Here is a 121,493-nt window from a genome sequence, read left to right on the forward strand (position 1 = left end):
GCTCAGTTACATATGGTTCTATAAGTGAAAGAACCTATTAAAGGTAGCTTTCTAAGTTCAGTTTAACACGTGTGAAAATTTAATCATCTGTATTTGGTTACACAGCATAATGATTTTCAACCCATTTCCTTCAGAAAGGCATTTCCCAAATCCCTTCTACCTGTGCTTAAAAACTTAATTCTGAGTAACACACAAAGGCAGGAAATTATTAACGTGTTTGCGACTAACACATTTTATCAAATTCTTCATCAAGAATAAAGAAATCTGAATGTTCTAGTCCATTAGAATACTTGTGCAACTTGGGAACTCATTTAATGTCTTTGCCTTCCTTTCCATAGCTGATACAGAGATATTGATAATGTGAATCATGTAGATATTTTAAGACTTACTGTATTAAATGTTCTTGTTAGTATGGTAGAATTAACAAGGTTTTAAATCTAGCAGCAAATTCCACTGAAAATTTATAAAGGCAAAATATAGCCAAATCGCTACGTTTACTTATATGTTGAATATACGGAAAGTTTAATTGGTATTTTAATTACTATTTTAAATTTACTCTGTAGAAACTTTACACTTTTACAACACATTCACGAGAGCTGATAAAAATTCTTCTCTGCATACTGCAGTAAATCGAAATAAGCAACTCTACTGTGTAAACATCTGCATATACTTAATACTCAATATAACAATTTATATAGTAATTTAATAATTGGACTACAGTGATTATCATTAAAAATTTTAAACCCTTCTGTTTCACAGTAGGTGTCAGTGTATGCTTTTTTGACATATCATACATGCAAGCGCTTGAGAAGGTCCTTTTAATTCTGACCTTAGAAGTAACTTAGTAGACTGGCAATAAGCAAATTGACTTCTATGTGTCCGAGGGATGCCATGCTTTAATATAAACATAATCTTCTGGGTTTGGATTTTTTTTTTTTAATCAGAAACATGACTACAAAGAACATGCACAGAAATAGAGCTACTGTAAAACTCTGAAGAGCCATATTAGCAGGAGACAGATCCAAAACTATTTTATGCATTTGTACTGCCTATATGCGCAGGTACTATTATACTTGCCCATTTATGAATAACAGGAATAAATAACACAAGTGATCCAATTATTGAAACCAGAAGAAAAGTCCATAAGAACATTCGATCAAGCACCTGAGCAATAAATTTCCAGTCTTCAACAACCTAAAAAACAAAGAGCAGAAGAGTTGTTCAGAATGTGCAAAACAGGTAGAAACACAGTACCAAGCCCTGCAATTCTTAATCACTTTACAGTATACTTTTTTCCAACCAGGTCCATTCGGTAGCCCCTTTTAATACCTTTTTGTAAGTACACTATGAGCTAGAACAGGAACAAACTTCCCCCTATGAAGACTGGTAAATTATATAGACCAACACTAGATTTTAATGCAGAAACTGACCCTCACAAGCACTGAACATCCTCAACTACAGAGACATGAAACTGGTATGCAATTTTCTAACATACTGCAGGATTCAGGATTCATGCCACAGCCTCATCATAAAGTCGAATTCCCGAGCAGCAGCTGGAAGCAGAATTTGTTAGAAACAAAACCAAAAAAAACCCCCAAAAACCCAAAAAATCCCACCACCCAAAACCATACCAAACAACAAACCAAAATTAAAAACAAAATTAACAGTAGACAGCAGCTGTTGTGTTACACACAAGATCTGAAGCTGTGAAGTTACCGCTGCACAGAATTATACACTAAGGAGAATACTCACAGTGCTTTCAAGATTATTTTCCTTTTTGATAGGATAACTCATATCTATACACAGTTTTGCAAGTACAGCAGATATAACTGTGCAAGCAAATTAAAACTCTGCCAAAGCAATTGTTTTTGATTTAAACTGGAGCTATCCCCATTTCCCAAGCCTACTGCTTCCTAAGAGGTAAGGCTACAACGGCACTAGCTACTTGTTTTTTAACAACTTTTTGCAATTAAAGCTTGCGTTCTCTGGAGCCCAAATAAGAAAATACAAGTGAATGCCCAGTCAGCTCTATTTTAAATTTCTGAGGTTTAGAGTCACAACAACATTACACCTGAAAAACAAAATATTTATCACCTCTCTTGTCACTCAGAAATAGAGTAAGTTCAGTAAGAGAAAGAAAACCATCCTTAATTTACAGGGAATTATGTATTTAATAGTACACTCTTCTATTTGTGTTGTTTATACAATGCAGGGGTATTGGATGCTGTTTTAACAGTACAGTAGATATATTTATTCAAAATCTAGGCTGGATCCCTTATGATAATGTCTGAGTTGAGGCCTGAGAAGGTGCATTAGAGGAGTTCGCTTACTCCTAGGCTAGCATGTGAGAACATGCTCTCAGCAACCAGTAACTTTTGAAGACAGTCATTTCTGTATAAATTGAAACAATCTCAGGCCTTGCCATCAGAAACAGATAGCAGTATCATGAGATCACACAAAAAACTTCTATATTTCTACACTAGCCTGAAAATAGCATTTAAGTCTCTGATGTTCCAATGGTGCTAGTCCAAAAAGCATGGAAAGAAAATAGATTCATAGTGCTCTTACCCAAATGTTGTAAATATCCATTAAGGATAGTTCAGAGTGCAAATGTACAGACTGAAGAAAAAGCCTTTGACATCTTTTGATATAATTTAGAGACAAATAATAAGGCTAGAAGAGAACACTCAAGAAGTCATCTAGTCCATGTTTGCTCTCAGCACAAAATGAACAACATATGGCTATAGCTTGTATTTAAACTAATATAAGTTAGGGCATTAAAAATTGTTTTTATTTGGAATTGAAAGCTGCAAACTAAGGCTTAGCAGTATTTATTCTGAAAATGTAAGGCAAATGCATTTTTCAGATAGCCTTCAGGGTCAACATTAAAACGAAAAATACCTACTTCTCTCATCATGAAAATAACATCCAGCAGCACTGCAGGGAACAGTTACAGTACATGCTCTTGTAACAGACAAGTATCTCTGAAAATGTGTAATTAACATGAACTTCTAGAAGAAAGCAAAAGACTTTAAAGAACCCAAGGACTGTATTGTATCAGCCCAATATCTGTAAGAATTCTCAGCATTGTACCACATTTGTACTTCTTTCCAGCGAAAACAATTGCATGGCTTCCAGTGAAGGACAAGAACTGGAAATGCCATAGCACACATTTAATATGCAACTGCAGAGTAAACCATTATTTGGTTTTCTAATTTCCAGTTTTACAAAATCAGCGTCACATGACTAACACACTCACCTCACGAACTTCGTTCTCCTTCATAACGTGCCTTGTAATATATCGGATAGAATCTAGAGCTGCTTCCAAGGTGTTCCTAGATGATTCTGATCCATTCACATTTCCTGTTTCCTCCTTCTGAGGAAAGTATCTGTCTACGTGACTTCTCATGCAAAGCAGCTTGGGAAGTTTGTGAAGAAATATCTTGCGAACCCAAGGTGCCATAGCATTATGTGTAGACGAAGAGCGATGATGAATATTGATAGCAAAGACAGTTATCACAATGGACAATGTCACAAATATCATAGTAAACACCAAGTACTCTCCTATAAGTGGGATAACTTTAGAAGATGATGGAATAATCTCTTCAATAACAAGAAGAAAAACAGTCAGAGATACCAGTACTGAAGTGCAAAGCGAAATTTTTTCACCTTCGTTTGAAGGAAGATAGAAGACAAGGACAGTTAGAAACGAAAGCCCAATACAAGGAATAATGAGAAACAACGTGTAAAAAAGTGGCAAACGTCTAATTATAAATGAATATGTCACAAAAGGATACCAGCAGCATCCATCTGTCCTATTTCCTTTGCTCCCTGTTGCAGTCACAATTTCCCATTCTCCGTTATCAAAAAAGTCTCTTTTGTCTACGTCATAATCTTCAAGAATTATATCAACCTGTGAGCCATCGTAAGTCCAGGAACCAAATTTCATGGAGCAATTTTGGAGGTCAAAGGGGAAGAAGGTTACATCAATAGTACAAGAACTTTTGTAGTTTGCTGGCGGAGTCCAAGCAATGGTGCCATCATATTTTACCACAGTTTTTGTCGATGTTCCCTCAAAACGTCCATCTGCACTGAAAGAAGAGAGATACATGCATGCAATTACAACGGGAGCTGTGTGGGGTATGGGTATGTGTTTTTAAATAAGCAAACATGTTTTGTTATTGTCATTTCAGCTGTTTATCCCTTTTTCCCCTTCATAGTAAAAATTTTGTATGGTGTTCATAGTCAACATTTTTTTTTGAAATCTGAATCTCACACAGGTAAACAACTCTGGGAGAGTGAAAAATATTTTCAAGTCAAGAAGAGATCTGTGCAACTTTCTGTGGTCCCAATGACATATGCAAGGGATTGTAAAAATCCTGACCTTTAAACAGTATGACCAAACTCTGGTGTTTCTATTGGTAATACAGCGTAAACACTTTTCAATTTGGCCAAATCATAATTACTAAAGAAAAAAGTCATGAAACAGGTACAATAATACTTTTGTGCCACCTCCAAACTTGAATTTACAATCACTGCAACAGCCTTTTTTCCTGACTCAACAAGTCAGGAAATGTAAAAGCATTGTATATGCACCTGAGTTGAGCAGAACAGTTAATTCAAAAGCTATTGCTTCTGAGGTCTGTTAATTCTCAAAAAACAAACAAACAACAAAAAAAAACCTTACAGTTGAGTGTTGTTCATTTTAAATCCATGCTGAATATGACTCACAACAGCAGAATTAGTTGCTTCCTTTCCATCACTCTACACTATTAGTTTGCACTCAACACTATGCAAGACATGGTTTTATAATTAAAAAAAGAGTTTACATGAAGAAGTGGAAATAAACTTTTCAAAGAAACTAGAAATCCCACATAGAAGCAAAGTAAAACATTAAAGCATTTAACATGGCAACAAAATCCATTTGCATTCAAAGGCAAATTCTTCCACACATTCTTAGCTCTACTACACGTACATGCATGATCTATCCAATGAGCCTCCTAGAAGCAGCTTGGATGGTAAAGTTAGAAAGTAAATGTATTTTATATGAAAAGATTAAAATCTTACTTGTCATACAACACGATATCTGGAATCCAAATAGAATCTGACGGGACACGAATAGATGTTATTCCAGCATAGTCTTCAGGATTCCACCTTAATTTTACATCTATCCATTCCTGTGGATATGCAAGATGTAAAAATTGTTATTATTGTGAAGTGGATTTAAGCAGGGCAAGACTGGATGAAAACAGATAAAAAGGCAATTAACAAAAATTAAACCGGCTTCTAAAATTTGCATAAACTGTGAATTTGCTGAACAGACATCCACTTACCTCATCCAATATTTGATTTCTGTTATAAGAGCCACTTGACAGTATTTCTGTGCAGAATTTAAGATATTAAAATCCTTTTCAGAGCATGTATACATAAGCAAGAGCTATTGTAATGTACAGACAATTAAATTTGAATAAAGCTTGTTCAGAATGAATATTAATGACTTTGGAAGCTGATCAGAAGCAATTTAAACATTTTCATCACCAAAAAAAAAAAAAAAAAAAAAAAAAAAAATCACACTGCACCTCTCACAAGACAGTCACAGAATCACAGAATGTTCGGGATTGGAAGGGACCTCGAAAGATCATCTAGTCCAATCCCCCTGCTGGAGCAGGATTGCCTAGACCATATCACACAGGAACGCGTCCAGGCGGGTTTTGAATGTCTCCAGAGAAGGAGACTCCACAACCTCTCTGGGCAGCCTGTTCCAGTGTTCAGTCGCCCTCACCGTAAAGAAGTTTTTCCTCATATTTATGTGGAATCTCCTGTGTTCCAGCTTGCACCCGTTGCCCCTTGTCCTGTCAAGGGATGTCACTGAGAAGAGCCTGGCTCCATCCTCATGACACTTGCCCTTTCCATATTTATAAACATTAATGAGGTCACCCCTCAGTCTCCTCTTCTCCAAGCTAAAGAGACCCAGCTCCCTCAGCCCCTCCTCATAAGGGAGATGTTCCACCCCCTTAATCATCTTCATGGCTCTGCGCTGGACTGTCTCTAGCAGTTCCCTGTCCTTCTTGAACTGAGGGGCCCAGAACTGGACACAATACTCCAGATGCGGCCTCACCAGGGCAGAGTAGAGGGGGAGGAGAACCTCTCTTGACCTGCTAACCACACCCCTTCCAATACACCCCAGGATGCCATTGGCCTTCTTGGCCACAAGAGCACACTGCCGGCTCATCGTCATCCTGCTGTCCACTAGGACCCCCAGGTCCCTTTCCCCTGTGCTGCAGTCATTCCTATTTCTATCAGCAACACTAAAAAAAGCACCATTAAAAGCACAGTAGTGCTTTGGTAATTTTATACTTGAACTAAAAGGTCAAGAGGAAAAAATGCAAGTTTCTAAGAATTCACCATCACATGGAATTTTAAATGCATATTCAGGGCAGTTCTTATTTTATTTGAACTGGTTCAACTGCAACAAGTTCTGTAGAAACTATTAAGAGGGCACAAAGTGTTATCATCGGCGTATTGCCATCTCATACTTGCTGAGTAGCCTCAAAGTTTTCCTGAAAAGAAAAATTTTGCCTGAATTTACAGTTACTGGAGAAGAAGGGAATGGGAAGCAACAGGAAAAAAAAACAAAGGAAGTGGCCCAAACAAAAATAGTTTAGTAAGCTAGTAAGTATGATCAGGGTCTGCAAACATTCTTCAAAGTTAAATCAAGAATGATTTGTGAGCAGCATTTCCCAAGTCATAGTGGCCACTAAGTTTAGCATTGGACTCTGATTATTATAAAGCTGGAGGCTTTTTCCTGCCCATAAACAAATATTCTTAAAAAGAAAATGTAGCTTTTTATACCAAGCATATACAACTTCGAAAACCTTCACTAATGTTTACCTGATAATCTCACAAGAGAAAGATCTTAAAACTATTACACAAAAGACTACACAAACCCATATTTTTCTAGTTTTTGAAAGAAAAGAAAACTTATGTACTAAAGCAGTAACTTTCATGGTTGGATCCATGCACCTTGGTATATTAAATGGCCATGCAATGCTGTATCAGATTTCTTTTAATTAAGTAAATTTTTTTAAATTACTTGGTGGGTTTTTTGGTGGGGGTTTTTTGGAGTGGGGGTGTTTGGGTTTTTTTCCCCAGAGTTTCATAACAATTAATCCTTTCCAGGGACAATTTTAAAGATACTATATAAAATAAAAATTCATGCAACAACTAAGTTTTTTTGAATATACAATTAATTAGAAAAGTTTCTTCCAACTTTTGATTTGCAGTTATGAAGCTTCAGAATTTTTCACTGATATTTTACACATACCTGTTTCAACCAGACATTTGTTGTCATCAGTTGATTTTTCTCATCCTGTAAAAATAAAGTATATTTTATGAAAAAAAACCTGCACAGTACATTCATAGTAACTAACTGCTTTCGTTCAGAGGTCTGTAATTTAAAATACAAAACGCACTTCTAAAAGCATTCCAGTCACTGATAGTTATGTTTATATGAGAACTTTTTAAACATACAATTATGACCTTTGATTATTTAACTGTTAAAAGGGATATTTTCTCCCTCTGTGTCTCTTTCCGCCCTTCCATTTTTTTTATTTAACTATGTTTTATGCAGTCTTACTGTTTTTCTATGGAAACATAAAGGAACAGCCAACTCCTCTTATAGCTATAGACAGTAAATGCAATTTGAAAAGAATATTCTGAGGAGAATAAATATCGGGGGGGGAAAAAAAATCTAGTTGATCTCTTTTACATCACAGGTAATGCCAAGAGAGAATCTCATTACTATGGAAGTGACATATTTGACGGCTTAGAGATTTTTTTGCTGCTTAAGGGGAAAACCAGCAGTATTTGCAAGTGTTCCTGAATTTTACAGAAATGAGATTGATAAAGTTTAAAAATATGTGGTTTTCCCATTGAATAAGTAAATTAAAACACAATTCACTAGGCTTAGGAATCTCACTCACTTGGGTTTTTTCTGAAAACTCCACTAAACATAAGAGCCATCACTTCTTCATGCCCCCATCCACAGTGCATTTTTTATTACACTGCTAATTTTCGAGGTTTAATCTATGGTGTTTAAGCTAAAATATGCACAATTATTTCATATGACATGTTCCAGAATTTTAAGAATTAGGGAAAAAAATAAACAAATCTATTTACTATACTTACCACATCTACTAGCTGAGAAATTGCAAGACCAAACTTTATTTTTATTGTGTCATTCAAGCGTTCCACTGGACGAACCCATCTTTGATAATCTTCAAATAAATGTTTAAACAAACGGTCTTCACTTTTAGCAATATAAGAAGGTTCAGATACACCTGTATAAAAAAAAAAAGTAATTTATTAACATCGATTTAAATGAACAGTGTACATCTGCATTCCTGTGTTCAAAGACCTACAGCTACATTTACGCAGAGTTAAATTTCTCATCTTATCCCCTTTTCTCTGGAAGCATGGCCAAGGTCTTGGAAGAAGAATTTTATGAAATTACCTGGTTTTATTAGCATCTCCATACCACTATCACACTTTTAAAATCTATAACTCAAGAACATTAAGATAATTTTAGTAATAATGAAGGCAAAATGCACTTATATCATCTACCTCGTGCCATGCAGTTATGGAAATCCTCTAAAACTGAAACCTTATCTATGAGGGACTGAAGTTCTATCGTTGTAGAACAAGGTGGTACTTTTTAAAAACCTACATCCACACTACACAGACCTTCAGTATATCGCATAACTTGTGCTCCAGTTTGAAACATCAGACCCTTCATGTTTTACACATTATTTCTTCTAATGTTTGGTCACATCTATGATGTATAAACTTTGCAGCATGTGTAGAGCACTTTTTCCCCACATTGTTTTGTATCTTAAACACGTGCCAATCTATTTACCAGCCTATCCTCTACCTATTCTAATGTTATATTGACTGGAAGGCACCTTTCTAGTTCATAGTACACATTCCGTTACTTTTTCATAGTTCTCAAGGAGTCATTTCAATGCCTGGAGAGTGACTGATGACCTGGAGCAGACAAAAATCTTTGTATAGCTTACAAAGAAGTGGAAACTAAATGTCATATTTCGTCTCCTGAGAGAATGGCATACATGGCAGAGCTTTGGGAAAAAAAAAAAAAAAGTATTGTAGATGCAGAAACTGCAGGCCGAGAGCAGCGTGGCATTAAAAAGAGATTTGTAAGTTGTCCTGAAGTACCTCATCAAGCAACCGCTGTCCTTTATCTTCCGGAATCCACAAAAAATGAGGCTTTTTACCAATGTGCTCTCACTGAAGTGTATCAGTAGAACCCCTGCTACCCCAAAAAAGGCAAATTTTAAGGTTTCTACATTATGAGAACCCATGCAAAAAATTACATCCCCTAAGTAACAATAGAAAGACAAACTTGGGGAAGATACAGAGAGAGGGGAGGAAAAAAGGCAGATCAGTGTCTAGCTAAGTAACCTCAGTAAGAACAGCTTTCAAAGGCAGTATGAAAGACCTGGAGAAGGCCACCACCTCAAGAAGCAGCACAAGGTACACACATCACCTTGAAGGGAATGGCTCAAAAAGGGTCTTTGACTCCCAGACAGAAGTCAGAGCAACCGCCAGAAGACATAAGTATACGCTCTAGACAAAAAATTTTTTTTACTACTCACCAATGAGATTTAAACTGACTGAAACTACTGCCAAAAAAAGACCTAACAATTGTTATAGTCAGTTTAAGCAACAGAGTAAACCAAAGAAATATGTTCACAACCATCTCTTTTTAATTCTGATTTAAAATATTATACCATTACATAAATGTATGTATGTCATGACCTCTCTAGAAATGATGTGCTCACTAACAGCATCCATCTAAAAAAAGATATATCAGAAACAGAAAAGCACCAGAGAATGGCATAAACAGATTAAAACCAGAGACAGTTATCCATACAAGGAGAGATTTAAAAGATTAACATTATTTTGTTTGGAGAGGAGGCGAATTTAGTGAACATAACAGAAGTAGATAACGTAGTGAACGATACATGCAGAATAAACACTGACAGTATTTAACCTTTCTCATAAAAGAAAGTAAAGGAAACAAAAGCATCATCTTTCATCTCCTGAGAGAACTGCACAGATGGCAGAGCTTTGGAAAAAAAAAAAGAAGTATTGCAGATGCAGAAACTGCAGGCAGAGAGCAGCCTGGACTTTAAAAGAGACTTGTAAGTTGTCCTAAAGTACCTCATCAAGCAACCGCTGTCCTTTATCTTCGGGAATCCACAGAAAAATTAGGTTTTTTACCAATGTGGTAAAAGCAGTATAAACAATTCCTATTTGAAGTTCATTACCATAAACACTCAGTGAATGACAGATTGTTAGACATTGAAGAAGACTAAAATTTTAGAATTGCCTGGGATTACTAAATTGTCAGTTATGTCAGGCAGCATCACACTTGCGTAGGGTACCAGATCTCCTCCCAGCACAACTTGCAAAATCTACCCTAGAATTTGGTCAACAGTTTGAAGGCTTGCACTTGTTGCAGTGACTTGGCTAACACCATTTAAGCCATTAATTTAGACGGACTAAACTAGTTCTATGTGACTGTAACCAGCGCAGCCTAGACAACTAAGGCAACACAAGTTTTTAAGTTCCCTCTCATTCATTAAAGTGCTCTTGTGACAGCACCAGCTTCCTGCTGCGCTGCAAAAGGCTGCGCTTACAGATTCTTCACAAAACAGCCGAAGCACTGCAGCGCCCATCACAAGAGAACCCCCTGCCTTCTGCACTGCAGGTTTGGGGCAGGCCAGTAGAACTGTTATTATGACTACTAACTGGATTTTCTCTGATATTTTACAGGAGCAAAAGCAGAATGTAGCTTAAGAAACAGAATCAGCAAAGTGGGAGCAGCAGGACTCCTTTTCCCTCCAAATCTTACCACACACTAATGTGCTGCTGAATGGTTCTTGTCACAGGCCAGATCAGCATTTGGGTTTGAAGACAGTTCACCCTTCTGTCTCAAAATACAAATCTGTTTACAGTTGTATTTCATTCATTCACAAACACTGAGTAACCTACTGTTCTTGTATTACTTGTATATGCTCTACGATTTAATATCTTTCCATTTCAAGATTGTTGACGTGCAGGTTGTGTAATAGCAAAGAACTGGTGGGCAACTCGTGTTGTACCACTAAGCGTACCTCAGGTGGATACACGAAAACACACAGAACATAAGAATTGCTGCCCAAAAGGATCCAGCAACAGAATGTTACACACCAAAGTTACCTTCACAGCTATTAAGTTAAAATATATTTCTTTTCATTGATACCTTAGTTTCAGTGTACCCTCATTAGCCAAGGAATTTTTCTTATTTGTAACTATACATAGGGTTGCCAAGTCCTGCTTCTTACAGACATCCAAAAGAATGCTTCCTGAAGGCACAACTTAATTTCTCTATTTCTATATCCCTATTTCCTGAATTATGAATGGGTTTGTGTATATTTCAGCCTAATGTTTCATAAATACTTGATTTTCGTATTAGCATTAATTACATTTCCCTTTTACAGTTACAACTCTCAAATGAATTTTTTGTACAATTTAAGAACGACTACGCAGCTGGGTATTCTCTCGCCATTAATTGACCTTGAAGCAATGCAGAAGCAAAGTTGCACTTTCACCATTTCTGAGTTCCTGTAAGATGACCTCCTATACAGCAATACAGAATCTTCAGGGTACGTGCTGTTTCCAGATTAAGCTTCTCTTAAAACACAGTCTCTTCTCTGCTATGCTGAATGGGGACATGTTCCTTTACCACTTTCATCTACTTACAGAATTTTTTTGAAACATTTTACGCTCAGACCTACAGTATACTCGCTGATTTATTAAGATGACCATATTTACTAACAATATAGTTCAACCAATTTTTTCTTCTTTTTTTTAATCACAGAAATACCCACACTTTTTCACATTTCTAGTTTATTCTCTTGGTCAATAAACTGTGGCATGCTGTCTATAAAAGGCAGCTTATACAAAGGAGAACTCCATTAGGAGGCTGGAGATGGTAACAATATATTAAGAGTCGGCAAAAATAAAATAAATAGCCACCCCTACCTTTCCGTGTTTTATTTAATAGGATCACACAGCTCACTTGCTACACAGACTGCATGTGTTTTATTTCTCTTTCCGTATATCTGTATGCTTTTAAGATTATAATAAAGGGTCTATTCTTAGTTACTTATTGGTGTTAACACCAATAAAAGAAAAATGTGAAGAACTGGTGGCAAGCAGAAAAAAAGGTAGAGAAGAGAGAAGAGGTAAGATACAGTTAGTGGCTTAAGGCAGCAGACTGGCTACGCTGGTTGCAGAAAAGCAGAGAGTTAAAACCTACGACCAGCAAGATTAGCAAACAACCAACCCGGAGTACAAGTCTCATACTAAATCGGATGGTAAGAGATTATGGAAGCACTCGCCCCTGCTATAAGCTCACTGTACTAAAAAACTTAGAAGATTTGTAGCCTTTGAAGGGCAACTTTAATCATGCCTGTATTTGTGTGGCTTTATTTTTGTTGAGGTCAGGTAACTTCTGCAGTCTAAATCAAAGGTAGGCTCTCTATATAGTTCAGGGATAAATCCCAATGACAATGTTTACTTTATAATTTACACCTGAAACTCTTCTCTGCTCACTCCCTCTCAGTATGGTTCCATGTTCAGAAGAAAACCCACCTAAATCATATGAGAAAATGCCGAATGGCCAAAATTTGAATTCTGAAAAAAGGAGACAAACATTCATGCGCAAAGCAGACTAATGATTTTTTTAAACTTTGAAGTAGTTCGAGCACACTTTTGACAAAATGGTAAGCAGAAATTCTAATTAAACACCTGACCTCGGATACAACTGTATTTCAAAATTCAGTCCTAAGCACTTAACAAACTTCTTTAATAAAAGTACTTTGGAAGAACTATTTAGAAAAGAAGAGGAAGCATTATATGGGTCTCAGATTCATGGATAGCATGACAAAACACATACATGTCTATTCATTTTGTTACCACCCTCAAGTCAAAATTTCAGTAGTGCTGCTAATGGCAGACTTTTTAAATGCTTCAGATTAAAAAAAAAAAGTTATTCTTTTGTAAAATCTGCCTTTTTACGTTGTCTCTTACTGTACCACTACGGGATGAAATTTCTTAGCATCTTAATATGATTTAGCAGCAGTATTCTTTTTATAAGAATTACCTGTGAAATATTTAGTGTTACAGCTATACCTCATATCTTTTCATAAATTTTTGTTTCCTGGTTTTGAAATGAGAGAACATCACAGGCCACATTTATCCGAAGAATAAACTTCCGCTGAACTCTATATTCCTCTGCACTTCCTTAGATAAAATGCCTAAGAACCACACTGGGATTGCAGTTATAACACTGGTCCTTATACTTTAAACAATGTAGTTAAAAGCATTTTCTAATTGATATAGTTGAGTGTTAATGTTTTCAAGTTTTCTTTGGATTGCTACTTGGTGTGTTTTCAAAAGAGGTCCGTGGGAGAAGGGAAAGGGTCACTTTTTAGAAGCCTAATGTTAAGATGTAGATTCAGAAGTAATATATATTACAAATACATATTTATAATCATATACCACTATAATGAAAAAGAACACTAATAAGGAGAATAAACATGGCAAAATATCCGTACTTTGTAGTTAACATTAGATACTTTAATGGTGCAACCAGGAAGGTGAATGCATATATATAGTACACCTGCCTTCAGTACACTGGTATATTTATGATTTGTTTAAGTAACACATTTTACATAATTTATAACAAAGGAAGCACTTTGAAGTCTAGAAGCGCAATGGTAACTGTTTAAATCTTACTCTAAAAATTGTTCAGTGGCCATTTTGAGGGAGAAAAAAAAAAAAAAGTTTTCCGTCTTTCCTACAAAGTAACTTACTCTACAGTGAGCATTAGTGTTTTTCCGCCTTTAAGTTTACAATTTTCCCCCAAACAAATCTAGTCACATCACCATATCTAGTAGCTGGTGACAATTCCAACTGCAAGTCATATTTACATTGCAGCAGACAGGAAAAAGTAGAACAAGATCATGTTCAATATTACCTATACGGATCTCTGTCTAAGCCTCCCATAACATTTTAAAGAACCTCCCATCGCTAGTTCATTAAGCAGAAAATATATGTAATATATTAAATGAAGTATAAAATGGAAGTTTTATTTCTGTACTGATTCCCCCCTCCCTTTAAAAGGGTCGTCAGTCATACTTTCTGTATGGTCTTCAGGTTTTCTGCCTGCTTTTCCTTCTGTGCTTTAGCAATTGCCAAGAAGCCAATCACTCAGCAATTGCCACAGCCAAGTGTTTAGTTAACAACAGCATTTTGAAAGATCAAAATCACCTTTACTAAAATGTCTGTAAGTCAAAGCAGGACTACTAACTCTACCCAATTTACTGAACAAAAGTCAGAAAAGCCAACTATTACATTCTGTACTTCCTACAAGTATTTTTTTTCTCCCCTGTTTAAAAAATAAAGCCAAAGCCCATCACTACATCTACAAGCACAGAAAAGGTGGTCATTCTTGACCATTTCTTGTTGGTGGCTTTTTGGCAAATTTGTTTTGCTTTCTTCTGTTCGGAGGTTGTCTTGTGATTTCAAAGGTTGGGAGTACAAAAGAGAGCCTTATATTTCTGTCACCGTGTATTCATACGTGCCTGGCAGCTGCTAGCTGCTGCAGGAACTTCTACAATTTTTCGTTTACTCCGGGGCTTTCAAGTTACTGGGAGGATTTCTGCCTTCTCTCTTACCTAGTACATCAATCTCCTGCCAACCAGCAGCAAAATCAAATGACATATTGTGGACATGAAATTACCAAGGATTTTGAAATTCAATATTGGTTAGCACTTACCAATATGAACAGGAGTACAAGAGCCGCACATAGCAGGGAAGATGTTTCTTGCATTCAACTCAAATTTGAAAGATTAAAGTTTCCGGCTTGATAATTGGAAAGTAGAATTAAACTATCCCCTAATAGCTTAGCATCAAGGGATAATTATGGCCCATATTAATGAATGCATTTACAAGTTTGATTAATAACAGCATAACATACTGCCATGTAGTTTGTAGCTAATCAAGAAATAGCTGTGATCAACTATGGACTGACGGTCAGTCTTTAGATTAAGAGCTAACTGGAGCACAAACCATTCCTTTCCGAATACCTGTGCTATGGATTCTATTGTAAATACACACAATACGCCAGAGAGCTTCCCGAACTCTGTAGTGAAGCTACTGCCAGCAGTAATGTCCTGATTAACAGCCACCTACAGCGCTAACATTACAGGTCTATGGCATAGCACAGCACTTCCTCGTGAGTTCACTGACACCAATATTCTCCACTCAGCTTCCAGCAGACAGAATAACTGTGATCCTTCTCCCTGCCCAACAGCTAGGGCACATGAAAAGGCTGCCTCACATCAGGCTGCCTCAGGGTAAAAATTCTGGTCACTCTGAAGCCAGGCGGACTTTTTCTGTAACAGATCCCGGATTTTGTCATCTCTCTTTATACCACTTTTAACCATTGCATCATTTTCACTGACCGTTGGCCTGTCAGTAAGGACTGAAGATGGACTGTGAAGACAGCACTGAGGAATGCCAAATGCAAGCAGCAAAAAGCATGTATACAAGTGCAGATAGTGCAGGGAGCAAAAGGAAGAACAAGCATGGAAAATCTTGAAAGTAGAATCATTTATCCATATATATTTAGAGGGTGTGCATCATGGAACTAAACACAAATGCACAATTTATGTAAATAAGACTTTTATGCAAATAAGACAGAGGCCTTGGGCTTCTCAGAAGTTGCCAGTGCAGCCCAGGGTGCTGCAGAAGTTGCACACTGGCATTACCTTCTGCCACAGCAGCATTTTGCTCATGCAGCTCAATTCCAGTCTTGGATACACTGCAACACACAATCCTAAGGCTCATAGAAATCAGATACTCTGTTTAGAAATCAGATATTCTGCTCCAAAACAGGCACACAGTAGGAGATTTCAGAAGGTATACTGTGATACAAAAATCAGGTTTTACCATTCTGAGAAGCGGGAAACTATGCAAGCACTTCCTTCTGCAATTCCTTCTACGAATGAACACAGACACTTCTCCACAAATCAATGCTCATGTTTTTCTTCGTAAGAATCTTTAAAGAAAGCACAAAATATTTTAAGAGAAAAATCACAAGAGACCCATACAACCAGGAAGGTTTGCAGCTTCCTATTGGGCAGGGAGAAGGATCCAATCTGTTAAACCGAGTGGAAAACATTGGGGTGTATGAACTTCCAAGGAAACGCTATCACAGGTCTGCAGCATGGCACAGCAGTGCTAGAGGTGGCTGTTAATCTCGATTCAATTTGTGCATTTAAGTCTCACCCGTTAGTTTAAGATTCAAAGCAAGGAACAAAACTTCTAATCTGACTGTATTTTAAATCAGCACGTATTTTGTCTTGTCAAATCAGAGTGATCCAGGATAAACAGTTCACCTCTGGACTACTAACTAAAGAACACACCAAATTCATTTTCAAGCACTCTTAAAAGTATCATAAAAACAAAGTCACATCTATAATTCACTTCTACTCATTAAAATGATTACCACATGCAAAGTAATACCTCCAAAATAATTTTAACTCTATGTACATTATACCCTGATTTAGGTTACTCTTCCCATTTCCCCTGTATTTTAATAATAGGTAGCTATAATGTTTCTCCTCTTCTTAAAAGCAAATTTCATTTTATTTTAGAGCAAACAAATTGTGAAAAGAAAATTCTATACTCACTATACATGATCAGTTCTCAATTAAGTCAAAACTATTGGCTTATGCCAAAAGGCAAAATTTGGCTTAACCTGACTGCAAGTAATTCCATACAGTCATATATACCATATAATATAACATAATAATATCTTCTGCCACGATGAAAAACACTTTTCCAAATACTGAGACCAAGAATAATCTTTTAAATCACATTTAAAAACAACACAGAGTTTTTTGTATGTTGAATTAAAACCGAGATGTCAATACAATTTACTTTCCTTAAACCATAATTACAACCATGTCTTCAATTTTGAGCTAATATTAAAAAAGTCAATTTTATTTGTCATTAATTTCCTTTCTGCTTGTAAATATTGCAGTTATTATTTCAAGACGTTTTGCGAAACTCTTAGTAATGTACCCATAAATTACATAAAAGGAATGTTTTTGAAATAACTATTTCTAAGTAATTCCTTGAAAGAGCACTGATTTTGCTCCTTTGATCTCTCTGTAATTTTATAAACACTTTAGCTTCACATGCTATTTTACATCCTTCAACTCTGAAAGTTACATCCTGATTGAATTATGAGATTGACTCTTTTTGAAGCCAAAGAAATAATGCATGACGAAACTAAAAAGAATTTTGTTATACATTCCTAAGAGAGACACTTTTGTGCGTAGCCAGGTCCGTGTGCAATATTGCAATTATTAAAACACATTCTGTAAATCTACCTCCACACCAACTGCAAACGCAAAGAGCACGCACCACAAATCTACAACTGCACCTGGCCTGAGCAAGTGAACGGAGCAGAAACTGAAAGCTATGACACTTCACATCTTCAAAGCGTAATAAATTCATTTTAAAAGCCTAACAACCGCGTAATGAAACGTGTGGTGGTCAAGGCTGACATGCGCCCGACAAGCCGTGGCCTGGCAGAGGCGGTTTTCCCCTGTGCTGTGAAAGGGGCAGCTCCGGGGAGCCCCTTTGCCCGCGGCCTCTGTAGGTCACGCTCATTTTTTTAAAAACTCGCACAAGTCCTGCGATCCCCACCTCAGCACTCCTCAGAACCCCGCTTCACCTTGACACCAGCCTTATTTTAGCCTCACCTTGGCAAAAGTTGACGGCGCGGAACACGAAGCGGGCTGCGCGGCCGCCCCGGCCCCGCCGGCATCTCCCCTCAGGCGCAAAATCCCGCCTCATTCTCCCCACACGAACCGCGCTCCCCCCGCCCGCCCGCCGGGGCCGGGCTGCTGACGGAGGACCGCAACAGCCCGGGGAGGCAGCGGCGGCCCGGCAGACCCCTGGGCTCCGGTGCAACCTCCCCCTGTCCCCGCGGCGAGCTAGCCCCCCACAACGGCAGGCTTACGGGAAAGCCGGGGTTCAAGAGGGCTCGTCAGTGCCAGCTGACCCTGCCCTCCCCTCAGACACCCTCCCAGCTTCTCGCTGAAGCGCCTGCCTGCCCTCCCACCCCTCCCTCCGCAGCGGCCCCGGCAGGGCGCCCCGCTGGCCCTCACCCACACGGGGCCGCCCCGAGGCGCCTTACCCGCGTAAGGGGCGCGGGCGGCGGGGCCGGCTCCGGGCTGACCGAGAAAAGGCGCGAAGAGGCAGGTGAGGAGGAGCAGGGGCCGCCCGCAGACCGGGCGGCCGCAGCGCAGCCAGGCTCGGAGCTCGGCCATGGCTGGGGCACGGCCCCGCTGCCTCAGAGCCCCGCGGCGCGGACGGGGCGCCGCTCCTCACGGGCCGCCGCTCCTCACGGGCGGCGCTGGCCCCGCCCCGCCGGGCAGCCGCGAGGGGCGGGAGGGCAGCGCGCGCGGCGGGAACCCTTAGAACGGCCGGCGCGTGGCGGGGGGGCGGCGCGAACCTCAGCGACGGCCTCGGCGTCGTCCCGGGTCGCTTTTCCCGGCGGCCGGTCCCGGAGATGGCCCAGAGGTACCGAGTCGTGGCCCCGCCCTCCGTGTGGGGGGCTGTGTGGGGCTGGCCGGACCACGCCGCCGCCGAGGGCCGGCTGCGTGCCTCTGCGGCCCCGCGTCAGGCGGGCAGTGGCCGTCGCCCCTCCTCGGGCTGTCAGAAGTTCCCCGTGAGGGAGGCAGGTGCTGCGGGAAGGAGCCGCCTCGCAGGTGCCTCATCCCGCTGCTCGCCGCGCCCACAGACACCCCTCCCGCAGCGTCCCGCCGCTCCCGGGCAGAGGCAAAGGCTCCTTGAGGGGCGCAGGTGCTGCCTCGGCGGGTCCTGCCGTGAAACGCGGCGGCGGCAGCTGCGGTGTGGACGTTAAAACAGCGGTAAATCCACCCGGGTCAACGCTTGTGTCTTTTAAACCGTGTTTTTGGGAGGGTATAAGTTGAATTGATTTTTAGTGAAAAGGAACATATTAAACAAACTAGGTTTTAACTTCCATTCCATATGAAACAGTAGGGTTTTTTATAAGTTCCTAAATGAGAATGTTTTGGAACTTCTAATCAAAAATAGATAAACTAATGCAAGCTAAAAAGTCCTAGGATATTTCCATCTTTATGTATATTATAGATATATAACATATATAATGAATACTCTGTACAAAAAGCCCCCTTTTTTTTCTATATCAGATAAAAAGCTGTTACAAAAGACAACTTTAAATGCACCAACTGTGAAATATAATTAGTGAATTTTCCTAAGTCATTCTAATGGAAACGTACAGTGTACACATTGCCACAGAAAATAGGAGCAGCTGACATTAATGCATTTTTTACATTTAAGATACTGTTTAAGATTTTTACAGAGAGAAAAGATTTGGAAAGAAGGGCTAAATGGCTTTACACAGTGTTAATCAGCTGCTACACAAAGTGCTAGATTCCTCAGAAAAACTGACCTTATTCAACTCAAATAATTTTAGCAACTTTGTACCTTGCTAAAATGAGCATTACCCAGAGTAGTAATTTCACTAAGCACGTTGTCAATTATCAAAATTCTTTTATATCGTGTTCATTTTATAGAAAAATAGGGCATCTCTCTGTGTAAATCACGAATCCTTTTGATGACCAAAACAGAGTACTTAAGCATTTCAATCCCTTTCTTAATTTTTAAACTCATGCTTTTCTGTATTCTCTTACCCTGCAGCCATATTTAGGTTGTGCCTGTCTGTGCAAGACAGAATGCAGTCAGTACAAGCCATCTGAAAAAAGGCTGCTTACACAGTAGTTTCTTCCAGCCCACTTCTAGTGACATGTCGTATTGATTGGAATGCTCTGCAGTAAATATGGTCACTTTATATACTGAGAATCCATTTGTGTTCTGCATGTCCTCCACAAGCGAAATATGTGTTACAGGATGCAGCGCGTGACTTTTATTTTGAAATGCTCCATGTGTAGGCAGTGGTCAACCCAAGATTTTCAATAAAAATAATTTTAGCTCAAAGCACAGCACAAAAAACCCTGTTTTGTTCTGTTGTGATACACTGGGGTTCTGAAGTTTTCCGAGTGCTCAAAAAATTACTGGGCAATGTTTCTACTGAAATTGCAAATCTGTAGTTTTTGATGACAACTGATCCACCATTGCGCTGCACCTGGTGTTCCTAATGTGAGGTTATCATGTAAAAATCTATATTTCTGTTAGTAGCGTATGTGCATTGCAGTAAATGCATTTTAGAGGCATAACGTCTAGTTAAGCGTTAAACATAGCTGCCACTTGAATGTGCAGGACACAGCAAACCGGTTTTATTACATAACTACGAATTTGTTTGCAGCTGGGTCCTAGCTAGGCAAAACAGATGCTGTAAGATATAAAAGGATTAAACTGCCTAGGTTACGTGCCCAACATTTTGCTAAATATTTTATGTAGCATCATCTGGCACACATTAATTATGTTGTATTATTACTGTTTTAGAAAATGGTAGTAATAACTAAGCAGCCATTTTTTCCTGCTGCATTGAACTTGGAGCAAAATGTTAATACTAACAGCAGCATGTTAACTTTAATATTTATCATTAAGTGAAAGCCTAAACGATTATGTGAGTAATGTCTGCTGTCTTTCAAAGGGTCCTTCGCAGCAGGAGTTGACATCGGAAGGTCCCCACAAAAGTATGTTCTGAGAATCTCCAGTAAATTGGCTGATGGCAGCTTTTACTGTGCACAGAAGTGCTTTAACTGGAAAGCCAAATGCCAAATTAATCACAGATAAAAATAGCAAGCTGCTCAGTTCTCTTTGTAAAATCAGAAATATTCTAAAATTTTTTTTGTGAAGCTGAATTTTCTCCAGATTAAAGCCAAGAGCTATGTAACCAGTGAAGGGTACTCTCAGATCAAGTTATTTTAGCACTTTTTCATGTTGTAATAGAAATAACTGCAATTAAAACTTGAAAACAATTTTTACCGCAGAAAAACTGTAATGGAAAATATTCTTTAAAGAAAATGAAAGACATTTAAGTAAGTCATAATTTCTCTCAGGTATGAAGTACCTGAGTGCACTAACTTCTTGGACTTGGATGTCTTGTATACACGTAGCTATGTTATCTATGTATCCCATACAATTCTGTGGCCTCTAAAATCATTAATTTGACCACCTTGTAATCATTACTATACTCATTCTCACAAAGCAGTGCAGAAGTATTGTCCCTAATTTTAAGATTATGAACAGAAAGAATAAATAATTACCTTGGGAATCCATAACAAAACAGAAGCAGCAAATCCAACACAAACTCCTTTGTTTATCATCTTAATTTGGGTTCTTTTATAACTCTGACAAGTAAAAATATTTGGATGAATAGGGAAGCATCCCTAAAGGAATCTTCTGTCTTCCAGGGCACAATACAGTAAGTCACATAAGAAGCAGTCTTAGAAGTTAATGTGACTTTATTTGAACAGATTACAGTCATCTAGAAAACAAGCTAACTTTTTTTAAACACTGACAGATGCAAGAGACAGCACAGGTATTACTGGAGAAGCAGTAGCTTCATTATCTCTTAAACTACTTAGAATAACAAAACACATTACAATTTATTAGGACAATCTATTTGTGAATACTTGCCCTAACAAGCTCTCTCATGCACTCAAGTGAGATATAAACTATCCAGTCTTTAAGTTTACTAACATCATATTATGCAAACAGTTTCAAATAAATACTTTTACCTAATTTGAATGATCTGTCACCTTCCACAGCACCACATGAAGTTCTGGTGTTAAAATAACATTTAATCCACAGCAATAGCTAAATATTTTAAATACTTATGTAATACACTGTAAACTCTATGTAAACACTACGTACACAAAAAAAAAAAAACATACAAAGAACAGGAAGATCATTTTGATTAGCAAAGACAACTCAAGTGTATCGCCAAAATCATTTTTCTGTTCTTACGACTTATCCCCAAACCACTCCCAGAAAAGGCACAGATAGTGGTTTTTTTTTTTTTTTTTTTTTTTTTTTTTTTTTAAAACACACAAAGCCAGAACCGACACAACAGGCCTATGCAGTTAAATGCTGCTCTACTCCTAGGAAAAACAGGTAAGGAACTTGAATTAGTGTAAGGATGTCCGAGGAAGATTCTAGTCAATAAAAGAGCTCCAGCATCTGCTTACTGTCCTAGGTTCAAATGCAGAAAAGAATCAGAAATTAAATTTAGTTTAGCAGAACTTTACTGTACATCTTGGATATGAGTGCCAGCTGGAGTTACGTGCCTATTCCGAGGCATTACTGAGGCTCATCTCACAATCAGCTATTAATGGCACCCAGTAGAGATGGCATTTTTAAAATTAAATTGGTAATTATTGTTCAAAGATTATACTCATATTTGACAGTACCTTTACTTTGGGTAAACAAACCTTTAAATAAATAGATCTTTTAAAATGTAGTAACTACACAACTTATCACAATGTTTCAATGCGTAATGGAGTACAGATCAGAAAATTACTTAAATCATTCTGACTTTTGATTATTACAGTACCTAAAAAGTTCTCCTATACCAGCAAATGATGCAGTGTTTGGCAAAGCAATGCTGTTGGTAATTCTCTAAACAAAGATGCAAATATATTTGTTATCCCCTCTTTGTTAGAAACAGAAGCATTTAAGAAAAAATGTTTTCATAAATCTATATCCTAAGCTGTCTAGTAATACTTCTACTAGTACACTAAACAGATTGCCTTGCGTGATTTATATCCATTGATGAACCCAGCCTCAGATGCTCTAATGGTTTCCTAGAAGATAGAAAGCATTGCTGGAGTCTATCACATTTTGTTTCAAGTGATCCTGGAGAAGTTAGAAAACTCCATTTTGACATTGCTGCTTTTAGGGCGTATTCCAAGTACCTATATAACCTTCATCAGTGATCTAGAAATCTGCAAAAGATGCTGATATATTGCATTCACGGTGTTAAAAAATAAGATTGAGCACTGAATTTTCTACATAAAAATGGAGCTTGAGGTATTTATACAAACCCTTTATAATGGAGATCAAATCTTAGCCATTGCATGTTGTCTGCTACTATTCAGGACTTGTTACGTGAAATACCATTCCTATATTATTATTTGGAAGATATACTGTTGCACAAGGCGCAAATAAAACTCAGTCTAACCTATATTAGCTATAAAATTTGAATATTAACAAAGTACTAAGTTCAGTACAACAGACTAAAGCAACTGGCCTGCACCCAGACTTAGAAAATTAACAAGCCGGTCCTGCAGCCCGCACAGGACCCACGCCATCCCCCACGCCGCCTGTACAGAGGTTGCCAAAGGGAGTGCAGTACATCTACCCCAGCTGCAGCACAGACACCGCAAGTCGGATTCTCTCCTCTGTCCTCAACTGTGAATCTTACAGCAATGAGCTCAAAAATGGGTTTTGTTGAGACTAAGGGCAATTTCTGGCCATGTTGACAAAGCACATTTTACCAGTCAAAAATGTCTGGAATAGATTAAAAATAATAAAACAATGTGTGGATTCACTGCGTTCCTTTAAATGGTCATATTAAATCCTGTAAACATCAGATATCCTTTGGGGTGAAAAAAAAAAAAAAATAGACGCAATCCAGGGTCAGCACAATGGGGCTGGATCACCAGTGTCGCAGTCTGAAATTCAGCAGGCAAGGCCTGTCGTTTAAGCACATCACCCAAGTGAGCTTTTCAATTTGCTTTTGGTAACTGGAAGGGTGCAAAATAATTTTCAGTAACTTGCTTCTATCTCCTCTATTAACTCCAGATCATTTTTTTTTTAGTACTAGAAGAGATTTTTCATTAATCTGAAAAACTTATTTTGCATTCAGTATAGGGACAATCTGAACAAAAATTATTGGAATTTCAAATTCATGCACAAATATTATGACTTCTCAAGTGGTTAACTGGTTAGTTTTCTAGATTGCTGTCTGTCAGAGAAGGGAACTGAATTCTCTGGGAAAGTATCAGGAACACTAAACTAAAGAATATAAAACATCTAATTTCCTTTCAGAATAAAATGTGAAATAGTCCCCATGGCCTAAAATCATGCACTATGTATTTCCCTATTTGTATTTTGACAAGATAGCTTAACATTTTCACGTGGCCTTTGTAAAAAGTCTTTTTAGTTAGTGTAAATATAGTTAGTGTTATATGATTGATTTCTTAGACAACACATGCACTCGTGAAAGGCTATGATAAACTGAACACGTTTGCTACAGGGCATGCTTAAACCACTACTGCTTGCAAGACCATCAGTTTGACATAGCCTGTTATAGAACAAAGTAGGCCAAAATTAAAACTTGGCATACCAGCACACTTTAATTCTGTATTTGTGAAATGATTTTTTCAAACTTAGGAGCCCTTTGTGCTACTTTTAAAAGGAAAATCCACAATTAACACACAAAAATTTAACAATTCTAACACCATATTTGTTCTTTACCAACTAGCATATACCTTAATGGTTTAAAGCTATTAAATCCCTCAAGATTGTGCATATCCAGGCGTTACTGAGGAAATAAAGACACCCATCACTATTCTTCTTAAATTTTATTCCATAATAAAAAATAGAAGATGAAAGAAATAGAGTGCTCAAGACTTAAAGCAATTATTGGTCAATGCAAGGAGCAGTAAACTAATTATCTGAGTGATGATTAAGGACCTGGTTCACCAAAAGTAATTCGGGGTTCTCCATGGCGTATTTGTAGGCTCCTACAAAACAGAAATCCAGATATCTTTTAACTGAAGCAGGTCCTATATTATCTACAGAACACTTCATTTCATACTCTATTTATCCTTCTCTTTTTGTTCTTTTTCCTTCTTTTCACGTTCAGCTTTTGCTTCCTCCTCCTCATGTTGTTTTATCAACTGTTCCACCTCCTTTTGCTTCAGAACCCTTATTACTGTCTTTCCGTTCTCTCTTGTCAGTGTTGCAATTTCAACTGAAACATATGGAACAGACAGCGGCGTTACATTTTGTCCTTTAGACAGAGCAATCATCACAAGGGTGAGATTTGTGGTTACAACAGACAAGGAAGTAGAAGGCTCTTGTCCTGTCTCTACAAAAAAAGCTTGACTGGCAAGCCAGACAGCAGCAGCCCTCTCCTGCAGCTGTGTACACAGCGCACTAATACCTCTCCAGTGATCCTTCTACCAGACACGCAGCCATTTCTGCTACCACACCAATGTGGCCTACGATCCCTAACCTGTGGTCCAGCCCCTGGAGCTGACCAAGGTGGATCATCCTCAACTAAGCTCTATACCTCTTAGAAAGGCTGAGGCTGAGAGCTGCTGCATCTTCTAAAACCATTTTTCACATGACAGCTAAAAATCCAATAGAGCACATCTAGTGTATATACATTCACTAAATTTTCTTTTTTTAAACAAAGGGTGTTATCCCATATTAGCAAACTGCTTACCTTTCTCTGCAGAGAGTTTGCTGACATCCATGGTTTTGTTTAGAACCTTAATGGCTAATGCAAGTGCAGTCTTCATGGTCATTTCTCCTTCTTTGTAGTCTTGCTTTAGCATTGACACAGCTGCCTATAAATTTCACATAAATTAAAATGATATCTTTGGGCAATCAACCAAACAGTTGCTTTTTGCCAGATAATATCAATACATGAGTAACATCAGTGTTTCTACAGTTCTCTGTTTCTGCTCTGCACTAGTAATCAACAACTCAGTTTAATTAGTACAGAGCAATTTACACTTTTTTTTTGCTTGACTTTGAGAGGAAAAAAACCCCAGAACTTACAGCACTATTATTTCCAATGCATGTAGCTTTCCACCCTCCGTAATTTCCACTCGGATCACTTTGATAGAGCTGAAATCCATAATGCTTATCCCAGCCAATATACAGCAACGAAACACCAAAAGGACGTTTTCCTGTTGAAAAGAAGGCCAATCTAAATTTAGTAACAAGCTTGGTCATGAGTGACAATTATTTTATTTCTTTTTTCAAATCTGTTCCTGTGAACTAGGATTTAACAGACTGTTCTGCACTTCTGTTCCTTGAGATAAGCACACCAGCATTTCTAAGTCATGGGAGGGGCAGGGGGGGCAGCAGAGGTTTATTTCATTTAACAATAAGAGCAGCTCATTTCTGTCTCCACAAATTGTAATTTATCATCTCAGGACTTTAAATCAAAATTTAATATTTAAAGTAAGTAGCTTAGCTGTTTAAGCATATAACTTAACAGTGTCAGAAGCCAGGTACATAGAAAGGTCATACTTTCACACTACATATATGTAAAATCCCAGATTCATCAGTTCACGTACTAAGGAACACTACTTACAACGTTTTCTACCATGTTCCTTGATCCACAGAAATACTAGTTTTTAAAGTGTTACAATATTGATACCCCTACATACAGTCTTATTTGTGATTCGTTGTGCTGTTATGCTGTATGGGCCCAAAATGTAGCGACAGGACAAGGGATAATGGTTTTAAACTAAAAGAGGGTAGACTCAGACTAGATATAAGGAAGAAATTTTTTTACAATGAAGGTGGTGAAACACTGGCACAGGTTGGAACAGGTTGCCCAGAGAGGTGATAGATGCCCCATCCCTGGAAACATTCACAGTCAGGCTGGACGGGGCTCTGAGCAACCTGATCTAGTTGAAGGTGCCCTGCTCATTGCAGGAGGGTTGGACTAACAACCTTTAAAGGTCCCTTCCAACCCAAACCATTCTATGATTCTATGAAAATTTTGGAAGGTTATAGAGCAAACAATTCTCTGCTGGTCTTTTGAAGGCATTCACTAAATCCAAGAGCACTCAAAGCATTCTGCACAATGGGCCAGAATCTCAGCCATCAATTTCTCAATCACTAAAAAGTAGCACCTTCAGTAGCAAAACAGTAACCATGACTACCCATTCCCCTCTTTGATGTTGCTATTGTTTTTCCCAGTAGAACTGTCCAGAGACCCAGATGCTTCAAGTTATGTAACAGAATCAGTCTTTAGACATTTAAAAGCACATTGGTTCATCACGCTTCATTACCTCCAAACTGTGTATAAGCCTGCTTGATATCACATAGCGCTGTCACCAGTTGTTCACAAGGAATGGGCTCTTGATATTGTAACAAATACCTAATACGAAACAGAAAAAAAAAAAGTTTTCAAAACTTGTTTTGCTGACAGTATCCTGTACCACATTTAACAAGAAAAAAGTTGCTAAGTTAGAGCCTCTTTGATCTAGCTGTGTTATTTCAAACAATCTACTTCTGCTCTACTAAAGGCATGTTCATTTGGACTTAACACAGAACTGAATCTGACAGCACAGGCAAGTAAAACCACATTAACTGTCAGCAGACCTACCTCTGCGCAATCAGTCTCAGTTCATTTGTTAGAACATTGGCATCTGAAGTTATTCCTGCAACACTGCAAGCCATATCCCTGCAATACAAGCATACAAATCAACTGAATTCCAATCAATCTCCAACAAACAGTCATGTCTTCATACAGCGGTTCAAGCAGAACACCTGCTGTTGGGCTTTTCTGATCAAAACCACATAGCTGCCAAATCACAGAGGTTCATCAGCTCCTGCCTTTAGGGCACATGAAAAATATTCTGTACCCATTTCGTATGAGAAAAAGTAAGCAGGTCAGTATGTTAGTTATACGTGTAGTTCAGAGAAGATCGTGCCAAAGACAGTTAAGTCCCAAGTGGCTTCACAAGAGCCATTAGCTACATACAGGTGCCTATCTGGAGAGCAACCGACACAGCACACCAGAATGCTGCAGTTGCTGGCTGACACGTTGCATTTGTGTAACTGAAACTTGGTGATCTTGACTTGATCATAAGAAAAATAAGTGCTTCGTGTCATTGATTGTTTCATTAGCTCTTAATTTCTCTTTTGCCCAATCCAATATTGCTACAAAGCTTCTGCTTCACAGAAAGGATTCAAGAAAAATAATCCAGGTTATTTTTTCCATCAATTTAAGAATTTTTCAGAAGATAGAAGCGCTGGCCTAGGCAACTGCTCCAGTGTGCTGTTACACAGCCTCCTTGAAAATCCAGTAGTTCCTACAGCTCTAGCTGCTTTCAAGATCAACACAGAATGGGAGGCTGACAGGATAGAAAGCTATTTGTGTTTCATGTGCACCTTCTGGCAAGGATGAAGCTCTACTCCCTTATAGGCAAGACAGCATAATCCGTAACACTCTTCGCTGTGACATCCAAATTTAACTTCCAGAGAGCGAAAAAAGGAAGTCTCAATAGGGAGATACATCATCTCTGCTACAATTGTGGCAAAGAAACCTAAGGCATGTTTTAGCTAATTATCTTATTCTTTTTGAATCACGAAAGAAAAACAACGACTTTGAAGAGGACGCTGAGCTGAAACAGCATGGTGATTTTTGTGTGCATTCTTTATTTTGCCCCCCCAAATGCTATTCTGTAAAACCGACAATTCCCAATTTTCCCAAGTGCTGCAATAACTTTACCTTGTATGGGGAAGTAACAACAAGCAGGCTATTCCACCTAGAAAATTCTCTTGGAGATTAAAAACAAAAAGTGACACTTCTACTTCAGGAGGAAAACTACTGAAGCGAATAATGACAAAATGCCCGTCTAAAACACTGAACAAAAAGAATACTCACACTTCAAGTAAAATAAAACCAGGCTCAGTGCTAAAATGCCTGATTAACAGCCATGTTTTGTTACTCATAACGTCATTGGACATCTGATCATCACTTCAACTTACTCATTAAGTTTGTATATTTTCTCCGAGAAAAATACTTCATCAAGAAGCTTGTGAATGTTGCGTCTCTCTGCTGCCAGCAAAACACCATCATTTGCTAGAATTCCCAAGCAAGTACCCGCATGTCCAATTGCTTCCATTGCATACTCAACCTGGTACAAGCGACCTAGGAAAGGATTTAAATTAGTAACATCAAAACAGTAACACTGAACAAGACCAAGTACGCAAAGTGACTTAAATTTGCAAGAATCTGACACATGCTCCTCGTACAACCTAGTCTTAGTTCTTCAGTCTGTTACCAGTTGATAGGAAATTAATTGGTTGAAAAGGAGGAAGCAGGCAAAGAAGGAAAATCCACAAATCTGATAAAAGTAATACAAGGCATTGCCAATGTGGAAAAAAAACCCTTTTAGAAAAAAAAAAAAAACAAACCAAAAACAAACAAAAAACCTACAGAACTCTCTACTGCAGTAGAATGAGCCAAAATGGATTTTCAATAATCAAAGAAAATATTCAATACTAGACTTGGAGTCTATCCCATCTAAGAAATAGGAAAACATGGCTTGCACGTACTTGTTTCAGCATGTGTAAGAATAACAAGAAGTGTGATTGCGCCTGGGGGATATTATGCATTCTCGGGGTGAGGAAAAGTAACAAAATCCATCCATAAACAAAAGATGAACGCTGAAGATTTGCTCAAGTTACTTCAAAAACATGGCAGGTCGTACTACTCACTAATGCAGCACGGTCTCATTATTGATTGAATTAGAACTAATTTGGAAGTCTCCACTTTGGACCCTTGGTGCCCTTACAGAACTGGGTGCTACTTCTAGCGGATAAATATGATTTCTGTAAATCATATGTGGATGAAAATACACCACAAACAACGAGCCTTTGTACAAGTAGTTTGTTATTTAGTTTTGAGAAAATGGATAGGACATAGTTTACATTAAAGTTTGGGGTTAAAAAAATACCTTCTGGAGAAAATATGGTAGTTCTGGAGTCATATCTTCGAGACTGTAAAAAGCAAGAGCTCATTAAAGATCATCGTTGTCTTTGTCAGAAAGCAACACTATGAAACTAGCGATGCTCTGAGCCGCACACCAGAACCCAGTCGCTTAGTGCCCTCGGGTCGGTACCCGCGGCAACAAGTAACGCCCCTGCCATCACACCGCTGGCCTGGCCACGGACACGGCCGCGCCCGCGGCCCCGCTGCAGCGTGACCGCCCGCCGCCTCGCCGCACGCTGCGGACCGCGCCGTGACTCGACAGCACCCGCGGCCCCGCAGAGCCCCGGGGAAGGCGGGCCTGGGCCCCCGCAGCCACTCACCATCGTGCCGGGGACGCGCCGCGGGCAGAAGGAACCGGGCCTGCAAAACAGCGCACGTTAACCGGTACCGAGCGCCCCGCCCCGCGCCGCGCAGACCGACCCCGACCCCGGCCCCGGCCCGAGCCCAGAGGGCGCTGCAGCCGCGCCCGGCCCAGCGGCCCCCCGCCGCGGCCGCAGTGCAGAGTCATCCTCACCGCGGCGGAAGGCGGGGGCCTCGCCGCCTCCCGCAGCGCTCAGAGGCGCGCCCCGCTCCCCCCAGCCCCCCGGCCCGCCCGCACTCACTCACGGCAGGCCGGAGGGGGACCAGTCGGCCGGGCAGGGCGAGCGAGTCCCGTGCGACGGGGAAGAACCGGGCGCTACAGCCGCGCCCAAACCTTCACCGCGGCGTCGGAAATGGCCGCCGCGCCTGCGCGGTGCCGTGTGCCGGACTGGGGCGGGGCCTGCGGGGCCCTCCCCCTGCCGCCGCCGGGCGGGGCTGGCGCGCGTGCCCGTGCGCCTGCGCATGGCCGCGCTCCCGCCCGGACGGTCAGCGCGCGCGGGAGCTCGCGCCCGCCGCCCCCTGGGCACTGTGGGGAGCGGCGGCCGGTGCCGCCCCGGTGGCGCCCGCCCGCGGCGGAGGGCGGGAGAGGCGGGCCCGCTGAGGCGAGGGCAGCGCCCACCGACTCAGGGAGGAGCGGGAGACCCGCGGCCCGCACCGCGGCCCGCACCGCGCCCCGCATCGCGGCCCGCCCCGCCCGCGCACACACGGCGGGGGACGCGCTCCAGCGCAGGCAGCGCCGCCTTTATTGCAGCCGCCAGGCGTCACCGCGCGAGGCCCTCAGCAGCCGCGGGGCTGCTCGGCAGGTGCGTGGCTCGTGTATGCTTTGGCAGTCTCAAACCACGTCTTCTCCACAGCTTCTTGGCCCAGCTCAAACATCTTCATTAAGTGTTTCCATCCGGTTTTGGCCGTGATCATGAGGTATTCCGTGTTCTCCGGGTGCCGCAGAGCTGTGTGCGCTGCTAAGACGAGGGACTGAGAGAACCTCCCACTCACCAGGAGGAAGAGGGCACCTCTCTCCTCCTCCGTGAGGGGCAGGACGCTTTCAAACCCGGCCAGAACGTGCCCTCCCACGCTCAGAGGGTCGGGGCTCTCAATCATCATGTACATGATAGCTATTGCGACTTCAAATACGTAATACCCGTAACTCATGTCGCTAAAATCCAGGATGCCGGACACTCTGTACTGAGGGTTATCCGGGGAAGCACAACTGGAGTCTACTAGAATGTTGTGGTCATTAAGATCTCCATGATTGATACCTAAACACAGAAAAAATAGAAACAGTATTTAATAATTATTAAACAGCAGAATCTAACTTCCCCCCCCCCCCTTTTCTCACTGAAACAGCTTTGAAAAATGCATAAAGGCTCAAACTAACACTCCATAACAAAATAACATAACCGTACTAGTGTCCCTCCGCATCACGGCCTTACTGCCTCCTAGGAGCCTCCATTCCCCTCACGAAGGACCACACAGCAATCAATACAGGGAGTGTTACAGGATCTTATTCTGGTCTGGTGCTACCTGTGAGATGCCACATGTTTTCCAAACACAGAACAGCAGTTTTCAAATTATCAAACTGTCTAATTATCATCAACATGAATGTGAGCTGAAATCCAAAAACAGGATTAAATACTGCCTTTACAAAAGGCAGTAGTGTACTCCATATATTTTTATTAAGCTGATATAACGGCATGAAAATCATCACCTTAAGTGGAAGCAAACTCATCAGAAAGGTCAAGAACTGAACCTGACTCTGCACAGCACATTCCTCCTGGCTTATTCTGTGCTGTGTTCATTCAGCACAATATTTGCGCATGTCTAGCTAGGGATAAAGGAGACTTTGGGGTATTTTAGCTTTTATTTTTCCTCTCCACAGACCCAAACTCCTGTAAGAAATTTCAGTGTCTCAGTTCAACATAATTACAATGAGAATAAAATACTCACAGGCTCGAAAACTGCTTAGCTTGGGTATTACTTTCCCTTTAAACTGCTCAATAACTTGTTCCACAACTTCACGGTATTTGTTCTGGCCCAAGGCATAAATGTACTGATCTAGAAGAGGAACGTTTGCCAGGTTCCAAATGAACTGACCTCGATGCAGACTTTTTATCGATGGATGATGGAATTTCTTTGGAAAAAGCACAAGGTGAAATAGGCCATAAGTAAAAATCCTGGTTTTATGATTAAAGGGCTTGATTCAAAGCCCCTATTAGCTTTAGCAGGTTCCTAATGAGACTCACTGAAAAGCACCGTGACTTTGACTATTGCTTTATATCAACAAGTAAAAGAATAACCTGAAGCATGATTAAGGCAAGCATCTTCATATCGACATACAACCCGAACGGGTTTTTCCCCATTCTTTAGGTACAAAGATTATCTTAAGTCATTCAGCACTTAAATCATTTTAAATTGATACTGACTGTCTGTAACGTGCCATGATGTAGCAACTCTGAGGCCTTACCAAGGCCTGAGTCCCACACTGGCAGAGTCTGGATTGCACAGCTGGCGCTACGGAAAGCTGTCTGTATTATTTTTAGTGCCAATGATCTTTTGAAGTTTTGACAGTAATGATTGTAATTTTCTTTCTTTTAAATGACAAACCTTGGTAGATGATAATCCATACGCTAAGGGGATAAAGAGCCTTTTCCATCAAAATTTGCTCTCTCATCAACTATTTCCTCCTTGGCAGGATAAGTCACAGGCATATTTCGAGACTAGCTGATCTATATAAATTGGTTTAATTGCATTATAAGAGCGTGACCAGAGTGTTAGAAGGCAACAGTGAATTATCTTTCCTAACTGCAAAATGCTCTTGTAATTTAAGAATGTGGTTAGTAAAGCTGGCAATTCACATTTCATAATTGTGTGAAGCTGGTAGCCAGAACATGAGAAGGAAAGGTTAATGAAAGGCCATAAATAATGCCAGAGTTCTTTTATGTACCAAACTTAATTACCAGCTGATTTATCAGCTTTATTATCCTGTATAATTACAGAGTAAAGAAAGAACTTACTTTGCATTAAGATTATTTGACTGGAAGCGGTGCAAATGAGAGAAGTGGCACAAGTCTGTGTTCATTGGCACAGCTGGCATTGTAGAGAAGGAACCGACTGCTACCAATGTTACATGGTCACAATTCTAATGACCAGGAGAAAGAGAGCAAGTCAAAAGGAATTCAAAGTAATAGATCAGCCAGCTGTGCCTGATGTGCACTATGCAAAAATGCTGTGAAACAAGCTTTAGGTGCTTCTAATTTGAGCACACTAGGGTTCACTCTCCTAGTTTGCCAGGTTTGAAACACCAAACAGGTGAGTTTTGCACAAGTAGAAAGAAATCCGTATCTCCCTGTTCATGGTACAAAAATGCATGGCCAAAGGATCACCAGTGCCATGTCATGAGCACCAACTGGTCGTGTGACTTGGGGAAATGCTTTAGTGACAGCCAGCGTGGAGGCTGGCACCTGAGACATGAGGTAAACTGACATCTGCATTCACCAACTTGCATTTTGCAGATCAGGAAAGCAGACAGCAAGCACAAGAAGAAATACAGAGCAGAAATTAACCGAGAAAGAAGTTCGTGAGGCCGGAGCAACGAAAACTCACCTCCGAGAGAGCTTTATCCAAACTGGCAGCTAGCTTACCGATCTCGTAGAGAATCTGAGCATTTGCAGCGATTTTTGCTACAGGCGTACCGGGCAGGTAAGTCAGCAGCCTCACCATGTGCTTTTTGTTCCCAGGCCCAGTATCTAACAAGCAGAGAGCTGCAGTCAGTCGCTTCAGTATGTGCTATTAAGTATTAGTGCCAGAAGCAAAAAAAGGGTTGTCCCAGTGCAGAAGTCATCAGATGTAGCTGATATAAAACAGATTTCATCTAAAGATTTCATTTAGCAGAATGTTGTACCATGACGTGCAAACCTTAACACACTCGCAGTCTGTGCTGAGCTGCTAGACCTTATGCTTGGACTTGGCTCTGCGTACAGCAGGCTTCCTCCCGAGCCCACAGCCACCCGCTTACCCAGTTCCGCAGCAGAACAGGTCGTCTCAGGAATCCCACCTTTTGCATGGAAGTTAGTGAAAATAAAGGCAAAATGCCAACACAATCTTTCTTCCAAGCGCTATTAGAGCAATTTGTTCTGGCATCATAGATGGGCTAGAACTGTATTTTACACCATTTTGTAGGCAAATAATTTTTAACATCATTTAGCCACTGAGGCTTTTTTTTCCTTTTCTTGTGCATGGACAGTTCAGATCAATGTTTTCTCCACTTCATTATACTGAAGTTATTTCCTAAGTGTTTTCATAGTTAATTATTACTCTCTTTGACTTGCTTTGCTTCTGGTATTTTAAGTTTGGACTGTTATGGCTGGACATACAGGTCACCTGATAAGTATCCCTTAATATTTAAAAATAAGCCTAGAGTTTTACTTTATGTATATGTATGACATGCCATATAGCAAGCTACTGCCAAGCTAAGGGGGATAGTAGGGCAGTAAAGGTGCTCGTAACTGCTCACCTCCTGACTCCAGAGACATTATGTTACCATCCTTTGTAAGATAAGGAGTAGCTGAAGGAAAACCTTCAGCACTGAGAAACATCATGGCCTGGGTCTGCGCTTCAATGAGGTCAGGCTCCTGGCTGTCTTCCGAATTGGTGATTTTGAGGACATACTCATCAGCACCCTCAGCCGCATCTTTCCTTGAGACGCACACGTGGAAATTCTGATCGTCGTAGCTGGGGAGCAGCCTGATCCAAGACACTTTTAATCCAAACACCCTGTTAACCAGTTCAGTTGCTTCTTTCTCACCAAGTGCTGGTTTGGTGAATGCCTGGGGTTGACAGTCATTTCCAGAAGACATCGCGTCTCTAGAAGAAAAAGAGAAGACGGATGATCTTAGCTGTAATTCTGACATCAGAAGCAGGAATTACTGCAACAAAATGCCTTCAGACACCGGAGAGGAGTTCTCTACGTTTATTGAACAACCAAAGAAAGAAAACCCACTAAGCCAGTCCAGGTTTCTTACATCATGGTTTCTTGTCAACTGCTTAGTCTGTGGGCCCTCCCCCCAAGAAACACTTCTAGGGAGATGCACTGATCTGTTCAGAACGACTAGGCATGAGCAGCTTATAAACTAGGAGTATTTTTATTAGCTAATTTCCCGTAGTAGCCTGACCTGGTACGTTGCTAACCAGGAATGACTTCCGAAGGAATGGAGTTGCTGAATCCCTGTCCAGGAAGTTCTAAATTCACATCTGCAACAGACAATAAATATTTTAGTAGATCCTCACGTTAAAGCAGCCGTAACCGTCCTGCAGAATTCCTGCGTTGAGAAACGCCGAGCAAACCCACAGCCGCTCGCTCCGTCCCTCGCCCGCGCCGGGCCTCGGCCCCTGCCCGGCCTCCCCTGCGCACACACAAGCGACCCTTGGACTCCGCGGCGGCTGCCCCCGCCGCCCTGTCCGGCGGCTCCGGGGCCCACCCGTGCCCGGCCTTTGTCCCCGGCTGCCGGCGCCGAGCGGCGGCCTGCCACCCGCCGAGCCGCGGGGAGGCCAGGCCGGGCCAGGCCGGGCCGGGCCGGGCCGGGCCGGGCCCCGAGACACCGCGGTCCCGCCGCCCCCGGCACCTGCGCAGCAGCCTGCCCGGCCCCCCCTTCCGCGGGCAGCGGGGCGGGCGCGGCGCGGCGGGCGGTGGGCGGCGGCCGGCCCCGCGGCCCGGTCGGAGCCCCGGCACAGGCAGAGGCTGCTGGCTCTGGGCTCGCGTACTGAGCGGTGCCCCCTTGGGCTGATTTGTGTTTTCAGTGTGAGGGGGAAGGAAACGTACAGCTTCCTGTCCGAAAGGGGAAACGCTCCTAAAAACGCGCGTCCGCTGCTATCGCTAGAGATAGAGATTTACATTTGATTATTTTATTTACATCCTTTTATCAGCACACAAGATCAAAAGCCCTACCAAGTGTTTTGACGGAAGCTCATTTACCTGTAACAAACCCGAGGCATCTTTCTCAGGGATGTCCTTTACCAGAGTTCAGACTGGGAACGCTTGTCCAGTCCTAGGGAATTTTAGACTTAATTAATCACAAACCTCAGTCCCCCACACATACTAACTTTCAAGATCAATATATAAATCTCTTCTGAAAGTCCTAATAAAAAAGAAAAGTAATCTCCTGCAATATTTGAGGTCCCACTGTGACAGAATTAGGAATCTGAGGAAAACAGGATTTAGGAAATGCTTACTGACATTAAAAAAAAAAGCAGAATCTTGGTTTTAAGTAAAACAGTTACTAAGAAGCCTCTGTCCCCATATTTCAGTGTTATTTGTAATATTAAGGACATTAAATTGAAAACATTCTTTTAATCCAATAGGGAATTTAGAAAAGGGGAACTATTTCCCCAAGAAACACCTATAAGTTCCTTGGATTTTTTTTTTTACCCCTATTTCAGAACAGATGTTACTAAACAAAGTGATCCACCAGCTAATAAATATTTTTACCTACTTCACTCTCTCCCTTCCCTTCTCCCCCCGAAATCGCACAAGCAAGTTTTTTTCAGGAATAAAGAGCTCCGGAAAATATTTAGGGTTCCCTCTCCTGATTTCTGAGGCTGACTGAAGGTTTGTCTCACTGGAACAAAACTGATACAGCAGGGAAACATTCTTGCTATGCTTGTGACTTTAAGATACATTGCAGGTTACAGAAAAATCACAATATACTTTCTCTCTGTAAACAAAATTACCATGTGTTTTGCACATCTGAACGTCCTTAGCCTTGCCTTAGCTTCTAGATTCTAAATTAGACATTTTCCTGAAGAAAAAAAACAGGTTATTCCAAAAGCATTTGATATAGTTATAATATCCAGACTAGTACCTGGAGCTCAGCTAACACAGAAAACCTCTTTCTACACCAACTAGACACGCTTTGGAAGCCCACACATGAGACACTCCTAACGAGAAAATGGAACATGCATAATCATACACTTTCCTTATACACCCCACCCTTTCGTACATACTTACAGCACCATTTTGAGTGTGTTCCATCCTAGCTATTCAAAATAGATGCTAACATACAGGAACTGTGATACAATTTTCTTTATTAAAAATAATTTACAGCATCGGTAACATTTTATGCACAATTGTCATCAACTGAACTTAAGATATATCTATACAATACTTATGGAACTTAAAACTTACACTGTTCTGTTGGCTTTAAACAGCAGACATCGATTTGCAGTTGCTTAAATATGATTAATATACATAGCTTCATGGCCTTATACTTAGGTGTAAAGTGTATAAACATCAACACTCTCCCAAAGCTTTGTCTTTGGGGAGGGAGGAAGAGGGGGGCAAGGAGAGAAAACATTTAGAAAAATTGGAACAGATTCTTCTCCCAAGTCAAAACAGAGAATTCTAGGGTAAATACATCTAACACACTGAGTCACTTCTGCAAAAAGGTACGTTTCCTCCTACGCTTTAAGATACCACAAGTAAAGAGGTCTAATTGAACAGTGGGTTTTGTGTGTGATGACAGCCATCCTCTGGCTGTACCCCATCCTGCCACTGCCAGGAAGCAGGGGCCGCTCTGGCCCCTCTAAAGCTCCTAGGATCCTAGCAGTGTGTTCAACGTTAAAACATCTTCCCTTTGCTGCAGGGGTGTTGAACGGGACTTGACAACGTTCGCCACTGCACAAGGGAGAGGGGACAGGCACATTACCATGGATAACGGGGCAAGCATTCTAGTCACCGGCAGTCCACTGCCACGTGAGCAGCAGTAGCTGGGTACATCAGCAGGGCTGTGCCTTGGGCGTAGGGCTCCTCAGGGCAGGGGGCAGGCTGCACAGCTCACCAAGGTGCTATTGCCTTCAGCGTATTTAGGGCTGGACCCACCGCGGCAACAGCAGGAGCCAAAAGCTGAACAGCAGCTGTGCCAAGTGCAGCGCAGCAGCTGTCTGTCATTCATTTTAAGACATAGGAGTGCAGCGGAATTGAAGTAGCTCTTAGAAGAGACAACTGGCTTTTATTGGTGACAGCTCCCAGGTCAGTCACAGCCCTTGAAACTGCACTTAGCTGCACGGTTCTGGTTTACCTTGTCATGGCTTGGATCCCTGTCTCCTTGTGGAGCAACGAGTGTGTTACTGCACTAGCGAGGGTGGGAGGCCGTGTTCCCTTCAAGTATGAGCAGTCACACAAGTTGTAAATAGGCTTGTAGTTGTGTTTTTGTCATCTGCACAAGGCATCATTATGTGCCAGCACTAAATCCCTATTTGCTCCCCAATAATGAACATGCATTTTCTTGAACTAAATGAGGAATATACCCTTGAACTGGGGAAAAAACCAGTATTAGACACTGTTGTACAAGAAGTCAGGTCTGCTCGATAACTCTGGATAAAATTAGCAAAAGTGTACCACAGAACAGAAACTCACTCAGCATTCAGTTGAATAAAGCATTCAAAGATGCATTGATTTATCACTTGTAGCAGGAGCAGGAGTCACCAGAATGGTTTTTATCTTGACCAAAAGAAAACCACAGCAGAACTAGTGAAAGATTAAAATAGTTCATACAGAATTCAAACTGTAGGGAACTTTGTCCAATAATATAAAAAAGGTGTATCAAAGTTATGCCAGTGAAGTCAAATTAATTTGGCATTTCAACTGTCAAAAAATTAATGTATTGTAATGATATAACTATGCCAGGGTGGGGTTTTTTTGTTTGGGGTTTTTTGGAGGGTTTTTTTTTGTCGTCTTTTTTTTTTTTAAAGGCATGTCAGAAACATTCTATTTAAAGATTTGAACACTGCATCTGTTAGTTTGCAAGTCAACTAGCTTAGTATCTGGTTATAAACTGAAAGCACGTGTGGTAAAGCTAATATAGTCCTCTTGGAAGTTTTGACATTTAAGACAATGTTTATCAAGAGCCAAAAAATCTCAGAGCAAAATCTTAACAAGTTATAGGCAAGTTAATGCAGTTTTGTTCTCCAAATAAAATTAATCTCTACACCAACCGTAAGCAGTGTTATGGAGCTTTTCAAGATCCAGGAGCACAGACATAGCATGGTGAAGCTGCAGACTCCCTCGCCCAGACTAGAAGCCATCAGTACTCAGTTAAGTGGTAAAACCAGCACTTCTGCAGAAACTGGGCATCTGCCGCTAATAGGGAATATGGAACAGGGCTTTTGCCATCAATGTGCTGATAATTAAAGTTAGAGAAGTTGCAATGGTGTAAGAGCCAGGTTTGTTCAGTATTCGGGGACTTTCAGCAGGGGAAGGTGATGCTTGTTTGGGAGAGCTGTAAACTAACAGCACAGTGGAAAGCGTTAGAAGGCAGTACGGCTACCTCAGCTAGCGAACATTTGACAAGTCAGTGTAACTTATAGACATGGGTCATATTTAAAGCAGAGGAATTTAAACAGTCCTAATAAATGTTTTTAAACATTTTTAAAGGTTAAAAAGACTAAGGGGAGGTACTTTGTCTAATGATATCACATGACAAACTGCATCCCTTGAAGTAGACAGGACAAACTTCAACTGAAGGACACCGCAGTTCGCCAAAACGCTGGGGTGCTACCCTTGACCTGCACGAACTAGACAACTGCGAGCATTTTTTTCAAAAACGCAGAGATGCTTCCCATACTCCTAAGCACACAATATTTCATAGCGTGAGCAGCTTTAAATCTGGGTCCAGATGAAATATAATCCCATAATAAAGGTATGAAAGTCACGGTCTGTGATACAGGATACCACGGGCCTCACGTGGATGGCTTTTTGTTCAGCCCATCACCTCAAGAGCAAGAAATTCAAAACTGAGTAGCTGTTTTAAGCTCTGGATACAAAAAAAAAAAAAAAAAAAAATATTCTGTTTGGCCTTGGGACATTCCATACCATCCGCTACCCTTAAACCAACAAACAGCAGTACAGATTTACAGGTGCAAAAACTGAGTGGAAACAACTGCAGAAAACCTTCTTACATAATAATCTTCAGCACAATCAGTTTCAGATTTCGCATAGTTTATTTACAAAATGGTCTGATAAAACATCCCCCTCCATACTTACAGCTCTCTGCCACAATACACATGTTGATTTTAGCAATGTTTAATAGCACCATTAGAATATTATTTAAAATCAGGAAGGATCTTGTTGCAGTTACAATGAGTCACAATCTTTTACATCCATGGACGAAGTAACTTTGAGCACACTAGGACTGTTTGCAGTTCCACAGTACAGATTCCCAGGTTCACACAAGGCATTTTCAGAATTACCAGTTATGCAAGGTACCCATATGGTCAGTAGCTACTATAAGAATCTTCGAGCCACAAAGTTTAGACTTCCACCATATTTGTATAACGTTATCTCCATATCGTTTTCAAACAAGGCAATCACGCTGAATAGTTTCCCAGTGCTCGTCTTCAAAACAAAAGCAAAAGAGAAAGACCAATTAAAAGTTCTGCTTTCCCTTCCCCTTGCTTATTCTCAGTTAACATCCTAACCCCAGGTCTGCTGAACGCAAGAAAATTCAACCCGCTTATCTGCCACTGCACATCTGAGACACCGCTGGGAACAGAATGAAGGCTTGTTTCACTGCCCAGCTTAGATCCAGCTGGGAGCGTGCTACATACCTCTCGATAACAAAGAAAAAGCCACTTCCCTAAGATGGCACAAAGCACGTTACTACGGGCATGTGGCTTCTTTACACAGAAAGGAGAGCTGAGCCTCTCACAAATGGTGGCACCTCTGTCTTTAAAAGAGCCTGAATGAGAGATGCGACTCAATTCTACCCTAACACAGTGCCCATGGAGGGGGGATACAATGCCCAAAAGAACAATCCAGAATTTCAGGTTGTATAAAAAGTTGTGTAGAAAGAACATGTGTGTATGTACTTCGGGAAACTTCAATAGCCATGGCAAACTTCAGGCAAGACTACAAGCTTCCTTTCAAAGAGAAGTAAGTTTTGTTTTTTGCTGCTTTCATTCAGGATTAACTTTTCTTTCTGTGCTTTCAATTGTCAGTACATTCATCAGAGAAATTAAATGAAAATATTGCAAAGATACCTTAATATCCAAAGTCATTCCGGGCGACAGCTCTGGAGGGAGCAATATAGAAAATTGCTCTCTGCCAGTGAGCCCCAAAGTACTTGGATTTTCCCCAGGAAGAAACTGGAGCGGAGCTATGCCAATTCCAATCAACTGACTTCTATGAACCTTCTCATAGCTTTCAGCTAGGACAGCTTTAACACCCTGCAAAAACACAAGTGATTTTGCATTTCAGTAGTCAGAGTGAAACGCAAAAGTAAGCTTCAAATACTGTATCATGTCCAAAATCTTGCAATTCAAACTGAAGAGTAAAGAGAGTGCTTTGTACGAGTCCTGTAAGTAAGTAGGGAACATCTTCAGCTTTACAGCTGGATGAAAGCAAATCAGCCAGAGCAGGCCCAGACAGTATGAAATGAAGTTTTATAACAGACAGGGACCACGCTGAGTTAGCGGGCAGGAAATCCCACACTGAATGTAGGTGCTCCCATTACTCCACATGAATAAATGTCTGACTCCAAATATAGTCTGAATATTAGTGGAAATTAGTCTGTAATAGCTAGACACTTAATAGCCCAGCGACCAAACAGAGGTCAGCACTAGATAAATGTCTAGTTCATCTCCAAGTCTGGAGTCTAGGATGGTAAGTTACAGACTTAGGAAATTCAAATTTATCCTGACTAGTGATTCTCTTCTATGACAATTATAGCAAAGGAATTATTGAGAAGTCTTTAAAAACAAAATGTGGTATTATATTCAAGATTGAGGACAGCTTCTAAACACATTCATGCCCAAAACTAAACAATGTGTTTTTAGGTATTTCCAGAAAAACCAAAAGCGCACCCCAAAATCAAACAAACCAGCAGTACCAGCAAAAAAGGCCCTTTTGCAGCCCAGTCTCTGGAGCTACCCAGTCCATACTTCTTTCCTGCTAGAATAATTACAGGGATGCCTTCTTTCTGGTACAACTCCGCTGCTTCAAACACATCTAGCTGTGGAGTAACAAAGTGCAACAGTTTGAGTGAGTTCTACATCCGCGTCACCGTGTCAGAGTAGCTGTGCAAACAAATGTCTTTTTACCGTTTGTCCAGATGGGAAGTGAATTGTTTTAGGAGCTGGTTTTCCAATGAACTTATTCAGAAGCTTGATATTCGCAAAGGTACCTCTTGTCATCACAGCATCATTACCTCTTCGAGCTCCGTAAGAGTTGAATTCACGAGGTGTGAGTCTAGAATAAAAAAGAATATTTAAAAAGGAATCAGTTACTTTAAAGATTATCTGGTTTAAAACAAGATTATGATTTTTAGAATAATTTTTGCAGCATCTCTAAGTTTTCAGTGTAAGATGTAAAGAACTATTCATCCAACAAATGTTACTATAAATCATGAACAAAATGTGTAGATCGTTACTAAATGTGCTAGATGATTCATCAGGAAAACTGCAGTTTTAAATTTGTTTTCTGTGACTTCATTGTAAAGTGTTATGAGCAGTATGGTACTTACAGAAGAACTATGGGGAGGCTGTTCTAGGAAAGATGCCTGTTTACTAATCCTCTCACCTCTACCAGCATATTTATTAACAAGCGTTGCACCAAACTGAGAGCTTGACCATCCTGGGATTAAACGCCCATTAATTCTTTCTTTCTTGTAATACTCCGGACTGAATGCAGCAGTTCGAAAGAAGAGTCCACACCACAGGCTATTATTTTGTCATGCTTCACTGATACTGTAATAATAACCATACCCCTTTGCCACAGAACACAACAATATAATTTCTAAACTACTCAGCAGAGGTGTGCCACTGAACAGCTCAGCACCGCACTGTGTTCTGTGTCTTTTCAGGATTTCAGCAGAAGCGAAAGGCGCCCGCCACTGCTGCAGGATGCTCGCTGCTGCAGAGGTAAGTTAGAGCACCAGTCACATTCATTTCTAAAACTGGCCTTCATTTTTTTAAACTGTGTGTTTCTTCTGATCTGTTCTCTGCATCTATGTGACTGCTGTTGACGCCAACGACCGTAACAGTGACTAACTGCACATTAACAGATCAGTCACCTGATCAGTAAATTACTTTTGCTTTGGCATGCAATTGGCACCAGACGTTACTGTAACGACAGCTACGAGAACAAGTTCTTGACGAGTGTGTCTCTGCTGCTTGTTGTAACCTTAGACAGAGACCGCAAGGAAGGAGATTCCTGGGACTGCAAGACAGATGATCACTGTAACGCCAGTAACACTATTTTGCTTATCCATGTATAACCTCCACTGCATGCAGACAGGCATTTCTAAAGGAAAGCAACAGTGCCCATCAATTATCTGGCATGTGAAGCTGCCCTCTGATATAATTGGAGCTGTTTAATATGCAAAGTCCTTACCCTTTGTTGGTCAGATACTTAGCAGCAGCACTACTCCTTGCAATGCTTCCTGCAGGGGATATGTGATCTGTAGTTACAGAATCTCCCAAATAGAGCAAGACGTGGGCGTTTTCAATCGGCTGGGGTGCAACCGGTTCTTTGGCCTACGAGGGAAGGGGCGGGGGAACAGCAACAACAACAGAAATCAGAAACACATTTTTCTCCCAAGATCGTTAGAGACATAAAACCTATCAGCAATATATGAAGGCCCATTGATGTACAAGCTCCACTCATTCCAGAGATACAAATAGTATTTAAAAGACTGAGAAATATTAGTGATAATGAAATTTGTTACTTAAACATCGAAGCTTTAGTGGAATCGCTATTCCTTTCCTTAAATGTGATGCATATAATCTGGTAGATAGATCCACTGTACTTACAAGTTTATCAAAAAAGGAAGGACATCTGATATAAGTAGATTTTAAATCCCAGGGAAATAAAGTTGACTCGGGTGCTTCTAGTAAATTCCATCGTTTGTTTCCTTTCTGCAAAAAAGAAAGTTAACCAAAAAGAACAGAAAGATTGGTTTACAGTCTGTTTACATTCTGAAACCAAAGACTTACTGGGGATTTCCTTTTTAATTTCTGTTATACACCACAAGTTACCTTATTGGATATTACTGAAGAATCACTATGTAATACAAGTATCCAGCTCAGTTAAGTCCTTTTACAGTAATGGAAATAACTGACAAACCAATCCCATTCAACTGGCAGCTATGACAAAGCTATAATGAAATGCAATCTTTACGTTCTGTAGAACAAAAGACCACTCTTACCTCCATTTTTTCTTTCAATTCCTTAAACATGGATGATATCACACACTCTTCCTCCACTGTGTGAAGTTCTCTTCGGGTGGGCCAAATATCTCGTAAGTAAATACTTTCGCCATTAGAGCCAGTGCCTGAATAAGATTTTAAACAGAACGGTAATTTTGAAGAATAAAATATTAGACTTTATATTTGTATTAGAATGTAAATATGTATATATTCAGGTCTTCAAAGATGGTACCAGATGTGCAAAGAATTTCATCAGGTAAGTGGATGCTTTGCTTTAGCTACAAGCAACACCGAATATGACTCTGCTTTCTCTTCAAATATACTGGTTTTGTACACTGAAATGCATGTGAAGAAACCTCATCCACACATGCATTAGATGCAGAAATATAAGACGTAAGGAAATACTTACCCAAAGGTTCAGTTTCAAAGTCTATTCTAACAGTGCCTGCAATAGCATAAGCAACTACTAGCGGTGGAGAAGCAAGGTAGTTGGCACGGACACAGTCACAGAGACGTCCTTCAAAGTTCTTTGTTCCAGACAACACTCCACAGGCAATGATATCACCCTGAAAGGCAGACCCATATATATTTTTCTAGGACTTTGTGGTACTTCAACAGCTTGTGCTGTTTCTTGTTGACTAAGTCAGATGTGCTTTTAGCATTCTGCTTCAAGTATTTATCCTAATACTGCAATTTAAGGGCATTTTGTTCTCTCTTGCTGCCCTTCCTCCTTCTCCTCCTTTTCACTCTCAACCCTCTGATGTGTTCTCCAGTCACATCAGTGAACTCTTCTCCTGCCTTTTATTTCTTATATTTTTCCTCTGCTTCACGGGAGAAAAATGCTGCAGCTGTTTAGACAGTGCTGGTTAAAAATCACTCAAGCACACTGCTCTTTAAAACCCTCCTCTTCATTTATGATATAAAATCTACACATAGGATCTAAGCTTATGAAGGATGCAATGTATTCATCTTGTAATTTATATCTGTATGCTGCAAATACTATTTATGATGTTTATTTTACATAGCAATGAATTACCATGGTCTCCCTCCGACACGCAGGCGTGCAAAAACGGCACGCAAAGTCCAAATCAACAATAAAGTGTATTTTGCACGGATGACTGTATTTCTTGATGGCTTAACTGGGTGAGAACTGTATTTCTGTAGTCACCAAACCTTAGAGCTTTACCTGTTTTATTGCATTCCTGATAGCTTCTGGCAAGGGGGCAGTGTTTCCAACGCAGGTTGAACACCCATAACCGACAACCTCAAACCTACAGGGGAAAAAAACAATCAAGTAGCACATTAAATGATCACAAGCGATTTGTTCGCAAAACAGCTTTTTCTTCTATGAACAATCACAAAGATTTTCTTTTCCTTTGACAATTACGCTTTTTAGGAAGTGAACAGCACACACTACATCTCACTGATGCAAGCAGGAAGATAAAACGTAACATTTTCGTAATTCATCAAGATAAGTCAAACAAAGTATCTCAAGAAGTTGTCAGTTCCATAAGTAATGGCAAAGCCAAGGCAGTAACATTCCTCACAGAGCACTGCTGGGCACTGTTACAGAATTATGAATGTAATCTAATTGTTATTGCTACAGAGCAATGCAAAGCATGCTAAACAACTCAGGACAGCAGCAACATTAAGAAATGACTAATACAGACTGTCCTGACCAATTCACATCCAGCTTCCACTTTTAAGATATATAAACAAGTGCATCCTGTCTTGTAAGTCACTTACAATTAAGTAGGCTGCTACCGAAAAAACAGAGCTCAGATGAGGCAGAGATCTACCACAGTAAATTGTCAGGCGAGAATAAAATGGAGTAACGCACAACTTTAAGTCAGGAAGTCAGTCAGTTAAAATGACAATCTAGCAAGCGAAGAACTAGCCAACCCACAATGAACTGCAACCGTATTTATCAACCTGTGTAAAACCCACGTGTACCATTTTCCTAAAATGACAAATGAAGGAGTCACCACTTACCCAAGCTTACTGAGGTACGGTAACACTCCACTGGAACTGAGGTAATGTGTCACCATTCCACTGCCTGGTGATAAACTTGTTCTGATGTAGGGCTTAACCACTAGGCCAGCTTCAACAGCTTTTTTGGCCAGAAGTCCTACCCCCCCCCCAAAAAAAAAAAAAAGAGAGACAGCTTATGTTTTATTTATCCCTTAAAAGAACTTCTGTATGATGTTACCTTGGTTAAATTAAGCATAAAACACCCCAGAGGACAAGTAGATCTTCAGTTTACTAAATTATTAAAGCAACTACTTGCCTGAATAAAGTTTCTTAACTCCTAACAATACCACTCAGGTTTTTGTTCCCATTCCTATAATTTACATGCCCATTTTCTTTTCTGTAAGAAAAATCTCTTTCCCCTGTTCTAGCTGACAGTGCAAATCTGTTTATTCTTCTGATACGGGCCACGTGGCTTCAAAGAGAAGCTTGCCTCAGCCACAGAGGACCTCAAAAGAAGAAACAGCCCTGAAACTGGTTACTTGTTGAAATACTACCAAATAGAAGTATTTTGTAATTACCATCATTAATACTGCTCTATGACACAAATCGAGATTGTATTACTGAAAAGTACCTTTCATTGTATAACCTCTAGAACATACAACCAGTTTAAGGCTAAAAGTTTAGTTTCAAACCTTTAGATCAAGTCATTACAGAGAACCTCCAGAAGTGAAGGCAAAGGCTGTGTAATGGGAGCACCATTAAGATCGAGTTAGTTGTCACTAGTCACAACATACCTGCAGCAAGCATGACAGATGGGTTACAGTTATTTGTACAGCTGATTACTGCAGCAATGACAATGCAGCCATGAGATAGCTTGTATTCGTTTCCTTCATACTGAACAGGTACAATGTCATTCTGTTTCTCAACTGCAATCTGAAACCCTTTAACACCAGACTGGATGACAAAAACACAAGTTAGCAGTTCTTACAGTACAGAAAGCATGACTTACAGCAAGACTAAGTGAACCCTCATTTTAAAATAACACTCAGCTATCCCATTAGGAATCCTTAAACAGACTTTAAAAGCAGCCCTCAGTTCATGCCTCTCTCTGTATCTACCTGTACCTCTGTCCCATCCTTCCTTCTTCATAATTGCTTTGAATTTGCAACAATTGTGAACAAGTGCCAGTCAAAGCACGGTTGATCCCAGGCTCATTTCCTGCTATACATGAAAGAACAATCTCTTATGAGTACCTGTCTAATTCTATACAATACTTGTTTCTGAATTAGAAGCATACCCAAGATTTTAATTGGAAGATGATTATTAACTAAAAGCAGAACTAGGTCAATTAACATTTCACACCCTCCAGCTCTTCAGCACTCAGTCATCGTCCAGAGGCCCTTCCAACCTCAACCACACTGTGATCCATCATCAGTTATGCTTTCTTGCTCCAGCACAACTGACCATTCTGTATTATACACCTCACTACAAGCCAGAAATGTTAAAACAGGAAGAATTTTTACAGACTGTCTAATACTGCTGCCAGTCTTCAAGTTTAATGATAACACTAAAAATGAACATGCATTCCTGTATTAGCTGCATTCTTCGATACCTATGCATATTCCTAACCAAAAATATCCCCTTCAGAGTAAAAACATTTCCTCTGTGAAGTCAAGTTAAGCTTGCTAAGTTAAGAACACAGAACACCGATGAGCTACAAATCTTGGAAGTCTGTCTGCATCTCCTTTAAGATACGATGAGTTTTCTTTTCTTATGGTAATTCTGTTTTGGAAATTAAGTAAAATACAGCTGTTTAAGACTCTGAAAATGAGAAAGTGTTTCCCAAGCTTATGCTACTTAAGTTTTACCTCCCTAGCGATCTAAGCTGTGCAATTAAGGATTTTTGGAAGTTCGCATTCCTGACAAACACACCTATGATTTACCAGCTACTATCCTCAGGACACTTGTCAAGCAACAAAAGAGTATCATTGGATAAGCTGTTTATATAGTAATAAGGAGGGCTCGGCAGGTATGTAAGGAATAAGTAACATAGCTATTCACATAGATTATAGGAAGTGCCTTTTGAAGGGTACATCTGTTGTACAAACCTTTTCATTTAAGCAGGCTTGGAAGTCACTTTTCATGTTATTAACAGCCACTCTGTCTTGAGACCTCTTGGGGCCACTGACATAGGGAATTATAGAACTTAGACTAATTTGCACTACCTAAAAAAAAAGAAACAGAGAAAAAACATGCGTTATCAATCCCAGCCCAACACTACACTGAATATACTCTTGAGACATCCAGGACCTCTTTTGTTTAAAATCTGAATGTTCTGAGACATTAAAACTCTGGGCTTCCATTTTCAAGACTACCCACTGTAAAAGGCTATTCGTCTTATTCAAAGTGTTTTAACATTATCCCGAACTTTTCTACCATCCATAGGACTCACCTGATCACTCAGGAGTGAGAGGAATTCAGTATCTGTTAGTCAACAGGAACGTTATTGCACTGCCCTGCTTTCCCACACCCCCTCTATACTTTGCAAACATACTCTGCTTCTCAAAATTGAGAGTTAATAAATGCAACTTTTATTAAAGCAATGGAAATTGCAGTGGGAGACCAAATTCTTAAATCAGCAGTAGAGAATCAAACATACAGAAACAAGTCATTTCAAGCATACCTGGGAATACTCAGGTTCTCTGGAAGAACTCTCATCATTTCTAAATAACTTCACAGCTTTAAGATATGCTTCCATGACCTCAAGCTTGGCCTTGTCAAAACCTTAGGAAGGTTAGTTCAAATATGAGAAAAGTCACATTAAAAAAAAAAAAACAAACCACACAATTCTCAGAAATTAAGACTGTACCAAGCATATCAAATTTATCCTTGAACATCCGAAGTACTTTTTTTGAAGGCACACCACTTCCATACCCCAACCTCCAGGAGCTATTCAGGAATGATACACAAATTAAAATACTTTTCAAATTTTTTTTTTTAAATTAGCTTAACTTTCCTTCTTATATCAAGGAACAAAATAAGCTGTTCCAACTCTAGCAGCTGTAACTTCAAATTTACAGCTTTGTCCCTGAAGTTAATGAAGTTTTTCTCTATTAAGATTTACTTATTTAATACGGGTCATGTCATTAGTTGGTAATGGTCAGTATTACTGGCTACTGTTAGAAAATGTTTCATTTGCTCTGCACTGACCAAACAAAACATGTTTGTTATTAAATTAAAAATGTTTCATTCGTATTTAACAGTGTCAGAAAGGCTTACTAATGTGCACGAGCTTTTTTTGGTATCTGTTACCCGGTAGCTTTCTCTATTTGCAGTAGCTTGATAAGGACCGAACATCCTTCTAGCTTAGCTGGAAATGTCAGCGAAATACTGCTCTTCAAAGGACAAAAAAAAAAAAAAAAAATCAATGTGAAAAAAAACCCTCAAGAGACATGTTGTGATTTGTTTTGCGGTTTCACTTATTTCTAGTAATCATTTTAGATTTTGTTTTTGTAAGGAATCTGCAGGTGGTTAAGGGGTTCATTTCATATCGAGAAGACTTATATTCCACACACTTCTCAAAATGTAAGTGAGAATTTTCTTAATACTTTTCTTTTAAAGGTTTACAAATGCTTTCAAAAACAAGGACTCTGGATGTTGAAAAATACCATGATGTTAGTAAATGAGGTATTAGACAAATGAACCAGACTGGACACAAACCTCAAGGGCAAGTCACCCAGCCACATGCCAGCACTGTGCGTACAAAACCTACAGCCTCACTTAAATACACTGGATACATGGAGACAAAACAGGCCACAACAAAACGTCCGTGCCAATAAAGCAGGTAAAGAACTCAGACCCAAATGCCACATACGACGTGTCCCACAAAAATAGCCAGCAGTAAATACGCGTGGTACAGCTTTTGTGGTAGCTATTACTCAGATGCATGAGATCCTCCAGGATAAGAGTTGTAGCCAAGCACCTCCCACAACACAGCCTGTTACTGTACAACAGACCTTTATGTATTAAATCCATGTCAGAACTCTGCAGAAAATCACTGTTTAAGAACTATGGAGTTTTAAGCAAAAAACATATTGCCACGTATCTAAAACACTAATACAATGAATCACTATTGTAATTTCATCTTTACCTGTATGTTTTAAGTGCTTCAATGTCACATTATCAACAGGGAAAAAGCTCAGAATAGCACCGTATTCAGGACACATATTTGCTATCGTGGTTCGGTCTGCTACAGACAGCTGGGAAACTCCGCTCCCAAAAAACTCAACAAATTTTCCAGCGACATCAGCTTGCCTAAGATGCTGTTTAAAAGAACACACAACAACAACCTTTGTTATGTGAAGAGGTATAATGCAAGCAACGTTTGTTGCAGTAATTTGCAATTAGCAAGTCATGAACATTTAAAACAAGAAGCTGAAACCTTAAGGCCCATGTTTGCAAAAAAACCCCAAGCCCATTAACGTACTGGGTTCTAAAAATCCACACTGAAGTAGACATAACAAAACACACCTCCATCTGCAACTGAGTTCTTCAGATCTCCTAGAGTTATACCAGCTTACAACCACAGATAGGCCTGGTGTCTTCCACGAATGCTACAGAACAAAAAAAGGTCCCCAGAAAAAGTTTCTGAGCTAGAGAAGCTGCCTGCATGCTGTCAGCAGGAGGAAACAGGGCTTCTCTCCCTGCCCCCAACCCTGCACACACACTTTTTTGTTTTTAAATTCTTTTTTTTTTGTGAAAGAGGGCCTGCAAATAAGCCACTATAGAGGGAAAAGAAAAAAATCACAACTTTGGAGGGTTATTAAATAAAAATGGTTAGAGATTATTTGTATCTTTCTGCACTACCATGATCAAAGGTATACTAAAAATACACCCAGCATTTAATTCAGTTCTCAACCACCACTGGTAGAACTCCCAACAAACCTTGCTTTGTTTGAAAACTCACCTTTGTAATGCTGAGAACAATATCTATGGATGTAGATATCGGGCTGGCTGTGCCTGTCAGTTCACACCCAACCACCTCAGGCAAAGTGAGAGTAACCGGCATCCCCAGCATCACTGCTTCTGTTTCAATCCCCCCAACACCTGGAAGGAGAACATTAGGTTGTTTTTCCTCACTTTAAGTAACCGACACTAAATACTTTGAGGTTCTAAAAATTAATAAAATCTTTCCTATTAAGCCCAAAGGCTACAGCAAGAAATGCACAAGTTCTCTGTTAAATATTTGTACATGAAAAATAAAATCAAGCAAGACTGCTGCTGAAGTGGGACTTCACAGTCAACCAGAAAATATTTTATATTTAACACTAACTTTCCAAGAGAAAAGAAACATTCATACGAACGTTATACTGCACGTACAAACAGCACTTATTTGAATATCGATTGGTTTCTGGCTATTTTCTCTTTAAATTACAAAAAGCAGTTTCTCAATGGAAAGAAATGTTAGTTGAGATTAGTTTTACGCAAAAAACATTTTGAAGAACAATTCAAGACAGAGTTTGTTACGCTTCAGATAGAAAGAGCTAGTGGGAAGAAAGTATTTCCCAGTGATGCTTTAGTATGCCCTTCAAAGTGCTATCCAGTTATCTTCGCATACTTACCCCAGCCCAAGATACCCAAGCCATTCACCATGGTCATATGAGAATCTGTGCCAACCACGCTATCTGGGTATAGGAAATCTTTAACTTCAAAAACAACTCTTGACAAATATTCCAAGTTAACTTGGTGTGCCATTCCAGTCTCGGGTGGAATTACGGAAACGTTCTTGAAAACCTTTGAACTCCACTGTGATTTTTCCAAAATGAGAAAAAGAGTTGTATTTTTTCAAAGGTATATTAAATTCTTAGAACATAGCTAAAAAGACAAAACTAATATGCAATAAAACAGTGCTTGCTATTTACACAAGTGCTCATTAGTCAAACAGAGCTACATGATCCCCTTGGATTCTATACATTCTTAATCTTCAACAAAACCATCCATTCAATTCCTGCTGAAGGCTGAATCAATAATTCATACCTACCCATTTATGCAGGGCTGCATAAACCTCTTACTTTCCAGTTCACGTAACTGATTTCAAGCACAGCTAAGACTAGTATTTAGACAGCAGAACCTAAGCACTTGTATTTCTAGCAGAATTTAGTTTAGCTTTTACACCCCTGGATGAGACTGAAGATGCAATTTAGAGAAGTGTCCTGCTACAAGCAAACTCAGGGAGCTAGATTTAAACAAGCTGACATGAAACCTTGTAACAAGATTCTGCTCGGCAGTTTCCCTCTTTAATAATGTAAAAGCTAATTTGCAACTTTCAGAAAGAAACCTCCTGGTCTACTGAAAGGGTTGGGGCCCCAAGAACAAGGAGGGCGTTGTAAATACCTTAATTACTCAACTATCCTGGGTGCTCAACTAAACAAAGGAAAGCCTTTGCAATTTGGAGAGCGGCAATGGCTGTAAGATAAGGATGGGATGTAAGATAAGCTCTGGGATGTTCTCACTTCAGATGACTGAAGTGAGAACGCCCCCCCCACCCCCCAGGGAAGATGACTGCGCATGCGGATATTTGCATATCTCATGGTTATGTAAATAAGCTCTCTGAAATCCTATGACCATGTATACCTTTATGTAGTCTCTGAAAATCTGCCAAACCGGCAGAGCACTCATGGTGGGTAATCCCCAGTGCTGCCCAGCGCTGCAATAAAGAATGCCTGCTTAATAACACTCTGGGGTTATGGAGTTTTCTTTACCCAGCCGCAGCCAGCTTCCCACTTCGGTGAGGAAAGTTAGAAAGCAAGGGGGTTTGGAGATTTCCGATTTTTGTATCACTACCTATATGAAAAGACTGTTAGATCATTGCACTGGATTCCTAAACCATGTTAAATTAGTGGATGAGGATCAAACACCCACGTTGCAGATCCCTCACTAGCAACAAAGAGGCCCATGTTCACCACACCAGACTTCCATTAAAGCCAAGTTCACCAGCACCACTGCCTAGTTTGAGAGCAGCAATGTCTCAACACCGGCCTCTGTTCAACGCTTCCAACTTCAGTAAGGTTTGTACCAGAAGTATGAATAAATGAACCTTTTATCCAGAAACTCGGCGTGACCTAAGGCACTGAGCTCATTAAGAAGCATTAAAAAGACTAATGCTTCATAAATATCCACTTTGTTCACTGCCTTCACACTGACAAGAACCAAATCAAACAGTATAAACTTTTTCAAGTTAGAATTACAAAAAATTATCTCCTCTTTAAGCAACACCCAGATTTACCACCTCTGCTGCCTAAGAGTTTTTAGATTTAAAGTCATAAACCACGTTATTAGCCAACTGTCTGTTCCTATATTAAATTGAGATTTGAGACTGACATTTCCAAAAGACTACATCTAAACCCGAACACTGGTAGACAAATGGAGCAAGCTCTTAAAACAACCAAAACACAACACAATACAAAGCCCACAGGCACACAGACATACCTTAAAAAATTGAAGCCTCTCTCTGTTTCTGCCAAATTCCATCTCTTGATTTTTCAATACTGTCTCAGGCCTAGGAAGACAGCAAGTTTACAAGCACTGTCGTAATTAATTTCAAATTACAGAAGAACAAGTTGTTATTTTCACTTGTTTGATGAAAGACTCATTTAAGCCTGCAGCAACATTTGAAGTGGTTTATGAGAACAAAGATAATTCCTTCCTTGCAGCAAGCTTTCTGTAAACAGTGAAAAATAACTGATTTCATCTGTGCTGTGCTTGAGAACATGTTTATTCTAGGTACAGTTTGCCTAAAGCATTTGATCTCAAAACCACTCATTTTAAGATATCTATTCCCAGCATGTACTACAAGACACACAAGCTTTTTTTTTTTTTCCCCCTAATCAGTAGTCTTACAGGTTGCACACCTCAAAATTCGATTACGGTAAAGAACCAAGATGTTCACTAGCTCACGTAAAAACCCCCTCCGTGTTCAGTACCAGCCCTTTAGCAGCCGAGTAGAACATCAGGGCAATCGTAACTAACCTCCGTTTCCCTATTTTCTGCCTCCAAGGCACAATTTTTTCTTCACAAGTACTCATCAGTACAGTTTCATAAGATGAACCATCTTTTCTTAGTAAGTCTTATTTATTAAGATATTGATGCTCATTATAGAGGAGTAATCCACAGTTTAAGAGGAATAACCTCTGCTTTGAGAAGGCAGACAAGGAAGGGAACACACTTGCTTTGTACCAGGAAGGAAGGAAGTCCTCAGTTTTCTAGAGGTGTATTTTACACCACGACCCTTCCCTTTCTCCTCTGCCCTGTCAGGAGGTTAGTGGCTATACTGCTTTGCAAAGCCCTGAGGGACAGTCAACATTCACACTGCAGCTTAATAACCACCACTGCTGTTTGGCTGCCCCAAACATCAATGCTGCTGAAAACATCACCAATTGTGCATTCCTACACCTGCACTGAGCAGGATATTTGCATATCTGTAAAATTACCCAGACAATCGACACTGTATCACTGTGGGATACAGATTTGATCAGCTTTTAAATTCTACACCTGTCAGGCACAGGAAGATAGGGATCTGAACAGTCTATCAGAGAAAAGAGGTGGCAGCTGGAAGAGGAGGATGACTACGTGTAATTGTCATAGATGGAATGGTACGCAACGATCTGTTAATAACATTGAAAATCTGGAACAGGCAGATAGAGGAGGTTCCCCTGGGCCATTACATACAGGCAGGATATTCATCAAATTTCAACTCAATGACAGATGCACTGTGAGATAGCGTAGAAGCTGGGGGATGATGTATGGGCTAGTTCTTAGCTCTTCTTTAAGAGCCAAAGACTTTTGAAAAGTTCTCACAGAAAACCTAAAATTTACTTTTAGAAATAAATCAATGCTTCATTGATTTTTTCATGGAGGTTTACTTTGTAACACACAGAGGATTACTCCTATGCTTTGCTGTCCTTGTAGAGAAACAAGGGAAATCTCAAAATTCAATTTAGAAATCACAGCCATGAGTCATACCATTGGCCATCTGCACCATGTTCAGTAAAGCCCTTCTTGTCAAAAACAAAAATTATTGTAGACTAATTCAAATGTGCTAAATCAGACCTTCTTCTAGATGCTGAAACCTGTCTATGCACATGTGAAGAAGAGTACAAAAGGATGTTTAGAAAAAAATCACATCTTGAACTGTCACAGGCAGTGCTTAACAACATAGAAGGGTGCAAATAATTAAAAAAAAATGAAGCTTTCATACTCAGGCACGGGCTGAAGGTGGAAAGGACAGAGGATAGGCGTGTTCTCAATCTGCGCAGAAAACTGTCCCGAGCTGCGACTTGAATCCCCGGCGCCACACGGCCCCTTGCAGCCAGCATGACCCCTGCAAGGGAGCTTCCGGGGCTGCGCTTTCAGCGGAGACAGCTTTGCCATCGGCTTCTGGGAGTCACCGCCTCCAGGATTCGGAGCATTCTGTATTGCACTGTAACATTAAACAGAAGAATCATTTAAACATTAGGAATTTTGCTCTTTCCCCCCCTCCTTTGTTTTTTGCAATCCCTTCAACAGATTAGTAAATATTATCTGAAAAAAATCGTTATTTCGCTACAACCCTGTTGCAAAATAAACTACCACTGGGTAAGGTTAGTTAAGTAATGTGATGTGGTAATAAGTAAGTGAACAGAACTGGATTGTCTGAAAGATTATCACCAGATAAACAACTCATTCTATTTGTTCCCAACAGACCAGAAATCTTTACAAACACTAAACTCAGGGGTTTAAACTTCAAAGGTGTGGGTAGAGCCTCATCCAAGTGGTGGACTTGCTGAATATGTTTCTTTTTTTAAGACAGTGCTGTACATGTTTTGTTACATCCACAGAGGAATGATTGCAGACAAAGCTTTCTCAAGGAATAAAATGTAACTTTTAAAAAATAAAGTCTACATAGCACGCTACCCTCTGTTTGTACATTATTGTGTCTTTACATGAGAGCAAAGAAAGCTTGTTGTGAAAAATGAATGACTTTTTACCTCAATATTTACCATATCATAGATTCATAATGAAAGCCACTGCTTGCTTCTGCTTTAGTAACACAGATAGTCAGTTATCAAATTGCAGGCTATTGCAGGGCCTCGGAGGGTACCTTGTCCGAATCCCAACTTAGTCCATGAGCCTCTGCTCAGCAGGAGATGGAGGCTATACAAAAGCAGCACAACCATCCTGGAGCGAAGGGTTTCTTATCACGGGCCAGCAGCTGCTGAGATCCTGTAAGCCTTCCAGAAGCGAAGCTACAGAAGCCGGATTTATCATTACAAAGCAGCATGTCAAGACCTCTTGCCAACACTTGGTCTTTCTGATAATTTTAGGCTAGCCTAATTGCAATCGAATCAGCTGTCCCTCCAGACACAAGAATGGACAGACCACAGCACTGAAACAACACATGATTTGTAGCCTCTTGCTCTTCACTCTTCTAGTACTAACCAAACTGAAATCCTGTATGCACTCGGAAGGCCTACAGAAATTACTCATACACCTGTGTCCCTTTGACCACAGGCTTTTTTCCCCATGAACTCTTTAAAATTCCCAAGGAGCCTGAGCAATTTACACAATTCTGCATGAGTTTGAAAGGCTCCACGATGGAGGAGCAGGGGAGAAGGTGGAGGGAAGCTGCACTATTAGTGTTTACTTCAGTGAACACTGAATAAAACGTGAGTTTTTCCTCTTCTGCAGTACTATGTTTCTAGCAAAAGGCAGCCCCAGGCTGTTTTCATCAGTTACTGCCTGTCAGATAAGGAAAACCAGGCTGTCAGCTTTCCAGTGCCAGTACTTTCCCAGACTCCTACAAGTACACTTCCCTCTCTGCAAATACATGTAGCCTTTTTTAATCTGTTGTAAAATCCAGGCCCATTAAAAAAAAAAAAAAAAAAGAGTCAGTTATAAGCTATGAGCTGAAATGACAGACTTTCAATGTGTCCAACAGGACTGCAAGCCATTTCTCTGGAGCTGTGACAAGGCAGTCACGCTTAAAAAAAGAGCTTTGTTTAACGTTAATAGTAAAAACAGGGTAAAGCAAAATTACAAACTCCCTCTGCCTCATTCTCTTATGACCTATTATTTTCTGGAAACCATGACAGATCCAGTTACTTCAGCAGTCTCTTGCCCAGAATTTGGGGTTTCAGTCAGCTTCACCCAGAGCCCCTCACAACCATTCTTCCTCTCCTTCCAGAGTGTTATTTTATCCACTTTTATCCAGCCCTCTTTCAGACACCATCAGGTCTAGTTTCAGGGATCCACACATGACATATGATTTGATGTGATAGCACCAAGACCAGAGTGAATCCATAGTTCAGTATCAGACAAAAATGCATGGTTCATCCAAAAAATGAGGTACGTTACCATTTGCTGAAATCGATCTGCAGAGAATGGTCAACAGTGAGATCAGCTGGGCAGGCAGGATTGACTTTCACAGGGTCTCCTCCAGCATTTCTCACAGCTTCCCTCATGGCAGCAAAATCCACCATTGCTGGAATTCCACTAACAGATGGAAAAACAAAATAGGATAATAACATGGGACATTAAGTCGCTAAAATATACAAGCTGCTTTTTCATTTTAGCTTTATTTAAGTCTAGATCTACCCAAGTTCTATTTCAGATAATAAACCCCTACTATTCTATTCTCTAAATTTTAAAGAACTTGAAACTTATTACCTTTATGACAGAACCTTGCTATGCAAACAATGCTCGTGCTATACATTGTACCACCTTAGCATGTATTATTACTCTCCTTACAGAGCCAGCCACTCCTGAAGCTCAAACATTTTACGAAAATAAATATTCTTGTTGCTGTTACATAGACAAGTGTACCTGAAGTACAAAACTGGAGGGCAACGTTTATATAACATAGTGCTGTATAAATCTTCCTGACTTTGCTTGCTACGCAGATGTTATTTTTATCATTAATATCACAATTTCTTTTTTAATTATCTCACTTCTTGATAAATATATAGCGAATGAGTCAGCAAAACAGCTTAAATTTAATATTTGCAAATTGCTGCAGGACTGCCCTTTTAGCTGTGCCATATTCAAATCACAAAGAAAGTTAACATCCTAAGAGACTTCTTTTTAAATATATGTATTACTCATGGATTCAACTGGATTACACACACTTGTGGAGTAAGCAGTATTTAATCTTCAGTTATCTCAAGCAAGAATTCTATATATTTCAATGAACCGTCAGCCATCTGGCTACAGCCAAAATGTCACCACTTCCATTTAGGTTTTGGCTCTTCTCCTGTAAAGTGTTCCTTGCAGGCCAACAGCTCCAGCCTCACCAACCTGCGCTAAAACCAGGGTACCCTATGGAACAACTCCTACCCTTGCATCCCATGTAATTATCACAAGAAATCTACTGGATAGCAGAAGCGGTGCACAGGTTTGTACTGAGAGAGAGAGATACTTCAGTATCAAGAGGCTAGGAACTATTTATTTTTAAGCCAAAGAACTGTACATACAACTCTTGAGTTTACACTGATTATGTCTGTGGTTTTGGCACACACACACACTTACGTAAAGTCTTGAAGAACAACTCTGGCAGGACAGAAGGGCACTTCAACATTGTTCTGTTTTGTTTTCCAGTCCAAGATGTTCATAGCATCTGTTTCTTTCACTAAGAAGCCATCACAGTTACGGATACTGGATTCAAACAACACTCGTATGGAGTAAGGCAGAGTATCTAGGGAAAAGCAAAGTAACTGAGTTAGTGCAACGCCTTCAGCTTACGCAGTTTTGTAAAAATTGCAATCTCACATTTCTAAAGAATCCCACTTTGCTAGGGACTGGAAGGATGAGAGATACAGCAGCCTGCTTTTCCCAGTTGCTTTTGGGTTTGATCTTCATTACACAACATGGAACAGTCAGTTGGATAATGTACACATTGCAGAAGGTGAGTTATTGTATGGGATTTGAACGGAAGATACCAATGGCTTGACCGCGCTGTGTTATGACAGTGACATGTAAGAAGGCATGCTATGCTGGCCGGAGAGAGATGCAAGGAATCTAGAGCTGGGATTACTGATCAGTGGGTGAAAAGCAACAACGATTAGAATATTCAAAAATATTTAACTGCAGATTTCACCATTTCACTACTTGAGATATCAAGCCAAAAGCATCCAATGCCGGAATATTTTTTAATAAACAGTGATATGAAGACCAGAAACTATTCTGCCATCTGTCCTAAAATTAAACACATTCCATAAAATATAAAGAATAATGACATCTCACTAAATACAACTTTAGTTAGTTTGTTACTGGTCTGGATTAAGGTATTGACTAGAAGCAGTTCTCTGGCACAAAATAAAATTAGGGAACTGGAAATGAGAATGGAAAAAGTGGGAGGAGAAAAAAGCAGCAGATGTCACTATTCACTGCAAACAAAAAAAAAAATATCAAGATTAATTCACATTTCTCCCCAAATCCCATTATTTTCAGCACCATTCAAGCAGGCAAATGACTTTATGAGAACAGTGACAAATATAGAAGAGTTATCTGGAAGAAGAGGGTGAAACACTTAAGTTCAGGCTTTAACAAAAAAGTTAGATTTGGTGGTCTCAACCTAATCCAGAGCTTTGTCCACAAACTATTAATATAGGATTTGCTGACTCTGCTCTCTTGGGTGTCTTTCTCAGATATTACTCATTGTTGTCTAATTAGACAAGTCACTCAAAATAATATAAGAATATCATCAAAAATATGTCTAATCAGCTGTAATGCCACCACTCTCTTCATTTAAAAGCCAAGTTACCAGAAGAAAACTATTTTACTTTTTCTTGGATTACAAATAATACGCAGCACATTCTTACAGTGATAAATCTAACTGCCTAACGGGCTGCTGAGCAGCCATCAGCTATGGAGAAGGGACTACTTCTCTCTATTGAGCAGTAGCAAGCTCACATCTGCAATATTGCTTGTAGTTTTGGGCCTCCCAGGATACAGGAGAGCTCAACAAATCAGATCACATCCAGCGAAAGGCCTTCTAAGGTGGTTGTGTGGCTGCTGCACCTGACACCCAGGAGCAGCTGGGAGACCTGGGTTTGCTCATCCTGAGAAGAGAAAGCCAAGGGAGCTACCTGTAGTCATCCACAACCTAACAGGAACCGCAGAGATGAGGCCTGACTTCTCAGAAGCGCACAAAGAACAAAAAAAAGTCACAAGGTACAGGAAGGGACACTGTGACTGGATACAAGGAAAAAGAAGTTCACAGGGAGGGTGGTTAAGCACAGGATCAAGAGAGGTGGTGGAATCTCCATCCTCACAGATTTGTAGAGCTCAGTCGAGAACAGGTCTCCAAGTTAGCTCTGGTCCCAGCAGGAGGCTGGACTAGATCTGCAGATGCTCCCTCTGCCCTAAATCATTCTGAGCTCTTTCTAGCTACCATTTTCCCCATAACCGAATACTATTTTAAACACCAGAAAATCAGATTCTCCCTAGCAAACTGGCAAATAAATCAATTAACATTTACATTAGTAATCTGATTAACTTAAACAGGCCCTTATTGTCAGATTATAGACAGAAGCCCCAAGGCAGAGGGCAAACAGGTAAAACCCAAACTTAATGTTCTTGCAACAAATGCAATGAGCAATTCCAGATGCTGGATTTGCTATCAGTGCTGCCCCACGCTGTGCCTAAATTTTACTTAATACCTTGCTAATATGTAGTTAATACGAGGCTTGCAACTTCTGCACAGAAGTTTCTGTTGGAAGACAAAGACACGCTTAGTCTAATCTATTTAGGGTCCTTCTCCGAATACCTTCAGGAATATCCACTGCTGCTCCAAGCTTTATGGCACATCTTGGCAGCAAGTAGTACCTCCTGTTTCTATTTCCACTCCTGTCACAAGGCTTCTCAAAAAACTGCCGCAGAACTGACTGGTTTTGTTACTACCACACTTCTGCTTCTTCCTGGACAAAGCCACAAACAGAAGCATTCCACCTCCTACTTATGAGCTTATCTGAAAGATCAACTTCATTATTACAAGTAGCAGAAATGTGCAAAAGCACACAGCTGTTGCACAAAATTTTCAGCAGCCATTGTGCACTAGCTCCCCTCTCTTTTCCTTTCAAACAATAGGGAAGTCATTAGTGCTCTCAAATATGGGTTTAAGGTGAAATATCCACTGGTCATTTTTTAGCTAAGAAACACATCACAAATTCTGTGAATATATGAAAGTATTTCAGACCTTACAGAACAGCAAAACTGAAAAAAAAGTCCCAAATACCTTTAATATGTACCTCAGGTAAGTATTTTAGGAGTTTAACTTGTAAGCAAAGGGAGAGAATAATGAAAGAATTTTTTGATTATCTGCAAGAATGAAGCCTATTCCAGCTGACACTGATCTATACCTCTCCCCATCTGCATGTATTCCCCTCTCCCATCACATGCAGACATGCTTTTTATTTTTTAAAAGGCACCCAGACACAGAGACCCAATAGCAGTCTTTTTGGCACGTACCACTTAGTGTTATACACCTATTAAGAGCTCACATATTTGCGACTGCATCTCTTAACGTTTTACAGCAGAAAGTGGTGCGTGTTTACTGCCGGTACCATCCTAATTACAAACAACTAAAAAGTATCATTACCATACTTGGCGCCTCCAAGCTTTGAGACATTGTAGAACTTCTTTTGTGGATAATTTTCTAATGCTTCAATTACGGGCTGGTAAGGGCTTCCTGGGGAAAAAAAGAAAACAAAACAACAAAAGTTACAACCATAAAAGAAAGGAAGGTTTGAGCACTGATAGAGGATGCATAAGAACAGCTTTTTATTTCTGATTTTACCAAAAATCATGTTCCTCTAGGACTGTAAGTAAATCATCATATGAAAGGTTTCTAAATGGACTGAGACACCTAATGATGTAGATGTGTGACTAAGATGAATTTTAAAACTATCTGTAATACTACATATATACAGGTCATGCAAGTAATCAGCGTAGTCACACGCCTGAATACGTTTGACCTTTATTGTCTCAGTTTACCATCTACAAAAGAGGATAAATGCACCTCACCAACTCAGATAAGGGATACAGGTTTTAATATAGTAGAAAACATAAAGCATTAAGTGCCAGGCTAATGACAAGCAAACAAGAGACAGAAATAAACCTCATAACAGCTGTTAGGTGGAGAGAATAAATAACTTCTTGAGAAGTAGTGGCTCACAAAAAGAACGTTTTAATTCAATCGCTAGCAAGCTAAAGGGACAGTGCCAATTATGTACTCCCTCAGGCCTGAAGAACTTCATGTAGTAAGAGTTTAAGGAAATGAAATCTAGATTACAAACAGTGGGGAAAATGGTGTTACGCCTGACATCGCTGAGCTGCTCCTGCGAGCACAAATAACGCTGGGTCTGCAGCGGAACACCTACCCTTTGTTTGCTCTGATCTTAATACGCTACAGTTACACTCTCATCGCAAAGCAAACGCGACATCACCGGCAGCTAACGAAAACCGCGTCACCTGAACACCCCAACAATTAACACGACCCCCCAATCAAGCCGAGGCCCGGTTCAGGCCTCAGCTCGACGAGCAGGCACCCTTACGGGCACTACACCCCCCGCTCGCCGCAGCGTTCGCGGCGGAGGGAACGGAAAGAGGGACAAAAATGGTCGTCAGGAATAACGGGAGGCCCGGCGGGACGGGCTTGCAGCCGCCGGCGAGCTGGCGGGCCCCGAAGCCGGCCCCGCCGCCGCCGAGAACAAAGCGCCTCCCGCGGCGGGGGCAGCCGCCGCCGGGGGCGGTAACGGGCCCGGGCGGGGGGCGGCGGGTGCCTCAGCAGGGGGGGCCGCCCGCTCCCGCACAAAGGGCCGCCGGCGATCACACAACGGCGCCGGGAAGGAGGGGGACAGCGGGGCAGGGGACGCGAACCGCCTGGCGCCACCTCACACCGCCGGGGGCCACGGCGATGGCCCAGGCCTCGGAGGGTCCCGCCGGGTTGGGTAACAGCGTTCCCCGAGACCGGCGGCGGGCCCGCTCCCACTGACCTGGCCTGACAGAGTCCATCGCTGGCGACCATATTAGCTCTGCGGGGAGGCGAGCGGGGGCCGGGGGGTTGCTGGCCCGGGCGGGGCGGCCCCTAACTCTCGCGAGACTGCGCCCGACGCCCTCCTCCGCGGGCGCTGGGCGCAGTCTCGCGAGAGTTCGGGACCGCACGTCCCCCCGCTCCCGCGATCTCGCGAGGCTTTGCGGAGAGGGCGGAGCTGCCCCTCCGGGGGCGCGCTGGGGGCGGGCGGGGCGCGGGATCCGCGGGGGCGGTCAGGCCGAGCGTCGTACGGGGGCCGTGACGCTCTGCGCGACAGCAGCGGCGTGGGGCCGAAACGGCGTTCAGGCTCTCCGTTTGCCTTGGCGGTTACCGGAGTGCCCCGCCGGCACGGGGGCAGCAGCGCTCCAGGGCTCCCGTCACGTTGCGCTTTGCTGCATTCACCGTGTTGGCGCCTTCCCCTGCCGAGGTGGCACAGGGTGGCCTTTGAGGAAACAAGCACTAGCGAACCTCTCCCGGGGCAGAGCACTGAACCCCCAGGAGCTGATTCCTAGTGCAGAGCATTAACGTTTCCACAGCCCGTGCTGGAAAGAGGGGAACAACCTATTGTCATCGTTCTGTCACGCAGCCAGGCTTAACCTGGCGCTGGGCTTTGTCTCTGATGCTAGATTTCTTTGGGAGTTTTTTTTTCTTCTCATATTTTTCTTCTTGCTTTCAAATGATGATCTGGATGATGGAATTTTATTTTTGTCTTGATCTTCAGGGCACCTGTGGCGGTACATGAGGTCACACAGTGGTGACCAAGTCAAGCAATACTAGTTTCTCCGGGCTATAAGACAGATAAAATCTCGGGTTTAGACACTAATGCAGCCAGAACTCATCACCAGGCTCAGGCAGCCAAAAGATCGCCAGAAAGATATCTGTGACTCGGCCTCTGATTGATCCATTTTCCCCTTGCCTCCCATTTCTTTTGACCTAAACTGCCATTGCCTTCCTGAACTGTGACAGAATGACTTAACACACCGATTGCAAAAGTTACACTCAAAACTGCATGAGCAACCATAATTCTGGCATCTTTTTGCCTGTTCTAGATTGCAGTGATGCCTGGCACATCTTTGAGAGACCGCAGGCAGAAGGAACTAGATTGGTGGGAAGGAAGGTGGTGGAGGATGTGGCTGAGACGTGTGTCGAGGGGCTCCCCCAATTCAGTTGTGTCAAGCAGGTTCAGGGTGCCAAATGCTGTCTGTTTCTTTGAACAGATTACTGACGTGGGGCACCTTGTTTATTGCTTTTACCCTTGTTGGATCAGTGCAGTCATTTTTCATTACAAAGCTCAGACAAACAGTGAGGGCTGCAGCCTAATCTCTTGGCGCAAAGGGCAGTTTCCCCCTCTGCTCCCCAGTGCGCTGCTGCCTCCCACGTGCTGGCCACGCGTTTGCTCCCAGAGGACTTTGGCAGGAGTTTCTGGGGTCAGCGCTGGGAGGTGCAGTGACGAGCAGATGAAGTGTTGGCAGACAAATGATGGCAGCTTTGTCTCTTGACAAATTCAGATAAGATGCATCGCCAGGGACATTCTGCACTATCACTGAGCCACTTGTTTCCCTTTGTGAAAGAAACCTCTGGTCTCGCAGGGCTGAGTCCACGGGATGCCAGGGACAAAATGACTGCTGGTTATCTTCTGCTGTTGGCTGAAGGCTGACTTTGGTGGGTCAGGTACATCCAGGGAAAGCACTCAGATGATAATGCTGTCTTGTAAATATCTACAGATAGCACATGAACTGTTTTAAAGTTCAGCTTGGGTATAAGGAGATGCTCAAGTATCATGGAAGCTGCTTTTCAAAACTTAATTCTGGGGCTCAGTATATTTTACTTCTCCAGACAAAGAAAAAAGGGGTTAAAGATTATTTTCACTTGTGAGAGGACTGCTAGTATATGGGATATTGCCCAAATTGTGTTTGGGAGAACAACCTTGCTGTGAAGAGTTTATTAATACCAAATGGGAAATTCAGTAGAGTAAACATGCTTGCTTCCAAACAGATCATAAAATAAAAGAACAGGACGGTGAACTTTGACTATTCCGAAAACAGGCACCTATTTTCAGATTGCAATACCGTTGGTCCTTCTGTGTCATTAGGGAGCTTGAAAAATTGCCTTTTCTAGTTACTCAGCAGAGTCTAAGTGTATGCAAAGTCTTTTCCCAGAGATGTCAGGAGGAAGAAGGACTATTTTGTGCTGATGGCAGATTAACTGGATTCTGAGTTGTGAGCATGAGGTCTTCGTTTCAGGAAGTGCGACCAACGACTGGGGAACCTCAAGCTACACTGTCCAGCGCTTACGGCAGCCTGTGAAATATCAGGCTTAACAGCCATAGAGATGACATCTGGTTTGGGTCAGGCTGTGGTTGTTACTGACATGCTTTTTTAAAATGGATGGCATCTGTTGCCTTCTTTCCTAAACACTGCTGGAAACTGAGGGGGGAGGCACAGCTTAACTTTCTTACCTCAGGATTTTTGCAAGCCCAGAAACTGCTGGCAGAGCTTTCACCCCTAAACCTCCGGGAACAAGCGCATTTCCTCTCAGGAAGGTAGAGCTCACCTGCCGTCTGCTCACACACTCTGGCGAGCCAAATCGCCTGCTCTCCTCACTCACTGCAGGAGAATGCTTAGTTTGGCAAGTACCACTATGTGCATTTCTCACCTCTGGAGGGAAGAAAGCGAGGAGGGCTGAGTGCTGGGCACCACTGTTGGGCACATCCCAGCTGCAGAAAGCCCAGAGCTCCATCCCTTCAGAGAGGGGTGGCAGCAGGGAACACATTCCATACATCCACAAGAAAGAAATTTGGGGGATTTAGTGAAACAGTTGGCAGGAATGACCGTAAAGTTACACCCTTCAGCACCAGGCACTGCAATTCCCTAGTGCACAAGGGAAGTGTGGATGGTATTAAAGCTCTTTTAACTGCTGATTTCTATTAAATGCTTCTAATATGATGACAGCTTATCCACAGCTGACAATCTTCAGTCATCCGTGGAAACCTCCACAGCAGGACAAGCCACTTCCTGCATTTTGTTATCTGGTGAGTTGGGACCTGGCTCATAGCAAGTTCTGTTTTCAGCTCAGCCTTGATATTTCATTACCTGCACTCCGACCCAAAGGACAGAGAAAGATGTTGGGGGTGTGCTCAGGACTTCTTAATATATTGCACTGAATGATACTTTTAGCAAGATAAAACCCAACTCATAAAGCTAATGACCATTCAAAAACATACCCATCCTTCTTAGAAACCAGAAGGATAAGAACACCATATCATCTGTCTTAGAAAATGGTCCTCAAGTCAGGACTAGGTAAGAGTCCCACAGATCTGTGTATTTAGGAGACCCCAAGAGGCATATTGGGAAGAAGCCAGTTGTGAGACAACTCCAGTCTTTCTGTCTAAATATTGTCAAACACAGTTTTGCTGGATGTGGGAAGCCCCCAGCTTTACAAGGAGAGACCTTCAATCTACAACCTAAAATAGGAGGGGTGCCTGAGCCAACCAGTCTCCCTTGCCCCTGGACCCTTGCTGAGAGAGGCAGTTTTGCTGCCACCCGCCATTGCAGCTCTCTCCACAAACAAGGGTTGTGCTTTCTCCTCATGGTGCAGGCAAGGACACAGGCAGAGTCTCTTTTCTGACACCCCTTCGACTACTAGCATGAAATCTTCCCTTCACAGCTATTGTAGCTTGCAGGAGGCTGGATCGAGTCGCTCCTGCAGATGGCATCTGCATCCTAGGGATGGAGTGAATCTAGGCTAGAGCACAGCAAGAGTCTTATTCGATGCAGTGCATCGGAGAGCAATCAAAGGAGCTTAGACAAACTCGGAGCCCAACTTCTGTCACTCTGCAGTTCAGCTTCCCACCAGGATCACCCATCTGCAGCTCTTCAGCCGAAGAGGAGCTGCTCTGGTCCTGCTGTCCTGGCTTCTTCAGCACAGGCACTCTCATGTATTTTCTTTTAAATGTACACACTCTATTGCTCACTTCCAAGTGCAGTTAGAGGCCTGAGTCTTCCAGCCCCTCTTCATCCCTGCATTGCTACCAAGGGTTCCTGCACCCCATCAGCCACAGCAGAGGCAGAAACAATTAATTGTTATTGCTGATTGTGCAGTCCTCACCATCTGGAAGTTTCACCTCCACATGGGCTGTACAAGGAAATAGCTGTCCTACTGCCTCTGCTGAGCACCACCAAGGCAGATGAGGAGTCAGCTGGCTACAGCAGAGCTCACCTTGTCCCATCAGTGCAGGAAGAACCAGTTAGAGCTATACACTCCTGGTGCCCAAGCCCAGTGTGGAGGGGAGGGCAGAGCAAGAGGAACCTGACAGCTCTATACTCACAGCCTCACTTGTTTGTGTGTGCAATTTCATTTCCTTACTGATAACTCCCCACCATGCTCTACTCATCAATTTTGTGCTGAAGGTTGTTGCTGGGAAGTGCAGAGAGGATGCAGGGATGGAGACTGCTAGGCCTGAAACAAACACACAGGGGAGGAGGAGGAGGAAGAAGTGGAAGAGCAAGTCTCTGAGCTAAGCTGAGCAGGATGGTGGAGCTTCCAGAAGGACAGCAACAGCAGGAAGTGGCATTTGCTGGAAGCATTTTTAAAACCAGTTGGGGAACAGCTGTGCTGATTTTAATCCAACTGGACTGAAGTGCCTCCAGAAAAGCCTTTGATACCTACCGCCCAGGCAATAAAACGTTAATCTCAGTTGAAAGTCTTTGTTCTCTTAGTAGTGGCATTTTTCTATTTAGAGGTAATATACTGCTGCCTCCAATCAGAGCCCCCACTGTAATATGGACCGTGCATGTGTAAGAGAAACTGCTCCTGCTGCAATAGCTTTAGCCTCTGAGAGCTGACAGACAGCTGGGGAAGCCCAGAGTACCAGTGACCAGCAGGAGCAGTGGCACGGCCCTTCTGCTACCACACCGCTGTCCTGTGTGTCAGACTCCCTGATACAGGCGGGTTTTCTGAGGAGGGATAATATTGTGGCTCTGTGGATTTTGACAAATGTGTGAAAGTCTAAGAGAGCTACCAGGGCAAGTTTAAAAAGGAGCAGGATGAGGTATCAAGGGCAGGTGTGAGATAGATTCTCAAAAGCATATGAGATGACGAATCAGTAGAGGAGAGGCCTTGAAGGGCTACAAGATCATTTGTAAACCATCCTAGTGAAGTTAGTAGTCAGTCTCCCTCTTGGAGGTCACAGGCTCCCATGATATACGTATGGTCTCCTTGGATAACAGGTTAAACCTAATTAATACAGGCTGCCAGCTGTGCTTTCAGCACTGATCTGTAAGTACAGCTATTCCAATGGTGTGCGTGTCCCTTACACTTACAGCCTTCTTCTCAGCAGGCCTTGGCGACAACTTCATATTTTGTTGTACATAGAGCAGGCCTGCCCTGTTGCTCAGGGTTCACGAGGGCTCGGGCAGTGCCTGCGTTATCATCCAGGAATCCTGTGATGAGTTCGACAGAAATGAACCAGGCTTTCTACTTCCCCATCTGTTTTGTCTCATCCTTGAATCTTCTCACTTCCCTTTCCAGAACTTCCAGCTCAAAATATGTGTTTTCTATTCCTTTACATTTAATTTATGTCCCAAATTTTCTTTAAAATCAGAAGAAGTGACACAAAAGGACACTCCAGCCTTGCTGCATTGTCAGATAGCATTAGGTGTGAAGTGATAAGGTGACTACTGTTCTGTTTTAGAAGTGCATATAGTTTAGATTTCTTTCTCCCAGATCTTTTCATCATTTCTAGGGATTAAGAGAATCTCCAGGCTGACAAAGATCTCTTACTGTAAGCAGGCATCTTCCATATCAACAGACTGAAGCTCATGGTATCATCTAAAAGTGGAAGAGGAACTTGGAACTAGCTTTCCTGTGGCTCTTGTAATACCGTAATGCCAACATTACTGGGATGTTTTCTATAAGTGGCTGATTTTTCAGTAGAAATCCTACCCTAAATCTACTCAGTTTTCCTGGCTAATGTGCCGTCGTTGGCAGGAGTCGTTTGGGTCCTGACTGTTTGATGTTTCTTGACAGAACCGTATTTCTGAGAACGTTCTGACTATTTTCCACTTAATGCTGTTTGCTGAGATATCTCATTTTGGAGAGGGCATTAGAGATGCTACTCATACTATCTGTGAGTAAAGGTAGTGAGGCCGTAACGTACTTCCGTTATTTAGCATGTACTCTGCATGTTTTCATGATCTCGGCGATGATTTCCTGCCTCAGGCTCTTTTGTACAAATCACTTTGAGATTTTAAGTAACTCTTCATCCTTCTAGCTTTTGTCTATCTCTGCCTCCTACTGCATTAATAGGCTCCATTATGCCATTATCTTTGTTGCCATCAGAATCTAAAGCTGAGGTGAATTCTAGGCATAGCTTGTTTCCATTATTATCTTTATTGGCATTTTGAAGGAATCATTTGTCTTCATTATCTGCAGCTGCATCCTGAAGGATTTTGAAAAGGTACATGCAATATTTTCCTCTTATGAGAGCTTAGTTTTATGCAGGGCTTTCCCTCCTCCTTCTGCCTGTTTAAAAGAAAAAAGTTTCCGCTCCACTGCTGGCATGACAGTATAGAAAGCATCTCACAGATGGACTGACTCTCAAAGAGGCAAGAACCTTAAAATCCAGCAGATCCTGGTCTAAACCCCACTCTTTCCCTGCTGCACTGTGAAGCGGTGTACCCTGATGTAGTTTCTTTCCCTCTGCAGTTTTCAGCATACTCCATCTTTTTCATTTCCTCTGTAGCTCTGCCTACAGCTGGCAAACTCATCACTGCCTGAGCAATGCACCTCAAAATATTTGTTTATGCTGAATGAGTCTAGCTGGATTTTCTCTTTCCCATCATCTGCTGGTCATCTTAATCTTTATCAATGTTTGGTTCATGGTACTGAGCTCAAAGAACAATTATTTTATTCATGGGAATGAAGTGAAACAGTAGAAAAAAAACATAGCATGAGCTAGCTGTGAAAATGAGCATTCAGCATACTTTTAGCTGAAGAGAAGCAGAGATTTTTAGCAATAGCACAGATAAGACAGTTACGAGGTCATTTTGTGGACTTACAATTCAGTTTCCTCCCACTACAGGGTCTACATGGGTACAGACCTCTGTTCCCACAGAATGTTTAACATTGCAAACATCTGGCTTAGACTTAGACAGCTGTTGGACGTAAGTAATTTTAGCTTCACTCCTTTTGCCTTCAGTCACTCCCTCCCATAGCCTTTGTTGCTGTGACCTAGATTGTGAGCAAATGCTTTCTGATAGCGTTTCAGAGGGAACTAATCTTGCACTCAAACTGGATCATGACTGGATTAATCTGTGCTCCATACTCTGTGCATGTGTAAGTTTATTTCTGCCTCCATCCTTGAGCAGCAAATCCTTAATGACCTGTCCTTACACACAGGCTCACCTGCAAGGCACAATCTAGGGAAAGAAGTCTTACAGTGCTTTTCTTTATCCAAAAGCAAAGCTGCTGCTGGCTATAGGGACTAGAGATTTATACATACTGTTCAAAATGTTCAGAATTTTAACATACAAAGGAAAATAAAAGCCGTAATTAACAACTGCAAAAGCATGTCATAAGCCTGATAATGACAGCCCAGTAATTACCACATACCCTGGTTATACTGTGCTAACCAAATCCTCTATCCAATTGTGCTGCCTGAGTGGAGTAACATAGAGTCAATAATAGACCATGTGGAGAGCAAGATACCAGTATTAGCGTCTTCCTTGGAGTGAGACGTCCTCACAGCCTCTTGAGCTCTGGGATCAATAATGAGACAGAGCAAAAGAAAAATGCAAGTAAGAAAGCCAGCTGCTCAAAGAACCTTTTTAAGTTGATGTATGTCCTGTTGGATTTCTGCATGAAAATGGTGACATTGCAATGGCCCTTAGAGAATGATGTATCATTATTAAACCTGCTAGATGTGCAGCTTACATACATCATATATGAGGCGACTTTTGCTTTGTTCATTTATTTCTCCAAACTATACTGCCCATTCCCTTCCTGTTAAAGGTGCTGAAGCATCTGCTGTTGGAAACCATAAACCTGTCCTTACTGTTTTCACACAGACAATGCAATTGTCCTGTTCATGCATTATTAAATCCTTGCTATTACAAGAGGACAGTCAGATTTAAGCCTTGCTGGCACTATCGCATGTACGCAAGCACTTACTCCATAAGAGGGACTGCTCCAGAGAAAGTGCTGGATGTATGGACTTGAAACGTGCACTATCATACTCCCAGGTACGGAAGGGTTTGAGTTTGCGTCCCTCTGATGCTTCCTCTCATAGACTAAGAGCATCCTCCACAAAACAGTAATGAATAACACAACTCTCTTTCCAGTCCCTTTCCAGGACATCACTGGGATTATTCCTGCACACATATACTCGTTTACTCAAGTGGAGTGTGCCGTGCTGCCCACTGAAGCTAAGACACGGATGCAAAGGGGAATGAAATCAGCTGCAGTCATTCCTGGCACTGAGGGCCAGGGCTGATGGGCTTCCTTCCAGGGACATCTGGTCATTAACCCTCACAGAATAAGGGCTTTTAGGTCCTTTCAGTCAGGACAATGGGCTGTATGCTAGGAAATGCTAACTTCATGCAGCAGAGGCTTAATCACACCTTCTGGGACTTTAAAAGCTGGTAGCTATTGATTGAGGCAAGGGTGGTGAAGCGAGGTCACAGCTGCCTTCATCTTTCATATGGGGTCCATGGAGACCACACGTAGTAGCGTGCAGAGTTCCCTATTGATTCAAGTGGCTTGGCAATTAAAAAGCCCTGTTTTCATCCTTTCAGTCATTTACCCTTCATCAGATGAAGCCAAGTGGCCTCAGCCAGTTATCATGGCTGCCCAAACCAAGCTGGACGCACTCAGCTGTAACTCCAGATTAATGCTGAGCGCAGCTTCATTTCATGCAAGCAAGGGTTGTCCTGAGACACACACCCCCCCACAACAGATGGGGCAGTGTTTCCCAGGCCCAGATTGAGCCAAGAACCCAGTGAAGTGAAAATGGTGTAGCTCTGGAGGAAGGCCTTGCTGTGGAGAGAGCTGAGAGAGGAGGCACCAAAGCAAGGCTATGTGAATGATTTATTTTCGGTGCTGCTCTAATCCTCCTCCTGTCCCTCCAGCTCACCACTGAAATACAAGAGATGACAACCTGCATGTGGACCATTTGAACTCTGTGGAAGAGAAGTGTGTCTTTCTGTCTCCAGGACTATTGCCCTAGGGCATTTACAGAGACTGAAACTTGGGAGGTCCTCAAACTGTCTTTGTATAGCACCCAGCACAGCAGAGTCTGGGGCAGCAGAGGGGCTCAGCCCTCCTGTGCACTCCAATAATATAAACTATGGCAAAGGCACAGTCTCAGCCCACAGTCAGCTCTGGGGCTTAAAGCACACATGAACTTCCCGCAGTGAAATGGATGTGCCTTTTCATAAATCACTTTGTTGCCCAAATAAAATAAAAGGCCATTTCATTTTCATAGCCACAGTTTTATAAAACAATAGTCAAAAGTACCCAGTTTGTCATGCACACAGATGACGAGACAGACAAATAATGCATTCAAACTACTAAGATTTCCAGAAACAACAGAGGACTTCACCACGTGTTATGGAGAATGCAACATGTCTGGTGCAGGCTTCATACAGGCTGTGTGCCTTCTGGCTATTCTTGCAACACTAAGCATGAGAAGACAGTAGTTATTATACCAATACAAATTATGCCCTTAAAGTCATATATACAACGGGCACTGTTGCTATTTTTATAGTCAGAAATGCAGCTGGCACTTTACAGATGAACCTTAAAAGAAATTCCTTATGCCCACACCCGTCGTTTCCCTCAACAGCCTTGCACCAAGATCTCCCAGTGCAGAAGTGTGTGTGTGCATGCACAACACATGCTAAGCAGCCTTTGAGCAAGTAACCATATTGCTTTCAAGTGAGCAGCATTCAACATATTGATTGCAGGACTGAGGCCTTAACTAGGTGGAGTGAAAGAGCCACGTAAGACATCCTTAAATATAAGGACACTCTTGCATCTATTTTCAAGGAATAAAAGTGTCCCCCACACAAACAGAGAATCAGAGAATTGTTTTGGCTGGAAAAGACCTTTTAAGGTCATCAAGTCCAACCGTTAACCCAGCACTGTCAAGTCCACCACTAACCATGTCCCTAACGTCTTCCATTTTAGTAAATCGTGGCTGCAATCCCTGACCATCCACCTTCCTGTCATTTCCTACATTCCTGTGCCTTATCCCTACACTCACCCGGAAAGGCACATCCTGACCCTGGCCAAGCAGGGCCAGAGGAGGAACAAGAGCTGCTTTCCTTGACCAGAGGCAAGTAGTTTTGGTCTGCTGATTGGCACTGGCTCTGTGTACAGCATTCTCTACTCTGTTGCTCCATGACATCTCACATTTGTGTGAGGCATAGGTCTCCTCACATTTTATTTCTGTGGATAACCCTCCAAAGCCAGGTGGTTCCTTCCATCGTCCGTGCAGCAATACTAAACTCTGGACAGTGCAGAGACTCAGTGGACTCCACGGGGAACATATGCCCAACCTACAGAGGGAAGAGTTTATTTTAGAAAGCACCTTTACATGAATGTGGGTAACTATTGTAGTAAAATCCTTGCAAGGCAATAACACAGTTTTGTAGGAATGAGCTAAAAATTGCTGCCCGGGTTGCAGTGTAACAGAATGATTATACACCCCCCAGGACTGGGTAATTGAGAGGGAGATTCATGCCATTCTCAGCCAGGGAACACCAGGATGTTTGTAGGTTCTCATAATTTCCTTGAGACTGATCTCATCTGTTTATGACCAGCTGTGTGAACTGTTCTCTTTACCAGATGCACGTTCGTGGGCTGCCATCAAATTCTTATGCTCTACTCAACACAAAGAGCGGCCACCCCCAACCATGCCCATGGGCCATCGCCTGCTTCTTCCTCCAGTCACCCAGCTGTGACGGCTGCTATCTGTGAGAGGAACTCTGTAACTGTGTCACTGTTGAATCAGCCCCAAAAACTTATTTAACTCCTGTCTTGCTTATAGAGACATGTCTTTTAAATTCTTATCCCAGTATCTTCTTTTTCAAGATAAAAACTTTTTCTCCTCACCCAGCAGTTTCCTTCTGTATTTGCTTTGTGTTATTAGATGATAAAATCTGGCTAACTGGCACTCTAATTATTGCAGCATCCAAATGACAGGCTTCAGGCAAAATGATAATTACTTATTCAAAAGTATTCATAAAATTAACATATCCTGAATAAATTCAAGCTTAATTTAACAGGCCACTGCACTTACTACAAGCATTTAGCATATGCAATTGTTCAAACTTAGTAGAGACCAACTTACTCTTTCACGAGATATTGGGGTCAAAAGTAGATGTAACCACAATTTGCCCTAACAAGAGCAACTGTCAAACAGTTTAGGGAGCTATACAGCAATTTGTTCAAGCGCATGTAAGTTAAAAAGTGTACAAAGAAGCTCTTCCCAGGCTTTTAATTATGGCAGAGTATTCAGCCTTAGATTCTGTTTCTCAGCCAAAATGAAGAAGAAAAAAAATGGTAGAAAAAGTTATAAATTCCGTCTCTCTCCTTCTCCCTACCTTGGAACAGATTCAGGGCTTCATTCGGAGATCCTTCCATGGTTCCAAGTATTATACTTGAGATTTTTTAAACTTTTATCTACAAGGCAGAGTGTTCCCCACTGACATAACACACAGAATACTATTTGTGGCGAGAGGGGAAAGAGCTGTTTGAGTTCTGTACGGAAAATTTTGCGTGCCACAGTGTCAATCCACACGGTAAAATAAAAAAGCTTTGGGAAAATAATGGGATGGTACATTTCACAGCACTGTTCAGCCTACCTGCAGGAGAGTATAGTATTCCCTTCTGTCACTAAAACTGTGTCAGCTCTGTCAGCTGTACATCTCTCATCGTATTTTAGCCTGGTTTCCCAAGATTGGAATGATGTCTTTCAGTCACGCCATCTGTCTATCTTTCAGTCACGCCATCTGTCTATCTTTCAGTCAGAAGTGAATAGCTTTTCAACAAAACTGGTCACTTTCTAGTAAGCTGAAAGAAAGGCAAGAGAGCACTGTGTTCATCTTTAGCTATGACTACGAGAGCTGTGTGAAAACTAGGTACTCTGGCACAGTGGCTATTTCACACGCAGGCAAACACACACTACACCTTTCTTGCCTCCTTCTTCCCTTTCTTGAAAATGTAATTTTGTGGCCATCCTGCTTGGAACCCTGGCTATGGGGTTAGGAGAAACATTGCAAGACGTCCCCCACCCCAAGTCCTGGAGTATCTTCTTAGATGTTTTTCCAGCAGGATGAAATGTCAGCGATAAATCAGTGAATTAATTAATTCTCCTGTTACTTAAACAATAGCAAGGAAGAAAGCTCTGTCCCTGAAAATGGTCCTTTTACAGCATTCTGACCATTCCCATAGCTGCCTTAGGACCTGTTTTGAGGATTCTCTTTGTTGCTGCAACAAAGCCAACAATTGCAACATTTCTGTATAACCTGTGCTAATGGAAAGCATTAGAGATCCTTACTGTTTGTTCTTCATGTTCATCACGAAGTATTGACATCAAGTTCATTAAAGGAATTAGGAAATAAAGCACACTTGAGAGAATGACACCAGTCAGGTCCAGATGATTCCAATTTATTTCACTAAAATACTTTTGATTAAAACACATTGCCGGTGACGTGTCTGAAAAGGAACTTGGACTTCAAGCTCTGTAATAACTGCAATATGTTCTCAGTCTCTAGCCTTGCCACAGACTGCATAAGCTCAATGTTAAAAACTCCTGCATAAAGAGTTATTAGGTGCTTACTTCAGACACAGACTTCTCACTGCAGTCATTGCTGATGTCCTGGCACACCCTACAGAGGATCATATGCAAATTAACGTCATTATTTAGCTGTTCCAGACTCACTATGCATCATTATGGCACAGTGTCAATTTTACATAAACTTCCACATATGGAACATTTTAAAATCTCCCAACTGCAGCAAGAGAAATGGAAAGAAATAGCTTCAGCAATCAGCAGCCTCTTAATAGCATCAGCATCTCAGCAGTGACATGGACAATAGATTAGTGGTCAAAAGGTCTCTCCGAGTAACATTGATAACAGTGCTTTCCATCAAGATTGTTTTAAATCACTGTTCTTTCTCCAGAGATGCTAAGATAAACTCTCATTTTTCAGGTGTATTTTCTGGGTTTGTGTCATAGGGCAGAATAGAAGCTAAACACAAGAGGACAGCAGACTTTTTATTTTACTCACAGTGGGTAGAACCCCTAAGGCCTTGGTCATCAGAACTGCTCTGTATTTCAGTGATGCTATCTGTCTCAGCCCAGCCTGAGATGCCAAAAATTCTCAATGCATTTAAAAAGGTGACAGGTCCCTTGGTCTCTTTCATGGGGGTAAAAAAGTCCTGCCATTTTTTTTGTGCATGTGGAACACAAAGGTGAGGAAATTGGAGTGAATGGGACACAAGCACGTAGAGGTATTTCCAATGCATGGTTTGGAGGCAGACTAGCTGCATGTCTTTCAGCCTGCTAAAGGGATATGCAGGCTCACAGGGGTCTCAGGGAAGAGTCTTAGGCACCGGATGCTGGAGGAGAGAGGACCTTTGCACTGACCCACTATAGCTATTCCTATCTGCAGTTTCTGTAAGATCACTTGATTTCCAGTTGCACCTTTATCTCCCAGCAGTGGCAGCTACTTAGACACGAAAGCTTCAGCCCTTTGAAAGCTTTCTGTGAACTCATCAGACCTGTGATGAAATCAGTCCACCAGCTCCACATGAACATCTGGTGAAGATTAACATTGAGATACATATCTACAGGCTTTTAAGAAATCTGTAGTTCAGTCAGTCACCTAGATTGTCACCTCCTTTCTGCTTGAGCAACTGAACTACCTCTCCCAGTGAGCTGCTGGTTTGTGCGGGAGATAGCAGTATCTAGTAGGAGACTGTGGTATTGCTGCTGCAGAAACCATGTCAAGCCTCACCACCTTCCTCTCGTTGCAGTGTGTGAGCATACAGCAAATTCTAACAGCAAATCGTACTCAAGCTTGTAAAACAGATTAGCTGCAGATTCCTCTTTGTTTTGAGAATATGGCAAAAAAACTGAGTGCCTGCCACAGACCATGTCAGCAGAGCATCACTGGCAGGTCCTCAGATGGAAACAGAATGAGAGATACAAGACAAAGTCCCTGGTTTCAGAACTTCACTCTGATTTAAGAGAGTGCAGCAAGAGTCAAGTTAAGAGTGAAGTAAAATTTCAAGAGTCCTGGGGGTTTTTTGCTTCTAATCGAAACTGGCCTCATGTTCTCAGAGGCAATGTGGGGAATGTTGAAAATGAAGAAATTAGCAGAAAGCACTATGACATCTATTCCCACCTATTCCTCCATTATTAATAATAGCATTTTTCCAGCACCCTCCTTAGCCAGCCAGCCAGCCATCTGTAATATCAAAGAGAAAACCTTAGGCTGTTCTCACACGGCAGATTTCAGACAGCACATATTTTAACAGGATTCAAAGGCTCTGGATTCTGCAGCCATGTGGGATTTGGAGCTTCCTGTCAGCAGAAACAGATCTCTTTGGACTCAGAGTGCAAAAAGTGATCACTTGAGCTAAAGAAGCACTAGCTCTCCAGGGCATACAGCATGCAGTGGGACAGCTCTGTTCCCACACAATAGGAGCCGGTGGTACAGACACATGCAAACTGAACAATTCAATGCAATATCACATTTCTGGCTGAGATTTTTTTTCATATTTTGGGTTTCCCACAGTAGATTATTTTGAATCAAACTTCACTGCCTGATCTGTTTACTGGTTAGGATGTTTATTTTTCCTGGAGAAAAGAAAAACAATAAATGTTTTATGAAAGCAGCATAAGAACAAAGTATGGAAAATCAAAGGAAAATCCTAAAATGAACTCTTCTTGCCCTAGGGCAGAGAATATGGCTGCTGCATCCTAGTGTTCCACTCATGCGGGAAAGTTTTGGTTTTGTGAAATGTTACACATGTGCCAAGTTGCTGCAGATATCTGTATAACCCTTTGTCTTGCCGTAGCAGTTAGTTATCAGTGTGGTCAATGCAGTGCACAGCATGGCCCCAAGCCTGCAGGCACATAGGTTGCGAGTCAGTTGCCTAATCAAAGCCATCTATGTAGCAATGCCCTCAGGTTTTGTCCCTGCTCTGCTGCTGCCTCTCCAAAAAAAAAGGCACAGATCTCATGCAGAGCCTGTGTTGTATGCCAGCTTTGTGGACATCTCTTGGATACACAGGACATCTAAAATAGCTGTAGACACCTATGCTTAGGCAACTGAATACTCACTTGCACTGTATCCATTCAACCAGCAGCTGCAAGACAAAGCCTTTAGATTTAGGGAAGAAGACTTCTCACCTTCTTAGCTATCTGTATTCTGCTGGCCTTGTGTGGAGAAATACTCTCAAACATAAATACCAGTATGTAATAAACTCACAGGGGAGAGTTCCCTAATGCCTTCACTTATATGGTCAGAAAGTGCTTAGCAACAAAGCCTGAAAGTCATTTGGCCATCACCATTGAGCACTGACAGACCTCAGGAGTCTAGCTTCTTGGGCACAGAGACTCGCACGACAGCAGACATGCAGTGGGTGGTTATGCAGAGAGCAGTCAATCAGCTGAGCTGCCATCCAGACAGAGGTGAGCCATGTTTGTCCCCATTCTACGCTTGTAACCACTGAGTCCTTCCAGGTCAAGTGACAAAGTACTAATTAGAACACAGCAGCACGAGGGAAAGAAAGTTTCTGCTTGCTCACTGACACACATAACTGTGAGCCAGGCTCTGTCCCTGGCTCCACTGCTTGTTCCATCACAGGCCTGATTAACAGACCTAGTGGTGCAGAGAGCATCTCTTTGATTTGAAGCTGGAAGGCAATATCCATAAAATCCCTGGGGCCCTTTTCAGATATCCACATGCTATCAAGTAATCAACAAACCATTTATGTAACCCTTAGGTGCTACACTGTCCTGGCACCTTTCCCTACAAAAGTCCCTCCCTCCTATGTGCAGAGAGTGGCCACCTGAAGCTTTCAGGATGCTATTCTGCTAAGCAACAGTTTAACACTCAGACATTGTGAGACTAAGTTTTTATGGATGCCAGCTACAGTAACTCTACTCTGCTTCTATCACCTCATCTGGGGAGGGGTGAATTCATGATTTTTTACACAAAAAGTGGATAAAACTGTCTCTGTTGGCCACCCTGGCATTATTCAACTTCCACGTTCCCAAAGGAGGTTAATCTCAGCAAAGAAAAGAAAGGCAGGAGACAACTGCAAGGCTTTTGGCCAGCAAAATCATTCCAAATCCTTGTGTGCCTAGATTTGAAGAGCTTTTAAATCCAGGAGGACTCACAAAATGCAATTTGGCCTTTGCACTGTTTCAACAATGAGCCATAAAGCTAACACCCTGGACCAATTCTAGTCTCTGTTCATATGCGTTTATCCATGCACCAGTAACTCTAATGTAACTCCATGGAAGTCAATCAAGTGGTGAAGCTTCCACACTGAAATTACTAAAGAAAGGAAATTCTGTCATGCCAGACTGCAAATGAAGCTTAGGGGAACAGTTTCAATCCTGGAAGAAGAAAGTTCCCAGTTATGCAGAGTAGCTCATATCTCAAGAGCCTGTTTTTAATCGTAACTTCTACAACTCAGTTACACAGCTTATGCTTTACTACTTGGATAGTAGTTGCCAACTGGATGGAAACCTGACTTGGTATTTTCCAGTTGATGGGAAAGCTTTCTGAAGGATATTTGCTTGAGCAGCACAACAGCTTAGCATAAGCCTTCCTAGAAATGAAACACAGAAATCACTGCTTCCATTAAATGCACTCACTTGCACTAGACAATGTGAGGTTCATACCAGTACCTTGCTGAACCCTCACAAACTGTGCATTGGGGCTGCTTTAGACAGAGGCAGAAAAGGTAATTGCTAAGAGCAGCATTTTTCTGGAATGGCAAAACAGCCCTGCTACCTACTGGCTTTGGCTCTACTACTTGCCTCATCAGCTTGTACCAATCCCCACATCCACTACCCACCTTCTGGGAGGTGGAGGCAAAGCACTCTACAGTGTTGGTGGGCTCCTGTTGCTGTAGGATATGGCATGTGCCAGCATGTCCTGCAACACAGTGCTATTTACTTCTCAGCCTTGATGTGGCAAGACACAGTTTTGTCTGCATCATTGAGGAGCTTTGAGCTAGCTCAGAATGGCACTTTTTATGAGAGAGTCCCTTTGGCACAGGTGATTGCACAAGCAGGTCCAGATACTCCTGAAATGGAATTTGTTTGGAAAAAACACACCCAACTATTTTAATTTGAATCTTAAAAGAAGATAGAAAATAAAGATAGATCACTGCCATTCCCCCTCATGGTTTCATTCTTACCAGCGGGTAGCTTCAGCTGCACCCAAACCACAATGAACTAATTTCAGCCCATGCTTCAATGTGAGCTAACATGCAGTGTATTAATTGGTACCAACTGAACCAAGGTCTTCAAAACAGGGTTTGGCTTAAGGTTAGTTTGTGGAAGGAAAGGATCTCCCTTTCCAACTGCAATATTCTATCTTCAGTGCTGATGGCAGAGAAAGAAAGTGTGACCTGTCAGAGCAGAGGAGACAGCAAACATCGTATGTTCCTCTCATGTTGTGCTGCTGTAGCTCACACCGCGATAGGTAGAACAGGTGGCTGATTTCTCCACAGCAGTTTGACAATCCTGTCAAAGGGGATTCCTCTGCACAGCTGTGTGAGTGATGAAGAGACAAAGTAATTTGTTTACCATGGATGTCCCAAGACGATCAAGATTTGGACCTATGTTCCCATTCTGAATATTGAGCCCAGTCCAGTGAACAGGGCATACACTCTGCTAACACTGAACCTCTTAAAAATCTTCTGTGATTGGGTGACATGAAGCAGATAAATTATTCTTGCAAAGCTGAAAGTTGGTCAGATAAGCGTGGATATTGCACTGAAGTAAGCAGTGCTCCCAGTCTCAATCTCCAGCTATTCCCAAGGCTGAAGAACAGAAGAGTTTCTGGTTCAATAGGGGAATGTCTGGTCAGCTTGAATCTAATACTTGATAGTGCTGTAGCCAGAACTCTGAGCCAGAATAAATACATCAAATTTGGTGTTTCTTTCATTCTTGAACTATGGCCCTGGTTTGTGAAACACTTAGTTGTTCAAAGAATGAAATACTGAGTCACCAAAAGTGAGAGCTGTAACACTGAGGGGAAGTGAAGCCATCGGAAGTTCTGTCGCAGGTGAGAAGGTAGGAGAAAAGCAGCTTTCCTCAGCTTTGTCTTTTCATGGCCCAAACAAGTAAAGCCTGTCAGATTCTGCTGGCTCTGTGATCAGTCCTGAGGTGCTTGGGTGTGATGACAATAAGTATTAGTCATGATCACAATGTTATTTGTCCTGTAGATACAGCTGGGTTTTGTACTTAGATAATGAGTGTCTCAACAGGGAAAGTTTGGGCATTCTTCAGAGACACAGCAGGAAAGAGGGTAAAGATCTCTCCTTGTCTTGCCTGGTTCTGCTGAATCAGTGTCCCAGCAATCACAGGATACAGGAATTGTTCCTCAACAACTCTCCCAAGGAGACAGGACAGGAAGAAGGAAAGAAGCAGAGCTCTGGGTCTGAGAGAGCAGCCTGCAGCTCCGCAAAAGGCCTTGCAATTCACTTGTTCTCCTGCACTTTGTGTTGCCCTGGGAGGGGTTCCCTGACAGCACAGTGCTAGCCACAACAGCAGTGAAACTCCACACTGACTTCAACAGAGGGTAAAAAGTGCTTCAGCCCTAACCAAAGCACTGCTGGGTTTTCTATTAAAAACACCCCAAAACGGCTGTGAGTTATGCCCAATAAGTTTAATAATTGATGAAACCATAGCAAGTGACAACTACAAAATACAAAGCAGACATGAAAAATGATGGCATAGAAGTGGGAAGGAGTAGAGTCTGCGATGAAAAATGAAAGCAAAATACACTTAACAGAGGATATGGGTTCAGATATAACACACACGGTCACATACAACACCGCATTAGTAACAGCACACACAGATACTCATTATACTGGGGATTTTCACAGTTCTCCACTTCATCCCAGATGACAAGTAAATTGATGTTTTTACTCTCTTACATAAATTCTTGTGCACACAACATCATCAGCACCAAAGGTCTGGAAAAGAAATAGAAATCAGTCAGAAGAGATGGAACCAGCAAGCATTTAACACCATTTTTTAAATGTTATTTTTACTGTAGTAGCTAGTTCTACAGCAGAAATACATTTTCCTATGTCTTTTGACAGATGAGAGCAAAGAAAGGAGTAATTTGGGAAAAGGAATGCAATGTAAGTGACCTTTTTTCCAAGGCACGATGAATTTTGTCAGAATGATAAATGATGCAGAAAATCCCTTTTCTATAGTTTCTTGGCATGCATTTATAAATAAACATGAGAAAAGAAAGGGAATTTGGAATGTACTGTTATATTTAGAAACAGCTGCAGCACTTTGAACTGGAAATGCTGAGGGTGGAATTCAGATGGCATGTTCAAAAGGTATTCTTTGATATTTGCAGGTATAAATCAGAGTAGTTCAAATGAAGTCAGTGGAGCAATGCTGAAGACCAGGAGAATGTATACCTATAACCTGTAAACATAATGCTTCTGTAAGATGTTGACACACCACGCTAGGATACCAAAACCCTCTCTCCCAAGCTGTAATGTGGGCAGTGTCAATCACAACCTTCCTTCAGGATACCGTGACCTTAAACAGAGAATTTGTTAATGATGATAAGGGTCTGAAATAAGGGCACATAATGGAGAAAACTGTAGTGGAGATCAAACTCATTTCCCATGACTAAACACCTATGAGATCTCACAAACATTTGATCACTACACATCTGAAAGTCACTGACTTACTACAGACTATGTCCCATTATCAGCCCATTTCTTATACCGGATCTAGTACCTCAGAGTACCTTGATTTTCCAGCTCCTTAGGGTTGGCGTTATATGCCATTATACCATTGACTGGAACAGTTTTGGATACGCATCTGAAAGCCCTCGTTTTTTTTAAATGACTCTGTAGTTCTGCACTTGAAAGGCAATTCTACCACAGCAATATTGCAGTACAGATTATCAGGACGTTTAGGCAGGACAGTGACTGTGGCAGCTGTCTGAGAAAGCCACCTAAACCCCAGAGTGTGTGTATGTAATTTCAGGTCTGGCAGGCAATTAGACATGAAGGAAATAATGGGTGCAAGAGAGGAAATACTGACTGCAAAAAAACTTCATGTTCAGCTACCCTAACACAAAGTTTCAAGCTCACCACTAGCAAGCTGTGAGGTGGGATGTTTGGCTGTAATAACTGCCAAGGTCTCACTGAAAAATGTAATTAAGACCTACCCCAGTGTGTTATGAAAATTCAGCTGGACTTTATTTGTTTTAATGCTTTCTACGCCTGTTTTGGCCAACACCTCTTTGAAAGGACTTGGCTTTAAAACTGACTCTGGCTTATATTTTCTTCACTTTATTGAAAAGTCTGTTAGTATTTTGGAGATACAGGCTTTGTTTTTATGCATATAAAGAGCTTATAATATCAATCTTCATATACATTTTTAGCTTATACATGAAAATGTCTGAAAATGAATGCTAAAGGATGTAGATAGCTCTTTATTGCCCACAGAACCAGCTGCAAATACCCTTACTATGGCTTCCTTCAACACTTCCAAAATTATAGAGAAAGGCAAAATTATTTCAGTAGGAGCTTTGCCAGAGAAAGCAAGTCGGGTCAAGACCATCCAGGACTTGAGGTTGTCTGTGGAGACTTGAAGGTCACTGTGACAGTGATTGTCTTTCTATGGTACATTCAGGCATTGCTAAGCACAGTGAAGTTTGGGTCCCCTGCTGCTATTGCAACACAAATCATAAATAATAGTAAAACAGTCTTTGTGTAATGTTCTTCAAGAGCTGGCACAGCCCCAGTCTGACAGTTGGAGCTGCACAGCTAAGCAGCCACATCTTGTGATGTGAGTGGGTGCCACATCAGCCAGTTCTAATGAGAAAGGCTGCAGCAGCAGTTTGCCAAAAGTCTTGTAACCTCCCTAGTAAATTTACGTCTGTTCTTTCGGGAAAATTAAGAGAAAAACTCCTTCCCCTAAACCTGTGCAACAGCAGTACAACAGGTCAGCAGCTGTATTGAGAGGGAACACTGCAGGGAAGAGTAGATTGAAATAGCTGTGATCCATACTGCAAGTCTGTCCTAGGATGCCACTGGAGGTCTGAGTGTCTGAAATTCTAGTGTCCAGTTCTGAGATTGCTCTTCTGGGCAGAACTTACTCCTAAAGACATCAGTGTAGTCTGATTGACAGCTTCCTTGCAATACCCACAGGAAGGAGTGTGAAAATAATGATAAAAATTTGTGGAGAAATTAAAAAGAAATAGTAACTTTCTGGGAAAGGTCGGTAGCATGGGTGCCTCCAGAACGCATAGCAGCAGCAAGTCCATTGTATGTACACACAGACCAACTGTACTTCCAACATCCAGCTCCAGCTAGACTTCTGGGGTCTGGAAAATCTCAGGCAAAGGACTGCATTCAAATTGCTCCGTCAGGATAAAAATTAAGTGCAGAAAACATGGACATACCTGGGTAACCCAGATACACAGTAGTCTTAGTCAGTTGCTATACACAAGGATTGTCATTGCAACACACCAGTCCCACAGTCTGGAAAACCACTACAATTTAACACAATCATATCTTTAAATCCAGATCGTAAAGAGATAAAATTCATGCAAAGCCCAATTACAATTACTCTGGAGTACCACGTAGCCACTGGGCACTTCTCAAACAGCCAGACATCCTTTCCTTGAAGACCCAGCTTAGGTTATGTGGCCTCTGACCTGTTTCAGCAATAAGTTGCGTTTTTTAGCACTGAGATTTTATACCTTATACCCATTCAGATGATTAGCGACCTAATTCCTTACTAAAGCACATATATAAATGGCTTTGTCATGGTTATGTACATGGTTTAAATGTGGACTTAGGTAAAATGTGTTTCCCCATCTTATTGTAACTTACTAGCATTGTTGATAAAACTCCACTACACAGTGCTAAACAAAGCAAAGAGGAACATGTTCAAACCTGCTGCATTCCTTTTCTTGTGGTTACGCACAGAAATGTCTAGTGTACAGCTGGGCACAAGCTCAGGGGAAGATCCAAATCAAAAGGCTGTTACTCCTCTATCCTTCACACTTAAATCCTTGTATTCAGGGGTAAGATGAAGCAGTTTAGTGTCTATGGTTCTAATGCTAGGTTGGAAAGAAGTGATAGCTCCTGTCAGAACAAGCAGACTTTAAAAATTTCCATGACCCAAAGGAGCAGAACTTCCTAATAAAAAGACAGCGAGCAATCCTGGCTATTTGGTGGTGAAGTTTCACCAGAGCAACTAAAAAAAAGTGCAACACTACCAAACTGCAATTCAAATCTAATGAGAAGACGCAGGATTTTCAAACACCACCTTCTTATCAGCTTGCAAACATCGCACTTATCTTACAAAATGGTACAAGGCAAGGCTTCTACCTAAATCTAAAACAGGATTTTAAATGTGCAATGACTGCAAATTACAGCATTGTTTTCTTCACTTAGCTTGTCATAATCTGTAGCTAAGAGTCAAAAGCACACTGCAAACAAAGCTCTGCACCAGGGGATAATCCAATAAATTGACCTCTCTCAGTTCACTCAAAATCTGATGACCACTGACATCATTAGAGATTAAAAGAGAATTACAAGGCAGTAATATATTACTGTATGAGTATATCTGCTTTTTGAAGGCCTTCTTTATAAACGTTTGCTGAGGAGCCTTTGTGATAAGTGAAGCACAGAGTATAATTTGGAATAGTGTCATCAAAACAATCACCTGGGAAAGATCACTTTTGCCAGTGTATGCAAAAATCCTGTTACCTGCTCATGACTGACCGACCTGCAGAGGCAACTTGCAAAAGAAAGACAGAATACATCAGCAAACAAATGGAGAAGATGTTACTTAAAAGAATCCTCAGAAAAGGCTTTGTCCCCATGCAAACTGCCACGTTATCCAGAATAAAGATATAAATCTTCACAATAAAGGCATATTGCATGTTTCCTTCTCCTCCCGACACCCATAATGTTTTATGAAAGAGGTTGATCATTATAGGGCTGTAGTCACAGAAGGTGCAGCCTCCACCTTCAAACTTGGATATTAATAGCAAATCACCCAATATGCAACCTCACTTTCTGCAGGGTATCAATGGACAGGACCATGCAAAATCAGGTCATTTATCAAGGTAGCTAAATGTTGATATTTGTGTTTGAGAACTGCTGTATTATACTGTTTCCTTAGAGTCATGCAGCAAATGAATGACAGAGGTAAGAACATGAGACAATGGTATCTCCCAGTAGTAGTCTTGAAAGCCAGTACACAGCAAACATCTAAGCTACACCTGATATTATAAGAGGCCATATACAGGATCAGATGCATCCAAGATGCAAATGGCTTTGACTTCTTTCTCTGCTTATATGCTTGGGATGTGACCTAGACCAGGCTGTACTAGTGAGCAGGGGCTGCAGAATCCTATGTCCCCTCATAAATCTGCTCATGGCAAATAGTAACTTAAAGCATTAGGTCCATGCAACACATATGTATGCAATTATTACAGGCTCCTGAGCTTTTATCAAGGCTGCTTTAACGAGGCCAGCAGCAAAACCCCCCACTGACCTCAGTATAGTAGACCCTCCTTTTGATAACTGATTTCATTTAAGATCACTGTCCAAAAACTATAGAAAAGTTAAACACTTAGGTAGTTTAACATGGTTCGATACAAGGCTTAGGCACATCACAAATCTCAGCATTCAGCTGCAAAGTATCCTTCCAAACCTGCATTGACCCTTCTCACCTACTATGTTTAATTTTAGAAGCCAGCAATATAATTTAAAAAATGTTCACTCACTCATCTGGGCTTCACAGTTCACCAGTTTTAATCAACAACTACGGCATGATTTTTCTGAGGAGGGAATGTAGAATAGAAACCATGCTTGAAACCCCCCTAATGTTCTGATCTTTGACCCTTGCTATAATTGATTCTGAGAACCCCTGTGTGATACGTGAACTGTGTAAAATGTGGTCTGAGGCTGTTTTTAAAGCCCCTCTTCGGTAATCATCCACTTTAAAATGTTTGTGTGTTACAGATTAAACTAAAATCTATAGAGGCATGAGCAGCCATGAAAGCAGCAATGCAGATAAAGTTTGAATATGTTTCTCATTTGAATAGCTAACATTTGGAAGCAGCATCCTTTAACTTTGTAAAGAGCAGACCTTTTGTTCTTCCGACTTACACAAGTGATTAATGTCCCTGACAAAAACACACAGCAACAGCAAAAAACATTATAGAGCATAAAAGAAAGGGAAGAAAAAGCCTATTAGAATTGACTTAATCCCAGATGTTAATTTTCAGACAAGTAAAGGAAATACATATTTTTGTGTTATATTCTGATCTTGATTGCTCAAATGCTAATCCAAGTATAGTTTATGAATGTGGAGTTGTAAATACAGATATTCTGACTCTCTGTATGCATTACAGTCAAAGTACAATACAATATAATCTAAAGATACAGTCAGGACAAAAAAATGTGGACTTTGATGGGGATCTATCCTTTTCACCCTCCTTTGCTTGCATATTCCATGTAATTTTTTTATCTACATTGTTCAGTACTTCTAAAAATGCAGCACTGAAATCCCAGCAAGTGCATAGAGGAGATTAGAAGAAACAGCACTGATGAAAGTAGTTGCAATGTTCTAACACATTCACAGTACCTTTTTTATAAAGCAGAGCTTGATCCTTCTTCCCTTACTCAGCTGAAAGGACTCTTTTTCTAACAGGACTTTAGACCTACATCTGCCATTGTATGAGACGAATATTATTTATGCTACTAGTAAAAGTAATCTCATTCTCCATGCTGCAAGGAGCTAGGGAGAACTAAAGACAAACTCAACTGGTACCTGAAGATAAAGAAAACCTTTGCTAACTAAATAGCTTGTTCCCAGCATCTGTGTACCAGAGGACATGATGTGACATGGAAGACCATTATATTGCTCCAAGGGAGTATCTTTGAAGAACATAAGGAATTCTTCTGCCAGGATGCAAGAAAGATTCATAGTTATACAAGAATATGGTTTCTATTTTAGCTCTGTGGTAGTCATGACAATTCAACACTGATTTTTTTTTTTATTATATGTGATAATAAATGCATTTTATTTAACATGCTGTGTCGGGGAGAAAAAGATATCCTTCCACTAGGAAAATGTCATAATCAAACAGACCCCCTAAGCAATACAGCATATTAGATCAAAATTATGTGGCAAAGCTCCAACATTTACGCAGCCAGTATTAGCAGAGTAAAACTCATTCCTTACCCCCTGCCTGTTGCCCCAAGCCTTTTTTCCATTCATGCCTCAGTCTAACACAGTTTAGATTCCTTCTTGCAACTTGTTCCAAATGGGGTATGAGTTTTCTTGATTTCTAAGAAGGAGACTCAGACTTCTTGAAAGATTTCTTTGGACAGATAAACAGGAGCAGAGACTGTGAGAATAAATAACTGCTACATCACAGGCTCTGCCCCATACAGCTTTGCAGCTGCAGAGATATCGAAGTTCACAATAATGTAGTTTTCTTCTGCTTATTTAAGGTGCTCTGCCAGAATGGAAATAGGGAAAGCTTACCAGTGCACATCAGAAAGAGTAAAGGAACAGGAAATATTTCTTAGGTAAGTAGGAAGGTTTGAGAAGTGTGAAGATGGGAATTGTTAAATGTTTGAACTTACATAGGCAGCAAAACTGAATGAGAATGAATTTCAGGTCCTAAAGAACCCTAAGAAAGCTGGGAGGATGGAAGAGGAAAGAAAGGAGAAGACAAAGAAAGATCTCTTCTTCTCACTATGATCTTAGTTCTGAAGAAGATGTAAGTGGAGATTTGCAGACTCAGATCCAAGGAAAATTTCCAAGTATAAGATAAAATAATCTAAGTTGAATCTTTCTTCACTGGAGTTATGAAAAACCCAAACACAGCTGAGAGGCGAGACATCAAAAGGGATCATGGAGTCTTCTCACTAAGAGCTCCTGTTGCTGCTTTGTTCCCTGTTATAGTTGAGGAACACATCTCAGCCAATCCCTTCAGGTAGTTTAGCTTTTAAAGCCCAAATAAGGGTCTGGAGGGAATGTTCTGGCGTTCTAAAATTAGGGGCCACACACAAGAAAATGTACCTTCCCTTACTCTCTTCTAAGAGTAGAACCCTTTGCTGCCTCACAGAAGGGTTAATTTTGGCCATCTTTAGTCCTCCAAAGGACCAGAGACCTTAACACTTGCCACCATTACTCCTAGAAACACCTCATTGCTGAGCTTTAGGGTGTCAGAAGATTTTGAACATGTTGACCCACGTATTTAAAAGATTTGTATATTCAGTCCATCAAATTTCATGAGGGGCTTGAAAATCTTTGTCCTGAGGACCAAGTAATGTCCTAATATTTAATAAAGCAAAAGAGGCCATTATGCTCCAGAAAAGTGGTAGGAGAATGGAACTGCATGTCATATTAAGTAGTAAAAGACAGAATGATCTGGATCACTTGGAAGCAAACACTATGTTTTCATAATGGCCACGGTAAAACTGTACATTGCAACCAATGAACATAGTCCCAGCTTGCAGAAGAGGGGAAGGGGATCAGTCTGGGGAATCAGAAACCAGGAAGATTACTTGGAATCGTGATCAGCATGAGATCTTCCCAAAGAAGAGTTAATGAAGTCTTTGCATAAAAATCAGAGTAATTTGAGATGAGAGTAGGGAGATGAAGTTACCACTACATCGGGTGCTAGTGTGATTGCTAACAAAACAGTATGTGCCATTCTGGTGTTCATAGTTTAGAAAGGAAATTGATAAATTGGAGGGGGTTATAGAAGCACTGAAAGAATGATTCAAGGAAAGCTTGCTTTATATTGAAAGGCTTAAGGTCTTTCAGTGGTTTAGCTTACCAACAAGAAGATTCTTCCAAGAGGTGGCTTGATTAGTGTTAAGAGAAGTATTTGCAATAGCAAACTTTAGGCATGTTATTGAGGTTCGTTTATACACAATACATAATGACTGGAAGTTGAATCTAGACATATACACATTAGAAATAATGTGTATATTTTAATGGCAAGGAAATAAACCAGTAAAACAGCTTATCAAAAGTTGTGATTGAGTTCCTATAATGGAAATATTTTAATAAGAAGGAAGTTTTTCTAATTTATATACTAATTTGAAAAATAATTAATTCAGAAAAGCTCAACAGACTGTATTATACAAGAAAAAAAAGGATAGATGGCTTTATAATCTTTGAGTCGCTCTGGTTTCTTAACCAACCTCATTTTTCTTCCCCAGCAGGGTAAGTTCACATTGCTGATTGCAGGAGGCAATTGTATTATAACTGGCTTTCTTGCTTTGCTTGGAGCAGTTCACTTTGTTCAACAAAGCTGTCTCACTAGTTTGTTGCTTAAATAATAAACTACAAAAATGTATTCTTAGAAAGCTGGAAGAATTATAGTTGAGAATATATTTTGTCCACTGCATTATATATAAAGATGTGAAGCAGAGATCAAAGTACTTTGCCTCCTAAAGTTTTTTGATAATATAAAGAATTCCAGTGGTTGAGTCAAAAGAAATTACCCAGAAATGGAGCATTCATTCAATAGAAACCAGTGCGATTTCACTAATAGCATACACCTCCTCATAAGGGGTGGGTGAACAGTTTCAAGATGTCTGGAATAATATTAACGCTTTAAAAGCTTTTTGTTTATACTTGGTTAGGTTTGGATCCTGGTTTTGCTTCAGATGCAATCTTAAAAACAGAGCTCCAACTGCTTTAGAGAAGCATTGGGGAGGCTGTTTGTTTTTTAAAGTGCAGTGGTTTAGTGTGTGTGATAGCTTGAAATAAAACCTCCCTGCTTTGATGTTTTCTTACCCGTCACTCCAGCAGCCTGTCTTCCATGCCCAAACTGATGAGGCGTAACAGTCTAATCAACTATTTATCCGGAATTCACTAGTAAGAACATGTGCCATAAAATGATTCTGAACTCAAGCTGAACTGTGCTACTTGGAGAAACTGTGTCTTTATCCAGTTCTGGGGATTGTTTCATTAATGTAGAGGGACTACTGAGGAAGGATTCAGTGAAGAGAACTCAACTAACAGAAATAAGTACAATATAAATAAACAGCACATGATTCGTGGTGTAAATGGCGAGGCTGTTGCAGAGGTGCTGCTCAGAGTGCCTACAGTAACCTTGCTGCCCTATGAAAGGTCACACAGGAGTGGGGGGATGTTGGCTGACAACAAATGTGCAAATCGGTGTATTTCTGAGAAACTCATGAAGGCAATTCTGAAATGGATTCAGAAATGATCAAGGAATTGGGGAAGGTGGCAGAGATGGGGGAGGAATTATATGTTCTTTATAAACAGAATGAGATTAGAGCTAACAACATGCCGCATCTTTCCTGCTATACACCATGTGATCGTGGATAAGAAGCAACATATTATGCACATGCCTAAAAAAAAAAGGTTCTCCAGAAATGAGGTCAAAGGCCTTGATCTCACTTTCACCGGAGAAAATCTGCAATAAATCAAGCAAATTCTTTGGTGGTGGTGTGAATTTACAGAGCAGAAGTGGCCCACTTGTCATTATTCTACCATAAAATATGGCAAAAGTTACAGCAATAAAATGCAAGTGAGAACCTGCATACGTCTTCATTTGTTCTTAAAAAAAACATTTAAAAGAAAGGAAAGGAAAGTGATATATGAATTGTACTGTAGAGGATTATGAAAATGGTAGTTTTCCAGATGGATTTAAGTAAGGAAAAATAGTAAGTCATACTACACAGCAACAAAAAACTGTTAATATGGTGCATGCATTGGGTGGGTTCAAAGCTCTTACCAAAATCAGCTCATCATTAGCTAATTCTCGAGTCCAGTATGTTTTGGGGCCATCTCCCTCAATAAGAGTTTGTTTGCAATAGATCTTGTTTTCATTTTCCCAAGTGGCCAAACTCTGCAGGCAAGAAAACCATTAAGAATAACATTAATTATATTCCCCAGCAGCATGAGGCAGAGAGACAACAATGAGCAGTAGTGAGAATAATTGCTGCAGTAAAGGAGCAACACATAGATAGATAAAGGCAGAGGGAAAAAGACATCAGTGGAAAGTGGTGAAATCAAAATTAAGGTGTGAGGGGGCATTTTGGAAATAGGTATATATTAATAACAAAGTAATTGTAAATGTGTCTGTTCAGCGTAAATCTGCATTTGTTTCCAAATGAAAAAGCCACCCAGTTTTCCTAAAATGTTTGATGTTGAAAAGTATAATTTAGAAACATGGGATAATGTAGTGCCTACATTCCCAAGCATCTTTGTACACATGTGGTTTGATCTGACATGTTATTTATCACTACAGAGTTCCCTTAGTGTAAAAGCATAAAGAATCGTATGTATCATGTTGTGGTCATAAATAATGCAGTATTTGTCACTTACGACCTTTCATGCTATATGGCACCGTGCCAAGTTAACTGTATATTAAACACTTATTGTGCTAACAAACTAGAATAAATCACAACTAAATTAAAGAAACTTTGTTAGAATTCTACTGTTTGCGATATTACTTTTTTAAAGTTGTTTGTCTGGAGATTGAAATACCCTCAGGCATTTTTCAAAGCATTTCAATAATGACTAGGAAACCACTGAAAAATTAAAAAAAAAAACACCCCATAGGATTTTGTTTAGCTTTCACAAACAGACAAGCCCTGACTCTGTTGCTTTTGATTGTAGCACTGAACTGTTATTCTACAGTGCAATGGAACAGCTGTGCAGAAGGATGCCCTGTAATAACTGTGCAAGTAATCACTTTATAACTAGCACATGGGAGACATTCATTAGTCTGTGATTATATACATACACATGTGTGCGTGCATATGTATGCACAAATTCAAGTTAACACTTCCCAGATTTTCCAAGGGGGAAAAAACTTTACTTTGATTTAAAATTAGCTGTTTACTTTATAAATATTTTTTCAAAACAATAGGGTTTTTAAGCCAACAAGCCATCTCAAATGGCAGTTATATGGCAGTTACTATGCCTTGCAGTACAACTACATATGACTTTTTGTCTGTATGAACAATGGATCAAGTTAGTTGGCAGAACAAAACCCCCCAGCCCATAAAGTGTCTCAAAATCTATCGCCAGTCAGCAATTTTGCCAGATATTGCAAATTACATTCTGAAGCATTATTTTATTATCTGTCAGTTTCTGCTCTGTGGTCACATCTTGGTTATATACACACAGCAGTACAACTTATTCCTGAGAGTGGACCATAAATAATTTCACAACACATGGAAAAAATTTACTACTTCACAAAACACATTTCTTTCAAGTTTTTCCAACTTTCCTAGCTTACAGCCGTAATTATTGTTTTTCCATCTGCAGCAATAAATCCTTCTCTAGAAAGTGGGTCACATTTATTGTATATGCATTATGCATGGAGATGCTAAAATACTACTTTTGCCAAACAAGATAAATTAACAAAGCCAGCAACATTTCCTGAACAAACTGTTAAATATACGATAACTCATCCTAGAGATCAAGTGGATGTTCTAAATGTTCACTGACTCCCAGAATCTGCCTTCCTTTTTCATAAATTTAAATTCACAGCAATTGCACCGGGGATAGTAAGTTGTGAATTTTTAGTGGTGCACATGGTCTTAGAAGCTGGCCCAAGAATTAGCAGAGATCATATTTTGGAAAGCAGATTATTTCACCATCATAGGATACTTTTAAAACTGTATTCTCATTTGGGACTACATTCTGATACTCTTCATTCATACTTGTTTTAGAAGTGTTTTATCTATACTTCTAAGCATGAGAGTAAAGTGCCTGAGGAAAGGATAACAAACCCATGCCTTTGGAAACTTTTTTCGAAAGACACCTACGATCACAGCTCAGTTCTCCAATACCCCAGATCCCATGTATCTACACCAGAGAGAAGCTGGTGTCAGATGCTGCTGCCTTAAAGCCCCCTCCATGGCCACAGAAGTGGTTACAAAGGTAGAGGAGCAGGAGCTCACACACAGAATCAAGCCCAAAACACTCCAGTGAACGCCCTCTAATGCACTTCTGCGCAAGGACATGGTGTAATTACGGCTGGTATAACACTAGCTCAAAGTCTGTCTTACACTGTTAAAGACTTATCTGATCAGCAAACCGGAGACGTGCACTTGCAAGGCAATGAAAGAGGATTTCGGCCCCAAACTACCAACAGCCAGCAGTCCTGCTTGTGAACGCAGCTGATGCAGTTTAGGACAAAAGTTATGTCAGGTTTGTGCACTAAATCCTGACTCTTGAGGTCTCTCTCGCTCCACCGTTCCCCACATTCTTGTCAGGGACAGAGGCTGGGGAGAGCTTTCACTGCAGCTGGGGTCTCCAGGGGAGAGGGAAGCAAAAAGAGCTGGACAAAACCCTGCCAGCCGAGGAGCTGGCAAGCAGGTACTCAAACGTTGCCTTTGGGACCTGTGATGCTCTGTTGCCTTCAATTTCAGTTTCACCCTGCAAGAAGGAGAATGGCAGACAAGGGACAAGAGGAGCGGTGACCAAGAACCCCCAAAGACTGTTTCTGGGAAGAAGAGGGTGGAGGGCAGCAATGCCACTGGGGACACCAGCAGCAGATGTGTTTGTCCCATCTAAAAAGAACTTGGTAACACACAGACACAAACGCGCCCCAGCTGTCCTCCTACCCTGCACTTTCGTCCATCCACCGTCTCCTCCTCAAAGCTCTCCCCGATTTTGAAGTTGATCTCAGTGGTGCGGACCGTGGTGGAAGTTTTGATGTAGAACTGGTCCCCGTCCTGGCGGATCTCCACGTGGGGTTTGGAGGCAGCAGCCACCGCCACCTTCCTGAGCATGGCATTGACACCTGGGCGAAGCGGGGAGGAAGCAGAGCCTGAAGTCGCCCACCGTGCCGGGGGCTGAGCTCGCCCAGCACCACGCGGATGGGGCGGGGGGGCGAGAGGCCGGCGGCGCGGCCCCGGGGCGCAGCCCTCCGGCGGGGCTCCGCGCAGCGCGGCGCAGCAGGGAGCTGCGGCTGCGGGCAGCCCTGCGCAGACGGCAGACGCGGGGTCTTGCGAGGACCTCCGCGGCAGAAGCCGCCGGGCCAGCGGCAGCCCGGATCCCCGCGGCAGGACCGCCGCCGCTCGCAGGTGAGGCTCTGGCCGCGCCGTGCCTGCGATCGCCCCTCCCCGGGCAGGGCTCGCAGCTCTGCCCCGCACGGAGCTCTCCCCGGTGCCTGGCTCCCGAGCCACCGGAGCGCGGCTCCGGCTGCGGCCCCGCCGTGTCCCCCTCCCGCGGGCCACAGCCCCGGGCTCCCCCGCGCCTCACCCAGCGCCTTGAGGAGCTCGTCGAAATTCTCGCTGCTCTTCATCTTCCAGGTGCCGGCGAAGTTGGGCATGGCGGGGCGGACGGCGGCGGGGACGCGGCGCTGCGGCTGCTCTCTCTGCGGCTCAGGCACCTTGTGAGCGGGGCGGACCGCGGCGGCGGCTGGGAGAGCGGGTCACACCCACCCGGCCCCCCACCCCTTCCCCCGGGGCCAGCACCACGCCGCCAGCCAGCCGGCCCCCTCCCAGCCCTGGCCCCACCATCCATCCATCCCTCCCTCCAGCCCTCCATCCATCACTGCCTGCCTTGCAGCCCGCCAGCTGCCTCGGGGGGCTTCCCAGGGAGGAGAGCCGGATCGTCACTTGTCCCGCAGCTGGGGTGGACATTGAGGACCTGATGAAAGGCCCCAGAGGCAGGCAGAGAAGGGAGAGGACAATCCAAGTAAGAGCAGGCTCTCCGGGCTCACACTGGCTTGATCCCCACCACGGCATGGAAACACATTACACTCTACCGCCGAGCTCCCCGTGCCCACAGGCCTGCACCCCAGCAAACCTGCCCCCAGCACTGCTAACCTGGACAACCATGAGGCCAAGGGGGTGCCAAGGAGCACAGGGTGGGAGACTGTTGTAAGGAAGCTGTCATTGCCCCTCCAATCCAAGTCCACCCCTTTGAGAAGGGTGAAGGACAAAGATGTATACAATGTCTATACCATTCCCTCATCACAGCCACGCACTCCCTCATTGCTCTGTGGTGGTTTCGGCCGTTGGAGGATATAGCTACAGAACCAGAAGGTATTCCTGCTGCACCAGGAAGAGCAGTGCCCATGGCAGTCACAAGCTTTTGCAGAGAAGCACATCAAGCTGTTTCACACTTATTTAAATGAACACCAGTGTGCTAAAGATTTGAGCACCGCTCTGTGCCTCTCAGACTTTCCATGACCATTTCCATCGTCTTTGCTTTGAATCCCTCAGTTTCAGCTCAAAGATGCCAGACTAAAGCTCCTTATTGCAGCTGATTTATCCACATGATTAAGGGGAACAGAATTTGACAGATTAAGGCATATGGAGTTTTTCTGCTGCTGTTGTACATAAGGAAATACTCAAAACATTGAGGTCTGTGATTTCCCACTCAGAATGGAGCCAGATGTGTTTTAATTATAGGAAAACCTTTGCCGAGCCAGCTTCATGGTACATTCACAACCATTCTTCACTTGCTAGACTCACTCTGTAAAATGAACAAGTCTGTTAGTTGAGGTATGTGTAAAATGTGTTCACTCCTGGAAAATGTCTAGATCTGGGAGTTACTTTAGCCATGTTAGGCAGGATTCTCCAGTGAAATTTGCCCTAATGTCTTATCCCAGGAAGAATTTTACCTGAGTAAGAACCATAGGGCAGAACCAAATACTGGTCTGTTGATAGTCACTCTTTTTCTACTGATTTTTTTTTCCTGTCCTTTCAGAAGGACACCCTGAAGACCTGGCATAGTTCTTTAACTGAAATATTTTGATGGAAAATGTGGTGGTTTTTTTTTTTTCCAAGAAATGAAAATTTCAGTGAGGAATATCTGTTTTCAATAACAGGGTTTCTCAAAAACAAACCACCACAAAGCAGAGCACAAAGCATTTTTCAGTTTTTAGTAAAAGACAAAAGAATTAATCCTCATCTGAAATACTTAGTTTAAAGATTTCAAATCACCTCAAAAAGACCTCCAAAAAAACACACACCTGAGAAAAAAAAATAAAACAGACACACAGATCATTTCCCTATTGCAGGTAGGTTCAAGTCTTAGAAAGAAAAGGCTGCAGGCCCAACAAACCCTTACTAACTCTGTGTATTGCTATGAAACAGTGAAGAAAAACCCTGCTCAGTCCCTCAGTTTCAGCTTCCCAATTGCACACCTGAAAAACATACTACCATGATCCAGCCTTGCTTCCTGAATCCTACAGAATACGTATACATGGAGCCCAGTAGAACTGATATGGCTCACTCTTTGCAGGACAGGGTCCTTAGCTACCTATGGTAATAAGTATGTGCAGCATAAACCAGGTAGGAAACACCTATCTCTACCTGACAAAATAAATTGGCCCAGAAGATCTTAAGGGGGGACACTTTATTCTTTAAAGGACCATTTAAGTTCCACAACTATACTTTCATTTGCTGCACGACTGATACAAACAAGAACCATTCCCGTAGATGTTATCTGTGAGAGTGTTTCTAAGACGTAGGACTTGTTTTCTAGGGGGTGGACTGTGGCCATTGACCTGTTCCATGAGGACCAGGAGAGAGCCTTCAGAATACCCTTCACCTAGGAAGTGCGGCAAGCTAGAAGCAACAAGTGCCTTCAGACAATAAGGATTCTATTCTGCAACAGCAATATGTTGAGCTATTTATCCTAAATATATAGATATCAAATTACATTTTTATTTACATGATGATCTTTCTAAAGACCATGAGGTACCAATCCACCTATACAGTACAGTTTCTAAAACAAAACCCCAGATACACTCTAGGGTGTCTAGTTGGCTCTGTCTGGCAATGTGCACATATTCACACCTTATTTATATAGAGAGGCAGTTTCCTTCAAGCACTGCACACTGCGGACTCACCAACTGTTTAGAATTAGACCTCGAAGTTCAACCACAGAAGGAATTCTCCCTCTCCGAGACTGAAGGGCCACTGCTGCTAGCACAGGCTGGATACAGGCACATGCATTTCCAGAGCCAACATCTTCCCTCTCACCAGTAGTTCTTCAGGTATACACGGTAGTTAAATTGATCACCAACAGCCATTCCCCTCTTGCCCTTTGAGTTACATGTTTCTTTGTATCCTTCCTGTATGCTTCTTCTCTTTCCTTTTAAATCATTTATGTTTTCCCTCTCTATCGCAAAAATATGCCCTCATGATTCTCTGGCTTTAATGATTAATTTAAAAGTCAGCAGGAGTTGAACTCCAAACTCAAAAGGAATCTAACTTCATTCCAACAAAAGTTTACAAGCAAAACAACTCTTATATTCCAGTCCCTCAAGACAGCTAAAGCTCAGTGAGAAAAATGGTCTTTTTGTTTTTCCATTTCATGTTTTATGAAAATATTGTGGATTGTAATCCCATTGCATTGTGGAATACAAATCCCCACTTAGACTGATAAGGCAACAGAGTGAAATGTAACTTAAATGGTAACAAATTTCATGTGGCTTATGTACTAGTTACACCAATTAATTATGCATATAAGGATATAAAAGTCAGCAAGAGCTGAGTTTCTAGTTTACAAGCTGTGATAATATCAGTTAGCTCAATGCTATTAGATTCATTTGCATGCTGAACTTTTTTGAGGAAAAGGAAGAAAAAGATAAGGAAGAAAATATGGAAAGAAGCTTAAAGGAAAGGAAAACAGAGGTGGGCTGTAAGAACTGTAAAGAACATAGCACTGTTATAATAAAAAAATGAAGAGGGGACAGAATGTGAATTAAGATCAGTTTACTGCATGTCTTTGATCACTCAAATGAAGGACAGAAATAATATCACTACAGTAGATATGACTCAAATCTTTACTGTTATAAAGTGAGGGTTGCTCCACTGAGATCAGAAAGGTATACTGATTTATATTAGCTGAGAATATTGCCCACAGGCTTTAACCCTCTTCATAGATCCTTATCCTAGCACAGCAGCAATAGATGTTTATCCGGTCATGCTGAAACAACCCAGACCAAAATGCAGTTTTACTATTCTTTCAGTCTCCTTCTGTATGTAATTTCCCCATTAATGTTATGGAAACCGGTTTGATTTTCAAAACATCCCCCTCAGCATTTATTCCCCTTGGCATTTTTTTTTTTTATTTACCTGAATCCCCTAAGGCTGATCCTTCCCTGCAGATGGACCTAATTAATCTTTCCAACAGTGCATCCCTAAGACAAAAGAAAGTAATATGTGTACAGATGGGACTGGGGCACTCCATCATCCATCCAAATAAGTGACCACTAATGTGACCAAAACTATCCCCTTGAGGTTATTGACTGACCACTGTGAAGTCACACAAGGCTCAGTGTAAACAATAAATTTTATTTACTAAGGTGGTACCCTAGGAAAAAAAAAATGGTTTAAGGGCAAATATAATAAATTATTTCTGACATGAATAAATTATACAACTGGAAGGCAAATTGCCATCGTAAATTTATCTGCCAAATTAATTTACAATGGGCCTCTAGCATGACAGTGGGTGAAATGTAATACGAATGTATGCAGAGTAAACAGCATTTCTGCAGTGTTGCCTTCTATCTTCTACTGCACTCTCATTAAGCTGAAAGAATACCCACTATTCCCAAGCTAAAAGTCTAGAGGGATTTCCAGTCCCAAGTTATCCTTTTATTTTTTGAGACCTAACTAATAGGAAAGTAAAAGCATTCTTGCATTGTTAAGGGTGGACAGTAAAGTGTTTGCCAGTTTTATGTTCATTAAGAAAAACAAATATTATCATCTTAATTCCTTCCCTACAACATTCCCGTTCAAAGGAAACTAATTGATCCGTGTTCTCTTCCACAGTTAGGCTTTAAGCTGGCCACCTGCTCTTTCTAGCTTCTTTTCCGAACTGCTACAAGAATACAATAAAATTGAGAATTGTTTTCTTAACCAAAGTAAAATTTGCTACCCTTACTCTGAAAGGAAGGGGAGTTTGGTTGTCTTTTCACTTGGGCATTAATTCTGCAGACTGCTGAGCAATTTGATCCTGTTCCAGCAGTACATAGTAGCAATGCTAGTAACATAATAACTATGAACTGTGTTTTAGAGGTGCTCACGGGCATGTTTTCCTGGGCCAGTACCAGAATAAACCCACAAATACCAGCGGAGAGGAAAATCAAGATCACTCAGTCTCAGACTAATATTCTGTCTGTAACACAAATTAGTTTGCATCGCTGCTTTGGAAAACCACTTACAAACTGCTAAATAGTTGTGCAGAAAGGTCATACTGAATAACCACCATCCAATATAGATTTCTAGTGGCTGGACCTTTTAACCCACCTGCACAGAATTTGAGCACTGACCGAGAGCGTTAGGAACATAAGTGACATTACCTTCTGTCCAAACTGTCCAGCTACCACCAGCTGCCTTGAGACAGTTCCTGTCTCCCAAAAGTCAGATTCTGCATGTGGCTTGGCAGCTGAAAGGGACTTACCAATCCCCAAGACCCTTTGGTTCAGGTAAAGCAACACAGCAGAAAGTAACAGTTTGGAAGGAACGTGAACAATCTGCCAAGTTTAAAACACAGTCTTGTATGAACAGGAAAAAAAAAATCTGTTCACATCATTAAACAGAGCCTTATGTTTTATTGGGTAAAATAATGTACCTCAGAAAGAAAAAGAAAAAAAAGAATTTATTGAATTTCAGAAGCCCTGACAGTTGAGAAGGGCCTGGGGGTGAAAGTCATCCTCTGTGAAGAGCATTACGCATGTTTTAATGTATTTTTTTTGTGGATCTGTGAATCAAGGATGGCTCTCTGAATGAAGATGATCCTTGAGAATTCCAGTAGATTTTTGATAAACTAGCAATAAGATTCTAGCCTCCTTTTCCTCTTTCTCCAGCTTATCCTTTACTGAAGGAAGCTAAATGAAATAGTCTGTTCAGACTGATTCAACTAATTTTGGGGGTGCTTCCCTTCAGCCAAGATAATGAACAGCTCTTTAAGAGTAAAGTCACTTGCACTTGCTCACAAGCAACCTAAGGCAAGGACTAGGCTAGGAGAGCAGAAGGTCTGAGGCAGGAGCTTCCTGGGCTCCCAAGGTTGGGACTCAGTGGTCTACATAAATCTCTAGAAAATAAAATCAAGACACCTCCAGGCCAAATAAGCTTTCATAGGTATGTCCAACAGTCAGGAACGAAATTACTGTTCCCCTATCAGAAGCTTTTAAATAAATACCTCATATGTATTTAATAGATGTCTCCAACTGTGCACTTGAGTCAGGGAAGGAGTAGAGATGTTGATAAAGCAGCTCTTAAAACCCAGCCTTTCCTTTGAGCTATGTCTGGAAGTTTCCCGATGTGGTGACAAGAAATAACTGAACGGTGCTAGAAAAGTGGGAGCAGTGCTCTGTGTGTTACGTGGCCTTGACTGATACTTCAGGTGGTGGCATTGCTGAAGTTTGGTTGTTAAATTGGAAACACCATAACCACTAATGCAGAAAAGTTGTTTCTTCTGTATGAAGGGGTTATGACATGAGAAATCAGTGATTTTCAGAGAGGCTTTCAGGAACTCTGCGATTTTCATTTGCTTGAACAAAAGGCATTAATAAAGCAATAGCTGTCAATATAAAAGTAATCAAACTGTGTCAGCTCTTCTCTGAAGACAACGCAGGTCTATTAATATTTACTTACTCAGGCAGATGGACCAAGCTGATGTATGGATTACCTTAGCTATTGGAGACTCTTAAAGGATCTTTGTCTCCAGGGATGGAGGACCATGTTATTTTTTCCAAATGTCCAGAAGAAGAATGAGTGAATTCAAAGGAATATATTCTCATTTAGGTCTGGACTGAACTCCCAACAGGGCCATGTCCTGAAGCTATAGAGGCCATGCCATTTGCACAATCCTAGGTTTTACTCTTGTGCCCTGACCTTTGTGCATACGCTAAGTTCAAAAGCTTTCCACTACATCTGGCAGACAAAAAGAAGATGAAGAAAATTCATTCTCCCTTTCCTAACACAACAGAGTATTTAGCATTCCACATAAATTAGAACCAGGAAATAGCGATCTTACCCGTTAATCCAATTTAAAATTCCAAATGTTTTTGAAAGGGTTTTCATCAGCCTATATCAAAGCAGTAAATCATCTAAGGGTTTGGAGTTAGTCCTTACCAATATAAACAACTATCATTCTACTAGTTCCAGTGAAGATATGACAGTTTATACTATCAGAAGATGAGGTCTAGAAATACATAAGCTGTAGGTATTCTAACTCCTATCAATCCTCCTCCCACCTTTGTTTTGTCCTGCTAAATGTTGCTCAGAAAATACCTTGAGTACAACTGCTCCTTCCGTTGTTAACCCTCTGACCTTCTAAACTAACATCCTTTGCTCTTTCTAATTTAGGAAGTTTCTGGGGCTTATTAACTAAACAGGCCAAGTGACCATTCCCAACTAAAACCAGAGTTTCTCACAAGGAGGTCATTGTTTTCCAGGCTTCCTCCCTAGTACTAGATCTGCAGATTACAGACTGAAAAGGAATAATGCAGACATTCTTTGTCTAAACATTATCTGGAAAGCATCAAGATAACTCAAGCCACTTCCCCATCATTTAAGATTTGAGGGGTCTTCTCTAGGGACTTAAGTGATTATGGCCATGATTTTCAAACTTGGATGCTGAAATTTTTAGCAAATGATATGATGAGGTATCTAAATAAAAGAACCTCAGTCTTCAGAATTAATAATAATTTGAACTCCCACTGATGTCAGTAAAAGGAGAGGGTACTCAGCACCTCTCTGAATACAATATTTTTACTTATGTGCCTCACTATATGCTTATGTGAATAGCTGAAAGCAATGAAATTTGGAAAGTATGAACAAAATTCTGAAAAGAAGATGCTGTATTTCGGCTTCTAAATTTATAGTTTAGGATCCATGTGATTTTCAAGAGTGCTTACGAGCAAAATACCTTCAGAAAAGGGAAAGAATTTTCAAAAATAGGTAAGACAAAAAGCCTGATGTTCTGAATGGTTGTACAGGTTGAGGGATCTTCATATAAATATGTCCTGGAAAAGCAGAAATTCTGGCCATGATACAGGGGCATACTACCAGGGGCTTCAGCCCCTTAGGAACAGCAGACATATTTTTTTTTACATTCATGCAATCCATTACTAAGTCACTTTCTACAGAACTTGTCATTTTTCTCAAGAGCCCCTTCCTCCTCTGAAGAGCTCATTCAAAATCTAAGAATCTAGGAAATGCACTCTCTGTGTCTCAAAATACTTGAGCTCCTCTTAGTACAAAGACCATGGCAGTAAATTTACTGGAGTACTAAGGAGACTGTAGTTTCTCCCACACCAGCACCACCTAGTGCAGAGCACGCTTCATGTCACTACACCCACACGGAGCTCTTCCATCTGTATCCCAGATGCATTCAGCCTTGAGCAGTTTCCTATGAGCATCTTCCATCAATAATGTGAACACGAAAAACATGGGAGAAGGCCAGGATATTATGTCAAGTAATTTCAAGATACGAACTCTCAAAGTAAGGCTAGGTGAAATACTACAACTGAATTTCAGGAGGGTATTTTCATAAAAGCTGACATGCAAACAACAGAAAGTTTATTATATAGGGTCACTATTAAACGGGAATTGCTAAACTTTAAACTTGGTTGTGCTGATGTAATCTCTCTACTTTTCAGAACAGTGCTGACAGAAAAAGGGGCCACAGTGAAGCTGCAGGGATATTTAAATTTTTATTGTAATGTAATATCGGTTTATTTTGAAAAGAGCATCAACATCTTTCCATTTCAAAAATCTAAACAGCAATCCCAAACTACAGATTTTAGAGCAAAAAGCTAAACTCTTCCTTTTTACCATTAATTGCTGTGGGTCACTGAATAAAGAGCACTCTCCTCATCTGAACTCAATTTCTGCCACCAGTGTCAGATGGCTATGGCTTTCCAACCCATACAAGAGATTCTCCCTTTATAAGAGGAAAAAAGAAAAAGGAACAGCATTGTTTGTTCTATCATTTAGAGTGTTTGTGTCTGGGCAGATAGTTTCTAAAAGGAGAAATGTCATTATGTGCACATTTTAAAAGCAATACTAAGCCTACACCCAAAAGAAAAAGTCAATAGTTCCATGTAAACAGCCAGACCTAAATCATAAAAGGGCCTATGAACACAGACATCACTAATCCTTTCCAACTATGCACTATTTTTTAATATTGCATTAAAAAGCCCCTCCCAAGATTCAGGTCCCCATTATGCCAGATGCTATGGATGTAATTCTGTCTACAGTTTTTCATTCACAAATAATTGTCAATATTTTCTTCACACAAACAAATCAATGCATGTATCTGGGACCCAGGTTGTTAAATCTCTGCTAAAACGAAGGCTACAAGCCCAAGCAGAATTTCTAAAGAGAAATGGAACCCATATGTCAGAGACATAACTTTAGATTATCACAGCTGGAAATGAGGAAATTGTAGAATATTGATTAATTTTGATTTGGCTTAATGAGCTAGGACAGAAAGCCACTAAGCTGAATGTATCTTCCTTTTGGAACAAGAGGGGTTCTGCCCATAATACCACTGACTTTGAGTGGACTCTCACTAATGTGTTTCTTTGTTGTTGTTTCAGAAAGTCCGTGATCTACTGCCACAGTAGTAATGAAGACTTAGACTAACCAACTGAGAGTTTAGTAATGGAGGCTACTTTCCTGATCAGAGAGATGTTCCACTATCAGAAACAAGATTACAGGGAGGGCTGTCTATAATCTAAAACAAGAGGGAAAGATTAGTAAATATCAAGGCAACTAAACTGTATTCAGGAGCTTGTTGTGCTCTAGAAATCTGAACTCACTGTCTATTAAGGACTTGATACACTACAGATTTCAGTAGACTTGGGCATCAGTGTACCACAGGTGTGGCATAACGCTTAGGCAATCAGCCTATGGGTACCAAATACCTCTGCTTCCAGGTGCCAGATATGGGAGCTGTACCTGCAAAGCAAGAAGCAGAGGCATAGGAGCATTGATCAATGGAGGGAACCAAGAACCAGATAGGGTTCAGCACTTCGGTTCAGTCACAAGGGAATAGTGCTCTCCTGGCAAGGCACACAAGGGCAGATTGTGACACCAGCTACAATTATCTTGGTCCATTGTTATTCATGCAAGAGGTTTGCTGGTCTTCTAAAGTGACACCAGCAAATCTTTCTGCAAAAGAGCAACACCTTACTGCTTATGATTTTGAGATATCCCAGTTCCAGAAACAATATTTACCTTTGGGAAATGGACTAAGCATCATGGACTTAATAATGAAACATTTACATTAACTCATTAGAACAATTATAGACACAAGAAGCAAGCTTCACCATCCCTTTTAAGGTAAACAGCATATAAACTCCTCCTGACTTTCTGCTGTTAGATCAGACCTTCATTCTAATGATTTATTCCTTGCTTCAGAAAGACTCTGCCTGTAGCTGTGATTAGACAGAATATGCTTTCACAACAATCTCTAATGCACTTCCCATTTTTTTTTAGTCTAATGACTGTGACAGCATAGTTTGCTGCTGGCTAAAAGTTTCAAATTCTGTTTTCTCTGACAGTTCTAAAGGCTTGGTTGTACCATCCTGACATGCAGTGAATGGTGTGACACTGACTATATATAGTATGCCATACCACTAGTCCCTTTGGGTAGGAAGAAGCCCCATAATGTATTACTGGCTTAAGCCATTATCTCACACATCTGAAATGACTCACATAGCCAGTTCAGGTGGCAAACATTTCAGGTGGAGTTCCCAACCTTGAAAAAGGCTAGGCAAAAAAAATAGGTGAAGGATTTGACCAGTCATACCATATAATCCTGCTGAGGGAACCAGTCTGTGCAGCGAGCCCTCAAATGTCATTCCTTCCTGTGGATGCTGTGACATTAATCACATCCGACAAGAGGAGTAGGTGGGCCAGCACGCTAAATATGAAACAGACTCACACTGGCAATGAAAAGCGAGACAGGAGCAGAAAGGGTAAGTGACACACTGAAAAGGCAGACAGACAGCTGACTACTTATGTGGGACTCTAATCGAAGCAGTACTGGTGGTATGCTTCCTGAAGCAAGAATTAAAAGCCCTCAGTCAAGTTACAGATCCTGCAAGGTACTTTGTTGGCACAGACCTTAGCTCTTCCCATTAAACCCACTAGTAAGCTGGAAAAAAAAAAAAGATCTGCACCATGGTGTCCCAATTCTAAACATGTATCAAAAGTGGAATGTAAATAGTACATAAGGCCAGACAGAGCTCATATAGCACTAATTAAGTGCATGACAATCCTGACTATTGTATCGACAAGACTGTTTACTGCTGCTTGTCACAGCCCAGCAGCAGTGCATAAACACTCTGGTTTCAGAATAGATTAAAACCTTTCATTTCCTGGCCTTGGGCACTGGCAACAACAGAAAAGAGGAGGTCATTTATTCATGATATCACTGCTTGTTTTGGAGTAGCTCTGCTCGATTGACTCTGAGATCTCTAGACCCCATGTAATGTTGTAGCAGATGAGAATATTAGGATAGCACTGTGTGCATGTATAGAAAGAGGACAGCAGTACTAGAAACATTGACTTTACAAAGCCATCAGGTGTACAAGCCAACACACTGGAACAGTTCTTGCCATCTCCCCCAGGCTAAGTGTTTCACTTGTGGGACAAAAAGAAATAATGGATATTTGAAATTTTATCAGAAGAATACAAAGAAAAAAATCACTTCCCTTAGCTTGCAACTTAGAAGAAAGATAGTGTAGGAATCTAATGTTTTAATACTATCTGAACATTTTGTTTACATAAAACTGATATAATTAAAAGGTGCCACAAACTAAGAAAAATAAATCATCTGTCTGATTTTCCTACAAATTCCTGTAAATGTGAAGAATTGGAGAAAAAAAATATTCCTCTGATATTCTTTTCAACTTTACTGTGTGAATGGTAGGGTCCAGTAAATCCTGGTGTTTTCTGCAAATTCTCTTTGGAGCCAGCTCTGCTCTATAGGGTTAGTTTCAGTTTAGAGATGGGAGGGAAATCTAGTAAATCTTAACCAGGACTATGCATGGTCACTATGGTCATCCATGAGCATGCGGTAGCAGGGTCATGGCATTTAGTTGTTCCACATCCCCTTTTATCCCTTTACCAAATAAACAGTATAGAGAAAAGCATTTAAAAAAATAAGAGAAGTGGCAGCAAAGCCATAGCCCTGCAGGAGGACCCTGCAGCACCTACTTCAGTTTTAAATGCATTGCTTTAAATGGATTTGGTTTTCTTCCAGCTGTATCTCACCAGGGTGCATATTTACAGCAATAGTATGAAAGCAAACTGACACTTTTAATTGAGGTGCCAGAATTGGCATTTAATAAGGAAAAAATTTTGGAAATAAAATTTTAAAAATCCTTCTGATATCCCCATCCTCACAGGAAAACACACTGACAGAATAAGCTTCTGGGTCAGGCCAGAACTGAAAATAAAGAAGAGACTACTGCCCTTTCACACTTCTAGAGGAGCCCTTGTGGTATAAAGCACTGCAGGGGCAATGTGGCAGAAACACAGACTTCCACTGCAGATGCTAATATGGTCTGCTGCCTTAGGAAATCATTATTTCTCTACCACTTAGATCAGCTCTACGAAGATTAACTCCTACCAGAATGGATGTCACTGTACTGATATCCAAGAACTTCACCTGCCAAAAAAACCCAAATTAATGTCTTTCACATACGTACACTTTTGTATACAGTACCTCCTCACCATTTTTCCCTAATACACAGCAGTGCAATCCTACAGCTAGAATAATAATACTTTATCTATGAGACTGATTTCACTGTTAAGCAAGCTTTTATGAAAAGGTAGTGTTTTATCTGGAACATTATGAAAATTGAGCCATGTGCTATCACTTTCATTAAATGCATGTCACATTCATATACAAAGAATATTTTCCCACAAACTTAGAAAGGTACTTTTAAATGAATGAACTCTTAATGCAGTTGAAAATGGGGGAATATACCTAAAGGGAAAAGCAGCTAATTACTTATTTGTGCCACTTTCAGAGTTTAAGATGTATTTTTTACATCATAGAATCTACACAAACCATTGTTTTTCATCCTACACAATTTCAAAAATAAACTTCAGTAATCTCCAAGACACAGAAACAGATCTTTACCCCCTATACAAATAAACAAACTAAACACAGATGTACTATTCTTCGTCACGGCAATGAATTTCAACTGCTGTTCTAGGAAAGTCTAAAACTTGGACTTGGAAGGAGCTATTTTGTTCAGTGAAACTGTTCAAGCCAATCATCTCTCAACAATTGCACAGTTCTCTGTGGCCACAAGAGCTACTTCTAGTTTATTTAATGATATTTAATTAAGTCTCCATTAATGCTCATTTTTAAACAGTTTAATCATTACCTAGAATGACTACTATTAACTGCAAAGAGGGTAGCCCTGGGCACCCTCTTTGCAGTTAATAGTAGTCATTCTCCATCCCCCCAGGGAGATCAAAGATTAATAAATCGGCTTATTGGTTCAGTGATGCAATTTTAGATCTATCTGAAAGCTTTCTAAACTAGCTAATGGTGCAGTATTATAGTTCTTACTGTATATGAGTTTATTTAATTATACTAATTATTCATAGTTTTCTTACCCCAGTTATTACAAAACATGAACTGATGGATGTTACAACAGTCAGGGTGTTCATGCACAGGCATCTATTTACTTCATTTGTAATGCATATTAACATGATGATACATCTGTTCTTGTTACTTTAGTATTTCAAAGGATACCGATTTTGAAATCAATCCAATGATTTCATCTGGAGATTATTTATTATATAATAATAAGGAAGAACAGATTTTCCTGCCCTTACTCAGAATGGCTTGTATGCCATCTCTCAAGTATGCCCATTAAAACCAAAGAGGCTACTCCAGGAGCAATACACTGTTGCATGTGAAAAAGAGAAGCAGACTCCAGCCCGCAACTGCTGTTACCATGATTATTGCAGAACCTATTATGCTGAGGGACAGATGATAAAAGGGCCAGAGTTCATAGCTGTGAATGATCTTGAGAGTGAAGACAAGTAGCTTATGCTTAGCATGATAAAGATAAGAGAACAAGTGAGTCTCTGCAGATGAGTCAGAATGTTATAGAAAAATCATTCTAGATAGAACAATCGAAGGCATCAAGACATAGAAAAGAGTATTATAGCAGCCTAGACTCAAGTCCCAGGATGAAAGTTTAGCCTTGTGGCTGTCATTATCATAGCGATATTATGGAGAAAGACTCTGCAAGCTTGAGAGACAGGCATATAAAAACATAGAGAAGAGGCAAGTCAAATGTGAAGTCCAAGTCTGAGAAACAGACCTGAGAAATACCCTGATTGTGTTTTCCTCAGTGACTGGGAGAGACAAAGAAAGTGACTTAAAGCAGAAAGAAGGGAGAAAGGGTATAGGGAAGCTAATGAGCTCTTTTTGGCTAGGTTGAACTTCAGCTGGTTGTGAGGCCTTAATGATACAAGATAAATCTAGGAGATACAAGTACAGTGATTCCAGCTGAAATTGTAGGGGGAAGTGACATTACTCAGAGATAATGTAAGATAAGCAAGAAAGAAGAGATTTACTTCAAAAAATATGCTTTAATAATTACATGCTGTTACTAATTTTACACTCATTGGACAAGGTCAGTTCTACCTGCAAGTACAACTGAACAACTACAGCTCCACACAGAATGTATTTCCTTTGAAATAGTGGGGAGTCAGAACATCAAGGGGACATTTGCCTCTACACAGAGATGAGCATCTCCAGAAGAAATCTGCAATCGCCTACTAGAACGGGGTCCTTGGATTTGTTCTGAATCCACGTTTGTTCTTCCTTCTCTATTTCAGCTATATGTTTAGAGCCCGACTTTCTGCAATGCTCATTGTCTTGTGGTGCAAATTTTATTTACACTTCACATGAATCCTTTATCACACACACACCTCGTAGAGGATGCAAAGGGATGCTAGTTCTACATTCCTGGACCTCTGATATCAGTGCTTTTAATTATAATAATTTTGCAAGAAAATATGCACCTAAACCACAAGTATTATGCCTACAGCATTAATTTATCTGAGCGTGTGTGTTTGCAGTGGAATGCACTGCAGTGATATTAACATTCTGAACTTAACCCCTAGATAAACATGTCTCTGACCAGAATTTAGTATATGGTGCATGTTTCAGAACATGGTCATGGATTTTGGTTTCATCAGAGGTGAAAACAAAATGTAGCCACTCCAAAAAGGAAAGGTTATAGCTGTTCTTGCAAGGAGTTTGGCATGATGTCAAAAAAAATTTGTTGTCTTGACAGGATTGTATTAGGGCAAGACCATGTAGCAAGCCCTAGGATTTCTCTTCTCTTTTAGGCAGTTACCTAAAAGAGGAGGAAGGGATGAAGGAAACTCTGGCAAGAGGGGTAACCATGATCCCCAGCCACTGTGTATGCAGCAGCATCAGTTCATGGAGTGCAAGCTGCAGCAATATGACAGGTAGCAGAGAGCACGCTCTCTGACCCCCATCTCCCCAACTAAGAGTGTTGAAGTTCTGGTTCCTGGGAGCCCCGTATCTGCCCGTACTGCCAAGCTTGTCTCCTCTTGCCTCAGCAAGGTGGTCTGCGTGACCTGAACTAGCTTGACTTCACCACAGAGAAGCAGGTAAAGAAAGAAGCAGTAGCCTGGGGCTGTTTCCTTTCTTCTCGCAAAGTGTAGCGGTCTGAGAAAGTTCAGATCAGCCTGAGAGGATGGTCATTTCCACACTAACTTGGTGTGTATCTCAGATTTCCCTGCACGTCTTCCCCTTTGCTCATGGACTGCCTCCCAGATCTGTTTTACCAATCAAGACATAGTCCAATTAAGTTTTCAGCAGTTTGCTGAAAAGTCGGTCAATGAAGCATTTGGAAGGACCCGAGACTGTTTTCCAAGAGATTTAATTCCTTCAAGGGCAGAGCCTTTCTTTGCTGCCTCACACCTCCCCCTTGAAAACAGTGGAACATTTGGGGAACTGTCACATTGGATTTTGTTACCATGCTCTAATGCAAGGAGACTGGAAAGTGACCCAATTCATACAAAAAAATAACCCCAGACCAGCAACGACAAAAAGAATTTGTGCAGACACCAATGCAAAGACAGCAAAGCAAAGGGGATTGTGTTTACTCAGCAAGCTGATATTTCCTTTAAGGAGCTAGACAATAAAATTCTCACAGACAAACTCACTCTGTTAATTGAATTTTGTCCACTTGCTTTTGGAGGAAATCTAGCTCTCAAATTCAAGATATTGATCATTGAAAACAAGCAAAAACCTTTCTGCTTTTATTCAGTCTTTCTAAGGTAAAACTGTCTGAAACCCATGACTTACAGTCTGCATCTCTTTAAATCAGTACCTTATCAACAGTTGCTATAGCATATTTCTGTTACCACATGTAACAGACCCAGGAACTTCCCATCTCTGGAAAACAAGCTGTTCTTGCTGTGATTTGCACAGAAGGAGAGGTCAACACACATGCAACAACCAGCCATGGCTGACATTGCGCTGAGGATAAACAGCCAGCCAGGTGTACTACTCTTCCACTTACAGGGTCAGGAGGAGGATGACTAGATTCTAGCAATCCAGGACTTAAGGCTCCAAGGTATGTCAGATTGCAGCTCACATTACTAAGTCTCCTTTAGCTTTTGTGCATTACACAAAATTATTACATTTTGCTCTCCCAGCAAAGGCCTTCTCCTGGGCATTGCTCAGTTCCTCAGAAGCCAAAACCTGGCACAAGAAGCAGTATATGGAAAGAGGAGACCACTGGTCCTTGATACTTACACTGGAAATCTGTAATTTGTTTTTTCTTCACATTGTAAATTATTCCACTTCTAAACACGTGCTGGAAAAGCTGCTTTTCAAAATCTAAAACTGCTGCAGAGGATCATGTGACAATATTTAGACCACCCAGCTATAAAGCTGAATTTCCCGTTCTCTCTTCTGATGTTTGATAGAACACCTTTTATATTGAAAAGTGACTCTTTCCACTGAGGGTCCCAAAACCCACACACATTTTATCAAAATGCATGGAGACTCTACTAGGAGCATCCCCAATTCAGGAACTGAAGGATCTGACCTAGGCAAAACATCAGCCTAAAATATCTCCTTAAAATTTATTTTTAAGGCAACAGTCTTCACTGAGGAGATGGGAGAGGGCTTTTGTTACCTTCATCTCCTGGTATTAAGGCTCAAAACCAGCAAAATACTTAAGCATCATGCTTCAAAATACTTTTCCTTCAATGCTAAAACACTTAGTGTATGCTTAAATACTCTACTGGATCAGGACCTGAGCACACTTTTATGTACTTAGTTCAGTAGTGCAAAAGAGCCAAACCCCTCCACTTTCTGAGGATTCTCATAAAATCCCTGTTTATGATGGCAGTCCAGACAGGACCACTGCTCTCCCTTCTCGTATTCAATACTGAGCTACTGGGCCAAAACTATAGTTCTCTGCTTTCTAAGATTATGTTCATGTGGGCAAGAACTAGACTTGTGTTTGTCTGTTTGCACTAGACTGGTGAATGCTGTGCTGGCCAACACTGACCTATTTTTCCCATCACCTTGTTTGGTGGTAAAATTTCTACAACACAGCTTTTCCTTTTAAACGGCCAGTTACAGACTTGTACCAATCCCATATACTATCACTGAGATACACATATACACGTATATCACAGTAATATCCAGCAATGACACTCAAATTTGAAATATCCCAGTCATTTTTATGGTGACTGTAGCACTTCAAACTATAAACTGCTAAATCTCTGCCAGTAACCAACGTATGGACTACGACTAGTAAGTGAGAGCTACTGACTGCACTTCATGAAATTTGATGGTGCATTGCAAGGGCCTAAAAGATCACTCTCTTCCTCCCTGACCTCAGAAGGTTTGGGGTCAGTGGGTAATTGTTTCCATGCAGGATCAGCTCTGGCCTAGGTGTCATATAGAAATGTTGTGCATGACTTCCCCCCATCAGGCAGCATCAAGAGCTGTAGCTAACTGGGTCACAGACGTAAATACAGCTCAGTACAGCTGCATAAATACTTGTTCTCTTTGAGATAAATGCAGAAGGTACCATCTCTTGTGCAGTGCAAAAGCCACTTCACTAACACTTGTCAAACATCATACAATGACCACGTTTAGTACCTCTAAGTCTACTCTTGAGGGCCAAGACACCACAGGGAAAATTGTACTCTCAATATTTTCAATGCATCCATCTCTTCAAGAAAACCTTTCCTCAGGAGTTTCCCTCCATGGTTTTGGGAACTTGCAAGTCCAATTTGGAAGGGACACTTGCATTTTAGACAGCATTTCCAAGCCATCAAATTCAATAATCTTTTATTAAGAGCACAGAGTTCCATAAATTAACTCAAATGTTACAATTCTCAAAGAATAGTTTTCTTGTCAGAGAAAACACAAAGAACTGAAGATTTCCTTGCGATCACAGTGTCCAAATTCCAATACAGTGTTTCATGCTGTTGGCAACAATCCTCCAGTCACAGCAATTGATCTGAAATTCACTGAAATTGGGAAGTTTTGCTCTTTTTTTTTTTTGTTCTATGGCTGACTTAGAGAGTTTGAGACCTAGGTGATGACTACCTCACATACAAAATCTATCATTTCCCCATGCCATGCTTCTGCTCATGTCAGTAACACATCACCAAACACAGGTGGGCCAAAACAGTCAATCAGCTCATTAGAAGTCAGGAATTTTTTTCATTACATGAAGCACCCATCACTGGTACAATGTCAAATGTGAATGAATTACTTATGATGGGAACTCACAATAGCAGGGGAAAGCATACAGAGTGTTATATGAGGTATTTATGGAGCTGATTCAGTGGACACTTGAACATGTGCTCAGGACCTAGTAAAATCTATGAGACATGAACACATGCTCTTGCTGTGCAGAAATAGTATGTTGAATCACCACTGTAAATTGGGCTTTCACAGCCAGCAACTGACACAATGATTTAACCAACTTATATAGTTTGATTCAAGCATCTCCTCCAGAGAGAGCTGAATGTAATGTTTCATGATGTGCCATGCTTAGTCCTCCTCCCGCTGACCTCCATGGGAGCCAGAGCATGCAGAGCACTGGCATTTATCCTCCAGTACAGCTCCTCTGTGTAAGGTTAATACCGTCAATTCGATTCACAAGGGTTTGTTAGCCAGACAGGCAAACTGAAGAAGAATAAGCCTCTCTCACAAGGAGACAAGAACACGAAAGAGGTTGCCCAGCAAAGTCATCAAAGCAAACAGCATGAATGAGACAGTGTTGATGAAAACAGAAGTGGCATTGAAGGCTGAAATAACAAAGCGGGGCAGTGACATGAAGATACGTGGCAGAGTAATTGGCTGGTTGAGCCAAGTGTGTCCATATACTCCACCTGCCAGCAACCCATGCAAAGGGATACGAGGCATTGAAGATCTAAGTGCCTATTTATGTAAATATATTCTAGTCGGTGACACAAAAACACATAGGAACAAACACTTACTAAAGCCAACTAGAGGTTTCTGAGGATATCTGAGCTAATTATTACAAACCATTTTTGCATCTACTGCCAATGAATGAAGGGTTTTCTTCCTGCGTTTTCTTACTAAGTATTCTCAAAAGCCAGAGCTGACATTTGATTCTGTCATAGTGTTTCACATCAAAAAGACCCTTAAAGTTACAAAGGTACTACGTTGCCAGGTCAGTTTCTGGCTCCTCAGTCCAGCAAAAAATTAGCTAAAAGCCCATTTTAGTAGCTAAGTGGATTGTCAATTTATAAAGAGAAGCCCTAAGAGGTATAAAATTAATAACATTTTAGAGTGAAGCAAATAACATATCCAGAGACTGGAACCATGATGCCCTCATTCCATCATTAGTGAATTGTGAGCAGCTTGGTCAGGCAGAGGATGTCCCACAGCAGGTGGGGGAAACTCCTTTCCTCCTCCCTGTCTCCCAGTTCAGCAACCTATTCAAACATTTATCTGCATGGATCAGAAAAAAAAGATGCTCTCCCTTGTCTTCTTTGCAACCACCCATTATAACTTCACGTGACCCAGATGCAAGTAGAAGAACTAGCATTCTGAGTGAAGAAAAAAATAGCACATGGGATCGCTGATGCCTTCATACTCTTGCTTTGTGAGAATAGTATCTTACTTTATACAGTTAGTGACTGCAGCCATTCATTCACACTTGACAACTGAACATCACTTCAGTGATGTTTGGCATAGAAAAGCCTACCGATATGCATGTGTGTCTCCATTTAGCCTACACCAACCAATAACCAGTTGTTCTATCACCTAATCTCCCCTCCTCGACCAAGAAAGGGAATTGGGAAAAGGAAGGAAACCCATAGGCTGAAATTTAAACAGATTTAATAAAATAAGAAAACCAATATCAATACTAATACAAAAGACACAAAATTATACTTAGCTCATAAAGTGGTGGCAAGTTCCTCCAAGGGTAGTAACCATTGAGAAGAAAGGAGAAGAGAAAATAACAAAAAGCCTCATCCCTAGCAGCTTCCCCATTTATAGTGAACGTGATGTTACTGTCATAGAACACACCTGTGGGCCAGCCTGGGGCAGCTGCCCTGGCTTTCACGGCTAATGGCCTTGATCACCATCCCACAGCTGGCCACAGACTGAAACAAAACGTAACACAAAAGTGATTCTATAAATTTTATCCCTCCAAAACCAGGACAATGTCTCACACCATTTTCTTCCATAGTATCAGGTATGGATACCAAAGTAAAAAGTACAAAATCAGGCTTAAAATAGTGGCTTAGATTATGAGGAGAGGCTGAGGGAGCTGGGTCTCTTTAGCTTGGAGAAGAGGAGACTGAGGGGTGACCTCATTAATGTTTATAAATATGGAAAGGGCAAGTGTCATGAGGATGGAGCCAGGCTCTTCTCAGTGACATCCCTTGACAGGACAAGGGACAATGGGTGCAAGCTGGAACACAGGAGGTTCCACTTAAATATGAGGAAAAACTTCTTTACGGTGAGGGTGACTGAACACTGGAACAGGCTGCCCAGAGAGGTTGTGGAGTCTCCTCCTCTGGAGACATTCAAAACCCGCCTGGACGCGTTCCTGTGTGATATGGTCTAGGTAATCCTGCTCCGGCAGGGGGATTGGACTAGATGATCTTTCGAGGTCCCTTCCAATCCCGAACATTCTGTGATTTTGTGATCATTATTTAGTTGCTCACAACTAAACAGCCAGTTATTAACTAACAGCCAAAAATGTTTTCCTAGAGCTCAAGTATTTCAATTTTGTTACACAAGGTCATAGATCAGTCCTCACTAATTGTCATGTATATCTGAAGCCACAATAGCAAGGGGGACACATTAATTTTGGTAAAACACCTGAGATTCATCGCACTGGAGAGAAAAGTTTTACTGCTAGATTTGACATATGGGTTGAAACTTTGTGCTTTCTAAAAGCAAGTCCCAGCCACATGCATGATGTTTTAAAGGGCCTTATTTCAATCCTGACAAATGAGCACCAGATGTTTCTTTTATTGTGCTTACAATTTATATAGTCATTCAACATTTCAGGCTCATGTTAAGGTCTTAGAAACTCTCTGACCCATCTCTCGCCCCATTAAAAAAAAAAAAGCTGCGAGAGAGAACAAAATCAAGAATAAAATATAATAATTTTGATTAAATACAGCAAAGAAATGAAGGAAGAACTGGAGTCTTTCCATGAGGAGAAAGAGAAGATGGGGTGAAAATAACATCTGGGTTCAGTTATCATCAAGCACAGACCAATTGTTAGAAAATCTCTCATGAAGAACAATGCTTTTTGCCTTTTTTGTTTATTTTACTATTCCTTTCAAAATAACTGTGTTCTGAAAGGTTTCCTTCGACCTCTGAATGCCATAAGCAGGAGATTAAAAGGCCTGTAATTACATCTAACCGTTCTGGCTTCTCTGCTGGTGACAGCAGGGATGAGGTTGCTTCCATGGAGGAGGGAGTCCAGCTTGTAGGATTTATTTGTTTAATTGTTTTATTTTCTTCTTTTCTTCCTAGAAGCAGCTGTTCATTCACTCCAATCTCACTGCCCACCTCATCCATTCTGAAGGAAAGTGCTCTCCAGGCCAGTCTTTCCTCTGACCAGTACTCCCCAAGGACACCTCGGGGTGGAACTGCACAGTGCCAGGCAGAAAAAGGTCTGTTCCTGCAAGTGCTAAGTATTGTTTCCATTCCTGTTAGGCTCAGACTCTGGCAGTTTTGATTTTTCTTTTCCATTTTTGTCTGTCCCAAGAACTTTTCACTGCTTCTTGACTGAACACATTGAAAGCTTGCTTTCTTGCTAGAGAAGCAATTTAATATTTAAGTGTAAGCTTAAAGAAATGTCAATGTGTAGGTACACACTGAGTTAGAGCACATACCAAGAGGCTGAGAAAAGGGTTCCCTTCCTCGATCTACCACTGACTAAATTCGTCACCTTGCTTCAGATTTCACCCCTCTGTGAAACAGGATAATGATCCTTCCTTAACTCACAGGGCAAGAATGTCATTAATATTTGGACTTGGTTTCAGATTCTTGAAGAAGAGCTTTTCCATTATATCATTTCCCTGTTTTGGCCAGCACTTGGACTAAAGACTTGAGTGTAGTTCCAACTCTATATCCTATGAAGTCTGATGGCTGGATGTGGTGCCATCACCTGGAACAATGAGTGCCTTTACAATGGATGTTGTGAAAAATAAGACGAGATTGGTTTAAAGCAAAGCCTTTATTTGAACCTCCGTGAACTTCAGGAAAGTTTATACTTGGCTCCACATCCCAGTTTAGCTGCTTGGGACCATCAAAGACAAAGCTGACAGTGAAAAAGCATATGAAGTTGCAAGGAAAGGGAAGAAAGGGGACTGCAGCTGAAAAAGATAGAACAAAGAAGTAAGTGATCAGAGGAAAACAAACAAAAGCTGGAAGTTTATCAAATCTGCATGCAAACAACTGGATTCATTTCAAAAGTGGAACTGTACACTGTATTAGGATCTGATTTTCTGTGGGTCTTGCTTTTTCCCCAACTACCCTGATGCTAATGCACTACAGTGCTGATGGGCGTATTATACATGCTTATACACTGTCTGTCGAGATGAAGGTACATGTACTGTGTGTAACTGTCTTCCTGGAACTTGATGGAGGGGACAGATATCTGAAATGAATGGTCAAACAGTGCAAATGTCATTCCAATTCACTCCCAGAACACAGTCCCTTAATGGCTTCCTAGAGGCACATCAGGCAACATAAGCAGAGGATTCTTTGCTCCTGCCACAACTGCTCGGAGTCCCCAGACACAGAAGGACGCGGAATGATTAATGTTTCATTGTGAATGGCAACCCATTGCTACTGGAAAGAGGTGGAGATTATCTTGATGCTGCTGCCCCACAACGGGCAGATGGTATAAATCTGCACGCAGACTCCAAGCTCCGTGAGAAGTTGCCCTTTGTTTCTGCAGCGCCTGTGGGTTTCTGTGACTGATGCTACACTGAACCCTAAGATGGAAAATCAAACCCAAAGTGATGGATCAGCCCTAAAAGGGACCTATAAGTGAATCCAGCCCCCTGCAGGTACAGTTATGTTACACAGTCCCTTTCCTAAACTGACAAGGTCGCTCCATCTTGATAACCACAAGAATGCACATTCATGTATTACCCACTTCGGCACGCACCACACATAACTTCTGATTATTATTTGAATTATCATTATCATTTTCCTCAAACCCACTAATAAATGAATTATTTAGTGTGGAGGAGGAAGAAGAGCCGACATGTCTGACAACATTTGAATGCTGTAGTGTTCATGTACCTGCAGAGCTGAAGCTCCCAGTTAATTATCGAGCCTTATCGTTTTATGGAGGTTCATGTGTCTTCAAGACCTTAATAAATCAAGGCTTACTTGGCATTTGCCTTCTGTGTAAGGCCGGGCAGGTGTTAAACTGTGCGTGCTGATCTGAACTGGGACTGCAATAGCCGGCCACAATGGCACTCAGCCTGTTATTTTTGAAACTAAGTGTTTTGCTCTCAATTTGTTCTCTGCAACTGAGCTTTGGGCTGGGAAGGGCCTTTTGCAATACTTATACAGCACCTCAAAGTCTTGACCTAATTCACATCTGTGTTAGCACAATATCAGGGTGATCATCATGTTTTTAAATACATCAGGTTTTTCCCTTGTAACATTGTTTAGAAAACTGGCATTTAAACACATATGCACTCATAAAGTATCGTTCTGATTAGCATTGAAATATCCATGTAGGTACAAAGCGTGCTAGTGCTCCAGAACAAGGACAAACATATAGAAACATGCTCTCCGTTATCATTCCAAGGAGGCAGTTTACCTACAAATCAAACATGTGGCACACTTTGCTTCAGATTATCCTCTTGATGCACCAAAGCAGCATCTAATCAGCTTTCACTCTAACAAATACAGATTTGTGTCATAAGTGATGCAGGAAATAACCCACAGTCTCACTCTGCACTCGCAGGAGAACAATAAGCATGTTTTCCCGTGAAGGTCTACGGTGTTCCATATACAAAGTAAATACTAGTACGTAGAATAACTCTGCATTACTTGAAAACTCTGGAGGGATTAGAAATGCTTAGTTTGTCAAAGATTATGTTACAGTACTGCAGTACTCTATAGAGAATTGCAAAACCAAGTCCTGATCATTTGAACATAAGGTGAAAGTATCACATTTTAAGTACAAATTTAAATGGAAGAATTCTTAGGAGAATCCTGGTAAGAAATAGAATAATTTCTCTTACTTTTGGAAAACACTTACCATTGCATCATTACTAACAAGAAAATGAGCATTTCTGGAATTCAATATATTAAAGCAGTATGCCTTAAAATCCTCTCAAAGCTCAATCTAAATAATCAGAGAACTAAGGATTCTGTAATTATATGTAAGAGTTTTACCCAGATTTTCATTCTTGACTGCAGAACTGTGTTAAGACACATTCAGAATTCCTGTTTTGGTTGTTACTTTGCTTACTCAGACAAGCTCTATTGATCTCAAAGAGCTTTGTGTACGTGTAAAGACCGATTAAACGCTGTGAAAGGCCACTGATCCTTTGTCTTTAATTTTAAGCCTCAGGGAACCCAATTTATTCTCCTGAACTTTAATTCTGATATTTTTTCCACCTCTAACTCTAGTAGAGGCAGCAACTTGAAAAAACTCAGCTTCCAAAGAAGTCATACCTTCCTTTTTTTCTGAAACAGATGAAGAGTAGGGAAACTTCCTCTCGCTCCAATGAAATTAAGGCAGCCTGTGCTGTCGTTAGGGAAATGGGCAGTACTGCTCAACTTCTATCGCAGCTCCGGGATCCTGGGAGCCAGCTGCTCATAAAGTGACCCAAGAGCCCGGGGTAAGAAGGAAATTTTGTGCTCAATCTCCCCTGACTGGTTGCCATTCCTCCTCCACATCTTTGACAAAAGGCAGCCAGCTGTAATTCCAGTCAGGATCTTCCAACACTGCTGAGATGGCAGACGTGAATGCACTCCTCAGTCCTTCATGTTTTCCACAGTTTACATCATTACTGCCATCGCAGCACCGAAGGGTTTTACTATTGTTTATACCACACACAAAAGGTGCTGACTGCTTCTGGACAGCTACAGCTGCACTGACGGGTCGCTCGCCCGAGGGTTCCTTGTCTAAGGAAGTGTGACGAGCGGAGGGGCTGGGAAGCGCCGCAGCTGGAAACCAGCGGCT

At 41.3% G+C, this 121,493-nt stretch overlaps 5 protein-coding genes and 1 long non-coding RNA gene across 11 annotated transcripts; 1 reads left to right on the plus strand and 5 right to left on the minus strand.

Moving 5' to 3' along the window:
• Positions 1–1,032: 1,032 nt before the first annotated feature.
• On the minus strand, positions 1,033–18,473 carry CHRNA5 (cholinergic receptor nicotinic alpha 5 subunit). Its single transcript, XM_068410058.1, has 6 exons — positions 18,341–18,473; positions 8,188–8,339; positions 7,325–7,369; positions 5,068–5,177; positions 3,260–4,091; positions 1,033–1,194 (listed from the first exon to the last, which is right to left on the minus strand). Exons 1-6 carry the CDS (start codon positions 18,471–18,473, stop codon positions 1,033–1,035), a joined length of 1,434 nt encoding a protein of 477 aa, XP_068266159.1.
• Positions 18,474–24,728: 6,255 nt separating this feature from the next.
• On the minus strand, positions 24,729–30,683 carry PSMA4 (proteasome 20S subunit alpha 4). 4 transcript variants are annotated; one of them, XM_068410353.1, is made up of 9 exons: positions 30,515–30,683; positions 30,229–30,268; positions 29,874–29,916; positions 28,903–29,065; positions 27,515–27,592; positions 27,198–27,286; positions 25,951–26,081; positions 25,613–25,736; positions 24,729–25,135 (listed from the first exon to the last, which is right to left on the minus strand). In XM_068410353.1, the coding sequence occupies exons 2-9, from the start codon at positions 30,229–30,231 to the stop codon at positions 24,981–24,983; spliced, it is 786 nt and encodes a 261-aa protein (XP_068266454.1). In that variant the 5' UTR covers positions 30,232–30,268; positions 30,515–30,683; the 3' UTR covers positions 24,729–24,980. The 4 variants fall into 4 exon arrangements, with proteins under 4 accessions (XP_068266454.1, XP_068266452.1, XP_068266456.1 ...); XM_068410351.1 differs by having other exon boundaries at positions 30,511–30,662; XM_068410355.1 differs by lacking the exon at positions 29,874–29,916 and having other exon boundaries at positions 30,515–30,660.
• Positions 30,684–30,954: 271 nt separating this feature from the next.
• LOC137669021 (uncharacterized) lies at positions 30,955–44,955 on the plus strand. The gene is made up of 4 exons (XR_011049030.1): positions 30,955–31,071; positions 33,778–33,964; positions 43,117–43,174; positions 44,676–44,955. It is a non-coding gene; the product is annotated as an uncharacterized lncRNA (long non-coding RNA).
• On the minus strand, positions 30,989–35,946 carry HYKK (hydroxylysine kinase). 3 transcript variants are annotated; one of them, XM_068410877.1, is made up of 6 exons: positions 35,887–35,946; positions 35,437–35,515; positions 34,779–35,128; positions 33,869–34,011; positions 32,213–32,396; positions 30,989–31,524 (listed from the first exon to the last, which is right to left on the minus strand). In XM_068410877.1, exons 3-6 carry the CDS (start codon positions 35,119–35,121, stop codon positions 31,046–31,048), a joined length of 1,149 nt encoding a protein of 382 aa, XP_068266978.1. In that variant the 5' UTR covers positions 35,122–35,128; positions 35,437–35,515; positions 35,887–35,946; the 3' UTR covers positions 30,989–31,045. The 3 variants fall into 3 exon arrangements, with proteins under 3 accessions (XP_068266978.1, XP_068266977.1, XP_068266976.1); XM_068410876.1 differs by lacking the exon at positions 35,887–35,946 and adding an exon at positions 35,613–35,786; XM_068410875.1 differs by lacking the exons at positions 35,437–35,515; positions 35,887–35,946 and adding an exon at positions 35,552–35,786.
• On the minus strand, positions 40,240–63,579 carry IREB2 (iron responsive element binding protein 2). Its single transcript, XM_068410874.1, has 22 exons — positions 63,459–63,579; positions 62,063–62,152; positions 58,993–59,158; positions 57,823–57,960; positions 55,688–55,909; positions 53,920–53,989; positions 52,053–52,236; positions 51,398–51,537; positions 50,582–50,753; positions 49,115–49,215; positions 48,540–48,656; positions 47,226–47,385; positions 46,453–46,588; positions 45,647–45,731; positions 44,870–45,026; positions 44,461–44,585; positions 44,066–44,170; positions 43,647–43,789; positions 42,356–42,503; positions 42,145–42,267; positions 41,297–41,482; positions 40,240–40,652 (listed from the first exon to the last, which is right to left on the minus strand). Exons 1-22 carry the CDS (start codon positions 63,475–63,477, stop codon positions 40,542–40,544), a joined length of 2,898 nt encoding a protein of 965 aa, XP_068266975.1. The 5' UTR covers positions 63,478–63,579; the 3' UTR covers positions 40,240–40,541.
• A 19,057-nt stretch (positions 63,580–82,636) lies between these two features.
• On the minus strand, positions 82,637–96,092 carry CRABP1 (cellular retinoic acid binding protein 1). The gene is made up of 4 exons (XM_068410744.1): positions 96,023–96,092; positions 95,383–95,561; positions 92,538–92,651; positions 82,637–82,725 (listed from the first exon to the last, which is right to left on the minus strand). The coding sequence occupies exons 1-4, from the start codon at positions 96,090–96,092 to the stop codon at positions 82,675–82,677; spliced, it is 414 nt and encodes a 137-aa protein (XP_068266845.1). The 3' UTR covers positions 82,637–82,674.
• Positions 96,093–121,493: the final 25,401 nt, after the last annotated feature.

This window comes from Nyctibius grandis, chromosome 11 (genome assembly GCF_013368605.1).
Source record: "Nyctibius grandis isolate bNycGra1 chromosome 11, bNycGra1.pri, whole genome shotgun sequence".
Lineage (NCBI taxonomy): Eukaryota > Metazoa > Chordata > Aves > Nyctibiiformes > Nyctibiidae > Nyctibius > Nyctibius grandis.

Excerpts from the sequence above, each read along its gene's own strand:
- CHRNA5 (XM_068410058.1), bottom strand. The coding sequence starts at position 18,473 with ATGGCCGAGCTCCGAGCCTGGCTGCGCTGCGGCCGCCCGGTCTGCGGG. Across the intron at positions 8,340-18,340 it reads CGCCCGCGCCCCTTACGCGG|GTGTATCTGAACCTTCTTAT; the intron begins GTAAGGCGCCTC and ends TTTTTTATACAG. Across the intron at positions 7,370-8,187 it reads TTTCTCAGCTAGTAGATGTG|GATGAGAAAAATCAACTGAT; the intron begins GTAAGTATAGTA and ends TTATTTTTACAG.
- PSMA4 (XM_068410353.1), bottom strand. Across the intron at positions 27,593-28,902 it reads AAAATATACAAACTTAATGA|GGATATGGCTTGCAGTGTTG; the intron begins GTAAGTTGAAGT and ends CTTGTATTGCAG. Across the intron at positions 25,737-25,950 it reads GCATTGGAAATAATAGTGCT|GCAGCTGTGTCAATGCTAAA; the intron begins GTAAGTTCTGGG and ends TGAAATTTATAG.
- HYKK (XM_068410877.1), bottom strand. The coding sequence starts at position 35,121 with ATGTCTTCTGGAAATGACTGTCAACCCCAGGCATTCACCAAACCAGCA. Across the intron at positions 34,012-34,778 it reads AATGTCTCTGGAGTCAGGAG|ATACTGGGCCTGGGAACAAA; the intron begins GTGAGCAGTTAC and ends TCTGCTTGTTAG. Across the intron at positions 31,525-32,212 it reads GCTAAGCAGTTTTCGAGCCT|GTATCAATCATGGAGATCTT; the intron begins GTGAGTATTTTA and ends TTCTGTGTTTAG.
- IREB2 (XM_068410874.1), bottom strand. Across the intron at positions 43,790-44,065 it reads CTTCCTTTTTTGATAAACTT|GCCAAAGAACCGGTTGCACC; the intron begins GTAAGTACAGTG and ends CTTCCCTCGTAG. Across the intron at positions 40,653-41,296 it reads GAATGACTTTGGATATTAAG|ACGAGCACTGGGAAACTATT; the intron begins GTATCTTTGCAA and ends TTTGTTTTGAAG.
- CRABP1 (XM_068410744.1), bottom strand. The coding sequence starts at position 96,092 with ATGCCCAACTTCGCCGGCACCTGGAAGATGAAGAGCAGCGAGAATTTC. Across the intron at positions 92,652-95,382 it reads TGGATGGACGAAAGTGCAGG|AGTTTGGCCACTTGGGAAAA; the intron begins GTAGGAGGACAG and ends TCTTGCCTGCAG. Across the intron at positions 82,726-92,537 it reads CTAATGATGAGCTGATTTTG|ACCTTTGGTGCTGATGATGT; the intron begins GTAAGAGCTTTG and ends TTTCTTTTCCAG.